Genomic DNA, 121,548 nt, shown 5'->3' with positions numbered 1-121,548 from the left:
GATTTCTATTTGTCTTCAGAGTAGTATTTAGAATTACAGATTGGCAACGTATATTTAAATTTAAGATGTCCAATTAGCTTGGTAACTTGATGAAGAAAGCATCATTGGAGATTTATAATCTGAAAAAAAAAGCCAGCTATTTTTTATATTCTACAAGATAAATATCATCGAAGTGAGCACAACCAAACTGAAAAAATCTTATTTAGGTAGGTGGCTTGGTGTGCTACTTTCAATTTAATTCTTCTATTCCTGTAGTTAAATGAGATGATTTAATATTTACTGGAAGATGATTCCCTTGTTGGGGAAGAAAAAAACTAAAGGTTGCAATAGCTTTTCTATAAGTGCAAATGATTAAACAGAAACATTTTCAGATATCTGAGAGGTCAGAACCTCTCTGGGCAGCTATTAATCATAAATGGGACCAGACCTCAGATCAGGCCCTGACCAATTTTGATGAAGTCTTAGACAGGAATTTACATGATTTTTAAAAAGTTATTTTATTCTTGGAAAATAAGCTAGAACTATGATTTAGTGTGATATATTCATACACTATTTTTAAAAAGTCAGTTGGCAGGGCAAAATAATTTATTACTTATAAACATTCCAGAATTTTCAGAACTGACTTGAAACAGTCATTTTGCCTCTATTTAAAAAGGGGGGCATTATATTAGGAAATCACATGAAATTAATTTGACTTATTCCCTAAGGAACCACCTTGTGATCTATGATTCACTAACACCAAAAAATGTCAATTATTATAATTTTGGTTGATCCCTAAAGGATGTAATTTTTTTCATCTACTGTGAAGATAGTGCTGAGGCCTTGTCTGGTTTGCTGTTTAGATAGTGGTGTCATTCCGTCCCAGGTGGAGATTTGTGGAATGATAATGTGGGGAGGTTATTGCACACTGAATGATCCCCAGCATTAAGGCCAGACCCTTATATTTCTGTCGACTGAGAGCCTTTCCAAGATCTCTCTCGTTGGTGTCCATTCCTTGGACATGGGGTCTTTCTCATGCTTAGCTTTTTAATGCTGATGTTTCTTTACAAAATGTTGAGTGTTGTTCTGTTTACAGTATTACGTGTTTAGACCTTGGGTTTAGGACTCTCCCAGGAAACTGCTCCAGTTCATTGAAAGAATAGAATAATCTATCGCTGAGTCTGGTGCAGGCTGGGATCCTCATGAGCACGCAGTAGCACATTCTGTACAACTGGGTCTCCTGCAGAGCTGTCGGTTTCTGTTGACTACCTCTGGGGTTTTGATGATTTTGACTGGTGCAATGATGTGATTGGTTTGTATTCTGTATGTTTGTAAGCTCTGCTTGTCTATGGTTTTATTGAAATGGAGAAAAAGCCTTTATAAATATTTTAGCATGCTGTGTAAAGTTTCAAATTATGTGACATTTTCAGTACAGCCTAGTAAGTAGGAAGAATTGTCACTTCAGTGTTTATACAGATTTATAAATGAGATTTAACAAAAGCATAGTTCCCTTTTTTAATGGAATTGATTTTAAAACAAGAGTTTTCCTTCTAACTAGCCCTGCTATTGTTCATAAAATCTATCAGGTGCTAAATTGAATTTCTGTGCCCTAGTTCCAATGCTAGTGATATTTAACACCCATAGTAACAGCACTGCTGTGTCTGACCAGAGGACATGGTCGGGTTGTGTTTGGTTCTCTTAACACATGGGGAAAACAGCAGCAGTAGCAGCAACAGCAATCATCTTGTGGAAGCATTGCTTCTTCAGTGAATCCCCCCCAGGAGTTGTGAAACTTGGAGGATAAATATATTTGCATAGGAAGGGTAGGAGTAGAGTTTCTCTATAATGAGGGTTATAATAATAAGAGCAAAGTTCAAGAACTGACCAGATGTGAGTACCTGGCCTGGTTGGTTGAAAGAAAAGATTGACACCCTGTGGGTGATAAAACATTAGAAATAATTTATCATGAGCCAGGATTGGTGTATTTCTTCTTCGTTAAAGAGGTGAATAGGTATCTATTCTCTGGGGCCTGGGGTGGATTTACCATGGAGTAGAAATACACCACATTTATCCATGTGAAGAGAAAAGGACTGTTCTCATTGTGAAATATATCTCTCTGTCATGGATCACAGATAAAAATATGATATATATATATAAATATTATATATAGGATATATGATATACATATATATATATATATATATATATATATATATATATATATGTAGTGAGAAACTCATTCAGGATCGGTCCTTAATTTGGAGTCTATATTCTGAGATTTTAATTTATTTTTTTTTCAAAGTGTGGTGGTGTACATATATATACATACATACATAAATGTATGTGTTGATAAACTGTGACAATGATGTTTAGTTGACCTGAGATTTATTGAAAATATTTGAATTTTACTCTATTTTTCCAGTGAATAATTGAGGTTATTGAACCTATGATTTAGTTCAGATTTAAATTATTCATATTTCTCTTAAACTTTTGTCTGCAAACCTAAATGGAGTCTCCTTCTAATTTTTCTTGTCATCTTATGTTTAATGTTGAATGCTAATCTAAGGCTACTAGTGTCTACTTGCAAATACATCTGAACCAGTGAAAAAAATTATTTCAGCAAGTGAATATTCCGTGCATTTTAGCTCTCTGTTAGTTTATCTTATTGTATTTAGTCAGCAGCTTCTCAGTTTATGGAAATGTTTGTGCATGTAAATATTTCTGCAAACATTTTTGTGAATTTTCTTTTGAACCTTCAGTGGAATAGTTGATGGAACCGTTAAGGTGTTGGTTTCATTTTTTAAAAAGGAAACCAAGAGTTTCCTGAATTTGATGTAGTTTTGTGTCATGTTTTACCATCAAAAGTTTTGTGAAAGCCCCTCCTCTTTTCTGTGGGAATGTTTCAAACACAACAGAAGCAATACTTGATTTATTTTCTTAAGTAGCCGGGACATCCTTTTAAAGTTGTGGTTGTCAACTAGCAGACGGACCAATAATGAAAAGCATTGTGAGGTTCTGATTGTTGTTCGCTCTTGTTTTCAGTGGACACACATGACATGTTGCCTGCTTTAATTTTCAACTGTACGGTCACCTCAGTCGGTCTAGAGACAATGTTGCACTATTTTTTATTCTTCCTTTCTTTGAAAATGTTCTTTTTATATTTGCATAAAGACTGATGAAAGTGACTTTTGGTTTGTCTCTATTTTTGGTGATCACTGTTCTCAGTGCAAAAGCAGGGCTTCGTTCACATACTCTTTGCATATGATTTTTGCCAATTTATTTGCTTTTGAATCTGCTTAGAACATGGTGACGTTGGAACCTGGGCATGAAGTGACACAAAAGACAGTAAAATGTAAATGGTAGCTAAAACGAACTTTCATCTTAGTGTGTCATGTTGTCTTGGGGAATAATAGATCCATCTGCAAGTCTTTTCAGTGGTGAAGAATGCTTCTCAAATGGAAAGTTCTGATGGAATTCTGGATTCCGAATTCATTGGTCAGAGAGACTCGTTTACATGTGGTTTTGAGATCATAGGTATCCATGGTCTTCATTGTCGACTTTTCCTTAAAAATTATAACATAGGACTCCCAAAAACTTAGGTAATAACATGTTCATGAAGTTTGCGCTGATTTGTAAAAACCAGTTAATAAAGTGATTGACTGGAAGAGAGGATCAGGTTTCAGACCCAGCCATGCTGTTACATGGCTATTTTTCATCTGCTGTGGAGGTATGTGCTCAGTCCTTGTCTGGGCAAGTCACAACCCCAGCTGCCTCACATCCCCGGGCCATCTCCAGTCATCCTGATTCATATCTATCTGGCCACTGGACCCTGATGGTTTTGGAGGAGAAAGTGAGGCAGCCTTCCTCGCTCAAATCCGATTCATATTCTTGATATGACATCACCTCCCTGTTGTCATAGTCTTTGAGAATAAAGGACAAACATTTAACTGTGGACAGACAGCTCACCACCTTCCTTGGCCTTTTTGTTTTTGCAAGGTTTTAGGTTTTTAAATTTCCCTCTCCCAACATAGACTTTGCATTTTTTTATCCATGATAAACATAGATCAAAACTGAATGTGTTGTGAGAGAAGAATCAGAAGCAAAAGGTTGAAAGCATTAGTGATAACAATGACATAATACATAAGGCAATTTTTAAAAATTGAATATAACAATCTTTGTTCTTCATTTAAATTCCACAGTTTCTTCTCTGGATACAGATGGTTTTTCCCATCAGAGATCCCCTAAAATTGTCACTGGTTATTGTACTGATGGAATGAGTGATTTTAATTGATCATTACCCCGTGTTGTTGTTAGTGTGTACAATATTCTGGTTCTGCTCATCTTACTCAGCATTAATTCATGCAAGTTTTTCCAGGCTTCTGTGAAGTCGCAGCCCTCCTGATTTCATATGGAACGATAGTGTTCCATCACATTCATATACCACAGTTTGTTCAGCTATTCCCCAATTGATGGGCATACCCTCAATTTCTGATTCTTTTCCATCACAAACAGAGCTGCTCAGAACATTTGTGTACTTGTAGAATTTTTGTTTTTTCATAATCAGGATACTGACCTAGTAATGGTATTACTCAATTCCAAATTGCCCTTAATGCGTTCAAAGCTCCATCAACAATATATTAGTGTTCCAGATTTCCCATGTCCCCTCCAACATTGATCATTATCCTTTCTGGTCATATTGGCCAATCTTAGAGATGTGAGGTGGTACCTCAGAGTTTAAGCCAGACATTTTTTACCAAAGACAGATAACCTTTAAGGGGAATTGGGATTGAATAGGTAGTTTTCAGAGTGTTTAATGATTGAGGCTGAAAAGAAGAAACTTGGGATTTCACAGGACCAGTGAAAAAGAGCTAGCCCTACTTGTAGGCACTGGGAACAGATGGAAGTGGTGGGTGCTAATTAATGGTGGAAAATTAGCTCAGTGATCCATGTGGCAATGATATCTAACAGTCCAGGGATGCTCTGGCCTGGCCAACAGGAAGGGATATCCCCAAGAAAGGAGAGCAGGTGCTCTGGAAGGAGGGTAAGTGCTTTATTTGGACTGAAGGGATATTAAAGGTCATCTAATAGTTTTATTTTACAGAGACATTAACTGAAGGTGAATATAGATTGCACATTCTTTGCTATGAGGATGAGGCTGCTATCCATGGACCCGTAAAGGGTTTCCTCTTGCAGGAATTATTCCCCTGAGCATTGAAAACTTGATGTAATGACTGAACAGCTAGTTTTGATGACTTCTGAAGAGTTTATCAATAATGGGAGAAGATTGAGACAGCAAGATTTGCAGGACCCCAGCCTTCCGGTCTCTTCTGTCCACCCAGAAAAGTGATAATCCTCAAGCAAAGGTCTGATTACCACACCTCTACTCAAGAAGCCACAGTGACTCCCTATTGCCTCTTTTAAGATCATATACAAACTTTTGGCTGCCTTTCCTGGCTTCTCCAGTCTGCACCCTACCATATCCTACCTCCTTGTGGCCACTTGTGCATGGTAATGCACTGCCCACCTCCATGATTGGAATGGTCTCATTCCTCCCCTCTGCTTGGAATTCCTGACTTCCTTCAGAGTCTGACTTAGCTCCCCTCCCCCAATCCTGCTAGCATCCTTTCCCTTCCAAATGACCTCATTTTTTAATACCTTTAGTATCATATGTACTCATAGCATCAAGGAACAACATCTAGAAATGGCCCCAGAAACTATCGTCTCCTATCCCCTCATTTTCCAGAAGAGGAAACAGGCCCTTGGAAGTTGAGTGACTTGCCCAAGGCCTCAAAGGTTCTAGGTATCAGAAGTTGGACCCAGATCCTAAGACTTAAGAGTCAGTGCAATTTCCTCTGAACCACACAAATGTCAATCCTTTGAGAGCAGGGACTCTCTCCTTGTGTTTCCGATCCTCTCCCTAGCCACAGTGCTGGGTCCATAGCAGATGTTTAATAAACACATTGAATTGAATTGAATGTTCCTAGGGTTCATTGTAGCTGATGTTGAGATCTGCCCCCCCCCGTGTGTGTGTGTGTGTGTGTGTGTGTGTGTGTGTGTGTGTGTGTATACATATTATATATGTGTATATGCCTGTATAGCATATGTGTGTATTCACACCTGTATAGACAGGCATAATACAAACAACATGTAGCTCATGCTTATTTCAGGAATCCATGTGTGAATACACAGATAACATACACTTTCACATATGTATGAAATAGCTTCTATGTCTGTGGTCGTTCCTGTGCTGTGTCCTTCCTGAGGATGAAAGCCCCTTGAGGGCAGAAACTTAATTGACATAGATAATATAGGGTATGTGTGTGTATTTGGACAAATTATATACATTTTTGCATACTGTCACAAGTGAAAGGAAGACTGAAGTACATTTTCTCTGAACAAGATAATCTGTTATCGGGTAAGTGGGCTCTCTCTCAGCTAACCAAGATCCTGAGATGGGTGCTCAGTATTTTTTTTTAAATAAGATTAGAACAAACAGGGTAGGTGAAAAAATAATAAAAGGATTGAAGACACAATTGGTTACCTAAGTGAAATTCAGGAAACAATATAATTAGAAGTTGGGAATGAGGGTCCAGCAAGGATTCCTTCCTTTTATGACTAAGAAATGTGCATTGTTTTGGTCCACTTGTGAGCATAGAAATAATGTCCAAACTCCTTGGGATAACCAGAAATCCTTGAAGGATTGATAGCTTGGGGTTGTAAAGATACGAGACCAGATTCCCTGGTGTCTACCCTTACCTTCCAAGGAGTTCAGATTTCCTTGAGGCAGGGATAGAACAGAAGTTGGGAGGAAAGTATAACTCATTTGCCTGAATTTCTGTAGTTCAGAGATGAACCATAACTGAGACAAAAATGAACAAATTGTAAATAGAATCAACAAAAAATCCAAACTCAAGTTATACTATGTAACCATACACAGATAAAAATATATTTTTGTATGTATGTGCATAAATATAATCTACATACATGCATACATCCAATCCATTCATCCATCTAATTACACATATACATATAAAAAGAGAATGTATTTCCTCTGGTTGATCACAAAGAGGATTCTTTTTTCAGTCTGGGTCTTTAAATCTTTCAGATGTCCTGACTTCAGTTGATCAATAAACATAGCACTATGTGTGCTAAATATTGGAGTGATTAAAAAGCAAATAAAAAAAGTCCCTTGGGTGTTGGGGTGCATTCTGTTTAATTCTGTTGGGAAGACAGCTTAGTTATATGCTTTAGTTCATCCAAGAAATAGAGAATACAAAGGCTATCTGAAAGGAGGTATTAATAGCTGGGGGTGGGGGGATCAGGGAAGCCCCCCCCCCAAAGAAGCTAGAATTAAGCCGAGTTTAGACAGGAGATTGGGGAAGGGGGTGCAGAGCATTCTAGTTAAGGAGTCAGGAAATGACCCAACTCCTACCTTCTACATACAACAGATTGGCTCTAGGCCTAGGGATTGCCACCAATTCACCCTGTCTGTAGTTTGCATGCCCTTTAGGTTGTGAGCCCCTAGAATTCAAGAACTGCCTTTGTTTTTGTAATCCCCCAGCTCTTAGTACAATATGTGTGTGGGGGTGGGGGGTTGGGAGGGGTGGCTACACAATAAATGATTGTTAACTGACATAAGCGGCTCAGACCCTTAACATTCTCTATCACCTTATCTGAGGCTCATCAGTCACACTCATTCCAACTGCTTTGAAAGTCTGGTGAAGCCAAGGCTCTCTTCTCAGTATCATGGATTTTGTCATGTTTTGTTCCTACAAAGGAAGCCCATTTTATTGAAATTGAGCTAGCAAAATAAAGTTCATAGATGCTAGGTCTCTAAGAACTCTTTATTCTAGGGCTGGTGGTGACCAACAAGAACGTGTGCCCAGAACAGTGGATGCGACTGTCCTACTGTCCTTTGCCCAGACAGACCTTATCTGGAATGTTGGCTTCCGTTCTGGATGCCACATTTTAAGAAGAATGTTGATAAAGGTGTCCATGAGGATGAGGTGACTTGATGCTTTGTCATATGAGGATCCACTGATGGAACTGAAAGCTTCTCAGAGTTCTGGATACCTGGATGAGTATTTTAAGGGCTATCATGTAAAAAAAAAAATGAAATGTTTCTATGTAGCCCCTAAGACTAGGAAAAACAAGCAAGAGTTACAAAAAGTCATAATTTGAGTGGCCATTTGGTCCAACCCATTTATAAAAAATTTTTTTTTCATGGTTACAAAATATTTGACAACAGGGATCACCAGCCTATGTTTGAAGGTCTTGAAGGGGAACCCATTGTATATTAGGAAAGCTCTCATGGCTAGGACATTTTCCCCTGATATTCAGCTTTAGTTGGCTTCATTGCTTTTTCCATTCTTTGCTCCTGGTTCTGGCCTCTGAGGTCAAAGTGATTATTTCTGATCCTTCTCATGGCAAGCCTCTCTTCTGCCTAACATCTCTAGCTCCTTCATCCAGTCCTCTTAGGATGTGGGCTCAAGACCCTTCATCATTCTAGTTGCTCCTTAGTTAGAGGCAACACTTTCTCACAATCACAGCTGTCAATAATCAGACAGCTGCAGGAGGTGGTTGCAGTTCCCTGTCCCAGAAGGCTTGGAAGAGACTACAAAGATGGAGCAGCGAGGTGGCACAGTGGATAGAGCACTGGCCCTGGAGTTGGGAAGACCTAAGTTCAAATCCAGCCTCGGATACTTAATACTTATCTGTGTGACCTTGGGCAAATCACTTAACCCCATTGTCTTGCCAAATGAAACCAAACAAAAGATTACAAGGACCAGATAAGTAAAACAAAAATTTTCTTGGACCAGCAATTAAATTATTAAATGCAATAAATAATAATCGCCTCTCGCTTCTGAGCACTGTGTGAAGCACTTTTTAAAAGTTTTTTTAAATTCTGATCTGCCATCTGTAGCTGGATGCCCACTTCTAGGCATGCCAGGGACTTAGTCAATCAAGTAATTATTAAAGACAACTTGTCCTTTTCTATTTTGGGTTGGACTGGATGACCTTAATTCAATTCAACAAGAATTTATGAAGTCCCCCAGGAAGGCCTGTGCTAGGTCCAGGAACCTCAGGGACTCTATGTGTCTATAATTCTATCTTTAGACCATGCAATGAGTCTTCTGCCAAAAGGGAGTGACTGCTTGAATGAATAAGTTGCAGATGAATCCATTAGAGAGACACCCCATGCCCTGGGGACTGACCAGTGGGCTGGAAGCTTTTCTTCTTCCTTACTTTAAATTCTCTATTTCCAAAAGGGGGTGGGGTGTAAGAGGGATGATTAAAGGCTTTGAGCTTTTTAGAGCGGAACAAATAGGACATTAGGAACCAAACCAGATCTGAGCTAGCTGCCTGAGGTCCTCTCCCCTCCTCTTAGGACCTTTGTGGGATGAGATGGGATGAGGGCTTAATAGACAATTGGGTGGCTTCTTTGGACTTTGAGAACTCACTTGGTACAACTGGAGGAGAGCAATCCTCCAGTAACCCTTGGTTCCTGAGGGCTTGACATTGGGGGGCAGTAATACCAACCCCAGGGCCTTTGGACCTTTCAGGGACTCCAGGGGTTATCTGAGGCTTACAGTAGAATCCTGTGGAAGGAGGGTTTGTGTCTGGCCTAGAGACCCTGGTTCAAATCCAAGCCTAGCTTCATTATTTGTATGACTTTGGCCAAATCACTTGTGGATTATGGCCACTGGGACAATTTGCAAGCCTCCATGTAGGATATTAATGCAAATTATTTCAGATATAGAATTAAATGTTTCAGAGTTGAAAGAACTCTTGAGAGTTCATCTGCTTTATAAATATCATCTCTCTGGATCCTCACGATATCCCGGAATGGAGGTGCTATTATCATCCTTTTACAGTGGAGAAAATTGAGGCAAATGGGGCTTATGTGACTCGCCCAGGACCACACAACTAGCAAATGTCTCAGAATGAATTTAAAAGAAATACTTTGGGGCAACTAAGTAGTGCAGTGTATAGAGCCCTGGAGTCAGGAGGACCTGAGTTTAAATTTGGCCTCAGAGACTTAATACTGACTGGTTGTGTGACCTTGGGCAAGTCACTTAATCCTGATTGTCTCACATCCATGACCATAACCAGTTATCCAGATTCATATATGGTTAATTGACCCAGCTGGCTCTGGAGGAAACAGTGAGGCTGGGAACTTAACACAGCCCCCTCCCCCAAATCCAATTCCTGTGCTTGTCATGGCATCACCTCCCTAATGTGGTCATCTTTTAGAATGAAGGATAAACAACAACAAAAACAGCTATATAGGAATAAATATTGGGTACCTCCAACAGCATAATGCAATCTACCTGGAAAGGAAAAAAAAGGAATGGTGCTCTTTGATTACAATCTCTGCTTTTGCATTGACCCTTTCCCTGGGTCAGGCTCCCATCCTGTCTCATCTTCCTACCCCCTTTAATCTCATTTAAGAAGCAGGCTGCTATAATTTGCAAAAATCAGGCCTAGTTGCCCCCAGGGGAAGATCAGAGGTAGAAAGATGACCTAGACTAGCATTCCTCCAGTCACCTCCAGGTGATGTGAGTCAGAAGCATCTTTGCCCAAATGTTGGAGAAAGTGGAAATAAATAACCATCAACTCACCATGCCTGTCCTGGAGTAGAAGACATCAACCTGTTTGAGACTGGTGAGGAAAAACCAAACCCAGGCACATCTCTCCAGCCCTCTGAAGGGTTCTGTACTTGAGTTCTGGATGGCTACAACCTAGCTTGGTGTGAAACACCAGAAAGCTGACCTGGCCAGAGATATTCGTGCCCCACCCTCCCGGTGGGAAGGAGCTATAATCGTGTCATCATATCTGGCAAATAGAAGGTGTTTAATAAAAGCTTATGGATTGATCTAACTTCCAAAGAGCACTTCGTGTTTTTATCAGAGGTAACTGGCTCCAGCTATAAGAAAAGTGACAGACAACTGGGAATAACAGAACTAAAAACAATGAGGATGAGAACCAAGATTTCATCCATAATGCTTTCAAGAAAGAGGTCAGCAGCAGGGAAGCAAATTCATTTTTGGAGCCTGCATTTATTAACCATCTACTGTCAGCCAGACCCTAGGCTAAACTGGGGTTACAAAGAAAGGCAAAGAAAGGGTAATCCCTCTTGAGAACTTCACAATCTCATGAGGTAGACAACATACAAACCCTTTTTGAGGTTTAATTTTTATTGACTAATATGTAGACAAGATTTATATGGATAGACTGGGAGGGGGGGAATCTGAAAGAGAAATTCTTCTAGCAGAGGGTGAGACTTTTGTTGTGTCTTGAAGAAACCAGGAGGTAAAGATGAGAAAGGAGAGAGTTCCAACTAAGGGACTGCAAGTGATAATGTCTGGATCCAGGAGATGGAGGGTCTTGTTGCAGATACATCACGGACCCCAGAGTCACAGTATCCAAGAATACATGGAGGGGAGGAAGGGGCACAAAGATGGGACTCTTGTGTGGAGCTGGGAGCCAGATGCCTTTCCCAGTCTGTTTTAATCTTAGTGCCTTCATGCTGAGACTGTCCCAATTTCCTACTAGACAGTGAATGATCTCTGACCCCATCTTTGTCCCTTGTTTCTCTGAAGATTCAGATGCAAGACCTGCCCATCATCTTTATTGTATGAATAGCATTATTCTTTCTTTTAAACCCTTTGAGCCTATGTGCTTGTAAGGGGAGCTGGTGGCTGCTCCAGATAATGACACTGAAACTCTTATTGGTGAAGAATGTAAACAACTCACAAAATTCATTTTCCAAGTTTTATTTTAATGAACAAATAATAAAGACTTGTGGGTGCTGTTCTTCTTGTTTTTGTTTTGTTTCTGTACCATTACTATGGGGGGAAAAGCTGTTATTAGAATAGTAGAATTTGACTTTTCTGGTGGTTTAAGGGTGAATCATAATATTAGTGTGATCTTTATAGTTTTTTGGCAGGAAAGTTTTTTTTAGGTTTTTGCAAAGCAGTGGGGTTAAAGTGGCTTGCCCAAGGCCACAGAGCTAGGTAATTATTAAGTATCTGAGGCTGGATTTGAACTCAGGTCCTCCCAACTCCAGGGCCGGTGTTCTATCCACTTTGCTACCTAGCTGCCCCAGCAGGAAAGTTCTTGTGTGATGTTCAGTTAAATGAAAACTAGATAAGGTCGTCCAAAAATTAACTTAACCAGGTACAACACACCTAAGCTACCAACTCCTGCCTTTGCCCTGGCTGTTTTTCATGTCAGAGATATCCTCTCAGTTTCTCTGACTTCCCTCAATAATCAGTTCAGATCCTACTCTTTGTAGGGTTCTTTTCCTGACTCTGCAACCCTGTCCCCAGCTGTCAGTGCTATTTTCTCTGAGATTTCCTCCCATTTACCTTCTGTGTGTGTGTGTGTGTGTATTATATAAATATATTTATATGTCCATAGTTGTTAGCATGTTGTTTCTCCCCCTTGGAATGTAAGCTCCATGACAGAAGGGACTGTGTTCACTAGCACATAACATAGGGCCTGGCACAAAGAAGACACTTAATAAATGTTTGCTGGCTTGATTTTTATGCCCAGCAATATTTTTGTCTTTTTAATAAAGTGTTTTTGTTTTTCCCCAAATGATACGTAGAGATAGTTTTCAACATTCATTTGTGTAATATTTTTCCTCCTTCCATTCCCCACCTCCCTCTCCAAGACAGCAAACTATTTGAAATAGATTAAATATGTGTAATCTTGTTAAATATATTCCCATAATAATCATACTATGAAAGAAAAATCAGAATAAAAGGAAAGAATTAGAAGAAAAAACAAAATAAAAAATTTAAAAAACTATATTTTGATCTGCATAGTTCTTTCTCTGAATGTGGATGGTATTTTCCATTACAAGTCTTTTAGAATTGTCTTTGGTCACTGTGTTGCTGAGATAAACTAAGTCTCTCATGACTGATCATCACACAGCATTGCTGTTACTGTGTACAATGTTCTCCTGGTTTTGCTCACTTCACTCATCATTAGTTCATGTAAGTCTTTCCAGATCTTACTGAGATCGTCTACTCATCATTTCTTATAGAACAAGAGTATCCCATTGCACCCATATACTACAACTTGTTCAGTCATTCCCCAGTTAATGAACATTTTCCAATTTTTTTTGCCAGAATAAAAAAAGTTGCTATAAATATTTTGTATATATGGCACACCCAGCACTATTAACCAAAAACAGTATCACAAGTCCACAAGACATTTCATTGCAACCAGATTTATTATGAGATGATCATACATGTAGAACACAGTTCATAATTCCTGCAAAAGTTTGTATATTTAGGATGTATGACAAAGTGGGGGGGGGGGGAGGAAAGAAAGCCTCCACCTAAAGAGGCAAGATAAGGAGGGGAAGTGTAGTAAAGGTTTGAAAAAGACAAAATCTTTTTAGAAGCAAAGGAGCAAGGCTATGGCAAAGATTATATTCTTTTCCCCGGGGAACTACTAGATCCTGAAAAATAGAAGCAGCTAGTACAGACTGACTAGCACCTATCCTCTCCCAAGGACACATGGGAAGTCCAACTTGGGTACAAACAGCAAATTATATCAACTGAGGCAGAAGGCTTATCGTTGACACCTTCATTGCCTTCTGCCTACTCTGGGTCCAATGCTATTGGAAATTATGGCAACTTGCAAAGACAAGTTTATGGGACCCCTTCACATTTGTTACCCATATATGACAAGTAGATGATGCTTAATTAGTGTTGGACTTGTTGAGGAAATGAATAATACTGAAAGCAAATGAATCTCTGATAGCTTGACCATCAGCTCCTTCTGAGTTGTGTAATTCTAGCTCTTCCCTAAGCTTGGCTTGTGTACCAATGGAAGAGGTTAACACAGGAACAATTTATTAAATATTAGTAAAATTGGATTCCTTTTAAAAATTTAAGAAAGAATAAAGATAAATGGAAGTCCCAATATCATTTTTCCATCTAGAGAAACCCTCAGGGGATACATCTCTCTCTGTGGATTCCTTCGTAGAAGCAGATTCAGTCATCCAACACCTTGGACTGTTTTCCATTTCTGATTTCAATGCTCCATCTTAGCAACTCAATTACTATCACATACTAGGTTTTTAATCAGTTCTTGTAGAATTGAATTCAATTCAGTTCACTGAACTGAACTGAATTGAATTGAAAAGGTATCCAGAGAAATATAAAGTCACTTTAGACTGGGGTTGTTGGGTCTACTTGTAAAGAGAGTAGAGATTGTTATTACCATTCCTTTTTCTGGGAAATTTTTTTTTTAATTTTCAGACTTTGCTTTATTTCCCCATCTGTAAATTGGGGTTACCCCTACTCATCATAGAAATTTGTATCATCATGATTAAAATATGCAAATAGAAATAGAGACAAAAGAGTACCACCAGGATGAGTTTATTAACAATGGTTATCCATGTCAATAAAATGGGTCATCAGAAGCCTCATGTGATATAGGAACCTCATTAAGAACTCACAGAGAGCAAGATTTGGGGAAGAATTTTAAAACTCAAAATAAATAAAATCTTTGAAAAAACCCTCACAGAGCACTTTTATAGGTAATGTAACACCAAAGGAGGAACCCATTAATTCTCATGGGCACTTATATTTCTGATTAGTTGAGTATTACAAGGGCTTCCATTAGCAACATGGAAATCTCTATTGTGTAAGCATCTCTGACAAGAACAGGAACGTTTATAGGAATACAAACCTTCCACAGATTAGCAAAGTTCAAGGCATTCCTAAGTCCATGTGACTAATAAATATCGGAATGATTAGAATTCATCATCCTTGACAAGACTTTTCATAGGCATGAGGAACCCAGGCTTTTTGTCTCTCTTCTTGCCTTCTTGCCTTTCCTCCCTTTCCCCACCCAAGTTCCAAAGGGTTGGGGGGGGGGTGATTGTAGAGGATGAGGATGGTCCTGGGTCCTTCCTGATGCTTCCTGGGAGACTACCCTCCAGGCCTGGCTTGGCCTACATCACTCGTGGAAGGGCGCAGATTTTGTAGGGAACAGGAGCCTGGGTCAAGCCAGCTCTGAATTCCAGGGTCAGCTGGGTGTTTGGGGGGGCCTGAAAGGTGAACTTTTGGAGCAGACAAGTGAAGAAGAGGAAGAGTTCAGCCCGAGCCAGCTGCTCTCCCAGGCAGGCCCTCTTACCTGAAAGGCAAGGAGTGAACACATTAATGCTTAATACAGGCAGTGGCTTGGGGTAAGGGGTCTCCAGGGCCTGGGAGGGAGCTTATGGTTCTTCAGTGACTTGTCCATAGCCTCTATGTTAGCAACAGTCAGAGGAGAATTTGAACCCAAGTCTAACTTGCCCCTTGTCAGGTACCATTATCCACCAAACCAAGCTGTTGCAGACCTCAGAGTTCTAGTACAGGTGAAACACTGCTTCTGTAGGCAGAGGACCTGGGGACAGAACCCACCTTGACTGCTTCTCAGCCAGGTGACATTGGATTAGTCAACTTGAAGAAAAATCCTATAACAATATCAGCTGATTGGGTCTTTAAAACACCCTTTGTAGGGAGGTGTATCATTCTCCCCATTTAAGAGAAAAAATATTGAAACAAAGAGCAGTTAAATGACATTCCCAGATAATAAGTGTATAAGATCAAATTTGAGCTACCCATTGGACCTCCTTGCTGTCTAGATGTCCATTAAGAGTTCATATGTGGCAGACACTGGTCTAAGTGTTGGAGATAAAAGGAAGAAGCAAAAATGATTTGACCCCCAGGGAGTTTACTTTCTAATAAAGGGGATACATATTTATAATAAAGGGACCAGGAAGAGCTTCCTGCAGAAGGTGGCATTGGACTTGGACCTAGAAAGGATGCCAATAGGTGGAGGTGAGGAGGGAGGGTATTCCAAGCCTGGGAGATAACCAATGACAAGATATGGAGTCAAGAGATAAGAGTGTGATGGCAGGATAACACCCAGGACAGGAGGAACAGAAGGTAGAGGAGAAGGGCAGGAGGAGGCCAGGTTACAAAGAGCATTCAATCTCAGGGCAGTTTGTATTTGATCCCAGAGGCCACAGAGAGCCCTCAGAGCTCACTGAGGAGGGGAAAGGGCAGGGGTTGATATGATGATGGGATGTACACTTTAGGAAAATCATTGTGGCAGCTGGGTAGAAGGTAAAAGATGGATCAGCTTGGGGAATGACCTGAAACATGGATACCACTTAGGAGCATATTACAATGGTTCAGGTAAAAGATGATGAGAAGTAGACCCCCATAGGAATGATAAGAGTTTGGAAACTATAAACACTACATAAATTACATATATTAATTTTAATAAAATTAATTTTAAAATATTTTATATCATTTAAAATTATATATATATATATTTAAAAATGTAAGTTTGTAACTGAAGGAAATAAACAGAATTTGATGGCTAGTACAAGCCCTGAAGGAAGGACTCTCCCAAAATGACATATTGGATATGTCCACACTGCCTCCAAGAAGGATGAATTTGGAGGAAGTCCAGTTTGTTGGAACTGTTGTTCCCACCTCCTTCCCTTTGCAAGGATGCTTCAGATCAGCCAGCACCTCCTTCTCCCTTCTGTTCATTTGAACCTCCATCTTCCTTCAAGGTTCAGCTCAGAGACAGTCTGCAGGTGTAAGGGTTTCCTCCTTACTGACATTCTTTGCCATTACTTAGGACCAAAACATCACAGATTAAAGGGTGGCAGGGACCCTCCAGACCAGCTATTGCAACCCCCTCATTTACTATGGGTGAAAAAAAAATAGTCCCTGAGAGGGTCTGAATCACTTCAAGTCACACTCCTAAGAAGAGGCACAATTCAAACTCAGATTCTCTGACTTTGAATTCTGGGGATTCTTGGGTTATGACTTCCAGAGCTGAAAGGAACCTTATTAGCCATCTAATCCAGTCCCCCTATTTTAAGAGGAGGAAACTGAGGCTCACAAAATTTAAGTACGGTTGCCCAAGGGAATGAGTACCAGAACTTGTGGGTAGCTAGACCTGGGGGGAATTTTGGGGTCCTTGTAAAGGGTTTTTAAACTCATCTGGCAAAACTGGACCCAAGGACAAAATTTTCCCTACTTGGACCTTTTCTCAAAAATGCAAAAAACCCTTGCTGTCTCCTATCAGCATCTGACCTTGAACTATCTGCCCTATCCCTTGTAGACTGCTTTATAGGTTTGATTTTCAAATGGATGTTATTGCTCTGATAATAAATAAAATACAAATCTATTTTTGAGATTTCCTGAGTCTACCACACCTTGGGATCCAGGAGGCAGTGGGGAAGAAGTACAGGGATTTTATTTGGGACCGCAAACCTGAAGGATGGTGGGCCGGTCTCTCAAGCTCCCTGAGATTGAATTTCTTCATCTGTAACATGGGCACCTTACCCATGGAGTGCTGTGAGACTCCAAGCCGATGTTCACTGAAAAAGCTATCTAAATTTCTGCTATTTTAAATTCTATTGTAGTGTGTTTTCCCAATCAATGATTATTACTTATATATGTACCATCACATGACAGTAGACTTCAGGAAGTAGAGTCTGCAGAGATTCTTAATAACGTTGATGCTCCTTGGCTTATGACCTCCTTCTTACTGACTCACCTATTGAGAAAGGCATAAAGTTCTCTTTTTTCTTAAATTGACCATTCTCAAGAAAATGTTCCGGATTAAAGGTTTCTGGAGTAGCCCACTCCTTGGGGTCCTTGTGCAAGGTAGTTAAGTTGGTCATCATCATGGTCCCCTAGAAACAAGAGAAAAGAACTGAGTCCAAGAAACCTGAGGCAAAAGGAACCTGACCCACCTTTCCATTTTATAGAACGGGACAGATGGGGCAAAAAACCAATCAAGGCCACATAGCCTTTTAGTAGCCAAGCCAGGTGGAAAATTCAAGATATTTTTTATTAGTAGGGGTCCCAATAGCCCAGGCTATACAGAACTAGATAGCCATGTGCTCCAGTACAGTCTTAGGAAAATAGAGAAATACCAACAGCCCCTAGGGCTCAGCACATGCCATACACCACCATTAAGTCCCCAGCTCAGCACCAGGTAAACTGCCAGACCCCTTAAACATCCTGAAAGGTCAACCCCCCCACCTCAGACCCTCACCAGTCACAAGGGTCCCCTATGGGCCTCAAGGAAGCATCAGTACAGCACCAGGTAAGCAGACAAGGCCTGCGGTCACTGGCACAACATGTGCCCTGAGACAATATCCCTTCCAACTCAGAGAAGAACTCAAATTTAAAAGAAAGGGAAAAGGGTCAAAAAAGAGGCAAAAATAAATAACAAAAGAATATAACCATAGAGTTTTATTATGTTGACAGGAAGGCCAAAGCAAAACTCAGGAGAGGGCAACAATGACAAAACACCTATGAGCAAAACCCCCCAAAAAAATGGGAAGTGGTTTAAATCTAGAAAGAATTCATTGAAGAGCTGAAAAAGAAGTTTAAAGAATGATATACGAGTGGTAGATGAAATGAAAGTGATGCAAGAGAATTAAGAAAAGAAATGATTCAACAGCTTGAAAAAGTGCTTAAAAAGTAAATAGGATCAAATGGAAAAGGAGAAACAAAAATTCACTGAGGAAAACAGTTTCTTAAAAAGTACAATTGACCAAATGGAAAAGAAAGTAAAAAAAAAATTGAAGGAAAACAACTACTTAGATGTTAAAATTCATCAAGTAGAAGATCCTAAAAGAGACCCCAAAAATGAAAACTCCCAGAATTGTTGAAGCAGATTCCAAAGCTCCCAAGTCAAGGAGAAGATATTGCAAGGAGCGAGAAAGAGACAATTCAAGTATTGTGGAACCACAGTCGGGATAACCCAGGATTTAACACCTACATTAAAGGATTGTAGGGTTATGGAGTATGCTATCCCAGAAGGCAAAATAGCTTGGACTTTTTTTCTTTTTTTTTCTTTTTTTTTTCAAGGCAAAGGGGTTAAGTGGCTTGCCCAAGGCCACATGGCTAGGTAATTAAGTGTCTGAGGTTGGATTTGAACCCAGGTACTTCTGACTCCAAGGCCAGTGCTCTATTCACTGCAGCACCTAGCCGCCCCAAAATGGTATTTATTTATTTATTTATTTGTTTGTTTGTTTGTTTGTTTGTTTATTTTTATTTTTATTTTTATTTTGCAAGGCAATGGGGTTAAGTGGCTTGCCCAAGGCCACACGGCTAGGTAATTACTGTCTGAGACCAGATTTGAACCCAGGTACTCCTCACCCCAGGGCCGGTGCTTTAGCCACTGTGCCACCTAGCCGCCCCAATAGCTTGAATTTCAGCTTAGAATCAACCTCCAGCAAAACTGAGCATATTCTTTCAGGGGAAAAGATGGACATTCAATGAAATAAGGAAGAACAGAGAGGAGCAAAAAATTTGATCTTCAAATATGAGACTCAAGTGAAGTATCTATCTATCTATCATCTATCTATCTATCTATCTGGCACAGGTGTGAGTTAAATATGAAGAGAAAATATCTAAGAAGAAAAAATTAAGGGATGAGAGAGGAAAGGGGGAGGTAGAATGGGGTAAATTATCTCACTTAAAAGAGTCAAGAAAATGAAGTGGAAGAGAGGGAAGATGGCAGGGGGAGTGAGAGAACCTTATTAGAATCAGAATCGCCTCAAAGAGGGAATAACGGACATAACCAATTGGGTATAGAAATCTATTTACTGTAGAGGAAAGTAGGGGGGGAAAGGGATGCAAGAAGGGAGTGGGATATGGAAAGGAGGACAGATTGGGAGAGGACCTAGATTGGGAGAGGACCTAGCCAAAAGCAAAACACTTTTGAGGAGGAACAGGGTGAAAGGAGAGAAAGAATACATTAAATGGGGGTGGGGAATAGGATGGAAAGAAATACAATTAGGAATCTTAATATGGAAAAAAATTCAAAGTTTCCCTGATAAAGGCCTCATCCTCCTCAGAGGATCTCAAAGGAAACTGATTACACTAAAATGCAACAGTGACAATTTAAAAACAAAATAAAAAATTGAGTTCATGCACCCCTAAGTTAAGAGCTCTGGCCTTATAGAGTCACATCTTTGGGATGGGAAGAGATTGTAGAGTTCATCTGGTCCATTCCTCTCATTTTACAGATGAGAAAAATAGGATGTGGAAAAGTAGTCATTCAAGGTCACTCTGGTAGTATCAGAAGGAGGAGTTGAACCCAAGCTGCATTATTCCAAATGGACACTTTGAGACAAATTTAATGCCCAATAATACTGGATGATTTGTTTTCCAGATGACCTGTACCCCATCTGGGACAAAAATCATATCCAATACCTTCTTACGTATTAAGTTAAAATGAATAAGCTTCCCGCATAGCACTGTACCTTAAATTAGTAAGTTCCTTTCAGAAGTCATATAAAAGGTGATGGTTGGAAATGTCAGATACCATGAAAGACCAGACTGGATATGAGGGAACCTATTCATAATCTTTGATATACTTTGGCTGAACATTAGGATTGCAAATGTAGGGTTTGAAGTCTCCTCATTTTTACAATTGAGGAACCTAAAGCTTTCAGTTGAAGGCACTTGTCTAGGGATGCACAGTAAGCATCTGAGGTAGTTTGAACCCAGGTCTCCAGTTCCAGCTCTCTATCTGCTGGATCTGGTGGAGTTGGAGCCTCTGGCTTCCTTGTTTCTAACTATAAACATGTGACTTCCTTGTTTCTATCCATGAAGACACACCTGGGTGTGCTTAGAAAACCTGGTTTTCCAAAAACTCTTCATGGGAGTATCTCAGAGGCTTATGCAATGATAGGGGAAGAGAAGAGGTCAGTGAAGTGGGTGTCCAAGCTTTCTTCTACCCTGTTTTTATGAGTGAGCCCTAGTGGCCTCAATCTCTGTGTCTGGAGATCCTAGAACAAAGACAACTTTCAAACTACACATGTGGAGTAGTCTCTGCTTCCCAGAATGTCTGAAACCATGGTAGTAGATATGGGGGAGGGGGACCAAATGCTCATCCCCAGCCTTTTACACCACAAAGGGATTAAGTGACTTGCCCAGGGTCATGCAGCTCAGGATCTGAACCCTGGTCTTCCAGACTCCAAGTTCAATACACTCCCCACTATCCTAATTTGTCTTCCAGCCTCCATACCTAAACTAAGTCTTCCTTAACACTTCAGTCCAACTGATACTACTTCCCTAAAGTGTTCCTTCTAAATCCTATCCATCTATCCTTCAAAACCCAACTTGCTTCTCTCCTTTGCTATGGAGGAATATCTACTACCATGATTTCAAACATTCCGTCCTTGACCACCTCATCTTATCAAGAGCTCTCCCTCCTCCTGACTCATCCATCAGCTATACCTAATACTCACTAACTAGCTTTGTGAGCCTGAGCAAGTCATTTCCCCTTTGCCTGCCTCAGTTTTCTTTTCTGTAAAATGGGAGTGATAACAGTCCCCAGGGATGTGTGATGGGGGCATGACATGGGGAAACACAAACAGTATCAGATTCAGGATCTGTACAGTATGACCCTAATAGAGGGAGCACACTCAGGTCCCCTTCAGGGAGGCAGATGGACTGCCTGCCTCACCTGGTGGTTTTTCCTCTTCATAATGTTGAGGAGGTTCTGTCCCTCCTTTCCAGGATGGCTGTGAATCACTTTGTAAACCTCAAAGTACAATATAAATGGCAGCTATTTCTATGCCCAACATGGAACCTGTATTCCTCTTATATATAGTTATCAACTCATTAGATGGAAAAGATATAAACCTGGGCCAGAAGACCAGAATCTGAAACTTAGAAGCTGTTTTAAAATGCTTATTTCATAGAATTGCGTTATTGCTATGGAGGTTAGGAAGCTCTATGAAACTGGGGATTGTTAATGTGATTTCTTAATTGTGATTTCCAATTAGTCTCCAGGGCCCAAGGTGGGCCTCTTTAAGAGGTGCAACCTCAATTAGAACCTGGGTCCCAGCAAAGGGTGTTGTGCCCTGGTTAGGACCCAAGAGAGCAATCCAGGGAATAGTTGATGCAAATAAATGCTTCAGAATTCTGTGCTCAGTGTCTGAGCTTATTTATCTCACTGTAACTGAGAAATCACTGCTGTCTGAGTAAATTTGATTTGTTTTGGCTAGAAGAAGGTAGGGAAGGTACCTAATAGAACTATTCTACTCAGAGGACCAGAGTCTAGAACAGTTGGAAGGGCATTTAATGATCATATATAGTCAAAATCTTCTGATGAATAAGGAAACTCAGTCGCAGAAAGTTGTCACACAATAGGATGTTACCCATAGGGAAGTTAGGAGGACATGAGTCATTTAAACATAAAGTTAATGCTAGACTTTAAGCCCAGTCCCTCTACCTCCTAATTCAGTTTCTTTTTTCTCGACTGACTGAAGGAATCAATTACTTTAAGAAGCAAATCCAAAGTTTCTTCACTGTTTTTTTTCCATCATGGAGCCCTTTGCCAATTAATATGGTGAAATCTATGTTCCTCTTCTCGGGATAATTCCTTCAAAGTGTACAATAATATAAGACTACAAAAATAATTATATGAAATAAATTAAAGACCAAATTCATTCAGCCTAGATTGTACCTTTGTTCTTCAGTCTATATTTTTTGTTTCACCTTCTTCTACCCTCCCCCCTCCCCAGGGTAGATGGTAGATGTAAGCCATGCAGGCCCTTTAGGTTCATGGGGAAAATGTCATTTACCTTTGCCACATAATATCCTGCCACTGTGGTATCAATCCTGGCCTCCCTGGGCACATTGAAAGGAAGAATGTCTCCCATTCTCTGAACTTCATGAACGGCTGCATTAGTGTAGGGCAGATTCTCCCTATCAGCCATGGTGGGCTGCCTGGCCTGGCCAACCACCCTGTCAATCTCAGCTTGGATTTTTCCTGGAAAGAAAAGGGAGAGTTTTTTGAGACCCAAAGAATACTACACATGTACAGAGTATTTTAAAGCTTACACAATATTTTATAAATAGTATCTCATTTGATCCTTACTGAAATGCCAGGAAGACGGTGCTGTTGTTACCCCCAATTCAAAGCTAAAACTGAGGAAAACAGAAGTTGGGTGACTTGCTCAGTCATACATCAATGTAGATGTGAACTCAGGGCTTTCTTAATTTTCTCTGATTGTGTGGGAAAACCACAGCTATGTCTATGTTTGGGTGAAAATGTGGCTTGACCCTTCATCGAAGATGCCAACTGCTCTAGCTTGGAAAGGTGGAAACTTGACTGATCATTGACAAATAAGGATATTTGTGTTGCTGGGAAGGTTTCCAGGAATGGGGTACCAAGGACAGCAACCTGGAATTAGAGAGAAGACCTGGATTCAAATTTTAGCTTTACTCATTATATGAATATCCCCCAAAAGAGGCAAAAGAGCCTGTCCTCAAGGAGCTTGCTTTTCTATCATGATAGAACCTTCTAGAGTCATCCACTCCATTAACATAGACTTTGAGATGCCACTTCCACATCATAGTGAGACATTAAAGAGAGCTTTAAGGAAGTCTCTCTTATCTCCAGCCCTATTTAGGCCATCTACAGCTTCTATTCATTGCTACCTCTTCTACCCACAAGAGTCGAATGGAATGAATCTCCTTTTTTGCATAGGAGCCCTTCAAATACTTGAAGGTCATTATCATGTCTCTCTTAAGTCTGTGATACTTTTGATCCCATTTTAAAGATGGGAAAGCTGAGGACTAGGGGACTATCCTACTTTTGTTGATTTTCTCATATTTATTCTTCTACATTTTTTAGCCAAAGCTGTTTGTATGTCAGTCTTCCATTAGACTATGAACTGCTTATGAAGAGGGCCTAGCTGGTTGTCTTTCATTTTGCCTTTCTTTGTAAGTCCTGATATTTAGCACATTGAAGGTTATAATAATAAATCATTATTTACTGACTGAAATGTTTTGCCCAGATCTCATGACTATTTAGATAGGAAGCCTGGGCCAGAAAACAAACTTCTGTCTCCTAATTCAGTTTTCTGTCACCACTAGATCCTTGCAAGGAGCAATTTCTTCATTCTTTGTCCTTGTATCTCCAGTATCTGGCCCACAACAGGGCCATAATATGCACTTGATTTGATTTTCAGGATGCTAAATGGATGCTTGCATTGCTACATTGGGGTATTGCCTCATACAGGTAGAAGTGATGTTCCATTTTGGGTAGTATGTAAGGGCAATTCAAAAGTCTCTAGTCAGGGTCTCCAACCTGAGAGCTGTGGATTTCTCCAAGTCGTTATTGCTAGGCACCTGCATTTCCATACTCAGTTCATAGAACCTGATTTCGATCTTCTGCCTAAGGAAGATGTGCAACTTAAAAAAGAATGTGGAGCTCCTGAGGAGATGGAGCCTTGGACTTGGAATCAATGACCTGCATTGAAACACCACCCAAACACTCCCTGCATGGGTGGTCCTAAGCAAATCAATGAATTTCTCTCAGCTTCAGTTTCCACATCTGTAAAGTGAAGGGTTGGACTTGATGACCTCTAAGATACCTTTGGACCCTGAATCTGCAGCCTTACAACCTTCTGGAGATTGAATCAATAAAGTATCCTTCATTTAAGCATTCATCTTTTGAAATCTATTTAAATTTATCATATTTAATAAGATACAAATATACTTTAAAATGTTGCTTTTGTTATATCTTTTTTAGTCAAAAATAGAGTGCAATAAAGTAATAATATCTGGTATTTCTCTAATGCTTTATTTAGGGTTCACAAGGTACTTTATTTGTGTCAACTTGTTTGATCTTCAGAACAAATTGACTATGAGGCAAGGACTCTTATTACCCTTATTTCACAGAGGAGAACAGAGAGACTGAAAGAAATTATGTGATTTTCTCAGTGTTATATGATTAGTATGTGTCTGAGGCAGGATCTGAACTCACATGTTTCTTTAGAACTCACATTCTATGCTCTCTTCTCCCCTAGCCAGCAGCCACCATCATATGGGGAGCTGAAAGAAATTTTTAATTGATATTTTATTTTTCCAAATATATGCTAGGGTAGATTTTCAACATTCATCCATTTGCAAATTTATAAATTACATATTTTCTACCACTTCCTTACCCTTCACCTCCCCATGGCAGTGAATAGTCTGGTCAATGTTGTGCATTTGTGTTTAACATACTTACATATTAGTCATTTTGTGTAAAAAGAATTAGGACTAAGGCAAAGAAAGAAAATCATGAGATAGGAAGGAAAAATATAAGAGATGCTTTTAAAAAATGAATATAGTATACACAGAAGAAATTTTGATGTTAAAAATGGATCCACATGATTGTGAAAATGGTAATCAATGTTCCAGCCCAATCAGAATTGAAAGAAGATGATGTAAATAAGGTGTTTGACTAACTTTTAAGCATTCTATAAATAGGAACTCCTGGGCAGAATTCTACAAGTGTGCAGTCAGGTGCCATCACCCTACCTTGAATTTCTGGATTAAGGGCCATATACAGCAGCCCCCACCTCAAAGTGGTTGAAGTTGTTTCTGTTCCAGCCAGGAAGAGGTCCAGGGTGCAAAAGACTAAATTTTTTTCATTAAAACTAGGATGGATATCATGCTTAAATGAAAAAGACAAAGATCAGTTGGTTAATACAGAAAACAATTTTGACTCTCTCCAAGTATAAGGAGCTGCACCTTCAAGGCAACCTTGAAAAAAATCAAGGTGTCAGATCCTGGGTTTCCCTTTAATTTCCCAATAATGTAGTAACTTCCTAAAGACATTAGTTTTTATTTTTTTCTTTGAAATATTTTTCCAACTACATGTAAAGACACTTTAAATATAAAAAAAAATTTGAGTTCCAAATTTTCTCCCTTTCTCCAACTTCCCTTCCCTTGCTAACATAAGATATTTTTCTGCATTTTTGAGAAGCATTTCCATATTAGTCATGTTGTGAAAGAAGAAACAAGAAAAAGAATAAAACAATGAAATAAAGAATAAAAAAGTTAAAATAGTGTTTTAATCTGCATTCAGATTCCATCCATTCTTTCTCCATCATGAGGCTTTTGGACTTGTGGATCATCGTATTGCCGAGACAAGCTAAGTCATTCGTAGTTGATCATTGCATCTCTTGTTTCATCATGAATTATTCCCTTTTCTATAGTTCTGACAGGTAAGCTGTTGATTTTCTAAGATGCTTATTGTGTCACCCTTTTCTCTAAATGATGTACTCATTTTAAGCATATCCTGGCAAATGGTGTATTAATATGTTTTTCTCTTTCTAGTTTCTGTCAAACTGTTTTTCAGTTTTCCCAGAAGTTTTTGTCAAATGAATTCTTATCCTGGAAGCTAGGGTCTTTGGGATTATCAATCAATAGGTTGCTATGGCCTTTTACTCTGTCTTGTATACCTAATCAATTCCACTCATCTACTATTTTATTTCTTAGTCAGTACCATATATTTTTGTTTGCTTGATTGTTTGTTTGTTTGGGTTTTTTTTTGAGTTTTTTTGCAAGGCAAATGGGGTTAAGTTGCCCAAGGCCACACAGCCAGGTAATCACGAAGTATCTGAGGTTGGATTTGAACTCAGGTCCTCCTGACTTTGGGGCCGGTGCTCTATCCACTGCACCACCTAGCTGCCCATCCTTTTTGAACTTCTTCAGGAGGATGTTTTAGGTTTCAAGTCAGTTCATATTTCCCTTTGATATTTCACAATTCTTGTCTTCTTCTTAGTTCGTGTTTTGACTTTCATAGTAGCTTTCAATGATCAGACCTTTCTTGCTTTGTTCCTTTGCTCATTTTCCAGTCTATGCTGTGATTATTTAAAATTGAGTTCTGCTTCTGGGACTCAAGGGGCACTGCTGGGGGCTGGGGGGCTAGTGACTTTTTTTTTTTCAGTAGAAGCTTGCCTACCGCACACGTTGCTGTCAGCTTCATTGTTGTGCTGCAATTGTCCAGCCTAGACTTCAAGGCTGGCAGCTCACCTGGTACATCCTGGCTACAGGTCTCCCAGCTTGTCTGCTATGCCACTATCCTGTGGAGCCAGACTAGGACTATGGCCTCCCACTGGCTCGCTCTTACACTACCTGCCCTGGATTAGGCTCCTGTTTTTTGCAAATGATAAAGACCTGTCTGCTACTCTTCTAATTTATTTTTACTTTTTTATAAGGCAAGGGGTTAAGTGACTTGCCTAAGATCACAAAGCAAGGTAATTGTGTCTCAGCTGGATTTGAACTCAGATCCTCCTGACTCCAGGGTCAGTGCTCTATCCACTGCATCACCTAGCTGCCCCATCTTCTAACTTATTTTGACCTGAAAAATTATTTAAATCCTTCTTTGGATTCTGTCCAGAATCATTTTGTGGCTTGATTTCAAGTAATTTCTATGGAAATTGGAGAGAACTCAGGTAATTTTCTGCCTTTTCTCCACCATCTTGGTTCTACTTAGGAGAGTTCCTATTTTTGTTGGGTCGTGAAGCTTACTGTGAATCCTTTTCTCACAAAACCCATGCAGGTAAATAAGATCACTGTTTTATAGAAACTGTAAAACTGAAAAGAGCAAAGACTGCAGCTCAAAGACTATTGGAAGGTTTGCCCAGAGTCACAGGGCTAATAGATCACAAACCTAGACCATGAATTCTGAGCCCTGACTAGAATGTACTGTTTTCTACCTCATGCCACTGTTCACCCTGTGTGTATGCACTCCTCTTTTGACACCCCCACCCTGTACCATACACAAAGAATGTGCTTGTGGGACAGTCTTTTAGAAGATGATTATGATTTCAAAGAAATTTTCTATTGTCTGATCAGACTATGTGCTGGGGAGTGGTGCTTAGTATACTAGGACCAAGGAAATTTGTATTGAATTTACATCCATTTTTGAGTTGAAATCTTTCTTCTCCTCCTCCTTGTGCTCATTCTCTTTTTTTCTTCTTTTCTCTCTCCTCCTCCTTTGCTTTCTTTTTTCCATTCTTTTCATTCTTTCATTCCTTTTCTCTTTTCCTCCTCCTTTCCCATCTTTCCCCTCCTCCTTTCTTTTCTTTTTTTCTCTTCTACTTTGATCATTCTCATTATTTTCACTTTCCATCTATTTAGATCTTCAAATGCCTGTTAATGACTGCTAATATTTCTCCTTCTGACATGAATGAATCTGATTATAAAATAGGGAATAAAAATAGGTAGCATTTTTATACAGCCCCAGTTATGTTCTAAACACTGTGCCGTTTCCCAAATATATTTTTATTTGATTCCCACAACAACCCTATGAGAAATCCTATTATCCTCATTTTACAATTGAGGAAAGTGAAGTAAATAGTGATTTTTTTTAAAATGACTTTCCCTGGGTCACATGGCTTAGTGTCTGAGATCAGATCTGAACTCAGGTTTTCCTAAGTTCTGTGCTCTATCTGAATTCAATATAGATGAATTTCCTTTAGTTCTGGGTTCATCCTTCATCTGATTCATGTTTTTAAAGTGGAGCATCAAGTCAAAAGATCTGGGTCCATATGTCCAGGCTCCAAGATTGTTGGACAAATCCTTTAATCTCTTTTAGTTTCAGTTTCTTCATCTGTGAATTAGAGATAAAGTCTGTGCTAGCTATCTCACGATGTTGCTCGGAGGGGATTAAAAATAAAACATTTTGTAAGCCTTGATCTACCATATGCATCTTATTGTCATTTTTAGCATTATTATTTTGCTGGGGAAGAATAGATATTTTTCCTCATTGATTCAATCTTTTAATAATAAGAAAAGTAATAGTCGTAAAATGCTTTGCAATTTGTCAGGTACTTTTCTAATAATCCTGTGAGGTAGGTAGCGTCAATCATATTTTTCAAATGAAGATACTGAGATACTGAGACTTAGAGAAATAGTTTGTTTCTAGGTAAATTTGCTTGAAGAGTTCAGGATCTGGAATTCAAATAGAGGTCGAGCATTTTTGAACTAGCTAGGATGCAATCATAAAATCTAGAAATTGGAAAGAAACTCCAATATATCAAACTCAAATAGAAATGGGCCCACTATACCAGATGTAAGGATCCCTTGGAGGCCACATATTGACTTACATCATCTATATTCTAATGTTATTAGAACTTAGTATTTTTATACTAATACTAAAAATTTAGTATTTTTATTTCTAAATATTTCTAAATTACATGTTTATTCTGATTCTACAGGACTCAGGAGGGAAATGGCCTATTTGACTATTGTACAATATCACAGAGTTGGTTATATTTTGTTCACATATTTATGACTGATAATTTGATATATTTTTATAGTTTTGTGAGGTTTACAAAGGATAAAAACACAATTCTTGGTAGAACAGAGGATAATTAGAAAATCCTAATATTATAGATGAAAAAAGTAAGATGGAGATGAATTCATAGAGATAAAACATCTGGGGCAAAACTTAGTTTCAATAAAAGTATGTTCTAATGAAAAGAACATTGAACTTGGAAACAAAGAGCTGGATACAAATTCAGTCTCAGATTCCTAATACCTGTGTAATTAGAGGAAGTCAACTAACCTCTCTAGGCTTTATAAGAAGTTTCCTTTCTTATAAAATTAGGGGGTTGAATTCAATGAAGGGACCCCAAGTCCTTTCCAGTTTTAAATTAAAATTATCAGGTCTCCGCTAGCAAGTTCTGTATATAAGCTTTACTTCCAGGGTTGTAATTGAGGAAAGATATTTATATTATGAACAAGATGTAAAATTTAAAACATTTAAATTCACTTATACCCCAACTATGCACTTTTGGGGGGAGAGGTGGGTTTAAATACCTAATGACCATTTTCTGAGTTTACTTAATTACCTTGGACAGCTCCTTCAGGTAGGCATCAATGAAGTCCTGGGTCTCCTCTGAATTCAGATTTTCCTTGTGTTGTTTGATCTCATCTTCTACAAAAGTCTCCAGCTTTCTCCATTCCCTAAAGCATTTCTGGTGACTTCCTGGCAGGAATTTCATTATCCGAGGAAACATATTGAAGACCTAAATAAAATAAAATGGGTGGGGAAGAAAGAAGAGATGTGTAGGCTGTTCTAGTTCTTCATCCTCCTCATCCTATGTTAGGCCAGGGTTCTTGACCATTGCTTTTGTGTCATGGAATTTATCCTAATTCTACATCTACTACTCTAAAATTCATCATTCCTATAACCACTGTCTGTTCTCCCATACTGTTGCTCTCTGAACACACAAGTTGATGTCCAACTATTTCTTGTCTCATCACCAGTCTCTTAGTCATGTCTTGATTTAAATAATTCTTTCAAGATGTCACCAGGCTGGCCAGCCTCCCATCCTTCAAAGAAGGAAGGGAGGGATTCTTTCTAGGACAATGGCTAGCATTTAAACATGTGTTCCTCTAATTTTTCCACAAAATTCCCTTCTCCAGAGTTCACATACTGTTCTCTTAAGGAAATGAGAGCTAATATCATCCATCCTTTTCCCTCCTTTTTTTTCATTTCCAGCCTCCTGAGGAGTTAAGTGAAATCTTGAGCCAGTGACTTCTTTGGTTAGGCTTACTCACTGACTAGAAGGAATACTAAACAGAGTGCCAGAGTAAGACTCAGGAAGACCTGAGTTAGAGTTCTGCTTCAGATACTTATTAACTATGGGCTAACTCAGTGACTTTTCTCAACCTTAGTTTCTTAACTGTAAAAAAGGGATGATAAGGGCTGTTGTGAGCTTCTAAAGAATTCAGTTAATCAGCAAATATTTATTAAGTAGTTATTATGTGCTAGGGACTGTAAAGAAGAAAGAAAGATGCTGGTACCTGGCTTCGTGTCATTCATGTTAAAATGGGAGAGACACTATAGAAATAACAAGGTACATGTAAGATATATACAATGGGGGAAAGGTAATAGTGTGGAAGGTTCTGGCAGCTAGAGGGAGCAAAAAGGACATCATTCAGTAGAAGGTGAAATTTGGACTGATTCTTGGAAAAAAATCTAAAAGATGGGAGTAAAGAGGGAAGGTATTAGAGGTGGGAGGGACAGTCAGGGCAAAGGTGACTGGAAATAAATGAAAGCCCTTCAGTGATCTTTGTCTCCTTGATTGTCTCTTCTTTTGTCTTATTTTTTGTTTCTCTGCCTGTCTCTGTACCTTCTTTCTGCTCTCTCTCTTTCTTTACTCTCTCTCCTTCCCTGTCTCCCTCACTCTTCCTCTACCCCCATGCTTCCCTATCTCTCTTTGTCTCTTTCTCTCTGTCTCTCTATCTGTCTCCCCATGGGTATCTGTGTGACTCTCTTTGCCCCTCCTCTCTCTGTCTCTCTCTCCCCTACAGAGGTGAGAATAAAATTCCTCCTTTTCCTTTAACTGATCAAGAGGCGACTTCTCCATGATGCCCTTTCCGATCCTTCTGGCTTCTAATGCCCCTCTGACCAAAACTTTTCTCACTGTATTTTTTTATTTGCCATTGAGACTCACTTGAGGCATGTCTTCTCCTCTGACACAATGTAAACCACCTGAGGTCAGGGATTATTTCTGTCATTGTTTCCCCATCTCCTAGTGTAGTACTTAGCCTGCAACAGTTGCTTAATAAATATTTGTAAATTGATCATCTTTGAAAAGATTTTATAAAAACTTAAAACTGTTTAGAAATTTGACTCCAATTATTCAGGGATCTCAGTGTTCTGGAAAAGCCTTGGGTCCTGAGGCAGATTCTTTCATGTCACAATTTATAAAAATCTTGATTCATTTCTCTGCCGTTTTCATGGAGTTACTGAAGAACTCACCCATAACCTGATTCAACTCCTGCCAACCTCCCAAAGTCATGTTTGTTTGGGTTTTTCCAGGTGGAGGAAGTAAAAGACCCAGCTGAGACTGAGCCAGCCCTGCCCAGGAAGTGGGTGATCTGTTACCTGACTCTGCCATGTGGCTTCAAGCACTGTGACCGCATCCAAACTCTTCAGCAGTTCCCGAAACTTAGAATCATGGTACTCAAACCGATGCCCAAAAGTGATGGAGCAGATGATATTGGAAACAGCATTGTTGATCTGAAAGTGGGGGTCAAAGGGCTTTCCTGTTGATCAAAAGAAAAAGGTACAGGTGACTTCATCTCATTCACATTCTTTAAGGGAACATAGCAAAGTTTTCTACTCTTTTCTTCTAAGGATTTTTTCCCTTCCCTTGCCCCCTTCCCACCTACCACCACATATCTGATTTGTTATCATTGTCCAGAAGCAGCTACTGCTTAAATAGATGTGAGAACAAACAAAAGACTATGCCCACTTTTCAATGTTTCAATCAAGACTTGGAGTGTAATTGGCATATTTTGTTTCAATATAAGTTACCCATGGGGCTTTGGGCAAACTGCTTCATCTGGCTTTACATCTATTTATTCAGCAGTAAAATGAAGGGGTTGAACTAGAATACTGAGGGTCCTTCTAGCCTCTATCTATGTTTCTATATCTGAAATATCATGTATATAGGCTCACAAAAGTGTGCCCATCTGGATAATGGACACTGGCCCACCAGTTGATGTGTACCCATAGATGTCTGTATGCCTATAACAATGCCCCTGGCTATATACATCTTACTTGCATGCATATGAGTAGTAAAGCTGAAATTGTACCTGGAGATGCTCGAATGAAAAAGTAAGTATGAGAAGGTGAATAAGGAAGAGAACCTGGGCCTAGAGCCAGGAGGGCGCATCCTACCTCAAGCGACCTTAGCTTTTGTGTTTCCAACAGTGGACTGTTGCCAATTTATCCAGTTTATATTGTTTTTGTACAGAATTGTTTGCAAATTGTTTTGCTCTTAGACTAGGTAGTCCTTGAGGATGAGGCCTCTCTTTTTCCTTTTGTTATATTCCCAGAATTTATCATACAATATGGAATATGATAGGCACTTGATAAATATTTATTGACTGACTGACTGACCTTGGGCAAGTCACTTAGTCCACTCCTAAGTTTACCCATATGCAGAAGGGGAGAGAGGGTTGGATTGATGGATTTCAAGGTTCATTCTTACCCTAAATCTATAATATGAAAAAGCAGCCACAGAGGAGGAGAAAGGGAAAATGTATGAGGATGGGAAGAGGAAGAGAAGGAAAAAAGAAGCAGCATGGAAAGAGGAGGAAAAGTGGAAGAATCAACGTCGACAATAAGAACATTGTGAAAGAAAAAAGATAATCTGGATAAATTTAAGAACTTTGGACAATGCAATCCAACCAGCATTCCAGAGGGCTAACAATGAAACCTGTTGTCTGCCTTCCAAGAATCAATAGAGCACCAGTCCTGTATTCTAATCTGGTCTGAGACACTTGGCATTTACTATCTGTTGTGACCTTGGGCAAGTCACTTAACCTCGATTGTCTTGTATCCAGGCTCATTTCCTGTCATCCTGATTCATATCTGACCACTGGAGTCAGACAACTCTGGAAGAGATAGTAAGGCTGGTGACTTAGAAAAGCTCCCCCTCACTCAAATTCAATTCACTTGCTTTTCATGGCTTCATGTCCCTGATGTCATGATTTTCATTGAGAATTAAGGACAAACATCATCATCATCACCTTCAGACAGGTCATGGACTTAGGTTACAAAATGAGAAATCAGCTTTTGGGTATGGCCAAGGTAAGAATTTATTTTGCTTGCCTATGTTGACTATGTATGTTTCTTACTGGTTTTTTTTCAAGTGGAAGGAAGAAGAAGAAGGAAAGAAAATAAACGATTGGTTGAAAAATTTCCAAAATGAAGACAACAATATGTGTTTTCATATGTATGCACAAACTTTTAGGAGTAGACAGAGGTGAGCAAGGGAGAAGAGAAAGGAAACAGAAGAATGAGAGGGAAGATTCTGAAAAAAAGGGAATCATTCAGTCTGTAGAAAGAGGATGATTGTGAAGAAAAAAGAGAAGAGTAGCAAGAGTGAATAGAGGCAAGCTGTGTTTGTGTGTGTGTGTGTGTGTGTGTGTGTGTGTGTGTTTGTGCATGTAGGAAATTCATGGAGTGGAGAGCTAAGGCAAGATTCAAGGTGTGGCGTTTGAAGAACTGAGACATATAAGATCTATGTGTTGATGGCAGAAAATAATTATAATGGAATTCAAGAGAATGTACCATCAAGGGTTCTTTTCTTTTCTTAAGGCTTCGTTTCTTCTTAGAGGACAGTGTTGGATCTTTGAAAACATTCAGGTATAGGGTAAGACATTTTTTTTTCTTTATCTCTTTCCCAGCTCCTTCCACCCACAGTTACAGATTATTTTTAATGATCATTTGCCCATAAGGGCAACCAGGAGCCAGTGAAAACAGCTCTGCCTAACCAGTACTTACCTTTTTCTTCCCCAATCACCTCAGTGAGATACCGGGCCTCCTCCCGGATCCCATCTTCCACAGTCCTCTTTCCCAAACCAAAGTTTCTTAGGGTCATTAAGGCAAATCTTCTTTGATATTTCCATTCTTGTCCATTAGACATGACTAAACCTAAATTAATAATTAAAATAATATTCACATCAATAACAATTTTGTCAATATTTCAAAAGATCCATAATTTCCTTATTATGGCTATTCCCCCTAGCAGTAATGGAATTCAATTAAATGAGCACTTAAAAAACACCTACTATGTGGTAAACACTGTGCTGGGTTATACAAATAGTATGAATTTCTACACCCAAGGAACCTACATATTAACTGGTGAAGCAACACCTAAAGTTTAATTACAGAGCATATGAAAAGACCTGGAAGTCCTAAAGACAAAAGGAGATGTCATAGCTCAGAAGTTTTAGGGTCTCTAAGTAGACTATCCTTTGGGCTGCATTAGTTGAGTTTCTGATTTCCTTAATCAGAGATGGCTGACTGTGGGACAATTTTCTCCTTTGGAGAAGATAGCCCAGGTCCTAATCTTGATGGTCGGATTCACTTTAAATGGCCTAAGCTATCTAACAAGACTTTTGCTGACTTCATCAATGTAATGGTTCAGGCAGGGTGAAAATGTTTTGGTCTATGATTGCAGAATTGCTACAATCAGGCTCATTGTCATTATTTTAACTTAATGTCATCTGAAAAAGATAAGAACCCTCTACCTTGCTGACAGCACGGTATTAAACAGTTAACTCCATTTTTCTCTAATTAAGAATGGGAGATTGTAGAAAAGGGACCCTTTCCCAGGAAATATTTTACTATGGAAAGTTTGGGAACTAAGACTTAGATGGTTTGGATAGTGCTGAAGGAAAGAATTGTTTAAAGATATGTTGCTTTTTAATGATATGGGAAGGGATCAAACAGTTTCAAACCATCCCCCCCCCAAAAAAATTGGTCTTTCCAAAGAGGACTCTAACTGGTAAAGCAAAAAGGAAAGGAAGAGAATAAATGTTTCTTTTTTTTAAGGTTTTTTTGTAAGGCAAACGGGGTTAAGTGTCTTGCCCAAGGCCACACAGCTAGGTAATTATTAAGTTTCTGAGACCGGATTTGAACCCAGGTCCTCCTGACTCCAAGGCCTGTGCTTTATCTACTGCCCCATCTAGCTGCCCCCAAATAAACATTTCTTAAGCACCATGAGCCAGAAACTATGCTAGGCATTTTAGAAATATTATGTCCTATGATCCTTATTAACCTTCTGAGTCAGGTGTATCATTTTACAGTGAAGAAAACACATCTGCTTGCTTAGGATCACAGAGGCCTTAAGTGCCTGAGGCTAGATTGGAGCTGAGGTCTTTGTGAACCAGCTCTTCATGCTCTGTATCACCTGACTGACTACCTCCTTCCTCCTGATGGGGCTCCTGGGCAGGGGGATGACATAATGGTGGGCCAGTTAATACTGACTGAATAAAGTTTGGGAAACTGACAGTCTTAACACAGGCACTGGGATAGGTTGTATGCAAGAGAACCCTTAGCCACCTAAATGAAGATAGTCCTGGCCAACAATTAAGTTTAGGTTAAGGTGCTTCCAGGATGACATTCCTGATATTTCTGGTGCCTCTCCTGCTGAATGTTTCTAGTTTTCTCAGAAACCTCACTAAGGGAATTCTTGATCAGCACCAAGGTGATGCGAGAAGCTAGGAAGCTCCTAATGCTATTCCCAAAACAACTTTAAATGAATCCTCTCAGTAGACTCTGAAGGGACAGAACCCTCAAAAAACAAAGAATGAAACTTTTCAGCTCAAGATATCTTGGAGGAACTTCAGAAAAAGGTATCTCTCATGTGGGTAATCTGGGAAACTAGAAAATCAGCAGGAGACTCTTAGTCACAGGGCAGCTCAGGTCCTGGCTCAGCAGGCCAGGGATGAGAGTCCCATTCCCAGATCCAAAGGCAAAGATCATGTCCAGGAATTCTGATGCCCTAGGCAGGACTGGGGTAGGCTACCTAAACACTGGAAGCAAACTTTGAGCATCTGAAACACCAAAGTATAAAGCCAGAACCAGACCCTGGTTACCAGGACAAAAATCTTGGGACTGTGCCTCAGGAGCAGAGCTCAACTTTCAAAATAAGCAATAAAGCAAAAAATTGCTAACCAAAAAAAGTTACTGTGCTGCTAAGGAAAATAAAAACACCCTCTCAGAAGGAAAAAAACAGTGAGAAAAACCCTATATGTGAAATTTCAAAGGGGATTATGAATTGGTCCCAAATCCAAAAAGATCACTTGGAAGAGCTCAAAAAGGATTTAAAAATCAGAGGAAAGAGAATGAAGAAAAATTGAGAAAAGAAATGAGAGTGATATAAGAGTTATGAAAAAAATGACCGAAGAAAACAATAAAAGTAAAATAGTCCAAATGGAAAAAATTATCAACTCCTTTAATAGTAAAACTGACCAAACAGAAAAGGAAACACAACTAACTGAAGAAAATAGAACCCTAAAAATTAGAATTAGACAAATGGACTTCATGAGACACCAAGATTCCATCAAATAATACCAAAAGATTGCAAAAATAGAAGAAAAGATTAAGTACCTTTTAGGGAAAATGATCAGGAAAAGAAATCTGGGAGAGATAATTAATGAAATATTGGTTTATCTGAATGCTACAATAAAAAAGAGGTTGGACAATGTCTTTCAAGAAATTGTCAAGGAAAACTACCCTACCATCCCAGAAAAAGAAGATAAAATAGTCTTTGAAATAATCCATAAATCCCTTCCAGAAAGAGATCCCAAAATCAAAACTTCAAGGAATATTGGAGCCAAATTTCAGAATTATCAGTTAATGGAGAAAAATACTATAAGCAGACTAAAAGAAGTAGTTTTAATGCCAAGTCGCCCTAGTCAGCTTCAACATTAAAGGACTGGAAAGTCTGGAATATGCTATCTTGGAGGGCAAAGGAGCTTGGATCACAATCAAGAATCAACTACTATGTAAAATAAAGTATATTCTTTTGGGGGAAAGATAGATTTTTAATGAAATAGGGGACTTTCAAACTTCCTTGATAAAAAGAGCAGAACTAAACAAATGTCAGTCAAAAAAGACTAAGCTTTTTACATTCCTATATGGGAAGACAATATTTATAGTCTTGAGAATTGTATTTCTCTTAGGACAATTGAAAGGAGTATAGGTAGTGTGGTTATAAATTGATTATGATGTGATGATATTTTTTCCAAGACAATGACAATAAGGAGACATCATACCAAAATTTATTGAATGTAGCTAAAGCAATTGTTTAAGAGCAATTTGAGATATATAAAAGCTTATATAAATAAAATCGAGACAAAGGAGATCAGTAAGTTGGGCATGTAACTAAACAAACTAGAAAAAGAACAAATCTCTAACTAAATAACAACTTAGATATTCTGAACATCAAAGGAGAAATTAATAAAACTGAAAGAAAACAATTGAGCTAATGAAACTAAGAGATGATTTTATGGGGGGAATAATTAAATAGATAAACTTTTGCTTAACTTAATTTTAAAAAAGGAAAGAAGAAAGCCAAATTACTAATATCAAAAATTAAAAAGGTCAAGTCACCACCACTGAGGAGGCAATTAAAAGTCATAATTTAGAACTATTTTGCCCAACTGTATGCCATTAAATCTGACACTCTAAATGAAATAAATGAATATTTACAAAAATATCAATTGCTCAGATAAAAAGAAGAGCAAATAGAATATTTAACCTCATTTTAGAAAGAAAGAAATTGAACAAATCATCAATGAGCTCCCAAAGAAAAAAAATGTCCAGGGTCAGGTGACTTTACAAGTGAATTTTACCAAACATTTAAAGAATAAGTAATTCCAACTATATAAAAAAACCATTTGAAAAAATAGGTGAAGGAGGAATTTTGCTAAATTTCTCATATTCTTTTCATGACACCAACATTACTACTAGTCCTTTTGGATACTGAAAAGGATCACAACAACCAATGAAGTGATTGGTGGCATGTGGTTTATTATAATAAAAGTTATACTTTGCAAAGCATCCTTCTCATTTTATTGTAATTCTAAACTGCTCTCTTGATGTCTAGATTGACCCATTTTGTTTTCAGATTGTCTATGTTTGCCCTCTAACTTTTCCCCTTCTTCCTCCTGGCTTGCCATCCCATAAGGAATTTTCTCAATCTTTTTCAATTTTAATTATACCTCATTACTCTACTATAAGATGTCTTAGATCAAACCTGCACCTCTCACTTTCTTAGCAAAAGTCCCTGCTCTGCTAGTGAGATATGAATAAGATCATGGGACCTTATGTTTGGAAGTATAAAAGAGTCAAAAACCTTTGAGGTGATCTAATCTGAATGCCTTGTTTTACCTGGAGGAAACTATACTGGGTGTTAAACTGTATTACAAGCTGATAATTACTGAAACTATCTAATTTATTGGTTGTTGTCCTTTGTACTCTAAGAGTACTAAAATGACATCTTTAGGTTAGAATCAAGTGACATTATGTCTGACTGTGACTGACCAGACCAAAAGAGCTTGGGATGCTCTACCATAGGTTGGGCACAAATAGACCATGTGAACATCTGGGGTGTATTCTATCAATTTGCACATCTCATATTTCTTTTAATTGATCAATTCTGCTTTGCTCATAGAAAAAAGCACATTCCTGGATGAGGGTATACTACTCTAGATGGTCCTGTGCCAGTATTTCCCATGTAACAATCAATTCTAAATTTTTTGAGAAACATTCAGAGTGTTCTTGCATTGCTTTTTCTGACCACATTGTGTAAGTTCTCCAAAAAATAGTCTTTTGGACAAGTGTAAATTTGATGTTTACAGTATGACCAGCCTATTTGCATTGCACTCTCTTTAGTGGTGTTTCATGTTTGATAACTTTAGTTTGAGAAAGGACCTCAATGAATGGGATTTTGTCCTCTTAGGTGATCTTCAAAATCTTCCTAAGACAATTCAAATTGGATTCAGTTTCCTGGAATGGTGCTCATAGACTGTCAAGATTTCATAGGATACAGCAATGAGGTCAGCACAATGACTTGGTAGATTGTCACTTTAATACCTCTTCTCTCCTGCACAATCCTTTAGAATCTTTCAAACAGTGAGATAGTTCTAGTGATGTGTATGTCAACTTCCTTGTCAATGTGTACATACCAGAAAAGTATATTTCCAAGATAAGTGAACATATCCACAGTATTAAAAACTTCTCCATTTTCTATAACCAATGGTTCCACTTTTAGATGGTGTGATGCTGCCTGACAGAGGATCTATGATTTCTTAGTCTTAATTGTTAGGCTAAAATTAGCACAAGCAATAGAGAATCAATCCATACTTTTGCTGCATCTCAGTTTCAGAAGCTGCTTTGAACGTACAATCATCTAAAGACAAAAATACCATGCACCAATACTCCCTCTACTTTAGTCTTGGCCTTTTCAAGTTGAAGAATTTTCTATCATTTGGTAATTAACCTTGATGCCATGTTCTTCCTAATGAAGACATTTGATACCATGACTGAAAACATCATGCTAAAATCATAGTAGCAGTCATTCCATTTGTGACTGGTAAAGCATGAGGGCATTGTTCATCTTCCACACCCTGGGCAAACCCACCAGCATGAAATTGACATACTGATGAATTTTTCTGACCAACACAATTTTGACATAATTTCCCAAAGACTGACTGACTGACAGTATCAAAGACCTTGATCATATCTACAAGTGTTGTGTACAGAATTCTGTTCTATTCCTGGCATTTCTCCTAGAGTTGTTGGGCAACAACCACTATACCAACCATTCCTTGTTGCCTTTTGAAACAAACCGACTCTCTGGTAGATGATCATCTTCCAAGTAAAGGACAAGCCTATTAAGAAGGACTCTGGCAAGAGCCTTGGCAACAATGACTAAGAGAAAAATACTTCCCCTCTACATTGTGATTTTCACTGAACAACCTATTCTCTTTATCATAATAGATATGGACAAGGGCAGTATCCTTAAACTCCTTGGGGTAATTTCCTTTTACCATTGAACTTGGAAAATTTTAGTCACTATTTCTATAAGCAATGGACTCCCCCTGCACACACATACACACACACACACACACACACACACACACACACACACACACACACACACAATCTCAGCTAGACTAGAATAAGTACCAGGTTCTTTGTTATAATTAAAAAGAGTCTAATTACATTTAAAAACCTCTTCTTCAACTAGGGAAGGATTCACTTCAACCTGAGGTAAAAGGTCAATGGCTTCAGCATTCCTTGATGATGGTGCTTTTAGAAATTCTGGAAATTTTAAGCCCATCCCTCTAGGATCACTAATTAACATGTCTCTATCAGTACATTTTGAGTAGTTGAGATGTTCCATAGTTCTTTGGCTCATAAATAAGCCTTCAGGAAATCATAAAAACACTTTGGATTGTTACCATCCTCACAAAACTGAATTTTATCTGTCTTCATAGTGAACCAAGAATCCTGAATCTCATATTTAAAGGTCTCATAGAGGTCTAAGACATACACACACACACACACACATACACACATACACACATACACACGTATGTATAAAAGAACCTTGTGAAATCTAAAAGAATATGAGTAATTTTCCAACTGATAAATGATCAAGGATGTGAACAGGCATATTTCAAATGAAGAAACTAAAACATTAGCAATTATATGAAAAAATGCTCTCAATTATAATTGATTTGAGAAATGCAGATTAAAACAATTTTGGCATATGGTTTTACATCTATCAGACTGGCTAAAATGTTTGAAGAGCGGATGTAGGTGTTGGAGACCATGAGGAAAAATTGGGAGACTAATTCATTGTTGGTGGAATTGTGAAATGATACAACCATTTTGGAGAGCAATCTGGAATTACACTGAAAGAAATATAAAACTACTTGTACCATGTGACCCAACCATAACATTACTATATCTATTTCTAAAGATGATTAGAGAAAAGTTATTTTCTATAATGTTTATGGCATCTCTCTTTTGGGTGACCAAAAACTGGAGAGTGCAGGAATGTCCATCAATTGTGATATATGGTTTTGATGGAACCATCAAATATAATATATATTTAACAATAAATGTTCTATAATTAATATAGATATGTATATAATAAGTGTGCTATAATAAATGTAGAGCTCAGCAACAACATGGAAAGACTTCCATGAGATAATATAGAGTGAAACAAGAGAACATTGAATATAGTAAAAGTAATATTGTTTTAAGAACCACTTGGAGGGATTAATATACCTATTATGAACACACAAATTATCTATAAAATGCATATAAAAAGATACTATTGGCATACAAAGAAAAAATGATAAATAGAAGTATGTATAGAATAATGCTACATACATACATACATACACACACACATATATATATATATATACATAAATGCTAGTTGCATCTAGAGAGGGTAGGGAAGAAAAATCTCTCTGGTATTTTTGAAAGTAATATTAGTTATGTAGAGTAGATTTACAATTTCATGTGCAGTCATCTTTTTATTGTATGCTGTTATAGTGATGCTTCTTTCAGTTCATAAATTATCAAATATTTCTAAAATAGTAAAACAAAACAATGCAACAACAAAAAAATCCTTGATCTGAGACTTTGATTTTATTGACTACGTCCAGATGCAGGTAGCTCTGTTGGCACCAGCATCATCATGTCAGTCAAAGGGCATAAAGGCAGGATCATAAATCCATAGAGTTTCAGATTTGAATGAAATTTCAGAGGCCATTCAGTTTAACTTGTACCCAACAAATGACATGAGAAAAGTATACTGAAGAACTTTTACTTGAAGACTTCCAATGAGGGAGAATCTTCCACCTCTGAAGAAAATCATTTTAGTTTTAGTTTTAGAACTCAGCTACATTTGTTTTTCTTATAGTAATATGAATAAAATAAAGCAAAATTCAAAAGGAATAAATGTAAAGTCTCACCCCAATGTGTAAAAGTTAATTTCACAAGTACAATAGTTCTGAAAAAGATCAGGGTCTTGGCAACTTGGTTTCTTTTCTTCAAATTTGGATAACTTTATTTCATTAATGCTTAGGAAGTTTTTCCTAGGATCAAGTCAAATTGTACCCCCCCCCCTCTGAAAGTCTCACCCTCTGCTGTTGGTTCTGGGGTTAAGAGGAGCAAGTTAATATTTTTTTATCAATAGATCTTGAGGACTTGAGGACAGTCATTATGTTTCTCTGTTCCCCACCCACAACTGAGTCTTTTTGTCCTTAAGTTAAATACTTCAAGCTCCTTCAACTGACTCTCCCATGGAATGAATTAGAACCCTTTCTCCATCTCCTTTGCCATCCCATGCAATCCTTTTCCTCTCCACTACTTTCAGACAAGAAGATAGAAAACTTTAAAAGACTGTTTTTTCCTATTATATTTCTTCTAGACCCAAGACTTCTATAATGGGTTGGAATCCTTCAGGAATGGTGAAGGACAGGAGTCAAAGATATATTTCGTAGAATCCTAGAGATAAAAAATATTTATTATAATTCAAAAGAACTCACCACGTGATTTAAATACATAGTCATGAACAGGAATTTTGGGACGATCAATAAACACCTGATCTTCTTTGAGTAGGACCTCCTTGATCCTCGGCAAGCCGGTTACCATCATAAAGGTTTTATTGCCTGCATGTGTGCAGACAACATTCCCATATTTCTTGATTAACTGAAAAAGAATTAATTTGAGTCACAAACTTCCATTGCCTTTAAGGTTACTTTTTTCCTGTGCTGTTATCAGATGTCACTGTAGAAATGAGAAACCAATTCCAATTGAATACACTTAGTTGAGATTGATTCAGTTCCAAAGAATTCAGTCAGGTTCATCCCAACCAATATTTGTCATCCAACTGAATCCCAAGCGCTGTGATAGGAACAGATCAGGCAAATACCCCAGTTCCTTCCCTTGAGAACATGATATTGGACAGCAATGTAGCTTGCCTATATAAGTAAATGCAGAATACATACAAAGGAAATTCTAAATGATTTCTGGGGAGAATAGCACCTGGCAGATATTAGGAAGATGTCCTGCAGAGATTCTCCTAAAGTTGAATTTTGATGGAAACTGGAAATTTCAAGAGATTCAGAGTAAGAGGGAGTCCATTCTAGGCCCCATAGAGCCTTCATTTAAGCTAGTACACTGGACTAGAAATATTTAACAAAGATCAACTCAGAGTTTAGTACATGGAAAAGACTTAGTGATCGATACTTGAATCATTAGTAAGTTAATTGTAGTGGGCAGAATGTGAGCTCCTGGAGGGAAAGGGCAGTTTCATTTTTGGTTTTTTAATTTCCCACACTTAGCAGAACCTGGCACAAAGCAAGAAATGCTTGTTGATTGGTTGAGTGATTGATTGATTGATTGACTGAGTTTTTTTCTCCCATGGCACTGATGAGATTTGGGAGAGACTAGAGGAAAAATCACTCAAAAATCACCCAAAACCATCATGATCATGAGTTTCCATGAACTTGGCAAGTTTTATCTTCATGGAGCAGACACCTCCAAAGTCTTTCACCATACCCTTATCTGAACCCATTACATACAGCTTACTAAGATTTGAGAATGTTGCTCTTCTGTTTCAAGAACCTCAGACAGTGAAGGACCTTAAGTTGATAACAAAGATGATTGTTTTCAGAAGTCAGGAATGTTTAGACACTCAAGAAAAAAGCAAGGCAGGGTGTTAGAAGGACTTATGGTTTGAAATCTACTAAGATCTGGGTTTATATCCATCCTTCAATACCTACTAGGAGTCAGGTACTGAGCCTTTTCCAACATTTTATTTCTGCACATAAAGTAGGTCTCTCAAAGGGATGTGTTGAAGATCAAATGATATAATGCATGCAAAGTTCTCTAAAACCATTCAAGGGCTATAACAATATCTCCTTGGAAGTAGCACCAGATACTGCAAACAGACCCATATTGGTGTCACAAAGACTTGGGTTCATGCCCCACCCCTTACTTATACCATTTGTTTGACTCCGGAGAAGATACTTAATCTTTGAATGTCCTAGGAAGGAGATCTTCAGAGGATTACTTCTGGATTTGTGCTTGACCCTGAAACATTTTATCAGTGACTCAAAAAAAAGTTGGGTTACTTGTCTTTTTTTTTAGGTGTTTTTTTTTGCAAGGCAAACGGGGTTAAATGGCTTGCCCAAGGCCACACAGCTAGATAATTATTAAGTGTCTGAGACTGGATTTGAACCCAGCTACTCCTGACTCCAGGGTCGGTGCTCTATCCACTGCACCACCTAGCTGCCCCAGGTTACTTGTCTTAACACATAAATGCAACTTGCATTAACACATAGATTTGACCAAAAAGTCAAGGACACATCAAAGGTCTGACGTAACTAGTCCCAAGTCCTAAGAACAGAGTCATGGACCAGCCATTTTAAAACTTTGGGTGTGTGAATGTGTGTGTATGTATATAGTTGTTGTCGCTTTGTTAGTTTGGTGAAGACTATGGGTCCCTTGTCAGAAGAAAGTTTTTACATGCATAAAATAAGCTCTATCTTTCTATCTATCTATCTATCTAGATATAATTTTTTATATTTATCATATTTATTTTATTTTTGTACAAATGATGTTTTTATCTTTATTTTTTAAATGATGTTTTTTATACATTACTAAAACATTCTTGTTTAAGAGTAAACAAAATACCCTCCCCCCAAAAAAAATACAGACCCTCATGAGCAATAAAGTAAAGGAAAGAGGAAAAAATAAAATTTGAAATAAAAAATACTAATAATAGGGGCAGCTAGGTGGCACAGTGGACAGAGCACCGACTCCGGCCCCAGAGTCAGGAGCATCCAAGCTCAAACCCAGCCCCAGGCACCCAACAATCACCCAGCTATGTGATCCTGGGCAAGCCACCCCAAACCTATTGCCCCCCAAAACCCCCCCAAAACCCCCCCAAAATGAAAATAAAATAACAACAACAACAATAATAATAATAATAAAATGTGCTTCAGTCTGTGTTCCAACACCACCAGCTCTGTTGCGGGTAGATAACATTCTTTAGGCTAAGTCCATCACAAAAGCTACTTCCATATTTTTTCCATTGTTTCCATTGCTGATTGCTACTCCCTCCATTTGTATTTCCCCACTACCATATACTATATTTTCTCTCACCTTTCACTCTGTCCCTCTTCTTAAATGTACTGTAGGGTAGCTGAATGGCACAGCAGACTGATCACTGACCCTGGGGCCAAGAGTCCCCATGCCCACATACCACCCCTAATGCCCAGCAATCACTCAGCCCTGTGGTTCCAGACAGGCCATCCAATCCCAGCCACTTGCAAGAAGTAAAAAAGAAAATGTGCTATATCTTACCACTCTCCCCTACAGTCCACCCTCTCCTCCAACACTCACATAACCTCCTTCCCCCCTCCCCTTTCTCTCCTTCTTACTCTAGATGTCTATACCCCATTGAGTATATATGCTGTTTCCTCTCTAAGCCACCTCTGATGGGAACGAAGTTTCCCTCATGCCCCATCGCCTTTCCCCCTTCCATATCATTGCAATAGCTCATTGTAATAAAAAAAATCTTATTATATGAAATATTTTAGCCTATTCCACATCTCCTTTCTCTTACTCCCATTACATTTCCCTTTTAGCCATTGACTCCATTTTTATAATATATTATATCTTCAAATTCAGCTCTCTCTTGTGCTTCATCTATAAAAGCTCCTTCTACCTGCTCTGTTAAAATGAGAATTTTCTTATGAATATTATCAGTATCATTTTTCTTTGCATAAATACATGCATTTCATCATCATTAAGGCCCTCATATTTTACCCTTCTCCTCCACTCTCCATGTTTCACCTGAATCCTCTCAAACTTTCTGTTCAGCTCTGGCCATTCCAACAGGAACATTTGAAATTCCCCTGGTTCATTGGAAGTCCATCTTTTCCCTGGAAGTGGATGTTCAGTTTTGCTGGGTAGTTGATTCTAGGTTGCACTATGAGCTCTTTTGCCTTCCGAAATATTATATTCCAAGCCCCATGAGCTTTTAATGTAGTTGCTGCTAAGTCCTATGTGATCCTGAGTGCAGCTCCATGATGTTTGGATTGTGTCCTTCTGGCTGCTTGTAATATTTTCTCTTTGACTTGGGAGTTCTGGAACTTGGCTATAATATTCCTGAGGGTTGTTCTTTTTGGATTTCTTTCTGAGGGAGATCAATGGCTTCTCTCAATTTCTATTTTGCCCCTTGCTTCTAGGATATCAGGGCAATTTTCAAGTAGGAATTCTTTAAAAATGTTGTCAAGGCTCTTTTCCTGATCATGACTTTCAGGTATTCCAATAATTTTTAGATTATCCTTCCTAAATTTGTTTTCCATATTAGTTGTTTTTTTCAATGAGATGTTTCACATTATCTTCTAATTTTTCATTCTTTTGGTTTTGAAGTATTGTGTCTTGACTTCTCGTGAAATCAGCAGCTTCCTTTAGTTCCATGCTACATCTGAAGGATTTGTTTTCCTCCGAGAGCTTTCTGGTCTCTTTTTCCATCTGGCCAATTCTGCTTTTTATAGCATTCTTCTCTGCAATAACTTTTTGAACTGTTTTATCCATTTGGCCTATGCTGGTTTTTAACATGTTATTGTCTTCAGCATTTTTTTGGATCTCCTTGACTAAGCTGCTGACTTCTTTTTCATGTTTTTTCTTCATCTCTCTCATTTCTTTTCCCAATTTTTCTATATCTCCCTCACTTGATTTTCAAAATCTTTTTTTAGCTCTGTCATAGCCTGAGTCCAATTTCCATTTTTCTTGGAGTCTTTAGATGCAGGGGCTTGTACTTCCTCATCTTCATATTGAGTATCTTGATCCTACTTAGGATCATAGACAATGTATTTCTCTATGGTGTTCCTCTTTTTTCTCTGTTTACTCATTTCCCCAGCCTGTGCTTGGTTTTGGGGTGCTTCCTGGGCTTTTGAGTATTATTAGGACACCCCCCCCCCACAAGGATCTCAGTGTGTGAAGCTCTGTCTTCCCTCCTGGTCTGTGAATGACCTATGGCCAAGCACACCCCTCTGCCGTGGGGCTGAAAGGGTGGGGCTAGACTGTGATCAGGATTTGAATGCAATCAGAGCCCCAGAGTCCTGTTCCAGGTGCAGAGTACAGACCTGGGAAGTCTCTCTCCACTCCCCTACTCTTGGAAAACTCGAGGCTCAGTTGCCTGGGGGCTCCTGCTTACTGGATCCTCCTGCTTCCAGTTCCTGGATCTGGGTTGCTGGGCCACTGCTTGCTGAGTGCCTTGAGGACCGGGTTTCATGAGCTCATTCTGTCAGAGACCCCCCCACTTATCTTCCAAGTTGTGCCCAGTGCTCCCTGGGGTGTAGGTCAGGAAACTTCCCCCGCTGCCATGAGCTGTGGCTCCCAGATGCCCTGCGGCTGCCTCCGGGAGGCTGCAGTTCCTTTGCTCTGGGCAGCCACTTGTCCAACCCGGTGGAGCTGAGCCTTTCCACTATTTTCCAGGTTACCTTGGACTGGAAAATTGCCTCACTGGATACCTCTGTGGGTTCTGTCTCTTGAAAATTTAATTAGAGTCCTTATTTTATAAGTTTTGAGAGAGAGCACCTAAGAGAGCATCTTCTCCTGTCACCATCTTGGCCTTGGATATAATTATAAAGGAAGCTAATTATTTTAAAATGCAGAAATTAAAAATTAAAATTCATTGGTCCCAGTTTAAATACCTCTGATTCTAGAGTTTTAAGGAACATCCGAGGTTGCCTATGTAATATAATTTCTGTCAGTCAGACTATTAATGTGCATTTATTAAATGTTTATTATGTCCCTGGTACTATAATAAGTGATGAGGATAGAAAACAGCCAAAGACCATCTCTCAAGGATCCAACTGATCACTTTATAAAGAAGAAGAAGAAGAAGAACAAGAAGAAGAAGAGGAGGAGGAGGAGGAAGAAGAAGGAGAAGAAGGACGAAGAAAAAAGAGGAGGAAGAAGAGGAAAAGAATAGCTGATCTTTATATAATGTTTAAGTGTGCCAGTCATTGTGCAAAGAACATCATAATTACTATCTCACTGGAACATAATCAAGAACTGGATTCAGAAAGGACCTCTGCTTTCATGTAATCCTACATGGCATACAAAATGAAACTCCACAAAGATATACCCCACAAGGGATGAGCATAGGATTTTCTCTGGGTCCTCCAGATCATAAGGGGGATGTGAACCAAGGCCCTCTGTGTCTCCAAACAGATGTTCTTTCCATTGAAAAAATGCTGCTTCACAGCTAGGACCAGAGCATGGATGGATACCCAGACTTGTGGTTGCCCTTTCCAGCACATTGTCCAGGGCCTAGTTCCCATATCTCCCTCACATTTAATGTATTTGAAACCTCGTATCTCATTTCTTACCTGTTTGAAGGTGACTTGGGGATTTGAAAAGTCAATCTGGAAGAAGTTGCCCACTATGGGCAGCCCAGGAGGACTAGGGGGGTAGTTTCGATGCTGAATCGTCCTCTGCAGATATTGTACCAGGATCAGGAAGATGGCAGAGAAGAGGAGGGTCTGCAGGGAGGCTGCTTCCCAAAGGGAAAGGAACAGGGTTCTCAGAGGGAACTGCATCCTTTTTCAGTTCTGGCACCAAGGCCACACAAGTCACAAACCTCTTTACTTCTGTAGCAATAGAAGCAACTATGGGGCCAATAGGAACAGAGTTCATTTGAGACGAAGTTCAAACTATGTTTGTCTCCTTGGATTTGCTGCCTGGGCTGCCTTTATAGTCAGTCAGGGTGAGGCCAGGGATTGCCAAACTCTAATCTGTGACCCAGCCCTCTGCACTTTGCCAGGGCCTGCTTCCTAGGATGAAACATGCCCACTTAGAAAATAAGATTGGGCTTGTTTGACGGAACCTAGAGAGAAAACTTTGCCAGAGTGATCTATCTGGGAAGGCACCACACACATAGCCCGACCCAATAGGGCCTAAATCCTAGGATTAGCGCTTTGAGGCCAGAAGGGACCCAGAAGATCCCCCTTGTTTAGGAGTGGCAAACTGAGGTCCAGGGAGTCCAAGAAAATGATAGGGTTCCACAGCTGTTTATAAGTTTCAAGAACCTCCATTGATACCCAGCTGAGTCCTCTTTTCTCTATTACAAGCTGCCTCCAATGGGCTTGAGAATTAATATAGAAGAGCTCTAAGCCTGAGGTTCTAGTAATATCTGAAGGTTATGTGGAAAGGTTTTCACTGGGTCTGTGCCCTTCAGTGTGAGAAAACAATGTAAACTTTATTAGAATAATTAGGATAAAATTTCAATAGATTTGGAATTTATTGGGATAATTAGAATACATTTTTCTTTCTTTCATTCTTTTTCTTTCTTCTTTCTTTCTTTCTTCTTTCTTTCTTTCTTTCTTTCTTTCTTTCTTTCTTTCTTTCTTTCCTTTTCCTTCTCTTTTCTGATTACATGCAAGGATAGTTTTCAACATTCATTCTTTTGCAAGCTTTTGAGTTTCACACTTTTTAAATATCCTCCTTACCCTCCTCTCTCTCCAGGGCAACAAACAATTTGATATAGGTGGTATATGTACAACTTTATATAACATATTTTCATATTAATCAAGTTTTGAAAGAAGAAATAGATCTAAGGGGGGAAACCATGAGAAGAAAGAAAAACCATAAAAGAAGTTTCAAAAAGTGAATATTAATATGCTTTTCACTAAGAATCCATAGGTTCTTCAGTGGGTATGGGTGGTATTTTCCTTAGCAAGTCTCCTAGGATTGTCTTTAATCATTGAATTGTTACATGCATCATAATTGATCACCTCATAATGTTGCTATTAATAGGTACAATGTTCTCCTCATTGTAAATTCATGCAAGTCTTTCCATGCTTTTCTGAAGTCAGGCCGCTCATGATTTCTTACAGTACTCCACAACATTAATATATCATAGCTTGTTCTACCATTCCCAAATTGATGGGTACTTTAAGCAGTATTTCACAAAATGTCATAAATACTTCTATTAGCCTTAGCTTCAAAATGTCTTTCCCCCTTCTTTATTCTTTTTAATTAAATTTATTTTTGCTTTTGCTTTGCCTGAGATAGGATAGCTAACTTTGATTTTTTTTAAAATTTTGGCTAAAGCATAATTTATTCTGCTCTAGCCTTTTACCTTTACCTTCTTGTAAACAATATATTGTAGGATTCTGGTTTTTATTCTATTATACTATCCACTTCCATTTTATGGGAGAGTTCATCCCATTCACATTCACAGTTAAGACGACTAATTCTGTATTTACCTCTATCCTCTTTTCTTTCCTCATATTTCTCCTCATCAGTGTTTTACTTCTATCTGCTACCTCTTTCAATGTGCCCTCCCTTCTATAAGTATGCTTCCCTTTAGTTCTCCCTTTTCCTTTTTCCTCTTATTTTTCACTTTAACTTTATCATTACTTTTACTTTACCCTTCCCTTTTATCATCCTCTTTTTCCTGCTTCTTTCCCCTCCCCCTACTACTTCCCTTTAGGGTAGGATAAATTTCCAAACCCAGTTGGGAATTTATGTCGCTTCTTCTTTGGCATTTTGTGCCTCTTCATGTGGTACTATTTATTCTCTATGCTTCTACCTTCTATTCCTGGTGTGACCTGCTTTTTCAGGTCTTAAATGCTTCATAACTTTCTTTTACCCATACTGTCTGTCAAAATATCGTTTATCTGTTCTTATAGAAGTATAATTCTCAAGAGTTGGTTAATTGATTGATTTTATAGGCTTCATCACATTTCAATCACTTCATACTGATACCCTCTGTCCAAGATCTCTTTCCTCAGCTGTTCCTTTAGAAATACAATTCTCAAGAACCATAAACATCAATTATAATCCATTTATATCCCACACCTTCTAAATAGACTCCCTTCAACTGTCTGAATAGAAATATTACCCTCATGAGCTAAAATATCTACTAAAGTATCATCGCTTTCATGATCAATCTATGCTCACACTCTCTAAGTATGCTTCATTTAACTATCCCAAGAGAAATACAGTTCCCAAGATTTACAAGGTTTGTTTTCTCATGTAGGGATGTACATAATTTAGTATTTAGTATTTTTTGATTTTTGATCTTGGCTTTGGTAGACCAATAATTCTTAAATGATCTCTCTTGGAACTGTTTTTTAGGTTGATCATTTTTTCCTAAGATGTATTTAACATTTTCTTCTATATTTTAGTCTTTTGGCTTCATTTGATGGATTTTGGTGTTTCAAAGACTCATTATTTCCATTTGTCCAATTTAAATTTTAGGGTAAAATTTTCTTCAGTTAGATTTTGTTTTTCTTTCCTAGTTGGTTAATTGTACTTTTTGATGATAATTCTCTTGTATGACTCACTTTCCTTTTCTTATTTTTACATGGCTCACTTCCCTTTTCTCCATTTTTCTTCTTTCTCTCTTTTTTAGTTTTTAAACTTATCTTTGAACTCTTTCAATTGCTAACTGTTGAAAAGGGTAAAGTACTGTTCCAGTCCTCAAAGAGCTTATAGTCTAATAGGGAAGAAAACATATACATATATATATATATATATGTATAGATATATATATTTGATATTCATATATATAAAGATATATATTTATATCATATTTACATAAAAGCAAGTTATTAATTGGATAAATGTTATTTGTCCTTCATTCTAGAAGAGGACCCATAACATTAGTAAGATGTTGTCATGACATACAAGTGAATTGAATTTAAGTGAGGAAAGGATGTGCAAAATTACCTGCCTCACTTTTTTCCTTCAGAGGTGTCTGGATCCCGTAAGCAGATATGGCTAAGTATGACTGGAAATGGCTCATGGGGCGTTATATAAGGAGCAAGGTCAGTTTATCTGGACTAAAGAGGTTAGGAGGGGATATAATATCCAATGAGACTAGAAAGCTAGTTTCACCTAAACTAGATTATGCTGTGTAGCATAGAGCTTTAAAAATCAAATTGAGAATCATATGATCCGATGTCTGAGAGGCTGTTGTAGATGTGAGAGAGGTAAACAGCAGAGAGATTGGGGCAGGATAGTTAGATCTGAGAATTGTAATCACAGGGAACATACTCAAATCCATGGACTTTGACAACAGCATAATGAATGGACTGGAGTTATGAAAAACCTGAAATGAGGTCCAATGAGGAGACTGCTGCAATGATCTAGACAAGAGGTGAGGAGGACTTGAACTAAGGTGAGGGTCATGAGCGTGGAAAGAGATGTTAGAGAGGTAAACATGAGATGCAGCAAACCGAGTGGATATTTGGAGTGAGGAGCTGAAGATGATGCTAAGATTATGAATCTGGCAGTCTAGAAGGATGGTGATAGAAAATTTGGAGAAAAAGATTTAGGGATAAAGATAATGAATTCTGTTTCCACATAAGTTTCTGATGCCATCTGGACATTTGGACTTGGCATATTTGTGTTTAGAACATATTTGTCCACCTCTACTGATTGTTTTGGAAATATAGCTTCTTCCTCAAGGTCTTCAGATTCTCTACCATTAGGTTTGTGTTGTTTGGTTATTTCAGTTGAGTCCAGTTCTTCATGATTTTATTTTGGGGTTTTTTTTGGCAAAGATACTGGAGGATTTGCCATTTCCTGATCAGTAAAGAAACTGAGGCAAACATTGCCCAGGGTCATAGATAATAATTTGTGTCCAGTGTCACAAATTGATTTGAACTCAGGTCAACATTGGAAGGCACTAGAATTCACAAGTTTTGGGGAAAACTTTCCGTAGGATGTAGGCTTAAGGCTAAGATATGACTAACTAGATGCCCATGAGGTGTCTTCCAACTTGAAAATTGTGCTATCTTCTGATGTCTTTGACTTCATCAATCCATCTGTCAATTATTCAATAACCATGTATCAATGTTTAACACAAATATTTTGCTTTAAGATTCACAAAATTCTTAATTCATTTTCTCACTTTATCTTCACAGCAATCTATAAGGTAGTTGCTATCAGCATTTCCATTTTACACTTATGACACTTCTGCCATTTCACATGGTGCAATGACCTTACTTCTTACCAAGGCTGACCCCTTCTTTTTGTTTGATTCCAATCTATCCCTTCTCCTCCAGAAGACTCTCTGTCTTACTGTCTCACTTATTTTCAATCTCTCTCTTTTTAATTGCCTACAAGGATCACCAAATAACTCTCATGATATGTCTGCTCCATCATTATCCCATATCTCTTCTGCTCTTTTTAGATAAGCTCTTGGAAAAGACTGTCTACAGTAGAACTTTCTTCTTTGCCTCCTCTCATTCTCTTCTTAATCCCTTGATGATCCAACTTTCAAACTTCCGTTTCCTGCAAAACTGTTCTCTCCAAATTACTAATGACAAATTCAGTGACCTTTTTTAATTCTCATTGACCCCTGCAAACCTTTGATACCCATAAGGATCCCATTCTTCTCCTCGATATTCTTTTTTCTCTAGATTTTCAGAACACTCCTCTCTCTTCAGTTTTCTCCAATGTCTATGACCACTCTTCCATCTCCTTTGTTGAATCCTCCTCCAGATCATGCCCTTTAGCTATGTAAGTCCCTAAGGGATATGTCCTAGGCCCTCTTCTCTTCTCCCCCTATATTATTTCATTTAGTGATCTCATCTACTTCTATGGATTTGACTATATTCCCTGTGATTACAATTCTCAAATCTACCTATCCTGCCCCAATCTCTCTGCTGTTTAGCTCTCTCACATCTACAACAGCCTCTCAGACATCTCAAATTGCATGTTCAGTAGATACCTTAAACTGAATTCATTTTCCTCCTAAAATTTATCCCACCTTCTAATTTACATATTACTGCCAAGGGCAACATTGTCCCCCAAGTCCTTCAGGCTTACAGTTGAGGAGGCATCCTATATTTTTTGAAAAATAGAGGGGGCAGCTAGATGGTGCAGTGGATAGAGCAGCAGCCCTGGAGTCGAGAGTCCCTGATTTCAAATCTGACCTTAGACACTTAATAATTACCTAGCTGCGTGGCCTTGGGCAAGCCACTTAACCCTATTTGCCTTGCCAAAAAAAAAGCAACTAAAAAAAAGAAAAATGGATAACCTGATTGGGAAGTCATGGCAATTTGCTACCAATGTGTCTGTCTCTTCTGTAATGATCTTACTTTGACAGTAGCTCTCTAGTGCACATTAGGTTATTAAAGCAGTGATAAAGCAGGGATGTTCTCTCTAAGAATCATTCTTTGTCTCCCATAAAGGTATAGAAAAATTGTTTACAGTCACCATAGGATCTTGGAACAAATATTTTTCCAAATGAAATTTGCTACTTTTTTATTTTTCTAAAAAACTCTATTTTCTTGTGTTTAACATTTGTTACATTCCTGCAAGGGCACATTTATAGCAAGAAATGATGTGATTTGCGAAACTGCTTCAGGGATCATAAATTTAGAGCTAGAAGAGATCTGGGGAACCATTAAGTCCAACTGCCTCTTTCTACAAATGAGGAAACTGAGGCAAAGAAAAGGTGCAAAGAAAATGTTGAAGTAATATTTGAACTCAAATTTTGCCTTTAACATTTACTATCTGAGTAATATAGGTGGCACATTGGATTGAGCACTGCCTTGGAGTCTGGAAGACATCCTTATGAGTTCAAATCTGATCTAAGAATAGATTTACTAGTTCTGTGATCCTGGTTTGCCTCAGTTTCCCCATCTTTAAAATGAAGAAGTCTGAGTAGATAGATAAAATATAAAATCTTTTTAGCTCTAAATGTATATTTCTACAATTTATTATTTTTGTTAAGCATACTTGCCCATTCACATATGGCAAGTAAGCTAACCTCTTTTTGTCTCCATATCTGCAACTATAAAGTGAGTAAGTTGGAAGAAATATCTCCAAATATCTTCTGGCTCAATGATCAATGATTCTATAAATCTAGGACTTGTGATCATTTACCATGTAAAATGTATAAAACAATATATATTGTATAAGAAAACTTTGGCATTCTATCATCTGGCCTATTAGAACTCTGACTTCCAGAACCTGAAAGTACCTCCTCAGAATTTTTGTCAGTGAAATTGTCCAAAAACCCAGAAATAACGAACATAATTGAGAACTTGCCAACCAAATCTAGCCAGCTGCAGTTGACTATAGCATGTATATTGTAGGTACATGCCCAGTTAACCTCATCTCCATCGTTTCTGGATCTTTTCAAACTTCACCCCTAGATTTTTCCATTTAAATTCAGATACAAAATGGTACCATTCAGATAGACCTCCATCTGTCAGGGCTCTTTCATCACTGTCCTCATATTTTGGAATCACTTGTGAAGAGTGATCAGTCAATCAGTCAATCTCACTGGAAACTCCAAGTTTACCTTATCCTAATTTCCCACACTCTCCATTTAACTTTTTTTTATGTATTTATTTTTCAGGGTTTTTTTTTTTTGCAAGGCAAACAGGGTTAAGTGACTTGCCCAAGGTCACATAGCTAGGTAATTATTAAGTGTCTGAGGCTGGATTTGAACTCAGGTACTCCTGACCCCAGGGCCAGTGCTCTCTATACTGCACCATCTAACTGCCCCTCTCCATTTAACTTTAATCAAATTTTACTCTTTATGTAAACAACCCAATCCCCATGGATCAAGGTCCAGATTTACCTCTTTCCTTTCCCCAGGTTCAAAATAGCTTCAAACCATTCCCACTGTCCACTATCAACATACACAAGATCACACTCACTGCTATTCTCTTGTTCTCACATGACTATTCCATTTCTGTTTTCCATAGACACTCAGTACTATATGCATAGAAGGCTAGGGAATGTCCTGATGGCTCTATGGATTTGACAGTGGATTGGGGTAGGGACATAAAACTAACAGCTACTACATTTTAAATGTGATGGTCCTCCAATTCCATTTATGTTACTGTACACTCTGGGGGTTAGAGCAGTGATTTCATTGCTATCTGATAACAAATTTACATCTGACTTGCAGATTATAATCACAGAGCAAAGAGAAACTAGATTTTTAAGAAACTTGCCCAGGTACAGACATCTATTTCCATCTTGAATTCTCTTCTCTTTTTTAATTACACTATTTCACTCTTGATCTCCTCAGCTCCCATGGATTGAAAGAGCACCTCAAGGCTGATGGTCCCCACATCTATTTTCCCAGTCCCAACCTCTCTCTCTTGACTTGGAGAACTCAAACTGAATGACAGCTAAATTTTTAGATTTAACCTTATACAAAATGGTACCATTATTTTTTCTTTTCCCCTTATTCATTTGTTTTTCCAATTACATGCAAAGCTAGTTTCCAACATTCATTCTTTTCCATGATAATTTCCTGTATGCTATTGCCTAGGCTCTTTTTAATCATACTTTCAGACTAATAATTCATAAATCCCTACTCATAAGTTATCTATTTTGGATCTATTTTCCAGGTTGGCCATTTTTCCTAAGACATTTTCTTCTATTTTTTATCTCCAAATGTCTGATGAAGACCTCAAACCAAATGACACCTAGACATTTTAGAGTCAATCTATGCAATATGATATCATTATCTTCTTTTTCCCTCCCCCCCAAAGAAAGATCCCTTTTCTTAATTTTTCTCTTACAGATGAAGGTGCAGCCATCCAAGTTACCAAGGTTCTCTACCTAAGAATCTTCTTCATTCCTGCCCTCTCTCCCCTATTTCTTATCTGGTATAAAGCCCTGACAATATGACATATGACAGTATAAAACTGGTGCTTAATAAATCTTTATTGCCATGTTTTTTATATCTATCACATAGGGTATTAATAGGTGATATGGCTAAAAGTACATGGTTGATAAATGCTTGATGTTGAATAAATGAATATTTTGGGGGGTTTTTAGGTTTTTGCAAGGCAATGGGGTTAAGTGGCTTGCCCAAGGCCACACGGCTAGGTAATTATTAAGTGTCTGAGGCCGGATTTGAAGAATTGGATCATTCATTGTTGATCATCAGGTACTCATGACTCCAGGGCCAGTGCTCTATCCTCTGTGCCACCTAGCCGCCCCATAAATGAATATTTCTGAAAGCAAATGAATCATCAATAGCTTATGTATCAATTCCCTTGGTTATGTAGTTCCAACTCTTGCCAAGCATGCCTTGTGTTCCAAGGGAAGAGGTTACCTATCAAACTGTATATCTTATTATTAACATATATTGAATATTAATAAAATTAATTCCATTCTAATTTCTTCTTCTGGATAAGGGGAGGGGAACCTCTTTCTTTTTCTGCCAAGGACCATTTGTATATTTACAAAATCATTTGAGGGCCATATTTGCTCAAACATTTAATTAATTCACCCCCATTCACTCATAGATTTATGGAATTTTGAGTCCTGCTTTTCATTGCTTTGGCAACACCGGACCAATATGGTCCATGAGCTAGAGGTTCCCCAGTCCTGCTCTAGATGATCATCTAAGGAAGCTCTTGAGAGACATAGACCTCACTCTGTAGAAGACTGCCTAGGAAGTGATACAGACAACAAACACCATGGATTGTTTTTTCCATTTCTGATTTTAATGCTCTATCCCCAGTTCTTGCAACACTTGGAAAGGAGTAGCTACTTAATCAAAACTGGTAGAATTGAACTCAATTGAAGTGATTTGAAAAGATATTCAGAGAAATGAGAACTTACTTTGGACTGGGATTATTAGTCCTGCCTCTAGAGATTGGCAGAGATTATTATCGCCATCTTTTACCCAGGAATTTTTTTTTTAATTTTCATTCTTTAATATGGTAAACTTCTTTTTATTTCCCCTTCTGTGACCTGGGCTTCCTTTGTTCACCTTATAGAACTGCAGTTGTTATGATTAAAATCTTTAAATAAAAGAAACTAAAGTAAATGTGTTCCTTCCAAGCACAATTAATTTATTAGCAATGGATAGCAATTTGATACTAAAATGAGTCCATGGTGACTCAACTTGGTACAAGGACTTCATTGTGAACTCACAAAGTATTTCCTTATAAATATCATGGAGGAACATTAAAAAAGGAACACAAACAATAAATGAAGAACATTGATCATAATGATTCACATGGGCAATAAGGTTTTCTGATTGCCTGGAGTGTTAAAAGTATTTCCATTATTGGCATGGATAATGGAATGTGTAAGCATCTCTGGTAAGTATAGGGAAACTTTGTAGAAATAGAGCACTTTAAAACATTAGAAATGCTCAAGGTGTGGGCATTCCCAGCTCCACTGATTATAATTAATGGTGGATTTACTATAATTTATTAGGTATAGTAAGCTCATTGATAGGAATGAAAAACCAAGTGCATTAACTGATTGATTAATATTTTCCACTGTGAAAGTAAAGGGAAATGATGAAGGAGAAAGTGAGTGGTTTAGAGATGAAACAATCGTAATATTTACTGGGCTCATTTTCCATGCCAGGCAAAGAGCCGTTGACTTTATCTACAAAGGTATAAAAAAAACAGACCCTCCAAACTGGAAACCTCAAGGAGTCATTAAGGATCTTTAAAGATCATCCACATCAATCTATGGATGCCTCCTGTAATACACCTAAAGTCTCTCAAATCTCTCTAAAATAACTTCCATTGTTTGAGTTATAAGAGCAGAAGAGAACCCCCAAATTAACCAAACTAAAACCCCCATCTAGTCCCACTGCTTGAGGGAAGAGAGGAAAAACAGTGAGCCTCTGTTCCTAACATCAGAGGGTTTTAAATTTAGATCTGGAGGGGATTTTAGATATGACTGTCCCTCCTTATTTTAGATGATAAAACAGAGGCAGAGGTTCAAGTGACTTTCCCAAGGTCACCCACCAGCTAGTAGGTGACAGGGCTGGGATTTGAACCCATGTCCTTGAATTCCAAATCTACTAAGGATTCTCTGCTTTTGGTGGCATTAATTCCCCCCCTTTTTCTGAGCAGAAAGGTACAGAGGGAATACAGCTACACCCCCTTTGTCTTTTTCCTCCTCTTCTTCCTTCCTTCACTTCTCTCCTTTTCCAGACAGAAACTTGAAAGGGCAGAGTGGGTGACTGTGAATGATGAGGATGATTCCAAGTCCTTCCCTATGGCCCATTGAAAACTACCCACAGACCTAGTTTGGCCTACATCACTCGTGGAAGGGCACAGATTTTGTAGGGGACAGGAGAGTGGGTCAAGCCAGCTCGGAAGTCCAGGTTCAGCTGGGTGTTTGGTGGGGCCCGGAAGGTGAATTTTTGGAACAAGCAAGTGAAGAAAAGGAAGATCTCAGTCCGGGCCAGTTGTTCTCCCAGGCAGGCCCTCTTTCCTGAAAGGGAAGGAGATCAGAAGTAGTGAATCCACTAATGCTTGGTACAGGCTGGAAGTTGGGGTGGGGGAATCTCCAGGGCATGGGTCTGAATCCCAGAATTAGGATGAGCCTTGAGTATATTCAGTGTCTTTTTCACGACTGCTATGCTAGTAAAAGTCAGAGGGGGGAATTTGAACCCAAATCTTTTTTGCTTCATGTAAGGCACCATATATACCATACCAGGCTGCTGCAGACCTCAGTCTTAGTACAGGTGAAAATGTCATTAGGCAGAGGACCTGGGTTCTCATCTTAGATGCTTCTCACCCAAGTGACATTAGCCAAGTCACTTAAGTGGGTCCAAGCTTCTCATCTATAAAAGGAGGGAGTTGGCCTGAGGCAAAAACAGGTCCCTTCTGGAAATTTAATCTAGACAAGTTCACTGCAGAGACATGGAATCAGGAAGCCTTCAGTTCACATCCTACCCCTGATACTGGTCAGATATAAGGATTTCAGCCCCAGCATAGAAGGGAAATTGTGAGTCCTATAGCTGGCATGACTTGACCAATTAGATTTGGGTAAATGGAAGCTAATGACTATATGAAACATCAATAATCAGCCAATCAAAATAAAATAATAAAAAAGAAGAAAATAAAAAATTCATTGGAAAGCAGCTCACTTGGAAACTAGTTCCAGGAGAAATAATCTAAGAATGATTGAATTATCTCATCAAAAAAAGCTGGGACAAGATCTTTCGGGAAATTATCCAGGAAAATTGCACTTAGAACTAAAGAGTAAAAACAGTCATTGAAAGAATCCACTGACTACCTCATGAAAGAGATTCCAAAATGACAACCCCAAGAATTACGGTAGTCAAATACCAGAATTACCATGTCAAATGGAAAAGACGGCTGGCAGTCAGCAAGAAATAATTCAAATGTCAAGGAACCACAGTTAGAATTACACAGGACTATGTAGCTTCAACTTTAAAGGATCTGAGTGTCTAGAATATGATATTCTGGAAGGCAAATGATTTGGGATTACAACCAAGAATCAGCTACTCAGGAAGAATAAAAAATGTTCTTTCAGGAGAAAAGACTGACATTCCATGAAATAGGTAGCTTTTTAACTTTCCTGATGAAAAGACCATAGCTGAGGAGAAAATTCAATTTTTAAATACTAGTCTCACAAAAATGCATCTTTAAAAAGGGAAATGGTTATTTAAAAAGATGTTCAATAACACTAAACTGTTAACATTCCTTCATAGGAAGAGGATACTTGTAAGTCTTGAGAATTCTTAGCTTTTGAAAAATAGTATTATTGGAGAGAGGTTATGAGTAGATGTTGATTTGATGTGATGAAATAAACACAAATAGCCATAAAAAAGGATATACTGAAAGGAGGAAAGGGGAAAGTAGAATATAGTACATCACATGTAAAAGTATAAAGTATCTATAAGAATAAAGGGAAGGAAAAGAGGGGTGATAATTGCTTGAATCTTACTTTCATCAGATTTGATTTAAAGAATTCATTACATATAAATTCATTTAAGTTTAGAGATTTATCTTATCCTATAGGAATTAAGAGAGGAAAAGAGAAAGAAAATGGAGTGAGGGACTGATAGAATGGAAGTCAAAAAAGAGAGTAGAAGTAGGAGCAGAAAAGAAGAAAGAAAAGGAAGGAGACCTGATAGAAGGGAGGGAAGATTGAGGGATGTGACAGCCAGAAGCAAAACAGTGATGAGAGAAATTATTGGTTAGAGAAATGCAAATTAAGGAGTGAGGGCAGAGGATGATATGGTTCAGATTTACACTTTAGGAGAATCATTATAACAATTGAGTAGAGGCAAGATTGATTCAGTGAATGACTTGAAACAAAAAAAAAAAAACACTGAAAAACCTATTGCAATGATCCAGATGAAAGATGGTGATTTTTTAATATTTTCAAAAAACCTTCAAAAATACTTAAAGTCAAAACTTTAAAATTTATTAATAAATTAAATTTATTAAATTAAACTATTGATAAAAATAAAGGTAAAATTTATTCACATATTGATTCTAAAATAATTTATTTTTTATAATTTTGAAATAATTTTTTTATAAATTTAAGTTAGTACATGAAGCAAACAAACAGTATTTGATGCTTCAAGGGTCATTTAGTCCAAGTCCTGACAGAAGGACTCCCTAAAATGATGTACTAGACAAATGTCCATGTTGACCCCAAGAAGAATGAATGTGGTAGTAGTCCAATTTATTGGAATATTGTTGTTCCCATCTCCTTCCCTTTGCACAGGCTGCTTGCTCAGATTGGTCACTACCTCCTCCTCCCTTTTGCCCATTTGAACCCCCATCTTCCTTCAAGGCTCAGCTCAGAGGCTGCCTTCAGGTGTTGGGGTTTTCTCCTTTCTGAAATTCTCTGTATTAATTTAGTATCAGAACATTCTGAGACATTGAGGGTTTTAGTGGATGGAATCTTTCAAACCACTTACTCCCATACCTTCACTGTAGATTAAAAAAATAAAACAGTCCCAGAAGATCAGTCACTCCAAATCACATAACTAAGAAGAAGCATAATTGAAACTCAGATTAGAATTCTTGGTTCATAACTTCAGACCTGGAAGGAACCTTATTGGTCATCTAGTCCAATCCCCTTGTTTTGTAGATACGGAAACAGAGACCCAGGATATTTAAGTAGATTTTCCAAGGATAGTGTGGAAATGAGTACTCAAAGCTAGATCTGGGGGAATTCTGGGGTCCTTGCAAGAGGGTCTGTAAAGCCACAAGGCAAAACTGGACAAAGAGATGAATCTTTCCTCACTTCAACCAGATTGCTGTTCTCTAAAGAATGGGGAAAAAACAACTTGTTTTCTCTTTAGACAGCTCAGGGTCAGACATCCTAGATTATTAGTTCTCTTTTTGATGGTTGCAGATGCTCTTGTCACCAATAAAATACAAATGTAATTTAGAGATTTGCTGAGTCCATGTGACTATGGCATCTAGGAGACCAAGGAATATGGAATGTAGGGAATTGAGGTTGATTTCATTTCAGACCCTTCACAATTCGGTAACTTTGGGTAGATCATGCAATGTCTCTGAGATTTTCTTCATCTGTAAAATGGGCACTTGTACCTACCTCATGTGGTGGCAAGGAAACTCTAAAGGACTGTCATTTTTGTAGATTTTAAAAAGCTATCCAAAGGACTGCTATTTTAAATTTTGTTGTGATATATTTTCGTAGCTGTTGAATACTACCAGTATTTGTACCCTCACATATTGTGGGTTTCAGGAAGTCCAAAGTTTCTTAATGACAAAAAGGTTGGCATCCCCATGGCCTAGGGACCCACCCCCTTCCTGCTGAATGTGACTCACCTATTGAGAAGGGCAGGAAGGATTCTCTTTTCTTGAATTGACCATTCTCCAGAAAATGTTCTGGGTTGAAGGTCTCTGGGGTGGCCCATTCGTTGGGGTCCCTGTGCAAGGCAGTCAAGTTGGTCAACAATATGGTCCCCTGGTAGAAGAGAAAAGAACTGAATCCAAGGACCTGGATGAAAGAGGAACCTCTCCCACCCTCTCGTTTTACAAAAGAGGAAACTGAGGGCCAGCAGGGACAAAGAACCACCTGAAGTCACACATCTTATTCTTAGCCAAGGCTGTTGTAGAACTCAAGACAACTTAGGACAGAGTTTCCCAACCTGTTTGGGACACTGGCAAAGCCTTTGGAACCTTCTCAGAATCATGCTTTTAAATGGATTAAATAAAACATATAGGATCACAAAGGAAACAGATTATGTTGAAATGCAACAATGAATATCTAAATAAAACAAAATAAAAAATCAAATTCCAAGGTAAGAACCCTGATTTTAGACAGTCATACTGAGTATTAAAAGTACATCTAGTGATCACCCATCTATACCTCATGGTTTACGGATGAGTAAGACATGAAAAGGTAGAATCATCTAAGGTGACCTTCCTAACTGCTTTATTCTAAATGGTCACTTTGGGGTAAGTGTGATGCCCAACAGCACTGAGATGATCATCCTCCACTTGCCCTCTGCCCATCTGGGACCACATTCTGCCTAATGCCTACTTATGAGTTAGGTTGTAAATGAGTTAGCTTTCCCGAACAATGTCCCTTAGAAATGTCAGATACTGTGAAGTCTAATAGAACTGGAGATAAGGGTGCTCATTCATTATATTTGATACAGTTAGAAATTTGGATGACAGATTTAGGGCTTGAAGTCTCTTTTTTATAGGAGAGAGAAAACTGAGGTTTTTCAGTTGAAATGGCAAGTCCAGAGTTGCATAGTAAGCATCTGAAGCTAGATTTGAACACAGGTTCACACCAGCTTTCTATCCCCTGGGCCTTATTGGGTTGAAACTTCCAACTTCCTTGTGTTTGTCTATAAAGATTCACATAGCTGTACTTTGATAACCTGGTTTGGAAAGGAGGGACTAAGAGGGTTAGACAAAGATGGGAACAGAGAAGAGGGCAATGAAGGAGGTGTTCCCAGGGATTTTATTATATATTGTTTGTATGAGGGAGCAGGTGTGGCCCTGTCTCTGAGTCTGGAGATCCTAGAACAAATACAGCTTTCAAATTACATCTTGGAGGGCAGCACCTCCCTCTCAAGATGATTGTGAGGGAGAAGTGAAATATTTATAAAGTATTTTGTAAATCTCAAAGTGTGGTTATCACCTCTGTAGATGAAAAAGAAATGAAACTTGGGCGAGAAGATATGGATTTAAAGTTCAGCAGCAGTGAGTAGGGCTGGGGATAAAGAAGTTACTTAAAAAAGGCCATTTCATGGAACTGAGAGTTGCTATGAAAGTAATGAAGTTCGATGAAACTGAGGGTGGCTAAAGTGATGTCTTTATTTTGATTTCCATGGTGTCCAGGGTCCAAGGTGAGCCTCTTTAAGAGGTGCAGCCTCCACTACAGCCTGGGTCCCAGGAAAGGGTGTTGGTTGGAATATCCTAGCCAGGACCCCAAAGTGCAATCCAGGGGAAGAGAGATGCAAATAAACCCTTCAGAATTCTGTACTCAGTGTCTGAGTCTGTTCTCCCACTGTGATTGAGAAATCACTGTTGTCCAAGTAAATGTGATTTGTTTTGGCCAGAAGAAGGTAGGAAAGTTCTACACGGCAACACAGAGTCCTGAACAACTGGATGGATATTTAATGATCATCGAGTCATACCTTTTTTTTTTCAAATAAGGCAACTGAGTACCAGAAAGGTATCCCACAATGGGATGTCACACATAAGGAATCTAAGTGGACATAAGTAATCTAAAGACAGGATTAAAGTTATGTTTTAAATTCATTGCCTTTGTATACAAATCTGGTGTTTTTTCCTAATTCAATTTCTGACTCAATGATTTTAAGATGCTCACTCAAAGTTTCTTCACCAATTTTATTTTATCAGGGAGCTCTTTGATAGTTATATAATGAAACTTTTGCTCCCCTTCTCAGAATAATGCCTTTTACATTTTAAAATTAAATTCACAGGATTAAAAACAAAACCTCCCTATTCTTTTTTATTTTTTGTTTTTTATTTTACTTTTTAGGTTTTTGCAAGGCAAATGGGGTTAGGTGGCTTGCCCAAGGCCACACAGCTAGGTCATTATTAAGTGTCTGAGTTCAGCTTTGAACTCAGGTCCTCCTGACTCCAAGGCCGGTATTCTATCCACTGCGCCACCTAGCCACCCCCAAACCTCCCTATTCTATGGAAATAAATGATGATAGATGAAATTCATGCACCCTAGACCAAGAGCATTTGTTCTTCAGGTTATGATTATTTTTTTTTTGTTTCACCTTCTTTGACCCCAAACCCCAGGGTAGATGGGCAGTCTAGTATCTTTCCAAATTCATGGGAGAAAAATCAGTTACCTTTGACACATGGTATCCTGCCACTGTTGTATCAACCCTGGCCACCCTGGGCACATTGAAAGGAAGGAGATCACCCATTCTCTGAATTTCATGAATGACTGCATTAGTGTAGGGCAAATTCTCCTTATCAGCCATGGTGGGCTGCCTGGAGTGGCCAATCACCCTGTCAATCTCAGCTTGGATATTGCCTGAAAAGAAAAGTGTTTTTGAGACCCAAATAATAGTTCACATTTATAAAGTTTTTTAAAGTTTGCAAGACATTTTATAAATATTAACTCATTTGATCCTTACAGTAATGTCGGGACAATGCTATTATCATTACCCCTGATTTATAGATGAAACAGGAAGAATGGAGTTAAGTGACTGCCTCACAGTCTCACATCTAAGTAGATTTGAACTCAATTCCATAAATATATATTAAGAGCCTACTTTATGTTAGACACTGTGCTAAACTCTAGGGATAGGAAAAAGATGTAAAAGAGACTGCTGTCAAGGAGATGCATCCTGTAGAACCTGCTAGAGTCATCTGCTCTACTGGCATAGACTTTGAGATACAGCGTCATTTCTACACCACAATAAGAATTTATTTTATTTTTTTTGCAAGGCAGTGGGGTTAAGTGGCTTGCCCAAGGCCACACAACTAGGTAATTATTAAGTGTCTGAGGTCAGATTTGAACTCAGGTCCTCCTGACTCCAGGGCCAGTGCTCTATCCACTGTGCAACCTAGCCACTCCCACAATAAGACTTTAGAAGAAGACTTTGTTTTTATTTTGTCTTTATATTTTTTATCTTTTATTTTTTTTTTTTTGTTTTTCGGTTTTTTGCAAGGCATTGGAGTTAAGTGGCTTGCCCAAGGCCACACAGCTAGGTAATTATTAAGTGTCTGAGACCGGATTTGAGCCCAGGTACTCCTGACTCCAGGGCTGGTGCTTTATTCACTATGCCACCTAGTCAGCCCCGAAGAAGACTTTGTAAGGTTTTTCTTACCTCAAGCCCCAAATAAGGTTCCCTACAGGGAGCAGCTAGATGGCACAGTGGATAGAGCACTGGCCTTGGAATCAGGAGAATGGAAGTTCGAATCCAGCCTCAGCTATTTACTAGCTGTGTGACTTCGGGCAAATCACTTAAACTCAAACATCTCACATCCAGGGTCATCTCCAATCATCTTGATTCCTATCAGGCTACTGGACCCAGATGGTTCTGGAGGAAAAAATGAGACTGGTACTTAGCACAGCCCTCCCTCACTCAAATCCAATTCATGTTTGTCATGGCATCACTTCCCCGATGTCATGGTCTTCCTCGAAAATTAAGGTTTCCTACAGCTTCTAGTCATTTCAACTATTTCTGCCCCCCAGGGCCAAATGGAATTAGCTTAATCACTCTTTTACCCAAGAGTCTTTCAAAAAATTGAAGGACACCATTTACATCTCTCTTAAATCTATGATGATTTTTGTCTCAGTTTAAAGGTGGGGAAAGCTGAGGATGAGAGGACCATCATTTCTTGTGATTTTCTCTTATTTATTCTGTCCATATCGTTATTAGTCTTTAACTGTTTGCATGTTATTTCTCCCATTAGATCATGAATTTCTTGAGAACAGGACCTAGTTGGTTGTTGTTACTGTTTCTTTGTTTCCCCTTTCTTTGATTTCTAATACCGTGTAGCACATGGTAAGCTCATTTACTGACTGAAATGCCTTGCTCAAAGTCTCATGACTATTTAGATGGGAAGCCTGGACGAGAAAACAAACTTTTTTTTTTTTTAGTTTTTGCAAAGCAATAGGGTTAAGTGGCTTGCCCAAGGCCACACAGCCAGATAGTTATTAAGTGTCTGAGACTGGATTTGAACTCAGGTACTCTTGACTCCAGGGCCAGTGTTCTATCCACTGCGCCACCTAGCTGCGCCCAAAACTTCTTACTCCTAATTCAGTTTTCTGTCATTAAGAGATCTTTGCAAGATAGGAGGGATTGCTTCAGTCTTTGTGCATATTTCCAATTTCTGGTCCATAGTGGCACTTGCATAATAAGTATTTGATTTGATTTCTATGATGATACATGGCTGCTTAGAATGCTAATTTTGGGTTTTGACTCAGAAAGGCAATGGGCTATTCCATTCTGTGTCTAGTCTGGGGGTTTCCAATCTGTTAGTTGTAAATATTTCAAGTAGTTATTTCTAGGTATTTGTAAACCCATATTGTCCATGGATTTATAGTCTGATCTTTAGCTTGTGGAAGATATGAAAAGATGTTACAGTATAATAGAAAAGGAAATAGAAAATTGGATCATTCTTTGGCTTTCTCAATGTGAAGTTCTTGAGAGAGCTACCTGTCTAGGTAGATATTCCCAAAAATGTTGCCTTGAGATTGAAGACAAAGTCACTTGTATTTAAATTCCACCTCACACACCTCCCTACCTATCTGGCCCTGAGGAAATAACAATTTCTTTCAGATTTGCTTTCCACATATATAAAATGAGAGACTTGGATTTCATGGCCTCTAGGATGCCTTCCAACTGTACATCTAAAGCCCATATAATCTTCAGTCGATTGAATTCATAACGAAGTATCGCTGTTCTGAAATGTACGGAGATTCATTCTATTTAATGGGATGAAAATATATTTTTGAGTGCTACATTTTCAATAAAAAATAATCACAGTGCATTAAAAATAATGATTAAAAATGATCTCCGGTACTTATATACAATTTTAAGACATCCAAAGCATTTTAAATTTATCACCTTCTTTGATCCACAAAACCACCCTATGAGGTTAGAAATTCTTTTTTGTTGTTGTTGCTGTTGCTGTTTTCTTTTTTGCCAGGGTCCAGATCAGGAGACAGAGCCTGAGAGAAGCGGTATGACTTGCTTAGAGTCAGAGGGTCATTAGCGTCTGAGGTAGATACTGTATTCACATCTTCCTGACTCCAAAATCTATACTCTCTTTACTGCCCTAGCCAGCAACCACTATCCTATGGAGAGGGAAAGAAATTGTGATGTTAAAAAGTGATCTGCATATTTGGGAAAAAAGCTAATCACTGTTATATTCTAATGAGAATTGAAAGATGATGGACGTAAAGTGCTTGGCAAACTTTCAAGGTCTCTGTACATAGAACTCTGCTGAGAAGAATTCTAACTGCATGTAGAGCCTGGCACCATCACTGTACCTTGGATCTCTGGATGAAGGGCCATAAACAGCAAGGCCCATCTCAGAGTGGTTGAAGTTGTCTCTGTTCCAGCAAAGAAGAGGTCCAGGGTGCAGAAGACAATATTTTTTTCATTAAAACTAGAATGAATGTTCTCCTTAAATTAAAAAGGCAAGGGTCAGTTGATGAATATAAAAAATAATTATTGCCCTCTCCAAGCAGAAGCTGCACCCTCAAGGAGGCCTCGGGAATGTCAAGGTGGCAGCCCCCGGACTTTCCGTTAACCCCAAATAAGAATGAGAACTTCTAATTCTTTTTTCTTTGAAATATTATTTTTGTAGTTATATGTGAAGACAATTTTTAAGATTATTTTAGATTTCTTTTCCTTTGTTCTTCTTAGAGCCCTCTGTCTCTCTTTTGATTATAGAACTCTTTCCCCAATTTTTCCTATTTGAAATTCAAAATCCTTTTTGAGCTTGTCCAGAAGGACGTTTTAGACTGGAGACAAATTCTTATTTCTCTCTGAGGCTTCACATTTCAATGTCTTGACATTATTGTTTTCCTCTGAATTTCTATTTTGAGCTTCCCTGTCACCAGAGTAGCTCCCTATGATCAGAGTTTGTTTGTTTGCTTGGTTTTGCTCATTCGCTAGCCTCTTTTGTGATTATTTGAAGTTGAACTCTGCTCCTGTAGTAGAGGTCCCAAGCTTCTTGGGTTGGGGAGGCCATGGGCCAGGGACTTGCCTGATGCCCAGGGGCTAGTAGGGGCTCTCAGATCCACTATTGTACATGAAATCACCCGACCTCTTAGTGTCTGGCTGTTACAGCAGACTTTAGGGATTGGAAGCTCTCTCTAACTACTGCATATTGCATGTTGGCTGAAGGTCTCATAGTTTATCTGCTATGCTACTAGCCTGCTCGGCCAGTTGCTGATCATACTATGGCTAGTGTCTCCCCCTGGCTTGCCTTTACGCTGCCTCTACCTGAGCTGTGCTCCTATTTTACCCAATTGAGACAGGCTTGTTCTATAGCCTTCTAAATTACTGTGGTTTGAAAAAGGATTTAAACTGTTCCTTTTGTAAATTCTGTCATTCCAGAATTCATTTGGTGGCTTGATTGAAAGTTATTTCTATGGAACCTGGGAAGAACATGGGCAACTTCCTGAATTTTCACCACCATCTTGTTTCCTTCCATGAGCCCTTCTATTTTTGTTGAGTTGAGAGACTTATTATGAGTACTTTTCTCACTAAACTCATGCAGATAAGCAAGAGTTGTGTTTTACTGGTAAGAAAATGGAAGCTGAGACCACTGGAATAATTACTCAGAATCACAGGGCTAATTAATGATAGTACTGGACCATGAATCCTGTCCTCTAATCAAGATCTACTACTTTTTTATTTTTTATTTTTTGTTTTTTGCAAGGAAATGGGGTTAAGTGACTTGCCCAAGGTCACACAACTAGGTAACTAGTAAGTATCTGCAGTCACATTTGAACTCAGGACCTCCTGAGACTCCAGGGTCAGTGCTCTATTCGCTGAGCCATCTAGCTGCACCCATGATTTAATCTCAATCAGAGTAGGTCATAATGAAAATGACATTGGACTTGGAAACAAAAAAAGATGGATGCATCATCATCTTCAGATTCCTAATAGCTGTGTAGCTGCAGAAATTCAATTAATTCCTTAATGCCTTAGTTTCTCTCCTTATAACAAATCAGGAAACTAAATTTAATGAGTCCTATACTCCTTTCTTGTTCTAAAAAAAATGTGAGTTCTCCACCAACAGCTCTATTATCTCCCAGGTTTATCCTGAGGAAAGATATTTACATTAAAATGCAAATGTAAAGTTTGGAATAATTTAACACAATTATCCCCCCAACTCTACACTTTTTTTTGTTTTTTTTAGACACAGGATGCCCACTCTGTGATTTATTCATTACCTTGGACAGTTCTTTGAGATAAGCATCAATGAAGTCCCTGGTCTCCTCTGGGTTCAGGTCTTCCTTGTGCTGTTTGATCACACGTTCTATAAAAAACTCCAGCTTCTTCCATTCTCTAAATATCTTTTGGTGAATTCCTGGCAGGAATTTCATTATTGAAGGCAATATATTATATAACTAAATAATATAAAAACGGGAAATAGAGATGAGTATCAGTTCTTATGAGACTGCCCTATCAATCTTCTTCATCCTAAATCAGACAGGATTCATAGATTTACTCTAATTCCATGTCAAAACAATCTTGAAATTAAGGCTCCCTGTGACATCCATACTGTTGCCTAACAACTAGGTTGGCATAAATAATTTCTTGTCCCATACAGCAGCCTCTTGGCCATGTCCTAATACACTAAAATAATTCTTTCAAATGGCATAAATGCAGGCATCCTCACAATCTGCAAAGAAGGGAGAGAGATTCTTTCTAGGGAAATTTCTAGAATTTGCAGCCCTAGTTCTGTTATTCCCACTGAATTTCCTTCTCATCAATTTCCTTTTTTGCTTTTCTAAGGAAAACGAGACCTAATTTATTCTCCTTTCCTCTTTTTTTCCACAGCCAGAATCCTGGGGACTTGAGAGTGATGAACCAGTGACTACCTTGAAGTGGTTCATTCCCTGAACAACTAGAAGGAAGAGAATATGCAGTGTAGGAACAGGACTTGAAGGACCTGAGTTAGAATTTGGCCTCAGACACTTACTAGCTGTGGATGTCATCAGCTTCTCTCATTGGCTATGAAATGGGAAAAATAAAAACAATTATCTCTCAAAAGGTTGATGTAAGAATCTCTAGAAAATAGTCAATCAGCAAACATTTATGAAACATTTCCTGTGTGATGGTCATTGTGCTAAATACTGGATGTACAAAACAAGAAAATCAAAAGCCAGTCCTTGTCCTCAACAAGTCCATAATGTAATAGGAAAGAGACTATGGAAATAAAGGAAAGCATGCGGGACACAGGCAGAGTGGTTAGAAGGTGAGAGGGAAGTCATTAGCAATTGCAGGAACTGGGAAAGATATCCTTCAGTAGAAAGTGAAATTTGAGTCCATCCTTAATGGAAGTCAAGGAGGAGGAGGTGAGGAGGGAGGTCATTTTAAGTATGTGCAAAGGCACTGAGATGGGACACTCCAGGCATCAGAAGTCATCACCATCCCTTTGGAATGGCCCTTGCCTATCTCTCAGAACTGACTGACCCATGTTCAACTGCTATTGATATGGTTTTCCACTTTAACCTTCAAAGGAGCTAATTTTTAAAGCAGTTTACAAAACTTCAATATAACACTAAAATTATCCATCACTCTCTGAATATGACTCTTCCCTTTGTCTCTCTTAGTTTCTCTGTATGTCTCCTTTCTCTCTCTCTCTCTCTCTCTCTCTCTCTCTCTCTCTCTGCTTTTCCAATCCTTTTGGCTTTTAATGCCACGCCTACCAAAACTTTCCCATTATAATTATTATTTGCATATAGACGTACTAATGGACATGTTGTTTCTTTAACAGAAAATACATCACTGGTGATTAGGGGTTGTTTTATTTTTGACATTGTTTTCTAATGTTCTAACACAATACTTGGCACACAGTAGGTGCTTAATAAATCTTAGGAAATCGATCATTTTGGTAAAGCATTTAGAAAAAAAACTTAAACTATTTAGGAGAACAAGGAATAACCTGTCAGATCTATGGAGAGGAGAGATTTAATGACTATACAAAAGATAAACATTATAAATTGCAAAATGGATATTTTGAATATGTTAAATTAAAAAAAAGATTTTTACACAGAGAAAATCAATGGAGTCAAGATTAAAAGAAATGCAGAAAACTGGGAAACAATTTTCATAGTTGGTTTTCTCTTAAAGAACTTTTTTTTTAGTTTTTTTTGCAAGGCAGTGGGGTTAAGTGGCTTGCCCACGGCCACATGGCTAGGTCATTATTAAATGTCTGCGACCAGATTTGAACCCAGGCACTCCTGACTCCAGGGCCGGTGCTTTATCCACTGTGCCACCTAGCCACCCCTAAAGAACTTATTTCTAAATATATAGAGAACTGAGTCAAATATATAAGAATACAAGCCAGTCTCCAATTGATACATGGACAACAGATATAAATAGGCAGTTTTCAGATGAAGAAACTGAAACTAACTATAGTAATATGAAAAGTTGTCTAATCACTATTGATTAGAGAAATGCAAATGAAAAAAACTCTAAGGTTTTACTCACACATCATAGTGATTAAAATGACAATAAAGAAAAATGATGGATGTTGGAAGGGATGCAGAAAAACTGGAACATTCGAGTTGTGAACTGATCCAACCATCTGGAGAGTAAATTGGAACCATGCCCAAAGGGCAATTAAAACTTTGAACTCTTCGGTCCATCAATATCACTCAAGTCTCTATCCTAAAGAGATCATATAAAAGGGGAAAGACCCACATGTAAAAAAAATATTTATAGCAGTTCTTTTTGTAATGGCAAAGAACTGGAAATTGAGGGGATGCCCATCAATCAGGGAATGACTGAGAAAATTATGTTATATGAATATTAGGTAGTATTATGGTTCTGTAAGAAATCATGGAGCAAATGAACTTTAGAAAGTCTGGAAAAACTTGCGTGAACTGATGCTGGGTGAAGTGAGTAGAACCAGAAGAACATTGTATACATTAATAGCAACATTGTGAGATGATCAACTATGATGGGCAAAGCTCCTCTCAGCAGTTTCATGATCAAGGACTATCCTGAAAGACCTGGAAAATGCCATCCACATTTGAAGAAAAAGCCATGGATGCTGAATGTAGAGCAAAGCATACTATGTTCCCTTTTAAAGCTTCTATGTAGTTTCTTTCTCTCCTGTGTTTTTTTTTTAATCCCTCTTAGCTCTAATCTTTCTCTCACAACATGGTTAACATGGAAGTAAGTACAGCTGGCTTGCAAATTTACAACCTATATTAAATTGTTCTCTTTCATGGGGAGCAGAGAGGCAAGGAAGGGTGACAGAAAAATAGAGAAGTCAAAAGTTTGAAAAACAATGAATGTTGAAAACTATGTCTGAATGTGATTGAACAAATAAAACAAAAGCTTTGTTTAAAAAAAAGAAAAATCTTAAAACTGTATAGAAAGTTGTTTGCAATTATTCAGAGATCTCAGTGTTCTTGAAAACCATCATTTCTCCCAGGCAGATTCTTTCATGTCACTATTTATAAAAATCTTGTTTCTTTCCTCTGCCCTTTCAGTCCCTTTTACTTCTTGGAGGAACTCATGCATAAAATTACTCCTTCCCAACCCTTGCCAACCTCCTCCTTTTCAAAGAGGGGAAATTGAGGGCCCAGTTGAGATTCCAATCTGCCTTCCCAAGAAGGAATAGTCTGTTACCTCAGCCTCCCAGCTTGTTTCAAGCACTGTGACCTCATCCAGACTTTTCAAAAGCTCCCGAAACTGAGAATCATGGTACTCAAAACGATGCCCGAATGTTATGCAGCAGATGATGTTGGAAACAGCATTTTTGATCTGAAAGTGGGGGTCAAAAGGCTTTGCTGTTGACCAGAAGAGAAAGGGGACAGGCTACTCTTCATTTCTTTCTTTTTTATTTTACAATATTAATAAAAAATAAATAAAAATAATAAAAATACACAGCAAAACATGAGAGGATTCATAATATAAAAAAATAAATTTCTATTTCAAGAAAGGCTATATACTATTTATTAAAAACTGCTTGAAATTATCTATCTTCTCTTTGCTTCCCTGTAGGTTTTCTTCTCTTCTCTGCAGTGCACTGTTTATTTCTTTTCCTACTAGTCCTCCCCAGGATGACTATAATTAAGCACTGAAATATTCACATATATATATATATATATATATATATATATATATATGTATATAGACATACATATTACCCATTCTTATATACATATTCACATACATATATACACCCTGATGATGTTTTTGAGTTGGTTTCTGTAGTGTAGTGGTTTTCACATTTGCCTCACACACAAAAGGTCCCCAGTTCATAACTGGGTGGAAACAACAGTTTAATTTTGGATATACCCTAACACATGTATACATATTTATATAAATATACATGTAAATATATATAATGTATATAGATACATTTACTTTATATTTCTGTTGGTGATTGGTGACTGCTTTTTCTGTTTCTACTTTCCCCTATTGTTCTAATACTTTAGGACAATTTTCCTTAATTATTTCTTTTATTATTGCAGCAAGATTATTTTGGGGGGAGATTTCAGGTTGTCTTATGTTTTCTCTTCTTGATCTGTTCTCCAATTCTGTTGATTTTCTTTTTAAGGTGATTCAATTTCTCTTTCATTTTATCATTCTTTATATTTTATTTTAGTAGTACTTTATTTCTTATAGCCTCATTGACTTTTCCTTACTCCACCCATTTTTTTTTATCTTGAGATTCTGGATCTCCTTTTCCATTGGTTTACTTTCTTTTCATATTTTTTTTGTTTTGCTTGAATTGTACTGATTTTTTTTTAGTTTTTGCCTCAATTTTTCTTATTTGATTTTTAAAACCTTTTTGAGTTTCTCTATAAATTCTTTTTTGAGCAAGTAGTTATTTGATGTTACTTGGGTAAGGAGAGAGACTTTTTTTTGCTTCATCAGCTTCTTATGAAGATAAACCCCAGTCTTCTCTATTCCCATTATATGAGTGTATAGTTAGGCTCTTTCACCTTAGCCTACTCATTTTTAAATTTTTAACAGCTGTAGTATGGGGATAGTATCTTAGGCCTCAGGAGCCTTATCCTAGGCTCAAGTTATATATTCCTTCTCCCCTCAAAGCCACAATTGGGGGCCCCTCAGCAGACTACTGGAAATGATCTTACTCTCAGAGAACCCTCAGTGGCTATAACCTTCAATTCTCCCTTCTGGCCTAGGACCAAGACCAAGATCTCAGTTCACTTGTAAATGTCCACAGCCAGTAGCAACTTGCATCACTGCCTCTGGCATGTGTTGGTTCCTTCCTTCCCAGGACCATATCTAGTTTGGCTACCCTTAGTAGAAGTTCTTTTCCTTTTGCTGCTCAGACACCAGACTCCCCCCACCCAACCCCCCAACAAACACACTGTCCCAGAAGTGAAAATTCCTTTGAATTAGGTGCAGGTTATCTCCACCCTGGCTACTCCTAGGGTTTGCTTATTATTGATCCAAGGAGGAGATGTTTGCACTTCACTCAACCAATCACCCAGGACAGGGACCTTTCTTTGGATTTCCTATGGTTGTTCCAGAAGGAACACTAGATCTCTCAGTGCCCCAGAAGGTACATTGCTCTGCCACTTTTGGTTGGTTTTGCTACTTTAACTTTCACCCTTAGGTGTTGATTTTTCTTTATTTGTTGGAGGAAATCTGGAGAGAATGGAATTATCTGTCCTACTCCAGAGGAGAAAGGGGATAGACTACTCTTCATTTCACTTTCTACCTTGCTGTCCTAAACATTTTTTTCCTCAAGACCTTCCTCCTCCAGTCAACTCACATTTGCACACTTTAGAACCAGCTGCTGCTTATAGAGATGTAAGGAACAAGGAAAAAACTATGCTGATTTTTTTATGTTTCAGTCTAAACTTGAACATAATTGACATATTTCGTTTCAACGTGTTACCCAGGGTTCTCTAGGCAAGTTACTTCCCCTGACTTGGCATCCATTTATTCATCAATAAAATGAAGGCATTGGACTAGATCCTTGAGGGCCCTTCTAACCTCTACCTGTGATTCTATATCTGAAATATCATGTGCATAAGTTCACAAAAGTATGTCAGTCTGGGTAAGGGGCATGGGTGCACAAGTTCATGTTTATCCCTAGGTGTTTGTTTGCATATATCAATAATGCCCATGACTATATACACCTGTGGGCTACTTGCATGCATGTGAGTATTGAGAGCAGGCGACATTAGAATGAAGAGAAAAGAAGTCAGTATAAGGTAATGTGTGATATACTGAACCTAGAACCAGAAAGATCCAGTCAACCTCTGACATTTGCTAGCAGGATGACTTTAGTTCTAGTACTTCTACTATTAAATATTTCTCATTTCTCTTGCAGGTTGTCTTCCTTCCTTAGGCTAGGAGTTTTTGAGGATAGAGACTCTCCTTTTTCTTTCTTTTTATTCTCATGATATAGCACAGTACACTTGATAAATATTTATTGACAGAGATTGACCTTGGGCAAGTCCCTTTACTGCTTCACTTCCTAGTTTACTTATCTACAGAACGGGAGGGAGGGTTGGATTAATGGACTCCAAGGTTCCTTCTTACTCTAAATTTATGATAATAAGAGCAAACTTCAGGGAAGGAGGAGAAAGTGGAAGTGGATAAGGATGGGGGGAAGAAAATAAGGAAAAAGAAGAAAGATAAAGAAAAGTAAATGAATGAATTTCTATAATAAAATTGTGAAAAGAAAGACAACTTGGATTAACTTAACAATGATCAATGTATTATGAAATATATTTCCAGACAACAATTGATGACACCTGCCACCCCCCCTCCTGATGGATAGGTGATGGACTTAGGTTACACAATGAGAGATTTGTTTCTGGGCATGACCAAGGTAAGAATGTATTTTGCTTGACTATTTATATTTGTTACTAGGGTTTGTTTGTTTTCCCCAGTGGAAGGAGGAAGAAGAAAGAAAATAAATTAGTTGAGAAAATAATAAAAATAATTTTAAGATGAAGGTAGCAATATTATATATGTATAAACACTCATATACACACATGTTCTGTGGAATAGAAAGTAGATTAACCAGGTAGCAGAGAGAAGAAAGAAGAATGAATATAAAGTAGAAAGGAAGAAGTTTTATTAGGGAAAAAAAGGTGTTAGAGAAGAGAACCAGGAGACAATAGAGGAAGAGGTGTGTTACTATGTGGATGTGGGTGTGTGGGGGAGTATGTGAGTGTGTGTATATGTAGTGAATTCCTGATGTGACCAACCAAGGCAGGACTCCATGGGTGACATTTGAAGAATTTGGACAACTCGGATCTATGTATTGATGGTGGGAAATGATTATAATGGCATTCAAGGAAATGGACACTAAAATACCTTTCTTTGCCTACTAGCTCATTTCTTCTTAGAGAACACTGTTGGTTTGTTGAAAACATTCCCTGGAGGGTGGCATTGGGGAAATTTTGCCAATCTCTTTTCTAGGGATGCCCTCTCTTCCCATGCTCCTCTCATCCACAGTTAAATATCTTCTTTTATAATAATTTGATCAAAAGAACAACCAGCAACAATGGAACATATTTCTGCCTGACCAGTGCTTACCATTTTCTTCCCTGATCGCCTCAATGAGATACCGGGCCTCCTCCTGAATCCTATCTTCCAGGGTCTTCTTTCCTAAACCAAAGTTCCTCAGGGTCATTGAGGCAAATCTTCTTTGCTGTCGCCACTCCTGACCATTAGATGTGATTAAGCCTAGATAATAATAATAATAATAATAATAATAATAGTAGTAATAAAATAAGTATTCATATCAATATTTCTCAATTGAACAAGTTATTAAAAAACACTGTACTAAAAAAATTATACCAAACACTATACTGGCTAAACAAACAGTAAGCACTAGAAAGTTCCTATGGCCAAGAAACTTGCATACTAACTGGGGACCTGAAACTTGTTACAGGCAGGGAAATACCTATTAAGCTTTAAAGATAAAACTCAAGTTCATGTCCAGGCTCGGAGGTCCTGAGGGTGTGCAAATAGATCGTGTATCTTGGGGCATATAACTGTGAGCATGTATCCTCAGCCTGATAAACTGGTTGCTGAATGACTTTCCACTTGGAGGAGGATAGTTAAGAATGTGAAAGAGTCCAAGTCCTAATCTGGATGACCAAATCGACTTTGAGTAGCCTAAATCATTCTTTGTGTTGGCATCTCGCTGATGCCATCGGTATCATGGTCCATACGGAGCAGCAATGTCTTAGTCTGTGAATGCCACTGTTCTTTTTCTCAGTGCCATCTGGAACCAATAAGGTGCCCTGTTGACAATATAATAATAAACATTCAACATTCGATTCTTGTTCAAATTTCATCATACTTTGCTACTCTATTGTGAGATATCTTAACTCAAACCTCTCACTGTTTAGCACAGGTCTCTTCTCTGCCAGAAATATATATATATATATATATATATATATATATATATATATATATATATACATATATATACATATATATATAATCATAGAATTGAATTTGAATTGAAAAAAAATATAGAGTAATGAAATCTGAATTCCTGATTTTTCTTGAAGGAATTTGAGATCTAGAGCGGAGAAGAGACTTAACCAAGGTCACACAGGTAGAATGTGGCAGAGCCAAAAGCCAAATCAAGACTTTGAGACTCTCCAGTCTGTGATTCATTATTCCTGGCTGTCTCATAGTGGTATGCTTTCTGCTTTGAGACTGGCAGATTAACTTGAAAGTCCTGCTTTTAGACAGGAAAGATCTTTTGCAATGCATTAATTACCATACTCCTTTAGGTATGCCAGGCCTAAAGGGGGATCCCAGGCTGAGATGCCTTTACTTGCATGCATCAAAGGCAGAATGTCTTTATATTGAGTTGATTTATGAATGGTGCATCTTCACATGACACCAGAGTCCAGTTTTACCAGTGTATTAAAAAGATCAAATAACAGAGACAGTTTATGAGAGTAAAAAGATGCTAAAAAGGTGGCATATTCTTGCCAAAAACATAAAAGAAAAGAAGTAGAAAGATATGTCTGGGTCAAGAGAATCATGGGAGTTCATAGTAGTTGGAGATTTCATATTATACAATGTGACAGATGATAAAAAGAGAGAAGAGTTAGTAGAAAATCAGCAGAGTTGTATTGATAGTGTCATGTAGAAGAGAGAATAACTTTGTGTGTGTGTGTGTGTGTGTCTGTGTCTGTATGTGTGTCTGTGTCTGTCTCTGTGTGTCTCTGTGTGTGTGTCTGTGTCTGTGTGTGTGTCTATGTGTCTATGTGTATGTGTGTCTGTGTGTGTGTGTGTGTGTCTGTGTGTGTGTGTCTGTCTGTGTGTGTACTTGGCTCCAAAGGGCAAACTTCTGACCACTTAAAATTGTCTTAGAGTGTCATGGGCTTCTCTGAAAGGTAATGGACTCCCCATCCTCAATGGTCTTAAAGCAAGATCTGTGTGGTCATTTATTCAGAATCTTGAGAAGAGATTCCAATTCAGATCCAAGCAGTCTCGGGTCACTGATGAGCTTCTCTGAGATCCTATATTTTTTTCCAAATTTCAAAGTATCCATCCTAGACTTTTCACTCATTCATTCAACAAGACTGTGTTAGGCATTCATTGAAGGTAAATAAAGCCCACATTAAGGACTGACAGTGATACAGGCAGTGTCAGACTGGCCCATTTCTAATAGAAATTAAATTTCCATATTATTGGGAAGATAAAGCCAGAAACTCCTCCATAAATACATAAATACAAACAATAAACCATTATTACTATTATGTCTTGGACATCTTGCTAAGCCCTGGTATGGGTCACTATTATAAATAAATAGAAATGTTCAAGATGAGTACAATTGGATGATATCAGAGAAGAAATGATTATTGGCAAGGGAAAGATTAATAGAGAAGTTAAAAATGTGAATTGGTTCTTTAAAGAATTTCAAGAGACTAAGAAAGGGGAATAAGAATATTCCAATTTAAGGGCACATTATAGAGTAAAGGCATGGTTTTATTTCAAAGAACAAAGAATCTGGCGTAGTAGAATAAATTATCCAACAAAGTTCAGTATAATACTGAAAAAAAAGGACAGTTAATGACCTGAAAGACTTTCAGGTATTTATAACAAAAAGACAAGAATTCACTGGAAAATTTATTTTAAAAGATACAGAAAAAATATAAGGAAATCATTAAAGAATAATTATAGGGTTCTGATTAAGATCGAACTGCTCATTTATGACACATGAAATATTATTAATAGTAGCAATTATTTGTTTTCATTGGTAGTAATATCAATCTTAAAGCTGTTATAATCAATGAGATAATTTGAATGGAATGTAGGGCTGAATTGTGCATGAAAAGGTGATTTTTAAAAGAAAAAAATCGGCAGGAAAAGAGTAAAAGGAGAAAATATCTCTTAAAATAGGATGTGAATGGAAAAATTAATATAGAGGAAGCAGGTGAGATGAAGCCTTGGTAATATTAGAACCTTATTCTCATCTGGGTTGAAGGAGAAACAAGATATATGTGCATAGAGGTTTAGAAATCTTAAGGTCTGTTAGAGGTAAGAAAACTGGGGAATAGGATGAGAGAAAGACTTGTAGAGGGATGTACACAGATTGAAATTAGGAGGATCCAGTGAATAGATAAAGGAGTGACTTTTAAGGGGAACAAGATAAGGTAAAAGGGATATGGTAAAAAGAAAGTTGGAGAAAAAATAGTTTACAAAGGATTAGGAGAAATTCATAGATAATAATTCTATCTCTAGATTCCTACAGGATGGATTTACCCATAAAAATGGAAATGGGTAGCAAAATGGATTAAAAATAAGAATTTTACCATATATTGTTTCAAGAAACATCTAAAAATCAGATACTTGCAGAGTTAAAATGAACAGTTGAAGTATGCTTCTGTTAATGTCACAAATAAAAGCAGTGGTATCTATTATGATCTCAGACAATATTACGGCTAAAATAGATTTGATTAAAAGAGATAAACAGGTAGCAACATTTTAATAAAATATACTATGGACAATGAAGTAATATCAATTCTGAATCTATATGAACCAAACAGTATAGCAGTAAAATTTTTAAAAGGCAAGTTAAATGAATTAAAGGTAGAGATAGAAGAAAGTTGTTTAATAATAAGGTTGTTTCATCTTCCTCTCTCAAAACTAGATCAAGCTAACCAAAAAATAAATAAGAAAGAAGTTAAGGAGGTAAATAGAATTTTAGATAAACTGTATAGGACAGATATCTAGAAAGAATTAAATAGAAATAAAAAGGAAGATACTTTTTTCAGGATAATATCATTACAAAGATTGACTAAATATTACTACATAAAAATCTAAAAGTCAAAAACAAAATATTAAAATAAGAAATATTAAAAGTAACATTTTAAAATATAATACAAAAAATTACCTATAATGAAGGACCAAGGAAAAATAGATTAAAAACTAATTGGGGATTAAACAACCTAATCATAAAAAGAATTCCATTAAAGAATCAATCATATAACCAAATAATAATTTCATTAAAGAGAATGACAGTATATGAGACAGCAAATCAAAACTTATATGCTATAGCAAAAGCAGTGATTAGAGGGAAATTTCTATCTCTAAATGACTGAATCTATAAAATAGAGAAAGAACAGACTATGTATTAGGTAAACTAATAAAAAAAAACTAGAAAAAGAACAAATTAAAAATCCCCAATCAAACACTAAATTGGAAATCCTAAAGATTAAAAGTGGGATTAATAAAATTGAGAGTAAAAAAAGACAGAATTAATAAAGCTAAAAGTTGATTTTATGAAAATAAACAATGTATTTTTCAAAAAATTATTTAATATGATTTTTTGAAAGAGAACTAAACCAAATCACTACAAATAAAAATGAAAAAAGGTGAATATACTACTAATGAAAATGGAATTAGAGCAATTATAAGGAGCTATTTTGCTCAATTACATGCCATCAAATTTAATAATTTAAGTTAATGAAAGAATATTTATAAAAAATATAAATTGCTCAGATTAGCAGAATAGGAAATCGAAAATTTAAGTAGATTCATTTTAGAAAAAATACAACCCCTCCAAAATAACAATCTATAAATGAGCTTCCTAAAAAAAAATCACCTATGAATTAAGTGAATTCTAAAGATTAACTAATTCTAATATTGAATAAATTATTTGTTATGTTGTTTAAAGAAGGGATTCTACCGAACTTCTTTTATGAAACAAATATAACACATACCTAAAACAGAAAGAGTAACAGAAAGAGTAAAAACAGAGAAAGAATATGATAGAATAATTAAAATAATGAATATAGATGCAAAATTTATAAATGGCATTCTAACTAAAAGATTACAAAAATGGCACATTACAATTAAATAAAATTGCAGGGAATGCAGGAATTTATTAACATAAAGAAGCTATTAACATAATTGATTATATAAACAGTAAAAGTTTAAAAGATCATATGGTTATTTCAAAAGTGTAGACAAAGTTTTTGATCAAGTACAACATTCATTTCTATTAAAAAACACTTGGGGTGACTAGGTGGTGCGGTGGATAGAGCACCAGCCCTGGAGTCAGGAGTACCTGAGTTCAAATCCATCCTCTGACACTTAATAATGACCTAGCTGAGTGGCCTTGGGCAAGCCACTTAGTTGCATTTACCTTGGAAAAAAACCTTAAAAAAAAACACTTGAACATATTGGTAGAAATGGATGTTTTCTTAAATTGATAAAAGAAAATATTTATCTAAAATTATCAGCAAGCATTATATGTAATGATGATAAACTCAAGACCTCCCAAGTTAAATCAAATACGAAACAAGGATGCCCACTGTCATGAAAATTATTCAGACTTGTATTGGAAATCCTGACAATGACATTAAGAAAACAAAAAAGGAAATTGAAGAAATTAGACTAGGGAAGGAATCAGAATAGGGAATCTCTTTTTGCAGATAGCATAATATGCTTGGAAAATCCCAAAGACTCAGCACAAAAAGTTATGTGAAACAATGAACAATTTTTAGCAAAGTAGCAAGCTATAATAAGTAAATCCACATAAATCATAAGCATTCCTACATCACAAAGTTCTGAAAGAAGAGAAAGTAAAAAATACTCTAAAGTAACTTTAGACATTAAAAAAAATCTGGGAGTCCACTTGCCAAAAAATAAATAGACAAATAACTAAATCCAGGAACTATATAAACAAAACTTTTTAAAAATTATACAAAAAAAAAGTCAGATTCAAATTTTTGGAGCTATATTGGTAGGCTGGGCCAATATAGTAAAAATTAAAATTTTACCCAATAATTTAACTTGCTGAATTAGAAGGAAATAATTTGATTTAGAAAAACAAAAAGTAAAGAATATCGAATAAATAATTAATGAGAGGGGTGCTAGGTGGTGCAGTGAATAGAGCACAGACCCTGGAGTCAGGAGTCCCTGAGTTCAAATCCAGTCTCAGACACTTAATCATGACCTAGCTGTGTGGCCTTGGGCAAGCCACTTAACCCCATTACCTTGCAAAAAGAACAACAACTAAAAAAAAAACCTAAAAAAAATTAATGAGAAAAAAAGTGCACAGGAAGGAAGTTTAAAAGTCCTAGATCTAAAATTGCAACATAAGGCAGGAATTATTTAGACTGGCACTGGCTGCACAATAGGAACGTAGATGACCTTAATGGAGTACATGTATACCTTATGGCAACAAATAACCGTAATAACCTTGCATTTGGCAAGTGTAAAGACTTAAGATTTTGGGATAGTAATTCATTATTTGTTCAAAATTTTTGGGAAAAATAAACAGTAGTATGATGGAAACTGAGAATGCAATGGTATCTCAGAGCATTTACCAAGATAAGGTCAAAATGAACACATTACTTAGATATAAGGGAAAATTAGAGAAACAAAGAAGATATAACTTATCAGACTTATGGATAGATGAACAATTTATGAATAAAGAAAAAAAGTAGAAAGCAAAGCTATGTTTGAAATAATAATTTCAATTGTAGTAAATTAAAAAAAGTTTAGTAGAATTAAAATTAATACAGCCAAGATCAGAAGGAAAGAAAAAAAATGGTGAAAAAATTTTATCGACAGTTTTTCCACAGAAAGATCTTATATCTAAAATATAGAAAGAAAGAACTTTATCAGATTTTAAAGAGTGTGCATCGTTTGTCATTTGATAAATGGTCAAATGTTGAAAGGTAGTTTTCCACTGAAGAATTTAAAACAACTTATGATAATGTGAAAAAAATTTTGTAAATCATTATTGATTATAGAAGGGCATATTAAAGCAACCTTGAGATATCATTTTACAACTACCAAAAACTGGAACATTAATTCCTTATCTGTGAAATTTTGAAATAATTCAAACATTTTGGAGAAAAATCTGGAATTATAGTTACTAAAGTGTTACAAAATTTTAATCAAAGGCTCTCTTGTAGTTGTAGCAGTAGTAGCTACAAAGAGAGGAGTAGCTCCCTTTGTAGTGCTGAAAAGTCAGACATTGTAAGGATGTCCATCAATTAACTGAACAAGTTGTAGCATATGATTGTGATGGAATAGCACTGTGGTATAAGAAATTATGAGTTCAGTGATCTTAGAAAAGACTGGAAAAATTTGCATGCTTAATTAACAAAGACTATGAAATGAGAATTAAGACAACATGGAATACAATAAGAGCAACGTTATTTTTTTTTAAGGTTTTTTTTTGCAAAGCCAATGGGGTTAAGTGGCTTGCCCAAGGCCACACAGCTAGGTCATTATCAAATGTCTGAAACCGGATTTGAACCCAGGTACTCCTGACTCCAGGGCCGGTACTTTATCCACTGTACCACCTAGCTGCCCCAAGAGCAACATTATTTCATGAACAACTTTGATAATTTTTTTCCATTATAATTATTCACATTAACTATAAAGGACATATGAAGAAAAATGTTATTTTCATCCAGAGAAAGAAATTATAAATAGCAATATGTATAGAATAACTTCACATATATACATATATACCTATATCTATCTATCTATCTATATATTTGGGTCTAAAGCCATCTCTATGAAGTACAGGAGAGGGGGGGAAAAAGAAATTTACAGGATAATTTTGCTGTATATTTGAATAGAATATTAAGTTGTACATAGTAAATTTGCAGTTTCATATTCAATCATCATTTTACTATACTCTGTTATAGAAATGCTTACTTTATTCCATAAATTAAAAATCAAATATATTTTTAAAATTTAAACAAACAAAAAACAACAAAAAAAGTTTGACCTGGGATTTTGATTTTTATTGAACTTCTTCAGATGCAAGTGATTCTACTAGTATCTGCCCCATCATGTGGTTCAAAGGGCCTACCAACAGAATCATAGAGTTGGACAGGATTTCAGGGTCATATAGTCTACCTTGTACCCAGCAATCAACAAGAAAAGACTTTCGGTGAGGAGGAATCTACCACTTCTGCCAAAAACTACTTTATCGTTGTACAACTCTGATGGTTGGGAAGTTTTTCCTAATGTAAAGCCAAAGTGTTCTCCTCTATAACTCATCATTTGCTGCTGGTTCTTGAACCAAGAAAACAAGGGTAATAACTTTTTATCAAAAGATCTTCAAACAGTTAAAGATGTTCATCATGCTTCCCTTTGCCCCTCCCAACTGAATTTTCTTGTCCTTAATGTAACTGATTCTCCTATGGGGTGGATTTGTACTTCTTCATGATTCTCATTTGCCTTTCCCTTCAATCCTATCCCTCTCTCCCCACTTCCAGACAAGAAAGTAGGAAGCCCCAAAGGTCAATTTTTTTGTCTCGTATTTGCTGTAGCCACAAGACCTCTACAATGGGTTGTAATCCTTCAGGAATAACTTTCAGATTCCTGTACATGAAAAATATTTATCATAATTCAATGAACTCACCAAATGATTTAAAGACATGGGAGTGAATAGGAACTTGGGGTCGATCAGCAAACACCTGGTCTTGGTTGATCAGGACCTCCTTGATCAGTGGCATTCCAGTTACCGTCATGAAGGTAGCACCACCCAAATGTATGCAGAAAATATTTCCATATTTTTTGAAAAGCTGTAAAATAATTATTTTGAGTTGCAAATTTTCATTGCCTTTCAGTTGTACTGTTAGAGAAAATTCTAGCAATGAGAAAAATCCATTCCATTAGGGTCCACTCAATTCAGTGTAATCCAATTCCACTGACTTCATATAAGTTCACCCAAATAAAGATTGAATGATAAAGCTATATCTCAAATTCTGTGTTAGGAGTGAGTAGACAATCACAAATACCAAACAGTTCCTTTCTATGAGGAATAGACATGGAAAAGAATTAATCTGGGCATATATAAGTAAATACAGAATACATACAAATAAAATTCTACCTGATTTGAAGGGAGACTAGCACCTGGAAAGGATCAGGAAGGGTTCTGGTAGGAGATAATTTCCTGAAACTGAGCTTTGATGGAAACAAAATTCCAAAAGGAGTATATCTGGAAATGGCTGCTGCATTCAAGGTAGCATGCTCAACAAGGAATCTATCCAAAGAACAACTCAGAAGTTTGATACATGGTCAAGACTTCAAAATTAACATTTGAGTCATTAACAATTTCATTGCAGTGGGATGAATGGAAGCTTCCAGAAGGCAGGGACAACTGTGTTTTTTGTTTTCTTAATCTGCAACACCTAGAATAGTATCAGGCACAAGCTCTTATGAAATGTTTGTTAAATGATTAATTGGTTGTTTGGTTGGGTCTGTCTGATACTGATTAAAGTGCTTTCAAAATTCAGTAGTTGGTCTTTGTAAGAGGCCAGAGGAAAAATCAATCAATGCTGCTGCCCACATGGTCATGGACATGTCTAAACTTCGCAAGGCTTGGCCTCAGGTCACAGATACCCTAAGGGTCTATCCCCATCCCCTTATCTGAAGTCATTACAGTTTGGTAGGACCTGAGAATGTTGGTCTTCTGCATCAAGGACCTTAGACAGTTGATAATATGTAATGACATATGTAATAACTCTCTCAAAGGGGTGTGTTGGGATCAAATGGAATAATGAATGTAAAATTCTCAACAAATGTGCAATGGCTTTATCAACATCTTCTTGGAGGTATCATTGAATACCACATAGAAACTTTCATAAATACCTTTGTTCATGTCTCACCTCTGACCCATGGCAGCCCAGTCCAGCACATTACCCAGGGTCTTACCCCCCCGACATCCAGTGCATTCTCACTCTCCCATCCCACACCTTACCTTTTGGTTGGTGATTAGGGGATTTTTATAGTCTATCTGGAAGAAGTTGCCAAATATTGGCAGGCCAGGAGGGCCAGGGGGATAGTTTCTATGCTGTCTCCTCTTCTGCAGATACTGTGCTAGGATCAGGAGCATGACCAAGAGGAAGAGGAGAGTGTGCAGGGGGGCTCCTTTCCAAAGGGAAGGGAGCATATTTCCCAGAGAGAGCTGCATCCTTCCCCAGCTCTGGTGTCAAGGCTACAAGAGCTCAGCTCCTCCTCCCTCTTCTTCCTGCAACAACAGCTGGAGCCAACAGGAGCAGAGTTCACAAAAGAAAAAAAGCCCAAGCTGTGTTTGTCTCCTTGGAGTTGTTGCCTGGGCTGCCTTTATAGGCCAGCCACGGTGAGCCCTGCCTCCGTGAGTCAGCCTTCTGCCTTCTGCCAGGGCCTCCCTCCTGGGAGAAAACACACCTACCCAGAAAAGAAGGCTCAGATTGTCTTCTAAGAACCAGAGAGAGAACTTGGCCAGGGTAGCCTGGGAAGCTCCACCCACAGACAGCCCCACACAATGGGGCCCAAATCACAGGGTTAGAGATTTGAGACCAGAAGGGACCCTGAAGGATGTCCCCTTGCTTAGTCAAGCAGCAAGTTGAGATCCAGGGAGGCCATAAATGTGATAGTGTCCCCCACCTGTTTGTAAAGTTCTGAGCCTTCATTGAATCCAGCTAAACTGACTTAAGTCAGCCCTCTTCTCCCCATTACAAGATACCTTCAAATAGGCTGAAGAACTAATGTAGAAGACCTTTGAGCTGGGATCCGGCAGTCCCTAAGGGATGTGTGGAGAGATTTTACTGAGTATGTGAACTTCAATGCGAGTAAATGATGTCAACTTTATTGGAATAATTAGAATAAGATTAAAATAAATTTGGAATAAAGAGATTGAAATAAATCTGCAAGTTGACAGGCCTGTACTAGATGACCTCTGAGGTGCCTTTCTACCCCAAAGCTATGCTCTCTCACAATGGAATGAAAGATTGTGTCTCCTGTCCTAAGACATTGTGTAAGAAGGGGCTAGGTGTAGGGAGATAGCCTTTTGGGCAAAAGGTCAATTGATGACCCACAGTTTATTTAGGAATCGCAGAATGTTTTATCTGGAATTTGTCTAGAACAACAAGGTCACTGATATGGAGCTGGAGAGATCTCAGATGGCATCATTTTTCAAAACTGAAGCAGAGAGGAAATGGGACTTGAAAGTGGAGACCTTCATCAATCACCTCTATCCTAACATTCTACATGGAAGGCTTATATGTTTATTTCATTTGCTCTTTACAAAATTCTTGAAAAGTCAATGTGATTATTATGTCCATTTTACAGGTGGAAAAACAGACTGAGAGAGCTTCGGAGACTTGCTGATGGGAAAGAATCAAGTGTTTTGCTTTTATAAGAGTGAGAAAGGATATAATCTGTGAGGATAATACTTTGCGAAAGCCAGGGTGACGGGTCTTTGTGGCAACCCAAGAGATGCCAACCCTTTTTACAGGAAAGAGAGAGTTAGACAAAGGGAAAAGGTGAGATAACTTTGGAGGGTTGAGAGGCTTTGCTATTGTCCTTTGCCCCTGCTCAAGGAGGTAACTGTTCTTGCTCATTAGTAAAATGATCAGGATGGGGAAAACATATGGCAAATGTAGCAGCATTTGGATTGTGCCTCCAGTCAGTGATTGGCATGAAGGAGGAAGAACAAAGTCTTTCAACGTGCATATAAGACCTAGCATTTCTGGATTTCTGTGCTCCTCTTTCCAAAGATGCTCCATTTTTGCTAAGATGTCTTCATTCAAAGACCATTTTAATCACTAGACTATTTATTCACAAGCCATTTATAACATATAGCTAGTAAGTGTCTGGAGCAAGATCTGAATTCAAGTCATCTAGATGCAGGAGAAAGATGAGGAGAATTATGAATGTAGAAATGGGGTGAAGATGCAAATCACTACCAAGTGCTTTTGAGATGTAAATTGACTACCATGGAAAAGATATAGAGGGCGGCTAGGTGGCGTAGTGGATGAAGTACTGGCCTTGGAGTCAGGAGTACCTGGGTTCAAATCCAGTCTCAGACACTTAATAATTACCTAGCTGTGTGGCCTTGGGCAAGCCACTTAACCCCATTTGCCTTGCAAAATCCTAAAAAAAAAAAAGAAAAGATATAGAGAACTATGAATGTAACAGAAACAATGTGAAATCTTAAAGGCTGTTCAAATTAGGTGGAGATCCCATTATCATTGATTCCTTGTTTACTATAAAATTTGTATCCTGATCTCCTTAGGCTTAACCCTCTACCTAATTCCTGGTCCAGTATAAGGGACAGGAGTTCACCTTTTGCCTTCTGGAAGATGAGAGGCAAGAACCTGGGTTGGACTCCCTCTCAGGGCCATAGTCTTTCTCAACACTGCTTGGCTGTTCTTTGAGGGTGTGGTGATCAGATTGTGTCCCTGTTCCCAATTACTGACTTGGAGAGGAAGAGAAAGCCTTTTAAATTGTATATAAGAATGGACATTCTTCCAATTCAGGGCTTTTCTCACTAGGGGAATTGCCCATTCCAGCACGGATGTTAATTAATGAAAGTTATTCAACTACTCTAGGTTAAACTTTCATTATTATGGGCCATTTATAACACTTCTAAGAGTGATGACTTCCATTTACTGAGCTCTTCAAGTAAAGACAGTATTTTGTTGGACATGTATGTTTCAGTGGGGAGTCTTCCATCATTTAATATAAATACTTATCATGTTCAAAAAGAGCCAGTTACTGTACTAATTAGTAGGCACATAAAAAGAGACAAAAGACTGAAACAACTCCCAGGCAATTTACAGTCGAATAGGAAAGGAAACAAGCTATATATATATATATGTATATATATATATATATATATATACATATATATGTATATATATATGTATATATGTATATATGTAGGTGTATACACACACATATACATGTCTTTATGTATAGCTAGCTATCAATAGAATAAATAGGACATCATTAACAGAGGGGAGATAACAGAATTAGGAAATTGGGGATTGGGAAAAGCTTTCTATAGAAGTTGAGCATACTGTTATCCTTTCCCTCTTTGGACTTCATCAATCTGTCTGTCAATTAATCAATCTGCAAGCATTTAGCAATGGCTCATATTTATATGGTGTTTTTAAAGTATACATGTGCTTAACATTTTTTTTACTTTATCCTTGTGATAATCTATGGTATAAGTTATCATTTTAAAGTATTCCCATTTTAAAGAAGATAAAACTAATCTCATATGAAGTGACCTAACTTTTACCAAGGTTGCCCCCCCCACTTCAATTGTTCCCAATCCATCTTATTTATTTCAGAAGATTGTCTATACTCTCTTATTATTTTCAATCTCTCTCTCTCTCTCTCTCTCTCTCTCTCTCTCTCTCTCTCTCTCTCTCTCTCCCTCTCCTTGCTCTCTCTTATTGCCTACAAGATTGCCATTTATCCTCAATCCTCAAACAATCTTACGATCATTCTACCTCATGAACTATTGTCCCATTTCTTTTCTGTCCTTTGTTGCTAAACCCTGGAAGATTGTCTACAGTAAGAAGAACACAAGAAAAATGAATTGCACACCCAATCTTATGCCCAGCTAGCTGCATTTGCCTAAATATGTATAGTGTGTTGGTACATGTCTGCTCCTGATCTCCATCTTTTCAGGATCTCTTGTGGTCCCACGCTTAGATTTTCCTATTTAAATGCAGACTCTGATTATTACTATTATCTCATGCATCAGGACTCTTTCATCATTGCTCTCAAATTTTGGAGGCGTGCGAGAAGGGGGCACTAAGACCCAGTAAACACACAATCAATCTCCCGGGGAACTCCATGTTTGACTTTTCCTAATTATATACCCTCTCCATATGTCCTATCTCAAAGTTCACTCTAGGGATCAAGGTCCTGCCCCACCCTTCCCAACCCCCAGGTACCAAATGCATTCAAATGACTGTTACTGTCCTCTTTCTTTCAGCATCCACAACAATCACTATTATTATCTTGTCTCAAACCAGGATTTGGTTTTCCACAGCCTCTCACTAATTTACATGAACAAGGCCAGGGTTTTATATATATACATATATACACATATATATATATTTACATGTATACATATATATTTATATTTGTACAATTTTGGGGCTAGACCTGTGATTTCGTTGTTCTAAAAAATTCTCTCTATATAAAAGTAAATTTGGAACTGAACTGCAGATTATCACTATAGAGAACAGAGACTGACTGTCAGTTTAAGTGACTTGCCCAAGGACAACCACTCCTGTTTCGAATCTTCTCTCTCTCTCTCTCTTTTTTAAAAGTTTTTACTAGGCAATGGGGTCCAGTGGCTTGCCCAAGGCCACACAGCTAGGTAATTATTAAGTGTCTGAGGCCAAATTTGAACTCAGGTACTCCTGACTCCAGGGCCGGTGCTCTATCCACTGTGCCACCTAGCCACCTCTTCTTCTCTTTTCTAGCTACACTATTTAACTTGGTGATCTCAACCTGCTACCATGATTTCATTGCTCACCTCTAAGCTGAAGATTTTCAAATCTAATTCCCCTACCTACCTATCTTTTGGCTGCTAGAGGCATATCTCCAAATACCTGATGGAGATTTAAAAACTGATCAACACTTAGATATCTTAGATTCAACCCATCCAATATGGCACCCATTATCTTCCCCCCCCCAAAAAAAAAACATTCTCTTCTTTAATTTTCCCATTACTACAAATGATGCCATCATTTAGGTTCTCTACCTTCATCACATCTCTGTATACCCTTTCCCCTTTTCTGACAAGGAAGGCACAGGCTCAGGCACAAGCAAATATCAATTCACATTGTTGGGTGAAGCTACTTCAATAACTTTCCAGTTGGTCAATGATGAGAGGGCACAGTAGATTAATTGCTAGAAATGAAATAAAGATAAACTGGGTTTCAATCCTTCCTCAGTCAGATACAGTCCCTGGAAAAATCACTCATTTGTCTGCCTCAGTTTCCTCATCTATAAAAGGGAGATAATAATACCACCTATCTCCCAAGGTTGTTATGAAGATCAGATTATATCATTTGCAAAGAACTTTGCATACCTTAAGAATATTACATAAATGTGAACTGTAGTCTTTCCCCACTGTAGTTCATTCTCTCCTCAGGTGTTATATGGGGCAACAGGTGGTGCAATAGATGCAAAACTCTAGATGATAAAAACCCTAGTCTTGAAGTCAGGATGGTTGAAGTTCATATCTGACTCAGATGCCAACTATATGATCTCTGTTCTTAATATTTGCCTATTTGTCTATTTGCCTCCATCTCCTCATCTGTAAAATGGTGATAAAAACAGTGCCAACATCTCATGGTAATGGTAAAGATAAAATGAGATAACAGTAAAGTTCCTAACATATTGTTAGAACATTGTAATTACTCTATAAAGATGAAGTACTATTATCTTATTAAAGTGCAGGTCTGACCATATGACCCCCTACTCAGTTAACTTCACTAGCTCCCTATTAGATCCACAATTAAATACAAAATCCTCCTTGTCTTTCAAAATCCTTCATAGCCTCAGTCACTGGAAAGCAAAATACCTTTCCAGTTTTCTTGTATGTTATTCCCTGCCCAAGAACTTTTTGATCTAGTAGGACTGGTTCCCTGGTTGTTCTGTGAAAAAAAAAAAGACACTCCTTGGTGGACTCCAGGCTTTTGCTCCAGGCTATAATCTATGCCTGAAACACTTTCCCTCTACTCTGATTACTGACCTCCCGACTTTCCTTGTTCAAGTCTTTCTTAAAATCCCATCTTCTACCAAAATCCTTTTTATTTCCAGTGCCTTGTCTCTGCCCATTATTAAGCATTTTACATATTATTTCATTTGATCCTCATAATAATCTTAAGGGGTAGATGCTATAATTATACTTATTTTACATCAGGGGAAATCAGGGAAAGTAGAGGTTAAGTGATCTGTCCACAATCATACATCTAGCAGACTTTTGAGGCCAGATTTGAATTCAGTCAGGTCTATCTGACTTCAAGGTTTGTGAATTCTGGCACTATCTAACTGGAGAGGAGTAAAGTATACTTAATCTCCAGGCTATTACCCAAGGATCTAAGCTGGTCTCTCCAGTTGTCATACAGCCAGATAATCATTAAATATCTAAGGATAGATTTGAACTCAGGTCCTTCTGACTCCAGGACCAGTGCTCTATCCACTGCACCACCTAGTTGTCACCTTTCCACACTTACTACAGACAAATGAATCACTTCCCATAGACTTATTTTTCTTATCTCTGCAGATAACTCTCTCTCTCTCTCTCTCTCTCTCTCTCTCTCTATATATATATATATATATATATATATATATATATATATATATGTTTTTCATGCAACTAAAATATTTCAGAAATGAAGACCAGTATCTTCTCTTCCTCCAAACTATGGAATAGTCCCAATGTTCCTTTTGTGGACAAAGATTTAATCATCTTATGACAAATGAATAGTCTGAGAGACATGATGTCTGGCTAATTAATAATCTATTAATATATCTAGCAAAGAAAAAGTAGATTGGTTTTCTCTCACATGAATCAGAACTGAACCTTGGGGAGTGCTGGACATTTAAATATCCTTGGAAGAGTGCATGTTTCCAACAAGAACAAATCAACTGTATTGGTTAATAATTAATGAGAAAATGAATATTATAATGAGAGATGGGCTTATTCAAATAAGAGACCATGTAAAGTGATTTTTATTTTATGACTCTTGGACAAAGAGACTCATCTCTACCCAGACCACTCCTATCTTAGACAATCTAGACAAATTGATCTATTCTCTACTCAGTATTACCTAAGTAAAACAATGGTGTGGTTATGGTAAGAGGTCACAGATAATGTGGCCTTTGCCTTTTAATCAGAATTAAGCTTTCCCAGTTAGGTAGGGTCCTGCCCAAGATTGAATCCAATCTCATCATCAGCCTTTTCTTCAGTGAATGTCTTGATTTAAGGAAATGGGAGGGGGAGGAATCCCTGGTTTTTCCATCTTATTAATTAGTAATTAGTAATTTTTTTCTTTCATTCCCATACAAGCAGACTCAAACTCTTCATTGAATCACTGATATAGCAAACATTTAATCCAATTCTTTTTTGTTTGTTTTTGTTTTAACCAATGGGACTTATGAGGAGAAATACTATTATGGGGAAAAAGAGAGAGAGATTGAGAGATAATACATTGAGGACAGCCCCTTTTTAGTGATCAGGCCTTACTGATAAAAGATACATAGGGGAAAATAGTCAAAAAATATGATTGTACATTGCACAGGTCTATCATATCATAAGGCTCAGATATCTCTTCTCATATTGCTCCCTGATTCTCTGAAAACATCTCCTGCTGCAGCTCTTTGGTCTGGGTGATGTCTCAAAGCAGTTTCCATCTGACTCTATAAGAGTTGTCTTTTTAAAAAAGATCTCTATAAAGTTTGGTCTTGATTCAAAATTCTAGAGTCAAGATGATGGAGAAAAGGCAGGGACTCATCCAAATTTTCCTGCAAGTCACTCCAAATATTTTTAAATACTGACTCTAAATAAAATTTAGTGTGACAGATTCCACAAAAAGACTACATGAAACAATTTTCCAGCCTAAGTTAACTTGGAGGATGGGTAAGAAGGATCTGTTATACCAACATTGAAAAGGACTAGTAGTGCAATCTGGGTCATGGTAGAGTGGACCAACCCTAACCATCTAGGAAAAGACCAAAGGGTGACTGTATCTGTGGCAGTGGTGGTGCTTTCTAAATCTCTCAGTCCAGGGATTGCCAAGGTCAAGTTGGAAGGTCAGTAGGAAGTGTCTGCTGCACCAGATGAGAGTGGAGTATAGTCAAGTATAGCTCTCAACAGGACAGATCTGGCCCTAGAAGATCAGGGGCAGGTCTCAGGAGCCATGAATCAACAGCAGCAGCTACTTCCAGTGTTCTCAGTCCATGGATGGCAATGGGGTCAGAAGGAGATTACAGGGTATCTTTGCCGTCACTGGGGCAGGACTTTGTTGCTTTGTCCATAATCAGATCTGGGTCACAATATAGAAGAAGAAGCAGTAGCACAACAGAGTTTATTGCTATAGACAAGCAGAGACTCTCCTCATAGTTACAGGGCAGAAATAAGTGTTGTTCTCTCAAGCCATGGAAGAACTCAAAAAGGATTTTGCAAATCAAGAAAGGGAAATAGAGGAAAAATTGGGGAGAGAAATTTGGGAAAATCATGAAAACTAAGTCTGCAATTTGTTGAAGGTGATGAAAAAAAAATAATAAAATAGCATCTTGAAAACAAGACTGGGCCAAATGAAGAAACGAGGTCCAAAAGCCAGTAAGGATAAGAATGCCTTAAAAAGAAAAATTGACCAAACAGAAAAGGAGATTTAAAAGCTTACTGATGAAAACAATTCCTTAAAATACAGAATCAAGGAAAGGGAAGTTGATGATTTTGTGAGAATTCAAGAAGCAATAAAACAAAACTAAAGGAATGAAATATTAGAAGACATGAAATACATCTTTGGAAAAAACAACTCAGATCTAGGAGGAATAATTTTAAAATGATTGAACTACCTGAGAGCCAGAATCATTAAAAGAGCCCAGATATCATTTTTTAAAGAAATTATCAAGGAAAATGCCTATATTCAAGGAGATTGTAAAATAGAAATGGAAGAATCCACCAATCACTTGTTGAAAGAGATCCTGAAATGAATACAGCCAGGAATGTGAAAAATTTCAGAACTCCCAAGTAAAGGAGAAAATATGGCAAACAGCCAGAAAGAAAAAAATTCAAATACCACAGAGCCATGGTCAGGAAAACAACTTCTACATTAAGGGATCATAGGACGTAGAGTATAATATTCCAAGAGTCAAAATAGTTTGTATTACAACCAAAAATCAACCACACAGGAAAATAGAACATATTCTTTCAGGTGAAAGATGGACATTAAATGGAATAGGGAACTTTCAAAGTTTCCTAATGAAATGATCAAAGCTAAACCAAAAATTTGGTCATGAAATATATGACCCAAGTGAAGCATAAAAAGGTAAACAGGAAAGGTAAATCATAAGTGACTTAATGATGTTAAACGGCTTATATTCCTGCACTGGAAGATGATGCTCATAATTCATATGAAATTTCTCATATATTAGCACAGTTAAAAGGAGCATATACAGACAAGGCACAGTGGGAATTGAATTTGAAGGGATAATATATTAAAAACATCAAGGAATTAGAGACAAATGTATTGGGAGAAAGAGAGAGGGGAAGGTAAAATAGGACATTACTTTACATAAAAAAGGCAAGAAAAAGTTTTTGCAGTGGAATGGAAGGGGGAGGGGGGTGAATGAGCCTTACTTTCATCAATTAATTAAGTTAAGATAACTTATCTTCCAAGTTAACTTAGATTAATTAAAAAATGAATATTATAGGGGTGGCTAGGTGGTGCGATGGATAGAACACCAGCCCTGGAGGCAGGAGTGGGAATAACATGCACATTAAAATAGGTATTGAAATATATTTTGTCCTAGAGGAAAGTAGGATGAAAAGTAATTGGAGAAAGGGGAAAAAGGTGACAGAAGTTATGGATGATTGTGGGAGGTGATAGTCAGATACAGAACACTTTTGAGGAAGGACAGGGTCAAAAGAGAGAAAGAATGAATAAAGTTGGGAGAATACGATGGAAGGAAATAGCAATAGTAAGTATAGGAAAAACACTGAAACAAGTTGCTCTGATAAAGAATTAATTTCTTAAACATAGACAACTGAGTCAAATTTATAAAAAAAATGAAAGCCATTCCCCAAATGATAAACAATCAAAAGGTATGAATAGTTTTCAGATGAGGTTATCAAAACTATCTATTTAAATCTTTTTTCAAAATGTCCTAACTCATTATTGATAGGAGAAATGCAGTTTGAAATGATTTTGAGATACAACATTGTACCTATACAATTCATTAATAGGACAGAAAGAGAAGGTGAGAAATATTGGAGGGGATGAAGAAAAATGAGATTAAATGCCAGTGTAGGAGTTGTGAAGTGATTCAACAATTCTATTGAGCAATTTGGAACTATGCCCAAAGGGCTATAAAACCACGCCTCTCCTTTGACCTAGAAGTTGCCACTACTAGGTCTATATTCTAAAAGAGATGAACAGCAGGTAGGAAAAATATATCTATATAAAAGGTTATGTATAGTAGTTCTTTTCTGTTGGCAAGAAACAGGAGATTGATGGGATGACCATCAGATAAGGAATGGCTGAAGCTCTAAGTTAAAAAAATTAACATTATAATGAATTATAAATTTATTATATATAAATTTATTATATATAAATTTATTATAGATAAATATAATAAATTATAAATAAACAATGTTATAGGATGATCAACAGTGAATGATTTGCCTTTTCTCTGAAGACAAGATAACTCTGAAGGACTTATGATAGAGAACACTATCTCAAAGACAGAATTGATGGTGTCTGAATACAAATTGATGCATACTTCTTTTTACTGTATTTTTATTGGAATTTCTCTTTTCTTTGGGGGATTATGTTTACTTTTACATCATGGCTATTGTGGTAACATTTTCCATGACTACATTTCTAATCTATAGCAAATAGCTTCTTTAAAAAATCTATATCAATTACTTGCTTTCTCAATGAGGGGCATTGGGGTAGGAGGAAGGGAAAGAATTTGGGGCTCAAGGTTTTAAAAATGAAGGATGAAATTTTCTCATGTAACTGGGGGAACAAATAAAAACAAAAACAAAAGAACAAAACAAAATAAAGATGCTATCTGTATCGAAAGAAAGATCTCATAAATAAATCTTCTCATAATAATTCCTCTGCTGTTGAGACTGAAAATTCAGGGAGCTGCATCATAAACAGAATTAACTTTAAAAAAAGACATAAAGTTACCCAGAGAAGATCTAATTGCTGATAATAGGAAGAGAGTCATATGAAAGGCAGAGTCTAATAAAAACTTTTCCCTTGTGGAAAAATTCTACTTTGGACCCAAAAAAGTTATAGAAGAGATTTTTGTTAAGAATCTGATCTCTTCTGTAATTGCCATAACAACAAATTTATTAATTATGACTGGAAAATAATTAATAAATTGGGGTCAGAACCTTTCTCTTATAAATAAAAGATGGACTCCGTGGGTCCACTGAAAGTTAAAATACTTTTGGAAAGTGGATGTTCCCAATAAGCCAAAATCAACTCTGATAGGTTAATGATTAATTAAAAAATGAATATTATAGAGGTGGCTAGGTGGTGTGATGGATAGAACACAAGCCCTGGAGGCCGGAGTATCTGAGTTCAAAACTGGCCTCAAACACTTAATAATTACATAGCCTTGGGCAAGACACTTAACTCAATTTGCCTTGCAAAAAAAAAAACCCTTTAAAAAAGAATGAATATTATAGTGAGAGGTAGATTTTCCCTAATGAGGGATTGTGGGATTTAGTTTTGATTACATCATTCTTGGACAAAGAGATTAAACTCTACTTAGACTACCACTACCTCCAGGCAAACTAGGCAACATGAATTATTCTCTACCTAGTATTACCTGAGTAGAACAATGGTGGAGTTATGGTAAAAATTCCACCTTGAAATTTATTCCACCTACATATCCTTTGAAATTTAAAGTCTTATAAATCAGTAAAGAACATTTTTTATCTTTTTTTTAAAGAAAGATTGTATTTATTTTGAGTTTTATAATTCCCCCCATTCTTGTTTCCCTCCCCCCAACTCTGACAGATGGCATTCTGTTAGTCTTTACATTGGTTCCATGTTATACATTTATCTCAGTTGAATGTAATGACAGAGAGATCATATCCTTAAGGAAGAAAAATAAAGAATGAGATAGTAATATTACATAATAATATAACAGTTTTTTTCTAATTTGAAGGTAATAGTCTTTGGTCTTTGTTCAAAATCCATAATTCTTTCTCTGGATACAGGATGGTATTCTCCATTACAGATAGCCCAAAATTGTTCCTGGTTTTTGCACTGAAGGGATGAGCAAATCCATCAAGGTTGATCATCACCCCCATGTTGCTGTTAGGGTGTACAATGTTCTTCTGGTTCTGCTCATCTTGCTCAGCATCAGTTCAGGCAAATCCCTCCAGGCTTTCCTGAATTCCCATCCCTCCTGGTTTTGAATAGAACAATAGTGTTCCATGACATACACATACCACAGTTTGTTAAGCCATTCCCCAATTGAAGGACATTTAATTGATTTCCAATTTTTTGCCACAATAAACAGGGCTGTTATGAATATTTTTGTACAAATGGGGTTTATACCTTTTTTCATAATCTTTTCAGGGTATAGACCCAATAATGGTATTGCTGGGTCAAAGGCTATGCACATTTCTGTTGCCCTTTGGGCATAATCCCAAATTGCTCTCCAGAAAGGTTGGATGAGTTCACAGCTCCACCAACAGTGTAATAGTGTCCCAGATTTCTCACATCCCTTCCAACATTGATCATTGTCCTTTCTGGTCATATTGGCCAATCTGAGAGCTGTGAGGTGGTACCTCAGTGATGCTTTAATTTGCATTTCTCTAATAAGTAATGATTTGGAGCAATTTTTCATATGACTATGGATCACTTTGATTTCCTCATCTGTAAATTGCCTTTGCATATCCTTTGACCATTTGTAAATTGGGGAATGGCTTGTTCTTTTGAAAATTTGAGTCACTTCTCTGTATATTTTAGAAATGAGTCCTTTGTCAGAAATACTATTTGCAAAAGTTGTTTCCCAATTTACTACATTTCTTTTTGAACTTGGTTACAGTGGTTTTGTCTGTGCAAAAGCTTTTTAATTTAATGTAATCAAAATTATCTAGTTTGTTTTGAATTGTTTTCTTTCTCTTCCTTTGTCATAAACTGTTTCCTTTTCCATAGATCTGACAGGTAAACTAATTCTTGATTTCTAGTTTGCTCATAATATTATTATTTATTATGTCTAAATCCTGTATCCATCTGGATCTTATCTTGGTATATAGGGTATGAGGTGTTTGTCTAATCTAAGTTTCTTCCATACTGATTTCCAATTTTCCCAACAGGTTTTATTGAAGAGAGAGTTTTTCTCCCAATAGCTGGACTCTTTGGGTTTATCAAACAGCAGATTTCTGTAATCATTTCCTTCTATTGCACCTAGTCTATTCCACTGACCCATGACTATTTCTTAGCCAATACCAGACAGTTTTGATGATTGATGCTTTATAATATAATTTTAGATCTGGTAAGGCTAAACCACCTTCTTTTGCACTTTTTTTCATTGAATCCCTGGAAATTCTGGACTTTTTATTTCTCCATATGAATTTACTTACAACCTTTTCTAACTCATTAAAATTATTTTTTGGAATTTTGATTGGTAGGGTGCTACACAAGTAGTTTAATTTTGATAGAATTGTCATTTTTATTATATTAGCTCGACCTATCCATGAACAGTTGATGTCTTCCCAGGTATTTAAATTTGATTTTATTTGTGTGAGAAGAGTTTTGTAATTGTTTTCAAAAAATTTTTGAGTCTGCCTTGGCAGGTAGACTCCCAGGTATTTTATTTTGTCTGAAGTCACTTTGAATGGGATTTTTCTTTCTAGCTCTTTCTGCTGCATCTTGCTAGTCATATATAAAAATGTTGAGGATTTGTGAGGGTCTGTTTTATTTCCTGCCACTTTGCTAAAGTTGTTAGTTATTTCTAGTAGTTTTTTAGATAACTTTTTGGAATTCTCTAGGTATACCATCATGTCATCTGAAAAGAATAAGAGTTTTGTCTCCTCTTTCCCTATTCTAATTCCTTCACTTTATTTTTCTTCTCTTATTGCTGAAGCTAATATTTCTAATACAATATTGAATAGTAGTGGTGATACATGGGCTTCCTTATTTCATCCCTGATTTTATTGGGAATGCCTCAAGCCTATCCCTGTTGCATATAATGTTTTTGATGGTTCCAGATAGATACTACTTATTATTCTAAGGAAGAAACCATTTATTCCTACACTTTCTAGTGTTTATATTAGGGATGGGTGCTGTATTTTGTCAGAAGCTTTTTCAGCATCTGCTGATATTATCATATGATTTCTGATAGGCATGTGATTGATATAATTAATTATACTAACATTTTTCTTAATAGTGAACCAACCCTGCATACCTGGGATCAATCCTACTTGATCATAATGTATTATCCTAGTGATGACTTGTTGTAATCATTTTGCTAAGATTTTATTTAAGATTTTTGCATCTATATTCATCAGGGAGATTGGTCTATGATTTTCTTTTTCCGTTTTAACTCTTCCTAGTTCAAGTATCAGCATCATATTGGTGTCATATAAAGAGTTAGGTAGAGTTCTGTCTTCACCTATTTTTCCAAAGTGTTTATCTAGAATTGGAACCAATTGTTTCTTAAATGTTTGATAGAATTTACTTGTGAATCCATCTGGCCCTGGAGATTTTTTCTTAGGAAGTTTAATAATGTCTTGTTGAATTTCTTTTTCTGAGATAGCGTTATTCAGGTTTTTAATTTCCTCTTCATTTAATCTGGGCAACTTATATTTTTGTAAATATTCATCCAATTCTTTTAACTTGTCAAAGTTATTGGAATAGAGTTGGGCAAAATAATTCTGAATTATTACTTTAATTTCCTCCTCATTGGTGGTGAGTTCACCTTTTTCTTTTATGATAATAACAATTTGGTTTCCTTCTTTTTTTTAAATCAAATTGACCAAAGGTTTATCAATTTTATTGTTTTTTTCATAAAACTAGCTCTTGCTTTCATTCAATGGTTCAATAGTTTTCTTGCTTTTGATTTTATTAATTTCTCCTTTAATTTTTAGAATTACTAATTTGGTATTTAATTGGGCTGGTTAATTTATTCTTTCTCTAATTTTTTAGTTGCATATTTAGTTCATTGATTTTTTCTTCATCTAATCTATTCATGTAAGCATTTAAAGATATAATATATCCCCTGACAGCTGCCTTGGGTGTATCCCATAGGTTTTGGTATGTTGTATAATTATTGTTATTATCTAGGTGAAATTATTAATTCTTTCTTTAATTTGTTGCTTGATCCACTCATTCCTTAAAATAAGGTTATTTAGTTTCCAATTAGTCTCAATTATATCTCCCTGGCCCAGTGTTGCATATGATTTTTTTGCATTATCTTCTGAGAAAGATGTATTCACTATTTCTGCCTTTTTCAATTGATCATTAGGTTTTTATGTCCTAGCACATTGTCAGTTTTTGTATAAGTGTCATGTACTACAGAAAAAAAAAGTATATTCCTTTCCATTCCCATTCAATTTCCTCCATGCATCTATCATGTCTAGGTTTTCTAACAATCTATTTACCTCCTTAACTTCCTTCTTGTTTATTTTATGATTTGATATATCTAAATCTGAGAGCAGGAGATTGAGGTCTCCCACTAGTAGAGTTTTGCTGTCTATGTCTTCCTGTAACTCAATTTCTCCTCTAAGAATCTGGATGCTATAACATTGGGTGCATACATATTTAGTATTGAAATTACTTTATTGTCTATGATACCTTTTCGGATGATATAGTTTTCTTCCTTATCTCTTTTTAATGCTACCTATTGTTGCAGCTGCTTTGTGTGAGATAAGGATTGCTACCCCTGCTTTTTTCACTTCAGCTGAAGCAAAATATATTTTGCTCCAACCTTTTACCTTTATTCTATATGTATCTCTCTGCTTCAAATGAGTTTCTTGTAAGCAGCATATTGTAGGATTCTGGTTTTTAATCCACTTTGCTATTCACTTACATTTTAAGGGAGAGTTCATCCCATTCACATTCAAAGTTATAATTAGTAACACTTTATTGCCCTCCATGTTGCTTTCCTTCAGTTTCTATTTTTTCCCCTTTTTTTGCTTTATCCATATTCCCCAGTGCTTTGTTTCTGAATACTGCCACCTTCAGTGTGTTTGCCCACTTATATCAACACCCTTCCATGTTATTCCCCTTTCCCTTTTCCCCTTCTTCCCTTCTTTCTGTTCCCCTTTTTCTCCTCCTCCCCCTCCCTGTCCCCCCTCCCCTTTTCTTCTTTTAATGCTTGAAAGGTAAGGTAAGTTTCTTAACTTGATTAAGTGTGTCTAAGTTAACTTTAAGCCAAGTCTGATGAGGTGGTTCTCACATTCTCCCTTATTCCCCTCAATTACAATAGGTCTTTTATACCTCTTGATGTAATGAACTGTACCCCATTCAGTCTCCCTCCAACCTCCCTTCTCCTTACTTCCCTCCTTTTTTAAGGAGGTCTATCTGAGTCACAGAAAAGTTATGAGTGTCCATCACTTCTGGCTATGTATATTCTCTCTAACAGAGTTACAATTCTCAAGAGTTATGAGACTCTTTCTCCCAAGTGGGTATATAGCCAGTTTCATCTTATTGGATAACAGATTTTTTTTAACTTTTTCATGTGTCTCTTGAGACAGTCCTGTTTGATGTCCAAATTTTCTATTTAGCTCTGGTCTTTTCATCATGAAATCTTGGAAGTCTCCCATTTGCTGGGATGTGGATTCTTGCCTGCATTCCAAACTCCCTTGTTTTTCAGAATATCTTATTCCAGGCCCTTCAATCCTTTAATGTTGCTGTGGCAAATTCCTGCATAATCTTTACTCTGGCTCTTTGGTATTTAATTTTTTTTTTCTTTCTGGCTGCTTGCAGGATTTTTTTCTTTTATCTGATACTTCTGGAATTTGGCCATAGCATTCCTTGGTGTTTTCATTTTAGGATCACTTTCTAGAGTGGATTGATATATTCTTTCAATAACTATTTTGTCCTCTGGTTTCATGATATCAGGGCAATTTTCCATCACTAAATCCTGTAATATTAAGTCTAGGCTTTTTTTTTAATCATGTCAATGTTTTCAGGAAGGCCAATAATTCTCAGATTCCCTTGTTTTGATGTGTTCTCAAGGTCAGTGAATTTGCTGATGAGGTATTTTACATTTTTTTTCTATTTTTTTCAGTCTTTTGGTTTTAACACAATCTTGTTGTCTCATGAATTCATTAGTTTCTGCCAATTCCATTCTTTTATTTAGAAAGAAGATTTTTTTTCATTTATCTTTTGCAACTCCTTTTCCATTTGGTTCATTCTATTTTTTTTTTTAGATTTTTCAAGGCAATAGGGTTAAGTGACTTGCCCAAGGCCATGCAGCTAGATAATTATTAAGTGTCTGAGGTCAGATTTGAACTCAGGTACTCCTGACTTCAAGGCCTGTGCTCTATCCACTGCACCACCTAGCCGCCCTGTCCATTCTGTTTTTGAAGGACTTTTCTATTTGCCCAAAATTAGTTTTGAGAGAATCATTTTTTTTTGTATTTGCCCAATTGAAGATCTGAGAGTTATTTTCATTTTGTATTTGTATTTGTTTCCAAGGATTTGTTTTCTTTTTGCATGCCGTTAATTTTCTCTTGAAACGTGTTGATTTTCTCTTGAGTTTCTTTTCCCAGTTTTTCCCATCGATTTTTAAACTCCTTCCTGATTTCTTCAATGAAGTTTTTCTGGACTGGAGACCAATTCATATTCTCCTCAGCAATGCTAGGGGTTTGCTTTTGAAGATCCTAGAGGCTTTGTTCACTTGGTAATTCCAAGGGCCAGCTCATTTCAGGTGCTGGTTGCTTTCTCTTGAGTGAAGTTCTCACCATCAGGTCTGAGTTGACTTTGAACACTGGGCTGGGCTTTGGGGGAGGGAGTTAATCTCTGTTGCCCTGAGGGGTTGGGGGGGTTGTTTATTCTTTGTTCGGGGCAAAGGGCTCAGCTGAATGTGTTTGGCTAAGGTAGCTGGCCCAGCTGGTTGCTCTCCAGGTGGGCTCTGAGACTCTGTGCTGGAACTCACCCTCCCAGAGCGCCCCCCCCCCCCAAGACTCCACAGCTAAAATTGGATCTTGCAGCTGCTACTCACCGAAGTCTCTATGGCTGAGGCTGGCCCTCTGGCTTCCCCCAGCTGCCATCCCTACACTGATCCTCTGCTCTCCTCTCCCAGTTCACCCATGTTCCCCTGAGACAGATCTTTTTGGTAGGTGTTCTTCTACTAGCTTCTCTTTCTGGGTTTTGTTGATTGAATTTCTGTTAAGAGGTTTATCTCATGTTATTTCTGAGGGGAAAGAGAGAGTCTGTCTTCTCTAGTGCCGTCTTGGCTAGAAGTCAGTAAAGAATTTTTTTAATAAATGGACTCTAAAAGTTAAGAGTAGCTAAGTGGAACCATAGTGTATACAGACTTCCAGATCTGGAGTTAGGAATACTTACCTTCATGAGTGTCAATCTGCCCTTAGGCACTTACTAGTTTTGTGACCTTGCATAAATCACTTAATCCCATTTACTTCAGTTTTGTCCTGTAGGTGTTGACTAATTCCAACTCTTTCTGAAGAAAGAGTACCAAGGGAGGAGATATCTATCAATGTCACCTTATAGCAAAATTTAATTCCTTTCTTAAATGCAAATAAAAATTAGAAATAGATAGAAGTTCCAATAACTTCTTTCTATATCCCAAATCATCATCTTGAAAGTCACCAGAAGTTGACTTCACTTTGTTGACTACTGTCTAGGGAATGACCATGGACTATTTTCCAATTGTGATTTTGTTGTTTCATCCTTAGCAGCTCTCACAATTCCTAAAATATGGCTGATTTTTAATCCATGCTTATAGAATTGAATACAATTCACTGAAATGAATTGCAGTGAATTGAACTGAGAAGACATTCAGAGAAATATAATGTCATTGCAAACTAGGATTATTGGTTGTTCCTCTAACATCTGGCAAACAAAGTTATCAACAACTCTTTTTTTTTTTTTAGGTTTTTGCAAGGCAAATGGCCTTAAGTGGCTTGCCCAAGGCCACACAGCTAGGTAATTAATTATTAAGTTGTTGAGAGCCAGGGTCTCTAAGCTGTTAATTTTGGAACAATGGCTCCTCCTGTAAAGGAGGTGGGATTGTAGAAGAAGAACTAACAGCAGGACTAGAGTCCTCTGGGGTAGAAAGCAGACTCTCATTTGGGACAGAATGTCTCTACCCCAAAGAGAAGTGGGTAATGAAGGAATAACATAAGGCAGAAACTTCCCAGAGTCATTATCAGAAAACCAATTAAGCATTTGTGAACTTTGCCCTACCCCTTTGGCTTGTCCAATTCCAATCAATTTACTGGGGGTAGGTTGCACTGGCCATGAAGAAGGCCAATCTTTTCCAGCTATACAAGAGACATCCACACCAGTGTCTAAAATGCCTTGTATATATTTTCCATTAATCCTCAGAGTTTTTAATGGTCTGTGTTTTCCTACTGCTTGAATCCAAAAAGCAAAGTCAGATGAGCCAAAACCACGATTTCCTCTATTATTTTTTGTGGCTGGGCTCCCAACCTTAAATAAAGGTATTAGAAGGAGTTGTGCAATTCTTTGCCCCGAATGAATTTGAACAGTTTTTCCTATTTGTGGGGTAAGCATGATTTGAATTTCTCCTGTGTAATCAGAATCTATCACTCCTGGAATTACTGATATCCCCTGTAAGGATGTTGATGATCTCCCTAAAATTAATCCTACTGTATTATCAGGGAGAGTACGGTACACTCCTGTTCTAATTTTCATAGGGAAAGAGTCTGTGGTTAGCATGACTGAGGTTGGTGCTGATAGATCCAATCCTGCACTTCCTGGGGTGGCTTTGAGAAGGTCGTGAATACTGATCCTTGAGGGCCCTATATTTGTTGAGGGGCCAAGGGCTGGCCCCTCCTGAAGTTTCCCTGACCTGTAGCAAGCAAGCGCCCATCCTTATGATATTTGGATCTACAATCCTTAAACCAATGATAACCTTTCATACGTCTTGGGCTGAGTGTTTTTGGCATGTTACCCTGTGGGTCAGTAGTGTTCTCTCAGCAAGTCTGATTATTTCCCCTGGGCACACTCTGCTATTGATTCTTTGGGCAGTTTATACTATGATGACCTAATGGCCCATGGGAAAAAACAGGTTCCTTCTCTTTCACCTGATTGCCTTTGGTTCTGTATGGCTTGTTTAACAAAAGATGAATGTTTGTCCTTTCAAGGCTGCAGCTAGTGTCATACCTTGCAGAAAGAAAGGGTTAAAATCCTCACAAGCCTTAACATAATCTGAGAGGCTTCCTGTCTTCTTAAGATGCCTCATCATATTTTGACAGGTGGTATTAGCATTGTCAAAAGCCAGTCGTTTTATGATTAACTCAGCTGCCTCCTTACTGTTTATCTATCGTTTAGCAGTATCCATAAGCCGATTCAAAAACTCCTCATATCTTTCATCTGATTTCTGTCTAATATCAGACAATGCTGAAGTTTGTCCTGGTTTATTGGGTAGTTTTTTCCAAGCTCCTAATGCTATGGAGCTAACAACATGCAACACCTCTTTTGGCAGAGCCATCTGATCTCGTGCCGTAGCCCACAGATTCTCTCCTAATAACATATCAGCTGTGGTACCAAGTCTTTTAAAAGGAGGTGTCTTTGCTTCAACTTTAGCTAAATCCTCATCTTCAGCTTTCCACAAAAGATACTGACCCCCTTCTAGACAAGCTTTCGCAGTGTGCTTCCAATCATGTGGGGTCATCCATCGTCCTCCCAAAGCCTCTATTAATGTTAAAGTATAAGGGGAGGATGGGCCATAAGAGGCACAGGCTTGTTTTATTTCTTTTAATAATTTATATGGGAGCAGTTCCCATGGGGGGGGGGGCTCATCATCTTCAAATTCTCCTTCATCAAAAATGACAGGATAACACCCAAAGGTGGTATCTCCATTTTTTAGAGCTTCTTTAATAGCCCCCCCAAATCCCACACCTGATAAGGGAGGTGGGGTCACTTTTTTTTTTTGCTTTTCTTACCTTCTTTTTTCTTCTTTTCTACAGTAAATGCACCCCAATCATCATTATATCTAGCTGCTTCATCTTCCAGATCCTCCTCTTCCTCAGGAGTTAATTCATCAGGAGCATGATCTTCCTCAGGCTCATCTCTAAGAGATGCCCTTAAGTTATTTCAAGATTTTATTAATGAAGGAGTTTCCTCAGTTGCAGCACAAACCACAGATGATAACTTAGTATTTATTTTTGTAATTTCATGGTCAGGATCAAGAGTTTCCTTGGCCAGGCTCCACAAACTGGACACATCTGTAGGAACTTTCTCTGGTCCTTGTTCTAGATAATATTTTCTGATATTTTCTCCTACTTTTTGCCAAATATCAAGATCTATAGACCCACTTTCAGGAAACCAAGGACAGCAATTATGTATGAATGAGATGAATCGAGTGACTTGGACACTTAGCAATCTTGATTCCTCTTTTATGTAATAAATGAGTCAGAATTTCAATAAAAAGAACTCTCTGCCGACTTTTATTATTACCCATGATGTTCTTGAGATTACTGCCCTTTCTTACCTGATATAACTCTCATCAGGCAGCCTGCAGATTCCCCGAGCAGAAACCTATCTATCCTGCGAAGAAAATAAAAAGGGGGGGGGGTATATTACCTGTCAAGTCCCTGTTCATGGCGCCAGTCTGCAGGGGTCCAGCCTCCCCGGGGTTCTTGGAACCTGACAGGAGGGATAGAGTCAGTGAAATGAGTTGAGTCAACAAGTGGGTATAGGCAGGAGCAGGTTGACTGACTGTCAGCTGCTTAGATTTATTTTTATAGTCTCAGAATCATATGAAACAAGCAAACTAAAATTATTTCCTTGGTTACAAAAGTATACAATTATCATCATTAATCATAGTTCATATGGTTACAAGTTTGATCATGTAGTGGTTACAAGTGTGATTATCAATCATGTAGTTAATTTTCTTGTCCCTGCTCAGACCGTGATGACCTCAACCTGCCTGTTGCCTAGTTTGTTCCTGCATAGTAAAGTTATTAATTAAACAGAACTTTCCTTAGAATAATATTTGATATAATTTGTTTAATGGAATGCTTTTATGTTTTTGTACCGCATATGTAATGTTTTTCAATATGTTCCCTTGACAACCTATAGTGAGGGTAGTTATCTTTGTCCACCTGTCTGTTGACTCCTTCAATAACCAATTTTCCTTTCAGCCCTTGTTGGTAGATGCTACGGTTTCTATGACTTTTTATTCTTTCCCAATAAACTAAGGCTGTTAGAGTTCACATATTGGTTACCTATACTAACTATTCTGTCACCATCTTTATCATATATTCCTGTGTATGATAAGGGGGGCAAAACTGTTAATTTCCCTGGAATTCTATCTGACCCATCTTGTATTTGGTTTCCCTGTATATATTCTGACATCTCCCTGGAACTCCCAGTGCTGTATCTTCCAAAGATTTCATAATGTTGAAGCCTTTTGTATGCCTCAGGGAGAGGCAGTCCTGTTAAATTTGGACAGAGTTCACAATCTGTTTTATTCAAGGAATTTCTCTGAAATCCTTCCTTTATAGTCATTCCACTATTAGGATGAGTAAGTTTTGCAATTAATAATAGACCTATAAATATAGGTATACATGGAATCCCTATATATATTGAAGAAGGAAATGTTGTTCCATCAGGCAGTGTGACTGCCTTGAGTCTTCTTGCCACGACTGTGTCAAACAGCTTAGAGACCCTGGCTCCCAACAGATGAGAAAAATTACAGGTCCAAGTTTCAAGAGGCCAAGGCTCTGTGCCAACCCCCCTTAGCCATGACAAGAGCTGGCCAAACCAGTTTGTTTTGTATTATGGATTTTTTCCTTTTTTTAATTTTAAAATTTTATTTATTTAAGGCAATGGGGTCAAGTCACTTGCCCAAGGTCACCCATCTGGGCAATTATTAAGTGTCTAAGGCAGATTTGAATTCAGGTCCTCCTGTCTCCAGGGTTGATGCTCTATCCATTGTGCCACCTAACAGCCACCCCCCCCCCCCACCATGACTTTTCAACACCAAGTTGTTAAACTGTTATTGTTTCTTTGAGAAACAGCAGCTCTTCTCCCTCTACCCTTCTTTTTGGCATTGAAAGAAAAGAGATAATCTAGTCTGAAATCCAAAAGGACAGATGGCAGGCTTTGGACCCAGGAGGATTAGAGAATCAGAGATTGTGATCTCAAAGAGACCTTAGAAAGACATCCAGGTGAACTTTCTCCCTGTAGAGATCTGGAAATTGAGACTGGGGGAAATAAAGTAATATGATCTTGTCCTCCCTTTCCACCTTTAAAAAATAGACACAAGCACTTTTAGAATAACAAGAGATGACTTAGCTCTAGTGATTTCAGGTGTCAAATGTATTCTAGTAAAAGTAAAATGCTCATAAATAGGTGAGGTATTAACTAATTTATTCATTTAATAAGCCCTTGATAATAGTAATAGGAGATATTTATGAAGCACTTTAAAACTGGCAAAGCCCCTTCAAAACATCTGATTTAATCCTTAAACTCTGGGAGGTGGGTGTGGTCATTATTAAGGCAAATAGTAGCTAAATGACATGCCCAGCAATGAGATCAAATTTGAACTCCGTTTTCCCTAACTCCAAGCACTCCTATTCATTGGACCATTTAGTTTCCTAGATGTCTATTAATCACTTAGAGTATAGCAGGCCTAGACCTAAGTGTTAGAGATGAAAGGACGAAGCAAAAATAATTCTGGTCCTCAGGGAGATTACATTCCAGTGAAAAAAAGAATGCATATGGTCATAAACAGGTCCATATGAGATTAACATAGTGAGTAGTGGGACCAGGAGGGGCCTCTTGTAGAAGGTGGCATTGGACCTAGACCTTGACAGAAGCCAAAGACTCTGATAGGTAGAAGTGAGGAGGGAGGGTATTACAAAACTTGGAGAAAACCAGTGGCAAGGCATGGAGTGAAGAGAAAAGAGTGTGGTGTGAGCAGAATAGCTCCTAAGCCAGGAGGAATAGAAAATGGAGGGAAAGGGCAGGAGGAGGCCAGGTTACAAAGGGCTGTGCAATCTCAGGATAGTTTGTGTTTGATCCCAGAGGTCATAGGGAGCCCTCAGAGCTCACTGAGCAGGGGTGAGAGGGCAGGGCTGACATGGTTAGGAAAATCATTGTGTCAGTTGGGTAGAGGATGAATCAGTTTGGGGAATGACTTGAAGCCTAGAAATGACTTAGGAGTCTATTGCAATGGGTCACATGAGAGATGATGAGAAGTAGGTCTGATAGGTTGGATAATAGTTGGGAGCTGTAGAGCACTATGAAAATTACACACACACACACACACACACACACACACACACATGTAATTATGCAGACAAGCACACACTCACATAGACACTTCACAAAATTTAAATATATTTTAGTTCTTAAACATTAAATCTATTGAATTTTAAAATTTCATTAACAATTTAAATTTATTAAATTTAAGTGTGTTGGTAAATTAAATTTAGTAAGTTAAAAATTATTATTATTATTTTTTAGGGGTTTTTTGCAAGGCAAATGGGGTTAAGTGTCTTGGCCAAGGCCACACAGCTAGGTCATTATTAAGTGTCTGAGACCGGATTTGAACCCAGGTACTTCTGACTCCAGGGCCAGTACTTTATCCACTACGCCACCTAGATGCCCCAAGTTAAAAATTATGAATGAATTATATTTTAAAATAATTTTAATATTTTTATATTTTCAATGCATTTTTAGAAATGTAAGATGTAAGTGGGAAAATAAATATGAATTGATGCCTCAAAATCATCTAGTATAAACCCTGTTGACTTAATGGATATACACCACCTCCAAAAAGAATGAATGAGGCAGTCCAGCTTGTTGGGCATCATTGTTCCCATCTCTATCATTTATTGTTTAGATTATAGTTTTGATAATGTATAACTCACAAGGCTATGGAAATGCTTTCTAAACTTGATATAATGATAAAAAGACATAATATTGTTTTGTTGTAAACAGGATTAAAGATGCTTCTCTCATAATTTTAGGTCCTGAAGCACCTTCGTACTGATAGGATTATAGCCTCCTAGAAATCAGCTCACCAACAAGCATTTTGTAAATACCTACTATGTGCTCCAGAACTGTGCTAAGTCCTGGGGATATTAAGAAATGCCAAAAAGTGATCCATGCTCTCAAGGAACTTACATTCTATTGAGGGAAGCAATCAGCAAATAAATGTACAAAATATATGCAGTTATAAATAGGAGATAATGTCAGAAAGAAGACACTAGGAGGGCAAAGATTGTTGGCTGAGATTAGTTAGCACCTCCTCTTCCTTCCTCCTGCCCATTAGAACCCCCCAACTTCTTTCAAGGCTCTATTTATAAGGACTTTCTCTTTACTTAAATTCTTGCTATTTATTTAGAAATAGAACATCTCAGATTTGAGGAAGGAAGGAAGGTAATCACAGGTCAACTTGCTCCAATTCCCTCATTTATTACAGATGGCAAAACAGGTCCCAAGGGGCACTCAGTCATTCAACTAAGAAGAGGCACAATTCAAACTCAGATCCTCTGACTTCGAATTCTTGGGATTCTGTGATCATGGCTTCAGAGCTGGAAGGAGCCTTATTGACATCTAGTCCAATCCTTTACAGATGAGGAAATTATAACCCAGGAAGTTTAAGCCAGATTGCCCAAGGATAGCCAGGGAATAAGAATATGAGTTTATGTGTGACTAGACCTGGGCAACTTCTGGGGTCCTTGCAAAAGAGTCTGTAAAATCAACAGGCAAAACTGGCCCTGAGGATGAAACTTGGCTCATCTTGAGTACAGCAATCGCTCCTTAGGCAGCTCAGGATAGGACCATCTACCATGCCTCTGGCAGACTAGCTTAATGGGTTTTGTTTAAATGGCAACAGGTGCTCTTATGGTGAATACAATACAAATCTACTTTAGAGATTTCCTGAGAATATAAAGAAGGCAGAGAGGATGAAGTACAAGGACCTGGGTCTGATTTCATCTTAGATACTTTGAAACTTACCAGAGGGTGCTGATCACTTAAATTTTCTGAGATTGAGTTTCTTCATCTGTAAAATGGGCACCTCAAGTCCTTAACTCATGTAATAGCTGCAAAACTCCAAAGGAACGTTTTCTGTCCTATCAGCTTTTAAAAGAAACCTCTCTAAAATTCTTATATTCCATATTTTGTTGTGATGTATTTTCCAAACTAATGAATGTTACTCGTAGATGCACTATCACATAATGATGAGTTTCAGGAAGGAGAGTCTGCAAAGATTCTTGATAAGGTTGGTGCTTCCTGGTCTAAGGCCCTCTTCCTACTGAGTCTGGCTCACCTGCTGAAAAAGGCAGAAAAGATTCTCTTTTCTTAAATTGACCATTTTCCAGAAAGTGTTCTGGGTTGAAGGTTTCTGGGGTGACCCCCTCCTTAGGATCCCTTTGCAAGGCAGTTAAATTGATCATCATCATGGTCCCCTGGAAACAAGAGAAAAGAACTAAGTCCAAGGAACTTGGAGCCCTGGTTCACCCTCTCATTTTATAGAAGAAGGAATTGGGGACCAGATGGGGCAAAGAGCCATCTGAGGTCACATAGTATTTTAGTAGCCAAATCTGTTGTAGAACTGAAGACTTCTTGATATAGGAGCTCCCAACATGTTTGGACTCACAGACCCCTTTGGAAGATGGGCAAAACCTTTGGACCCCTTCTCAGAATCACAATTAAAAATGAAACAAATAAAACATAGAATGAAAAAATGAAATTAATCATATTGTCATGCAAAACTCTTAGTTTTTGCAGATGATAGGATGGTATTCTTAGAGAATTCTAGAAATCAACTAAAAACTACTTATAGCAATCAGTGACTTTAGCAAAGTTGCAGGATATAAAATAAACTCACATAAATCATCAGCATATCTTTATATTTACCAACAAAGGCCAGTAGAAAAAAATTAAAAAATAAATTCAATTTAACAGTAGCTGTTGATGATATAAAATACTTTGGAATCTACTTGTCAAGATAAAACCAGAAAATATGTGAACCAAATTACAAAATATTTTTCAAACAAATAAACAAATCTAAACAATTGGAAAACTACCAGTTGCTCATTGGTAAGTCTAGTTAATATAATGAAATTGACATTTCTACTTAATTCTACATTTATCTACTTATTCAGTACCATAAAATCAAATCACCAAAAAGTATTCTATAGAGCCAGAAAAAATAGTAACTAAATTCATCTTGAGTAACACAAGGTCAAGAAAATCAACAGAGTTAATTAAAAAAAATCAAAAGAAGATGGCGTAGTTGTACCAGGTCTAAAACTATATCCTAATGTGGCAGTCATCAAAACTGTTTGGTACTGGGATGTTAGTGAGACACATTAAGTTCAAAATAAACTACAATAAAGAGTTATTGTAGCGGTTTGATAAACCCGACTCCAGCTTCTGGAATAAGAACTCACTCTGATAAAAACTACTAGGAAAACTGAAAGATAGTATGACAGAAAGTAAACAGACCAACTTATCACACCAACACCAAGAGTTGAAATACGTACTTGATTTAGCTTAAAAGGGTGATATCATAAGCCAATTAGGTCCACAAAAAATAGTTTCTCTTTCAGATAAATACAAAGGGGAGGAATTTATTATGAAATAAGAGATTAAAAAAGCATTTTAAAATGCAAAATGTATAATTTTGTTTACACTAAATTGGTTTTGCATAAACATTATCAATTCAACCAAGATTAGAAGAAACACAGAAACTGAGAAAGAACTATTTTGATAAAGGATTCATTTCTAAAACAATTAGAGAAATGAGTCAAATTTATAAGAATTCAGGGCTGGCTAGGTAGTACAGTGGATAGAGCACTGGCTTTGGAGTCAGGAGTACCTGGGTTCAAATCCGACCTCAGACACTTAATAATTACCTAGCCGTGTGGCCTTGGGCAAGCCACTTAACCCCATTGCCTTGAAAAAAATCTAAAAAAATTTATTAGAATTCAAGTTATTCAAAAGTGATAAATGGTCAAAGAATATGAATAGGCAGTTTCAGATGATGACATTATGAATAATTTCATATGAAAACTGCTCTAAATCATTATTGATTAGAAATATGCAAATTAAAGCAACTTTGAGATACTTCCTCCCACCTATCAGATTGACAAATATGACAGAAAAGGGAAATGATCAAAGTTGGAGGGGATCTGGGAAAAGTAGCACACTAATATACTGTTTAGTTTTGGTTTTATCAAATTTTTAATAATTTATTCAATCTTTGCATGTGAAGATTATTTTCAACAGTGATGTTTTATAAGATTTTGACTCCCACATTTTTCTATCTCCTTCCTTCCATCTCTTCTCCCATGACAGAAAATAATCTGATATAGTTTATACATGTATTATCATGTTAAACACAGTTTCATATTTGTCATGTTGTGAATGAAGAATTAGGAAAAAGGGAAAAAAAAGGAAAAACATGAGAAAGAAGAAAAACATAAAATCAATTTTAAAAACTGATAACAGTGTGCTTTGGTTTGCATTCAGACTCCATAGTTTTTGCTCTGGACGTGGATAGTTTTTTCCATTAAAAATCTTTTACAATTGTCTTTGGTCACTGTATTGCTAAGAAGAATCAAGTCTATTATAGTCCATCATCACACAGTGTTACTGTTAATCTGCACAATGTTCTCCTGGTTCTGTTCACTTCACTCAACACTAATGCACTGTTGCTGGAATTATGAATAAAGCTAACCATTCTTGAGAGCAATTTGGAACGATGCCCAAAGGGCTATAAAACTTCTGTAGACTCTTTGATTCAGCAATACCTCTACTAGTTCTGTCTCCCAAAGAGATCATAAGAAAGGGGGGAAAAATTACATGTACAAAAATATTTATAGCAGCTCTTTGTGTAGATACAATGAATTGGCAATTGAGGGGATGCCCATCAATAGAGAGGTGGTTCAACAAACTGTGGTACATGAATGTGATGGCGTATTATTGTTCTGTAAGAAATCAGGAGCAACTACATGGATGCAGCTCCTTTCAGCAGTTCAGAGATCTTTGACAACCCAGGGAGACCTATTATGAAAAACACCTTCCACTTTCAGAGGGGGAAAAAATACAAAAAAACAAAAACAAAAAGAAAAACCACAGAATCTAAATGGATACTATGTCTATGTTTTAACACTTCTTTTATGTTTTTCTTTCCTCTACCATGATTTTCAATTTTACCATTGTGGGGAGGCAGATGGGAAGGGAGGGTGATAGAAAAATGTTTAACTCTCTCTCTCTCTCTCTCTCTCTGTATATATATATATATATATATATATATATACACACACATATATATGTATATATATAATCTTATATTATATTTTATATATATATATATATAATCTTAGCTCTTCTCAGGAATACAATACAAGTGATCAGAAACAATTCTAAATGACATATGATGGAAAATATCATCCATATTCAAAGAAAGAAATATGAAACCTCAATGCAGACTAAAGTATATACTATTTATACTTTTGAAAATTTCTTGTATGTTTTGTTCCTTTCTCATAGTTTTCCCCCCATTTTTTCTGATTCTTCTTTCACAATATGACTGATATTGAAATGCTTTCCATGATTGTACATGTATAATTTTATCAGATTATGGGGAAGGGAGAGGAGAAAATTGTAGAACTCAAAAATCTCACAAAAATTGATGTTTGAAAAGTATCATTATAAATAATTGGATATATAAAATAAAAATTTTTTTAAAGAAATATTTTTTTCATTTTAGTATAAAATATAGCTTATAAATGCATAAAAAGAATAAAATAATATTCGAAATAACACAAGGTAGCAAAAACTACCAATTATATGGGAATAAATATCTATATCTACATTTATTTTATTTTATTTTTTTAGGTTTTTGCAAGGCAAATGGGGTTAAGTGGCTTGCTCAAGGCCACACAGCTAGGTAATTATTAAGTGTCTGAGACCGGATTTGAACCCAGGTACTCCTGACTCCAAGGCCGGTGCTTTATCCACTACATCACCTGTCCACTGTGCCACCTAGCTGTCTCTATTATTATTTTTTTAATTTTAATTTTTTTCTCTTTCCTTTATCTTATTGCTCATGAGTGTATTATGTTTACTCTTAAACAAGAATATTTTAGTAATGTACACAAAACCATTTATACCAAAATAAAAATAAATTAATAAGAAAAAGAATCTGATCCCTTCTGTAGTTGCCATAACTTCTGGGTAATTTATAACAAGTTTATTATGACTGGCAAGTAATTAATAGATTGGGCTTAGTCACTTTCTCTTACAAACAAAAGATGGACTTTGTGAGTTCACTGAAAGATAAAATAGCTTTGGAAAGTGGGTGTTCCCAATAAGGAGAAATCAACTCTGATAGGTTAATGATTAATTCAAGAATGAATATTATAGTGAGAGGTAGACTTATCATGAGGGACTGTGTGATTTGCCTTTGATTATGTCATTCTCAGACAAAGAGACTAAATTCTATTTAAACTACCATTACCCTCTAGCAATCTAGACAAAATGAATTATTCTCTATCTAATATTATCTGAGTAGAACAATGGTGGAGTTATGGTAAAAATTCCACCTTGATATTTATTCCACCTAGATATCCCTTGAAATTTAAAATCTTATAAATCAGTAAAGAACTTTTTAATAAATGTACTCTATCAGTTAAGGGTAGCTAAGTGGAACTGTAGGGCATACAGACTTCCAGATCTGGAGTCAGGAAGACTCATCTTCCTGAGTTTCAATCTGCCCTTAGACATGTACTAGCTTTGTGACCCTGGATAAGTCACTTAATCCCATTTACCTCAGTTTTGTCATTTCAGTGTTGACTAATTCCAACTCTTTCTGAAGAAAGAGTACCAAGGGAGAAGTTATCAATCTATTTCAACTTATAGTAAAATTTAATTCCTTTCTTAAATGTAAATAAAAATTAGAAATAGGTAGAAGTTCCAATAACTTCTTTCTATATCCCAAATCATCATCTTGAAAGTCACCAGAAGTTGACTTCACTTTGTTGACTACTGTCTAGGGAATGACCATGGACTATTTTCCAATTCTCATTTTGTTGCTTCATCCTTATGAGCTCTCACAATTCCTGAGATATGGCTGATTTTTAATCCATGCTTAAAAAATTGAATACAATCCACTGAAGTGAATTGCAGTGAACTGAATTGAAAAGACATTCAGAGAAATATAATGTCATTGCAAATGAGGATTATTGGTTGTTCCTCTAACATCTGGCAAACAATGTTATCAACAACTGTTTGACAAGGAAATTTTAAAAAATTTTCAGCCATTGATTTAATAAACCCATTCTCCTTTCTCTCTCTGTAAAGTGGGTCTGCCCCTACATATCTCAGAGACTTGCTGTGGTCATAATTAAAATCTGAAATAAAAGAAACAGAGACAAAAAGGATTCCAAGTATGATTAGTTTATTAGCTGTGGCTAGCAATTGGTTAATTGCTAGTGAAAACTCACAGAGCATTTTACAGGTGTGATGCTGGACCATTAGACAGAGAAAAATAAACAATAAAGGAGGAAAGTTCATCACACTGATTCAAATGGGGGTTTACATTTTCTGAGTATCTGAGTAATTACAATGGTATCCATTATTGGAAAATAATGGAAAAGTGGAAATTCATTTTGTGTAAGCATCTATGGAAAGGACAGGAAATCTTGACAGGAATATGGAACTTTACCAGATTAGCAAAGCTCGGGTTGTGGGCAATCCTAAATCCATATAACTTTAATTAATAATGGAGTTATTGCCATCATCTATAACAAGTCTTTTCATAGGAATGAGGAACCAAACTCATCAGCTGATTGAATAATATTTCAAACTGTGAAAATCAAAGAAAATAATCAACATGAAAGTGAGTGAATTATTGCAACAATCAGTAAGTATATTTGGGTTCCTTCTTAATAACAGGTAGTACGTTCTGAATGCTATAGATCCAAAGATTTGGGAAACAATCTCTGCCCACAAGGAGTTTCCTATCATAGACATATGGATCCCTCCTATATAACTCATGTAACCTCTCTCTAACCTGCTGTAAAATGTTATGAGTTAGAAATGAGAAGTTATGAATTAGAAGAGCTGGAAAGGAACCAATAATAAAATAATCAAAAATCCATCCGGCCCTACTGTTTGAGGTAGGGGAAGAAAAGCAATGATTCACTGTTCATAACATTAGAGGGTTTTAGATTTAGAGCTGGAGGGGTCTTTAGAAATCTTTCTCATTTTAGATAACAAAACTGAGGCAAAGGTGCAATAACTTGCCCAAATTCATCCAATGAGTAGGTGGCCAGGATGGGATTTGAACCTTGGTCCTTGAATTCCTTTGAACCCAGGTCCTTGAATTCCAAATTAATAAGAATTCTTTGTGCTTTCCTTTTGATGGGGTAAATGCCTCTCCTCTTTTTGAGCAGGAAGGTTAAAATTGGGCTAGAGATACCTTCCCCTTTTGTCTCTTCTCCTCTTCCCTCCTTGACTTTCCTCCCTTTCCCCATCCAAGTTCCAAAGGGCAAGGTCAATAATTGTAGAAGATGAGGATGTTTCCAGGTCTTTCCCCATCCCTCCTGGAAGACTGCTTGGTCTGACTCGGCCTACATCACTCGTGGAATAGCACAGATTTGGTAGGGAAGAGGAGAATGGATTAAACCAACTCGGTAGTCCAGATTTAACTGGGTGTTTGGGGGGGCCTGGAAGGTGAACTTCTGGAGCAGGCAAGTGAAGAAGAGGAAGAGTTCGGTTCTGGCCAACTGTTCTCCTAGGCAGGCCCTCTTACCTGAAATGCAAGGAGATCAGAAACAGTGAATCCACTTATGCTAACTCCAGGCAGTAGACTGGGGTAGGGGGTATACAGGGGATCTCACTGAATTCTAGCATTGTGATAGGCTTAAAGTTTAGTCAGTGACATGTCCACAGATACTATGCTGCACCCAAGTCTTATTTGCTTCATGTCAGTCACCATATCTACCATACCAGGCTGCTGCCAACTTCAGAGACAGTTCAGGGGAAATACTGCATCTGTAGGCCGAGGACCAGGGGCCATATTATAATTTTTATAATTTATGATATATAACTCACAAGTTTGGTTAAGAAAATGCTTTCTAAACTTGATATAATGATAAAAAGGCATAATATTGTTTTATTGTAAACAGGATCAAAGATGCTTCTCTTATAACTTTAGGTTCTGACGCACCTTCTTACTGATAGGATTATAGCTTCCTAGAAATTAGCTAGCCAACAAGCATTTTGTAAACACCTACTATGTGCTCCAGACACTGTGCTAAATGCTGGGGATAGTAAGAAAGTCCAAAAAATGATCCATGCTCTCACGGAACTTACATTCTATTGAGGGAAGCAATCTGCACATACATATGTTTATACAAAATATATGCAGTTTTACATAGGAGGTAATGTCAGAAAGAAGACACTAGGAGGGCAAAGACTGTTGGCTGAGATTAGTTAGCACCTCCTCCTCCCTCTTGCCCATTAGAACCCTCCAACTTCTTTCAAGGCTCCATTTGTAAGGACTTTCTCTTTACTTAAATTCTTGCTATTTATTTAGGAATAGAACATCTCAGATTTGAGGAAAGAAGGAAGGTACATCCCAGGCCAACTTTCTCCAATTCCCTCACTTATTACAGATGGCAACTCAGTCACTCAACTTACTAAGAAGAGGCACAATTCAAACTTAGATCCTCTGACTTTGAATTCTCGGGATTCTGGGATCATGGCTTCAGAGCTGGAAGGAGCCATATTGTCACATCCAGTCCAATCCTGTCATTTTTATAAATGGGGAAATTATGACCCAGGAAGTTTAAGCCACATTGCCCAAGAATACCCAGGGAATAAGATGATTTCATGTGGGAGTTTCCTGGGTTCCTTGCAAAAGAGTCTGTAAAACCAACAGGCAAAACTGACCCTGAGGATGAAACTTTGCTCATCTTGAGTACAGCAATCACTCCTTAGATAGCTCAGGATAGGACCATCTGCCATGCCTCTTGCAGACTAGCTTAATGGGTTTTGTTTCAATTGTAACAGGTGCTCTTTTGGTGAATGCAATACAAATCTACTTTAGAGATTTCCTGAGAATATCAATAAGGCAGAGAGGATGAAGTACAAGGACCTGGGGCCGATTCCCTCTTAGATATTTTGAAACTGTACCAGGGGGAAGATCACTTAAACTTTCTGAGATTGAGTTTCTTCATCTGTAAAATTGGCACCTCAAGTCCTTAGCTCATGTAATGGCTGCAA

At 37.4% G+C, this 121,548-nt stretch overlaps 3 protein-coding genes across 4 annotated transcripts in view; all 3 read right to left on the bottom strand.

Annotated features, from left to right (window-relative positions):
* Positions 1-14,956: 14,956 nt before the first annotated feature.
* On the bottom strand, positions 14,957-87,636 carry LOC141512400 (cytochrome P450 2J4-like). 2 transcript variants are annotated; one of them, XM_074221303.1, is made up of 13 exons: positions 87,345-87,636; positions 86,004-86,166; positions 77,675-77,824; positions 73,772-73,932; positions 70,357-70,533; positions 42,711-42,873; positions 34,132-34,281; positions 31,723-31,883; positions 29,678-29,854; positions 25,353-25,488; positions 22,625-22,812; positions 17,569-17,707; positions 14,957-15,138 (listed from the first exon to the last, which is right to left on the bottom strand). In XM_074221303.1, the coding sequence occupies exons 1-13, from the start codon at positions 87,555-87,557 to the stop codon at positions 14,957-14,959; spliced, it is 2,160 nt and encodes a 719-aa protein (XP_074077404.1). In that variant the 5' UTR covers positions 87,558-87,636. The 2 variants fall into 2 exon arrangements, with proteins under 2 accessions (XP_074077404.1, XP_074077405.1); XM_074221304.1 differs by lacking the exons at positions 70,357-70,533; positions 73,772-73,932; positions 77,675-77,824; positions 86,004-86,166; positions 87,345-87,636 and adding an exon at positions 48,576-48,785.
* Positions 57,811-65,600, bottom strand: LOC141510824 (cytochrome P450 2J2-like). Its single transcript, XM_074220278.1, has 4 exons — positions 65,573-65,600; positions 65,282-65,469; positions 62,766-62,904; positions 57,811-59,418 (listed from the first exon to the last, which is right to left on the bottom strand). Exons 1-4 carry the CDS (start codon positions 65,598-65,600, stop codon positions 59,237-59,239), a joined length of 537 nt encoding a protein of 178 aa, XP_074076379.1. The 3' UTR covers positions 57,811-59,236.
* Positions 87,637-118,608: 30,972 nt separating the features above from the next.
* Positions 118,609-121,548, bottom strand: part of LOC141512398 (cytochrome P450 2J2-like) — a 38,007-nt gene continuing 35,067 nt past the window's right edge. Inside the window, exon 9 of the mRNA XM_074221301.1 lies at positions 118,609-120,073. Coding sequence (XP_074077402.1) covers positions 119,892-120,073 — 182 coding nt within the window. The 3' untranslated portion in view covers positions 118,609-119,891. The remainder of the gene's footprint in view (positions 120,074-121,548) is intronic.

The sequence above is a fragment of the Macrotis lagotis genome, chromosome 2, assembly GCF_037893015.1.
Source record: "Macrotis lagotis isolate mMagLag1 chromosome 2, bilby.v1.9.chrom.fasta, whole genome shotgun sequence".
Taxonomy (NCBI): domain Eukaryota; kingdom Metazoa; phylum Chordata; class Mammalia; order Peramelemorphia; family Peramelidae; genus Macrotis; species Macrotis lagotis.
The sequence above is the reverse complement of the archived record's forward strand: the minus strand, read 5'-3'. Positions and strand labels throughout refer to the sequence as shown.

What these genes read in the sequence shown, in the direction of transcription:
- LOC141510824 (XM_074220278.1), bottom strand. Translation starts at nt 65,600, where the DNA reads ATGATAATAGCATTGTCCCGACATTACT. An exon ending in AGCATTGTCCCGACATTACT is followed by an intron (nt 65,470 to 65,572) that starts GTAAGGATCAAA and finishes TTTTCTTTTCAG; the next exon opens with GCAATATCCAAGCTGAGATT. An exon ending in CAGGATACCATGTGTCAAAG is followed by an intron (nt 62,905 to 65,281) that starts GTAACTGATTTT and finishes CTCTTCTACCAG; the next exon opens with GGGACCATATTGTTGACCAA.
- LOC141512400 (XM_074221303.1), bottom strand. Translation starts at nt 87,557, where the DNA reads ATGCAGCTCTCTCTGGGAAATATGCTCCCTTCCCTTTGGAAAGGAGCC. An exon ending in AAACAAGCTGGGAGGCTGAG is followed by an intron (nt 70,534 to 73,771) that starts GTAACAGACTAT and finishes TATATTATTTAG; the next exon opens with TTATATAATATATTGCCTTC. An exon ending in CTATGTATTTAAATCACGTG is followed by an intron (nt 34,282 to 42,710) that starts GTGAGTTCTTTT and finishes TTATTAATTTAG; the next exon opens with GTTTAGTCATGTCTAATGGA.